Consider the following 144,179-nt stretch of genomic DNA (forward strand, 5'->3'; position numbering starts at 1 on the left):
GATGCATATGAGTAGAAAATGTTGGAAGAAACCACATAGGAAGCTGCTAGATGGTAGTTGTTTGGCAAGGGTGATGGCAGTGGAAATGGAGATAAGTGATGCCCAGAGCCGTCTTCCAGCTTTAACCTCCTACTTTCAGGGTTTTTTGTTTCTATAAAGTTGGGTCTATTTTCACTTTCCATTTCCTTCCCGATTTTGCAGTTTACTACCACAGAACAGAAGCAGTAAATCATGAGGGAGGCTAAATCACGCTATCAGGTGGGATCTGCAATGGTGTGATTGTTAAAATGTTATTGTAGACCCTATTGTGGACAACTATCCCAGCTTAGAGCCACTTTGTATAGGTTTTTTCGGCTTCTTGGTGGCCCAAAATAAGTATTTTACATCTTTATGTCCCATCTAGTAAAAGAATTAATGCATGAATGGTTGAAGACATGAAGGGTCCATAGTCAGTGGATTTTATTTTCTTGTGAAAACTCCAGCGAAGCAGGACGATGGATTCCACCTCCAAATTTGGTGCAGATATCAAGACTGATGATACAACACTCACATCATGAGGGTTTGAAAGGTTTATTATTCACATAATGAAGTTTTCTGGCCAGAGCAGAGCAGGCCTCCCAAGCTGGCCCAAAAATATCTCCGGAGAAAAGGGAGGGGAATCTGGCTTGGGATTTTTACAGGATTAGGGCTGGCGCTGGAGGCAATGTTCCTGGGCCTGGTTTGGACTTTCTGGGGGCACCAAAGGAAGAAACATTGGGACTTTATTATCAGCTTGTCAGATGCGGAGCAGAAAAAAGGAGGGGGTGGGAAACTTAAATCTGTCATCAGTCAAACTTCAAACAATGGAGTCAGACTCTTTCTTACACTTGTTTATTAGAATAAAACTTGAAAGAAAGCAGGTAAGTTATGTATATTTAATGGAGGGATAGGAGTGTTCCCTAAATATAAATATAATGTAGATATTTTTGCTCTTAAATTTATGGTTAAAGTTTATGTTGAGATCAAATGTCATTCATAATACCTTTACAGTAAATAACCATCTTGCCTACTAAAGTTAATCTTGCTAACTGGAGATAGTTTATTAATAACAAAATTAAGGTCATTAATTTCTACAACAAAATTATATTTGCCTTCAGTAAGGGACATCTCTTCCCCAAAGCTTAATAATCAAAGCAGGCACATTTTAATAGTTCACCGTTTCCTGGGTAGAAAACAGATTTGGCAGGACTGGAACAAATTGGATGTGTCCATCATAATCAACTGAACAAAAGGCAAAAATTGGGGGGGAAATACTGAAAAAGAAGACAGTGTATATCATCTTGGAGGAAAAATAAAGAGTATTTAGAAATGGAACATATGCTCAATTACAGCCTAAAAATGGACAGGGAATAATTGGATGGAACATTTCTTTCAGCACATTTACATATTTGAAAAACCCAAACCTGCATTTCTTTCCAGTATGAGGATGTGATGGTCATTTATATTCCTATAGCAATGGGACATTCACAACCTGGGATTTATTCAGGAACTGACTGTCTGGTTTGGGAGCCATCCACTCCCATTGCTCCTCTCTCCTCCTTTTGCTTCCTGTTGTTTGGCTGCTTCCTTGCTCATTAACATTTATTTAGTAGCAAGTGTCTGGAAATTGAATATTAAAGGAAATGAAATTCAAATGAGTCTGCTGGCTACCTACTAAACATGTCAGCTAATAGGATGAACTAGGGTAGAGGTGGTTATATCCATCTGCTAAAATTACTTTTCTATGCTATCATCCCTCAATCACCATGATGACCAGGAATGAATTGAACAAAGACTGTTGTCTCTGTGTGGTTATCAGGCATTCTATGGAATTATAAGCATGGGTTTCAATGATTGTGTGACGTTGGGAGAAGCAAAAATACAAGTGCCTAATTTCAAACCTATCAGGTATTAAAGATGCATATCTTTAAATAGATACAGGTTATCATAGCATATTGGAAATTTGGGGGTTTCATAATCTTTTATTTAGCATGAATTGTAATCAGTGCTTATAAATATATGTGTATGGAAAATACCTTTGCATGGAGAAACACTATTTTCCTACTGGTATTTTATGCAAGACAATCAACACTTGAAAAGTAAGATTAGGTACCTGTCACTTGACTTCTTAAATGTTTAATTTAATTGATTTTACAACCATTGAGAGGCACTGAGAAGTAAAATTTTAAAGACTAAGAAAAATATATCCTACAAAGAATGGGTCCCAGAAGATTGAACAAATATAAATATACTCCTTGGTATTTACCCAAAGGAGCTACAAATCTATGTCCTCTCAAAGACTTGCACACAGGGGGCTCCTGGGTGGCTCAGTCAGTTAAGCATCCAACTTCAGCTCAGGTCACAATCTCATGGTTGTAGGATAAAGCGCTGGGTTGACCTCTGAGATGATAGTGTGGAGCCTGCTTGGGGTTCTCTCTCTCCGCCTCACTCTTTCCCCCTCCCCTGCTCGCACTTTCACTCTCTCTCAAAATAAATAAATAAACTTAAAAAAATAAAACCTTGCACACAGATATTTACAGAAACTTTATCATAATTGCCAAAACTTGGAAACAACCAAGATATTCCTCAGCATAATAAAATGTGGTACATCTTGGACAATGGACCATTATTTCATTCTAAAAAGTGACCTATTAATCCACGAAAAGACATGGGAAAATCTTAAATGCATATAACTAATGAAAAAAATCTGAAAAGTCTGTATATTGTTATGATTCCAAGCATTTGTCATTATGGAAAAGGCAAAACTATGGAAACAGTGAAAAGATCAGTGGTTGCCAGGGTTGAGAGAAGAAGGGGAGAAAAAAGTAGGCAGAGCACATGGGATTTGGAAAGCAGTAGACATACTCTGTATGACACTATAATAACGACACATCTCATTACATATTTGCCCAAACCCATAGAAAGTACAACACTGAGAGTGAACCCTAAGTTAACTATAAATGTTGGATGATTATGATGTGTCAATGTAGGTTCATTCGTTGTGACAAATGTACCACTCTGGTGGGGGCTGTTGCTAATGGTGAAGCTATTTCATGTGCTAGGTCAGGAAATATATTGGAAATCTCTATACATTCTTCTCAAATTGGCTGTGACCTTAATACTACTCTGAAAAAAATAGTCTTTTTAATTATTTATTTTGTCTTTTTAAAAAAGATTGTTATAAAATTTTGCCACTTGTTAAGCTTTTATATTTTAAATTTGTTATTGTTTAATATTTTGACTTTAAAAAATGTGTAAAGCAGTAGTAGAAATTACAAACAGTAAAAAGAATTTCTTTTTACTATAATCTCTGTCCTCTTCACTTTATCTACCAATTTGGGAGATATGATTCTTCCACCTCTTACTAAACCTTCAGTATATGGCTCACCTATTTATATGAAGAAATGAAATCTCTTCTCTTTTCACTTCTCCAACACTTCTTCCAGTAGCAAAATCGTCTTACTAAAGTTTTTAGACACATCCTTTTTGAATTTGCTCGCATAGATTTTGGAATTAATTTATATAAAATATCCTGATTGATAATCTTATATTATATTTTAACTCTTTTGAGGGTTAATTAAACACCTTTTGGCTTCATTAGCCTCGCTAATCTATTTAAACAATGCAGCTTGTCATTAATGCCATAGATCAGAAGCATAAGAATAACTTGGAAGTTATTAGAAATGGAGAACTTTGGGGACTATAACAGATGTAATGAATAAGATCATGTATTTTTACAGGATCCCCAGGGCATTTATTTTCATTTTAAAGTTTGATAAGCATTAATTTGTACTATACTTCTACCATGCTCCCCAAAACTATCCTCTAGTAATAATAAGCACAAGATGTCAATCTAAATCAACAAACTAGTTTCTGGTTTCACCACATATTTATTCCATGATCCTGAGAAAGTATTTTACTCATTTGCCTCATTGTATTCATTTGCAAAATGAATTAATACTTATGGCTAGTATAAAAATTGAATAAGATAATGCAGGTACTATACTAAACAGTGCTTGGTAAATAAAAAGGAAATATTATAATAATGCTTATATTTTCCTTCTGAATGATTCAATTTTATCTTTCCCAAAATGTCCATAAGTCTCTTTTATCTAAAACTAACTTCCAACAATGGATAGATCATCCAGACAGAAAAACAATAGGGAAACACTGAACCTAAACTACACATTAGATCACATGGACTTAACAGTCACTCATAGAACATTTTATCCAGCAACAGCAGAATACCCATGCTTCTGAATGCACATGGCACATTCTCTGGAATAGATCATATATTGGGCCACAGAACAAATCTTAATAAGTTTTGAAAGTTTGAAATCACGACATGTATCTTTTCCAACCACAGTGATATGAAAAAAATTGGTTACAAGATGAAAATTGGAAAAGTCACACTTATGTGGAGGTTAAACAACATGCTCCTGAACAAACAGAGTCAAAGAAAAAAATAAAAAGGAAATAAAAACTTATCTTGAGACAAAGGAAAATAGAAATACAACATGCCAGAACTGATGAGATGCAGCAAAAGCAGTTATAAGAGGGAAGTTCATAGTGATAAATGCCTACTTGAAGAAAAAATAAGGATTTCAAATAAAATATCTAACTCTACAATTCAAGGAACTAAGGAAAGAAGAAACTAAGCTCAAATTTTGTAGAAGGAAGAAAATAAATAAAGATCTGAGCCAAAATAAATTAAACAGAGATGAAAAAGATAAGGGAAATATCAATGAAATTTAGAAATGGCTTTTTGAAAAGATAAACAAAATTGACAAACATTTAGCTAGATTTACCAACAAAAAGAGATGACTAAAATAAATAAAATTATAAATGAAAAAGAAGATATTACAACTGACATTACAGCAGTACAAAGGATCATAAGAGACTACTTTGAATAATTATATGCCAACAAATTGGACAACCTAAAAGAAATGGTTATGTTCCTAGAAACATAAAAGCCTGCCAAAACTAAATCACAAAGTACAAAATCTGAGCAGACCAATTACCATTAAGGGGATTAAGTTATTAATCAAAAACTTCCCAAAAAGGAAAGCTTAGGACCAGATGATTTCACTGGTGAATTCTAACAAACATTTAAGGAAGAATTAATACCAATCCTTTTCAAATTCTTCCAAAATATAGAAGAGGAATGAATACTTCCAAACTTATTTTATGAGGCCATTGCTACCCTGATACCAAAACCATATAAGGACACTATAAGAAAAGAAAATCGCAGACCAATATCCCTGAAGACCATTGATGCAAAAATCCTCAAGACAATATTAGTAAATGGAATTTAATAATACATTAAAAGGATCATACAGCATGATCAAGGGGGATTTATTCCAGTGATGAAAGGATGATTCAACATCTGCAAATCAATAAAGGTGATACACCATCTTAACAAAAGAGTAAAAATCTTTATCTCTCAATAGATGCAGAAAAGCATTTGACAAAATTCAACATCCATTCATGATAAAAAACAAAAAAACAAAAAAACACAACTCTCAACAAAATGGTTACAGAAGGAAAGTACCTGAAAAGAATAATAACCATGTATGACAAGCTTACAGCTATCACCATACTCCATGGGGAAATTCTGAAACTTTTCTCATAAGATTAGGAATAAGACAGGAATGCCCATTTTCTCTATTAACATACTACTGGTAGGCCTAGCCAGAGCAATTAGGTACAGAAAAAGAAACAAATGGATCTAAATCAGAAAGAAGGAAGTAGAACTGTATTTGCATATCATATGATATTCTATACGGAAAACAAAGAATCTGGAGCACCTGGGTGGTTCAGTGGTTAAGCATCTGACTTCGGCTCAGGTCATGATCTCATGGTTCGTGGGTTCGAGCCCCACGTCGTGCTCTGTGCTGACAGCTAGCTCAGAGCCTGGAGCCTGCTTCAAATTCTGTGTGTCTCTCTCTGACCCTCCCTTGTTCACACTGTCTCTCTCTCTCAGAAAAAAATAAAACATTAAAAAAAAAAAAGAAAACTCAAGAATCTATCAAAAAACAGAACTAATAAACTAATTCAGTAAAGTTATAAAATACAAAATCAATTTATAATTGTTTATCTATACACTAATAACTATTAGTAGAGAAATTAAGAAAACAATCTCATTTATAATTACATTAAAAATAACAAAATATCTACAAATATATTTACCAAAGAGGTGAAAGAACTGTACACTGAAACCTCTAAGGCATTGATGGAAGAAATTGAGAAAGACACAAATAAATGGAAATATATTCCATACTCATAGGGAATGGGCAGCACAGAAGTGGAGATAGCTGGTAAAAATTATTATTTAAGACATTATTGACTATAGGTAAGAAACCATTGGAGAGAGATCTTAAAAGTACAGGCAAAAAAAAAAAAAAAAAAAAGAGTAGATGAGGAAAGAGCCTAAAGCAAAGAAGTTGGGGTCCAGGGCATAATTTTTAGTGAAGAAGAAAGGGGTCAGATTTTCTTCTGCTACAGATTCTTTTTTAAGTGTGGGGCCTGGTATTTGAATAAGTCCATACCAGTTAGTATTGATTATCTTGAAGGACCAGGAGTCTAAGTCATTTGCCAAGTACAAGAGGGATAAAGGTGGGATAGGAAGCTTTAAAGGTGTGTTAAGCTTTTGAGAATTCAGGGAGGAGGGTATCAGGATCTATCCAAAAATTGACAAATGGGAGTGTCACCCAGATGATTTTGGAAAACATATGATAGTGATTGTACCCCTCCATGTGTTTAAAGAAATGGGCTTGCACCAAAGATAATTCATAGAAGCCATTTAGAACTTGCAAAAGAATGAAACCTTTGCTACATTATTGTATCTACAATGTGGCTATTCTGATCTGAAGGTTTTCTAAATTTTAACAAATCTATTAACCTCACATGCAACTCGTGAGGAACCAGAGATGTTCTAGGAGCTTGGCCATTCAGTCACCTTACATTCTTATTTTGTGAATAGTCTGTTGTTTATTAATTGATTTCATATTAAACTGAATTGATGTGATCTCAAACCAAATTTGAGTTGTCATGTTTACCAGTATTCAAACCCAGAGGAGCCCCCTGTGACTTGGCTTAGTTTTAATAGACAGGAATGGAAATCAAGACATGCAGAAAATGTGGGCTAGGAAGTTCTAGCTGGCTAGGAGTTGGAAAACTCCATGAGGTGGTATGGCCAGAATGAGAAGGGAGAGATCCAGGAAAAGAGTAGTTGGTGGCCAGAATGTGAATTATAGTTTAATATTCTTAAAGTGACACTAATTGACATATAGATAGAACTGGGCATTTAAAGTGGAAAAATAAAAAAGCTACTGGAATTTAGAGGCCAAAAAGTAAGGAAACCAGAGTACTTGGGGTACATTCACCACATGGATATTGACTCAGGCTGATGGACTTCCTTTGGTATTTAAAAACATTTTTTTTTCCCACTGTAAGCCAGATTTATTTTAAAACCTAAATAAATGAATAGCCAAATATTGAATTTTTTTCTTTATCTAATTTCCTCTATTTTCTTTTCAGAAACAGAAGGGTAGAAAGCGTTGTTTATTCTTGGCTGATAGAAACAATACAACCCACATTTGGAACTTCTAATCTTTACTCATCTGTAAGAAGCTACTTTCCACTTATTATATCTTCTCCATATCATTAGATATTCCCTAGATGGCGCTACACCTTCTAGTCCCTCACAGTCATTAGTGTAAATCTCAAGGGACATTTTCTAGACCAGCTTTATGAATTTGATGCCAACATAGTCGTTATTTGTATTCCATTAGCTTTTTTACTGAGATTAAGGAGAAGGTCATTTTTATTTATCCAAAACTGCTCATTGATTCACTTTTCATCTGAAACTTTCACTAAACTCTTAAAAATGTATAACATCATATGACTCTCTCATGCCATGGATCTATTTAGGCATATTTTTCTGACATTCTCCATAGAGAGGCTGAAAGCAGGTTTGTCATGGATATTTTCTGTCCTTTTAATTGTGTTTCCCGTCTCCCTCACTGCTATTTCAGCATTATTACTAGTGAGCTATAGCACTGAAAGAGATCAGGTCTAATACTGACACATGTTTTGATTGCATTTCATTTTCCTATGTATCTCTATCAAACTACCCCCCATCCTTTTTTCAAGAGTTAGATCAAATTCTCCCAATTAATTTGAGACTTCCCTTTCACATTGTCTCACATATTCTCCCTTTCCTTTGAGATATTCTGTTTGCTTGGGTTTCTGTTAATCATTGGATCATGGGGGCACCTGGTCGGCTCAGTCGGTTATGGGGCCAACTTAGGCTCAGGTATGATCTCACGGTTCATGAGTTCGAGCCTCGCATCGGACTCTGTGCTGACAGCTAGCTCAGAGCCTGGAGCCTGTCGAATTCTGTGTCTCCCTCTCTCTCTGACCCTCCCCTGTTCACGCTGTCTCTCTCTCTCTCTCAGAAATAAATAAAGCATTAAAAAAAAGCTAAAAAACTCAATGGATCATGTATTAAATAAACATTTACCACCTCTTCCTTGTCAAACACTTGTTAAGGACTAGGAGTATAAAGAGGAAAATAACACAGATCTTCCCTCAAAGAGGTCTTAGTCTGTTAGGGAAGATCAATAAGTAAACAGGTACTTGTAGCATATTTTAAGGGCAGTTATTAAATACATCACTATATTATAATTATTTACATAACCATATTATTTCTCCCAAGAGATTATAAGCTTCTGAGGGCAGGGTTCTACCTGTTCAACTGGTACCCGAGAGTGGTGAGTATACTCTCTGGCAAATGGTAAATATTCAGTAGGTGTTGAAGATCTAATTCTACCCTAATGAAAGTGAATTAATTCGTATTTTTCAACATGAAACATCTTTTCTAACATGTTGAACTACCTAAAAAGTGTATTCTTTAATATCATTATGATTCTGTGACTGCACTCCTAGCAGGAATAACTAGTGTAGAGGTTAGTCCACCCTTATTTCTTCAGCACATTTGGTCTGCACCTCACTGTCTTCTGTACTGTGACCCAGCCTACATGTTTTACTTACAGGATTCACTTTAACCCAGCCTTTGAAGTGGAGATAATTTTCAGTTCTAATATCCTAGTCTACCCAAATTCTCTACCAGTGGGTCAAAAGACCTCTAGGTCTATGACAGCTGCAATGATAGGAGACACAGCTGTTGCTCTTTTGCTTTCATTCTCCTCCCACAAACTAATCCATTCAAAGATGTCAGAGAGCCCTGTATCTCCAGTAATGAAAGCGATTTCTGGCATATAGCAATTAAATGAAAGAATGGATCATAAGGAAGTCTTTTTCATTTCTAGACAGTTCTAATTGCTATTCAAGGCTATAAAATTACAGAGTAAGAATATACTTTATATAATATTCAACTAGCTTTATTATAAAAGTATAATCTGCCCATGGTAAAAACTTAAAATGTTACAGGAAGGTGTCAAACAACTGTTAGAGGGAACGTCTCACTCTTGGCCTACATGAGCAAATTATGATTCTATTTTCCTCTTTACTCACTCTTTACTCCTAAAGAAACACAATACTGGTAAATTTGGTAATATTGGCAAATTATCATATTGGTAGATTTGACAGGAATGAATAGGCATGCATGGATTACCTCTCCCTTCCTTTCTTCTCTGTGGATCTCTCCACCCTCAAGGATTAAGCTGCCCACTAGTTTTCCAAAGTTGGCACTTCTGCAGGTGGTAAAAGATTGGGATAGGAAGATATGGGTAAATTAGTCTCTTTCTGAGATTCAGTTAGCAGATCTGAGTTTCACACTCTGCCACTTAGTCCATTCTGACCCAAATATGTATAAAAGTGAGTTTTGTCCCTCCATTATTTGTTTTTCAAATTACTAATGGCTTTGGTGGGGAAGGAGAAACCTACTATTTATTAGAAATCTCTCTGGAGTCTCTCAGCAATGATAATAATGTGCCCAATCCCAAACATGAGTCTATTTCTGAGTTAAAGGTTAACATGTACTTGTATTCATTTCCAGAATAAAACACACACATATATACACATATTTACGTGTATACCACTTTTTTATACAAGTAGGATCAGTACAGTCACATTATGTATTCTGTTCATCCTTATGATTTTACACTGAATACTATGTCTTGGAGAGCTTTGTATAGCAGTCCATATAAATCTACCTTAATATTTTTTATAGTCACATAGTATCATAGTATATCTTTAATGTATAATGGGCTCCAGTTAATTGACCTACTGAATAAAAGATCCATTTCATTGCTCTTGTAAAACATTTTGAGTGTTCAAAATCTAAATCATAATATGATATATTAAACCACAGCAATGCCCAGTCTGGTTTTGTAAATTTATCCTTTCCAGCAGTTATAGGCAGGTCATGGTCCTTCCCTACACAACTTCTTTTTTCTTACCCTATTGCATGTAGTAATTTATCTTCTTCAATTACCTTTTCCAAATACCTCCTTTAATCTCTCAAACCTTCTTGAAAGCTGTAAAATATTAGAACTAGAAAGATCTCCTCATCACACTATTTTAATCCCACTATCAGAATAAACAAAGGTCTTTAAGGGTAAGATCCAGATCTTAGGCATTTTTGTATTTCTTATCACACAGAGAACAAGTACTCATTGTCTTCCGGAAGAACATCCAAATTCTTTGTATTTTAAAGACAACTATTAATATAGAAAACGTTAAAATTGTTAAAGTATCAATGAACCTAATACAATTGCATTTTATTAATCATAAGATCTATATAGATTTGAAACAAATTGTGCATACATATGGGAGGTGTATATAGCCTGTCCATCCCACACTTTATATCCACAAAGCTATTATTTTAGTTCCGTATTATCCCCGGGAAATTTCTCCAACACGAATTGGGACTAAGGATTTAACAACTTCATTCTTTAGTCTGTATAACTTTAAGGGAATTTAGTAAGGGGATTGCATTGAGGGGCTTTTGAGACTATAAGAAAGGGTGTGCACAAATAATAGTAATAATTAAAGAAGACATTCTTGAATGTCATTTTATAATTTGATTTAATCCTCACTTTTACTCTAAGTATTTTATACTAATACCCACTCTATGAGACAAGCTTTACTGTTCTCAGCTGTCTTTTACTGAAGACGTAAATAAATCTTAGAGATGTTATTGATGCATGAGCAAGTAGTAAAATCAAGATTTGCCCTTTGGTTCATTAGGCTCTTAAAACTCATGATTATTTGGATGGGATAAGAGAAAAATGACTCCAAGTTTTAAAAAAAGTTTTTAAATAAAGATGTGTTCAAAGAAATCCATATCTAAGACAAAACAAAACAAAATAAAACAAAAAAACATAAGAGGAAAAAGAACCAGATAACATTAACAGTTGTCAGAATTTATGTGAAACTCCATTTGTTCGAGGCCTAGCAAAGCACATCATACAGCTAGGCACTTAAATAGAGCTTTGAAGCTTTTCCTATTCATGCTGAAATCATTTTTAGCAGCAAAAATTTAAATGATATCAGTGGTTTTCCAAAAGGAGGTTATGAATCAACAAATTTTAAAAACATAAAGTATAAGGCACTTTGAATAATATTCTGCATATGGGAAGAGTCCTGTTAGTCGAAGAATTTTAAAATTGAAAGGATATGCACACCTTTAGAAGCATTTCTGTTTTGCAACTGAGGTGGGACAGAATCTCAGAAGAGTCTGTGGTCACGAGAGAATCTTTCATGGAAGAAATGGGTTTTGAATTGAACCTTAGAAAGAAGACATGCATACACAAAAGCATGCAGTAAGACTGGAAGAAGCAAGGCATGTTTGAAGGACGCTTTGAATACAGCAGCAACATTCTTGAGAACAACAGAAGAAAATAGAAAGGTGGTTGTGCACTTTTATCCCAGTTGGGATGAAGTCTGCTGTCCAGCAGACATCTTCAGATTTTTCTCTCTCAACTGTCCTTGGTCTAAGACCAAGAAATTTAAGGTAATTTTTGTATTAATACCAGAAAGTTAGCTATACTATAAAAAGTGCAATGGAATATTACTCAGCCATAAAAAAGAATGAAATCTTGCCATTTGCCACGACGTGGTTTGAGTTAGAGAGCATTATGCCAAGTGAAATAAGTCAGTCAGTGCAAAACAAATATCATATGAGCTCACTTACATATGGAACTTAAGAAACAAAACAAATGATGAAAGGGGGGAAAAGAGAGAGAGGCAAACCAAGAAACAGATTCTTAACCATGAAGAGCAAAGTAATGGTTACTATGGGGGAGGTGGGTGGGAGGATGGGAGAAACATGTACTGTGGACCAAGGAGTGCACTTGTGATGAGTACGAGGTATTGTATGGAAGTGTTGAATCACTCTATTGTATACTTGAAACTAATATTACAGTGTATCTTAATTAACTGGAATTTAAATTTTTAAAATTACAAAAAAAAAAAAAAAGAATTACATAGCTAGCACACGCATTTAAAATATTTTTCAGGACAAAAAAAGAGTTATGTTCACCTAGACAGGCAGATACATTAATCAGATCACTTGGATGATTACTGTAATTTCCACATCTTTGAATTTATATAGTGAAAGCTGTATAATGAAAATGTATTTGGAGAATAAAAAAAAAAAGTACCTAACCCTTTCCAAAACTGACCACAAATGATTTGAATTTTATACTATACTATATTATCTATTCACCCTTTCGTATCTATAATGCAGATTTTGTAGATTTTTCCAAAAGGAAAAACAAATAGCTTTTTTCTAATAGCACATTGTATTTTGATATCAGTATCAAGCAACTCTTTTTTTAGCTTATGGTTTTGTGAAATAGTTGCTTGCGGAATATTTTCTTTTTGGATTCCCTTGTAGCAATACTTAGAAACGGTGGTTAGTTCAGGAGAGCTTGAGGTAATCACAGCTTTCTGGTGACAAACTGAGAGGTAACACTGCACCTGGCAGATGTCAAAACATGAGACTAGAAGTCAGGAACCACAGAGGCACAACTCTTGCCTCTGTTTTCTCTGTTAACAGGGCTACGTGGGTATGCTTTGGGTGGTGTGGACCGGGTGGGGGTAGATTTTGCTTACAAAACAACCATAAAACTATTTTTCTTTGTGGAGAGAAAGTTTTATTTTAGATTTCTGCTTATCTTGGCACAGGAAGCCAGGCCAGGTTTACCAGGGAATCATTCACAACACTGGCATTATGTGCCCACCTGATCTCACAAACCACATTTCAGAAGCCTCAATGGGCACTCTTAATCACCAGTGTGTGTAATCAGCAGCATGTTCAGGGGACTTGTGGCCCCATACCTCATATTCTTTTCTTCTATTGACATTTATTGGCTTAGGCCTTTGAAATGTCCTCAGTCTCCAGCCCAAAGATCAGACTCCTATCTGTGACAATGTCGAAGTACGTTTTTGAATTGGAGAATCATGCACTTCTGCCCTTTCCTGCTTTTTTTCCTCAGCATAAAAAATTTAAAAGTGTCACCCCGTGAGGCATTCAACATTGTTGCTGTCAAAATAAATGTTGTATAATTCCTTTTCAGGATTATTTATTGAACTGACATTTCACTCTTTTCCTTCCTTTTTCAGAAATGATAAAAGAGTGTGACATGGGGACTCAGATAATACATGATACCATGAAATATACATTTATGGATCTCTCCTATTAAGTGCTGACAGGCTGAATGCACAAATGGACGATGGCCAGCCTGCATGACAACAGAACTCTGACCCACAAGCTGTGCAGCAACGAGTCCAGAAGAGTTAGGACTCGGTCAATAACTACCAACTTTCTTCAGTTTTGCTGCTACTTCCAACTCAGAACCACACAGAGAAAGTCAAATATGCTTCCCTCATCAATTAGGTTAGATACCCTTTTTCTAGTTAGTGGGCCATCAGCTTCTTCAGGACAACAGCCTTCAATTAAGGCCTGTTTGAAATCTTCCCTTTCTTCATTATAAACTTCTCCTACTCCCTAGCCCGCCTTGGAGTCTACACCAAATTCAAATGATGGTATCTGACTCCTTTAGTATAGCAAACTCTGTATTTTCTTGTTTGAATTGTTTTTGCTTATGTCCACAATATTCTCCTCTCAAGGCCCCGATCATCCCAACATATGGTTGAACAACCTTACAGGTACCTTAAAACATACATCGGTTTTGAAAGTAAGCTTCAGACACCAAACACACATGATCCTTGTCCATCCAGCCTAGAAATAATCAGACAAAAGGTCGGGAGAGAAAGAGTGTTCAAGAAGTATTTTTATCACTCTGACCTATGCTATTGAGTTCTACTTAAGTTTTAATGTCAGATGTTTATTTGGGGTTACACCCAAAAAACCCATTAACACAAAATGAAACAACTGCAACAAAATAAAAATTAAAAATCTATCCTTTAGAAATCAAAGTCACTATGTGTGTCAGGTACTGTGACAATGGCAGTGTACGGCTTCTTCTTGAATATCTGTAATTATGTATTGCCAGAATTTCAATTAGACTACAATAAAAGTATGCTTTGCTAAAGGTTTGCTTATTCTTTTCCTCATGTTATTCTCTAATGTGGCTTCTTTTTTCCATTGGTCTTGCCTTATTTATAAAATTCTAGTATCCACAATATAACTCTCAAATGTTATTAACAGATAATTCTCATCCTTCTCAGCAGGAATTGTACTCAATGAACTTTTTATGTAGTTCAATTTTGTGTTCTGGCACTCACGATCTCTTCCTGTGTCCCTTAACCTACCCCGTCTTCATATTTTCTCCACTTTCTATTTGAAAACCTGCTCTTGAAAGATCTGATAACTCAGCGACGTTGAGGTTGATTAGGGTAGACCTCAATATGTTGTTATATTTGGCAGGAAACAAAATATCTTTAAGGCTTTTGTCTTTGTGTTTAGTAAACACTTGATAAATATATTTTGAGTGTGCATATGAATGAATATAAAAACTTATACAAATATCTAATTATTGGACTTTCACATTTCCATTGAATAGAAAGAAAAGAGTTACCAGCAACCCATATATAATGTTATGTAATCTTCAAATTTGTTCAGAAATAAAATCAGATAAATTCTTATCAGAAGACTCTTCTGTGACTCAGGACATTTTATTTATAAGTGGATTTGTAAATATTAGAATTACTTCTCAATTGTTAGATGATTATGTGTATAGTGAGTATTGATTAGTTATATTAAAGGAAAAAACAAATAGCTAAAATAAAGTGTAAATTTTTAGATTTGTAAGTTTAAAAATATATATGTTAGGCTTTCAGGTGCTTGATAATATATTTTAATTTTTTAATATTGAAGCTTTTTAATGTTTATTTTTGAGAGGGAGACAGAATGTGAGCAGGGGAGGGACAGAGAGAGAGAGGAACAGAATCTGAAGCAGGCTCCAGTCTCTGAGCTCTCAGCACAGAGCCCAACACAGGGCTCAGACTCACAAGCCATGGGATCATGACCTGACCTGAGCTAAAGTCAGACACTTAACTGACTAAGCCACCCAGGTGCCCCTAAATTTTTTTTTCTAAATTTATTTATTTTGAGAGACAGAGACAGTGAGTGTTGGGGACAGGGGGAGTCAAAGAGAGGGGGAGGGAGAGAATCCCAAGCAGGCTTCATGTTGCTTGCCAACTCAGAGCTCACTGTCATGAACTGTGAGATCCTGACCTGAGCCAGATCAGGAATCGATGTTTAACCTACTGAGCAACACAGATGCCCTGCTGGTATATTTTTAAATGGAATTAAAAATCTATCAAGCTTATAAATCCAAATTTTTGAAAAATTTTAATTTTTTTCATGCTTTTAAGATTTTTATTATCTAGGTCTACCCTGACCTTGCCTTAACCATCTATTATCTCTTTCAGCAATGCACTCTGTCACCTCTGAGATGAGTATAAAGAATCAAGGCATAAGACAGACGCAAGCTCACTCTCTCTCCTTGCCAGTTTGGGGAAGGGACTGTATTAGCTTGAGAGCACCTTATATTTATTTATTTATTTTTAAATATTTTTATTTATTTCTAGGAGAGAGAGAGAGAGACAGCGTGAGCAGGGGAGGGGCAGAGAGAGAGGGAGATACAGACTCTGAAATAGGCTCCAGACTCTGAGCTGGCAGTCAGCACAGAGCCCGACGCGGGGTTCGAACCCACGAACCGCGAGATCATGATCTAAGCGAAAGTCGGACGCTTAACCGACTAAGCCACCCAGGCGCCCCTAGAGCACCTTATATTTATTAAAGTACTGCATGAAACAGGCTAATTGACTCTTGGTAAGGAATTGAAAACATTTTTTTTTCAGTAGTAATACACTCAGGATTTGTAAGATTATACAACTCCAAACTTGGAAACATTTTGAGATAATCTAACAGAATTTTCATTTCATGGTAAAGGAAATAAAGGGTGATTGAGAATTGAATGGACACTGAAAACTATCTGAGAGATAAAACATGGAGGAAGCCATGGGTGAATATGTCTAATCAACACCTGCTTAACCTATTGGAAAATTTCCCAGCGGCGCGAGTTTCAGAAATTTGGCATCTTTGTTTTAGTGCTAAGTAGATGCAAGAATTCTCATTCATCATTTCTTTTAATTATGTCTACATTTGACCCAATAATATAAAACATGTTCATTTTGCCTTTGTGTTGTGACACAAAGGTTTTGATGGTCAATAAAATGTGGGGAGATTTGAAATGTTTTGCAAACAGGCATCCAGCATATAGAGGACTTGCTTAGAAATAATGCTAACCAAAATATATTAGCATTGACACATTTTATTTTTTTACTGAGATGTAATTGACATATAACATTGTATTAGTTTCAGGTGTATAACCTAATAATTCAATGTGCATATATATTGTTAAATTATTACAATAAAACTAGTTAATGCATCACCATACATAGTCACCAAAATTTTTTTCTTGTGATAAGAACTTTGAAGATCTACTCTCTTAGCAACTTTGAAATATGCACTACAGTATTAGTATAGTCACCATGCTGTGTATTACATCCCCAAGACTTATTTATTTTATAACCAGTTTGTATCTTTTGACCTCATTTACCCATTCTACCCACCCCACAGTCTCTGGCAACCACTAATCTGTTGTCCGTATCCATGAGCTCAACTTGCTGTTTGTTTGGTTTTGAGATTGTTTTTAGATTTCATATATAAGTGAGATCATACAGCATTTTTCTCCAACTGAGTAACCACTTAGCATAAGGCTCTCAGGGCCCATCTCTGTTGCAAATGCCAAGATTTCTTTCATTGTTGTTTTTTTTTTTTTTTGGTAGCTAAATAATATTCCATTTTTAAATGCTCTTTATCCATCCAATGATAAAAACTGTTCCCATATTTTGGCTATTAATACTGCTGAAATGGACATGGGAGGGCCAATATCTCTTCCGGATCTTGTTTTCATTTCCTCTGGATACAGATCCACAAATGGGTTTGATGGATCATGTGGTAGTTCTATTTTAAATTTTTTGAGAAATCTCACTCTTATTTTCTGTAATGTCTGTCCCAATTTACATTCTCACCAGTAGTGTACAAGGGTTCCTTTTTCTCTACAGCCTCACCAGCATTTGTTATTGTCTGTCTTTTTGATAATAGCTCTTTTAACAGGTGTGAGGTAATATCTCACAAGGGTTTTGATTTTCATCTCCCAGATGATTAGTGATGTCAAGCACTATCACTTTGGAAAAATGTCTATTGAGGTCCTCTGCCTATGTTTCTTTCATCAGCTTTGTTTATATTGACATTTTTTTTGTATACTGAGACAAAGCAGTAATCTCTCTTAACCTCCTTTTTAATGTAAAAGGGAGATGGATGTAGTGAAAATGTCCTATTAACATCAGAGAGGGAAGAAAAGCGAGCTTCTGAGAGTAATAACTAGGCCAATTTAGGTCCAATGCCTAGAGTTTACAAGGCAGAGCATTCAAAGCTGTTTACTAAATAAAATGGGTGATAAAAAATAGTATTTTCATAATAAAAACATTTTGAGCTCCTTCAAAATGCGTGCTATGGAAATTTTAGAGTCATGTTAGCCTTCCTGTAATGATTGAATAGTAACATTGTCTCTCCTGTTGCTATGTCTCCTGAAGAAGTCTAACATTCTCCCAAAGAAATAATATCAAAGAAAATTTGTTAAGGATATAGATAAAATAAAGATAGAGAAAAAGTGGAAAGAGATCATTTAAAAATAAGTAAATAAACTCTTTAATCATTAGTACACTAGAATTAGACCCATTCCCAAAGGGAGGAGGAGAGTTAGTTACAGAGTAGGATAGTAGAGGTACGTTCTTTCTTGAGAAGACAAGACAGAACACATGTTGAAAATCTGTCTCCCAAATATTTATCTTAATTAATGTGCTAAATATTCCTGTGCCATAAAATTAATATGCTATATATTGTGGAATTCTCCAAAATACCAAACGCAAATACACTAACTTGATAAGAGGAGAAGATAAGTAAACTGAACTTGGACTCGGGAATCATATTCAGAAAAGAGAAAAGAAAGAAATTAATAGAAACGCACTGGCAATCACCAGAATATGCTGCTCAAAACTTAGCTCTTTTCAGTCCAGATAAATGAAATACTTTGCTGGCTACCTAAAAGGAAAAAAAAATCAACTTCTATGGTTTCTTTTATACTTTTGTGCACAGAACGAACTTTTAAACACATTCTTATTCATCTACGAAGTAGCTATTTTTCACTTCTTTTCCCACTGCAGTCTTAATGCATCCACCTTGGGGGAAAAAAAAAGTGTTCCAATGTGCTTGAATACATCTAAGAACTCTAATTTTTTAGGGCTTGCTGTCCAGGACTGAGGGATATGGAACAAAAGATTGAGAAGGTATTGCCCTGATTTTCAGTTCTTTAGGTGTACAGGATGATCTGAATGGATCAAAGGGCCCCTGTGGTAACCATGATGGAGACAGAATACATTATGTGAAATCCATCACTCACAAGCCAAGTGTCCGTTGTGAGCATTGCCTACTCTAGATGCCAAATGATCCAACCAGCCTTGGGAGGTGCTATCATTTTTGATGACAGACTGATTAAATAAATTTAGAAAATCCAGGTTAACATGCTGGCTACACGTGCTTCAGACTTTCACAAAGATTATCCCCTCTTAAGAAAGTGTTTTCACCCTTCTCTAGCAAAAGAGGATGATACTACAAAGGTATTTTGACCTATTGAACTGCAAAATTATTAAGATCCTTATATCTGAAATTTCTCATCATTGTAAAAAAAAGTATTTGGAAAGAAATTCACAGTCAAAAATACTTTAAATGACTTTACAGGTAGGGATAAAAAAGAAAAAAATGCTTATCTAGATATGTGTGACCTCATTACCTGTAATTAAATGTATGAATTCATATGAAGGAGTTCAGGAAGAGATAATAGTAGATTATAGAAATATTTGATTCAAATTCTGTAATAGAAATATTGAATAAAAGAACATTTAGTTTACTGTTAAATATTCTGTGCAAAGAAAGAGAATAGCATGTACAAGAGCATAATAGAGAATAAGTTCATGCTATGGTTAGAAAGCTATGAATTATTTGATGTAGAGAATAGGCTGCAGGAAGAGCTCCCCCTAAGAATAAAAGCAAGGTTGTTCCCATACAGGAGAACCTTGCAGAACCATTACAGATGATAACACGAGTGGATTTGGTCTTGGACAGAGGGGAAAAAAAAGGAAAGTCTTTGAAGAGAGAGGCACTATGACTTATATGAACCTTAGAAAAAGCATTCTAGTGATAGAATAGATTAGAAGAAATGAAACTGAAAGAGGGAGGTTAGTTGAAAAATGTTTGCAATAACTATGTATATTGGTTACAAGATCTTGAGCTAAGAGAGTAGTAAAGAGATATAGGAAAGGTGATGCATAGAAGAGATAACATGCAATCCACAGGACTTTCTGATTAATTGGTTGCCAGAGGTAAAAGGAAAGTGAGAAAACTAGAATGATTCTAATGTCTTACTTGAGGAACTGAGTGGGTGGTCTTGCCTGAGAGAGAGGTTGATTTTCATTATGAAAACATAAAATTCACAGTTCCTGGACTGTAGAGATATCCAGTAGATAGTCAGAGATAGGAACTAAGGGGAAAAAAGTCTGTGGTGGAGATCTAGAGTTAATAACCATGAACATATCTGCAGTTGGGAACCGCAATGGGAATGAACGAAATTATCCAACTTTACATCCAGGATGTAAAGTGAAAAGAGTAGAAAGAAGATATAATGAAGGGAAATTGGATAAGTAATGGGACAATGCTACACAAAGGTCAAATAAGATAAAGTTAATATGTTCCCATGGGTTTCAAGAGGTAGCAGTTGGCAGGGACAGTTTCACCAGAGATAGCAGAGGGCTGAAGTGTGAAGTGAGGAAATTGATACAGTGAATGGAAACTTCTCTACCAAAAATGAAATACAGTGTCATATGAAATCAGGGAGCTGGAAGCATGTCTCTGGTAGCTCTGCTCTAGTTGGTGCTGTAACTCTGAACAATTTATGTAGCCATCCCGCACCTCAGCTTCTTCACCTGTGAAAAGTAATTATCATAAGTACCTAATTAAGATAACTAAATGCCCTGATACACATAGAACATTTAAACACCTGGTTTATTGTAACTACTCCGTGAGCATTAGAGATGCTATAGTTATTAAGTAACTTGGCTAAGAAGTATGGAGGAGTTTAAGGTGATAGAAGGAATATTTGGACCTTAGTTGTTTTCCAGATTTTTTTTTTTTTTTTTTGGTGTTGTTGCTGTTGCTTAAATTGTGAGGGACTTGATGTGAGAAAAAATATTCAGGTGGAGGTGGAAAATGGTATAATTAATAAGAAAATTTAAGTTGGAGGAAGGGGATGGGATATGAGCTGAGTTGAAATGATTATGTTGAAAAAAAATAGAATATCTTTGCACTGAGATGGGGAGGAAGGAGAGATGGGTGAATAGAAAGAAATATGTTCAAATATACAGGAAACTAAATATCCTCTCACATGGCAGCCTCCATTGTCTATAGCATGTCACAAGTAAAACCAAGACAGAGCAGGTATCATAAATGTTGGAGATCAAAATTACCAGAGTATCTTTTGCCAGTTGAAAAGAGTGGCTTAGCTAAGAGCCTTGGTCTTTTTTCCTCAGTCTGAGAAAAAGAAGAGCATGTGAGAGAGAAAACTCATTTGTATAATCATTAGGGCAACTTCACATATCAAATGTACTGACCCATATACATGTGACAGCTATTTTCTAGTTGAAAAAGCCTCTCCTTAAATTCTTGTCTGCTTTCATTTCAGAAATTTTATGTGTGTTCTCTGGGCTTTATTTAATCATCTCTATTAGGTCTCCTCCAAAAGTGTCAAGTTTTTCCCCCTGCAATCTTTAAATCTTGTTTTTATTTTCCTCATAGATATGGAATATTTATGTTTTTGGAGGTGGTGGTGGGTTGCTTCTTTGCTTATACCAATTTTTCTCTAGTCAGTGAGTAGATATGTTACAGCTATGTTTGAAGGAGCTTCTGTTCTCTGTATTAGTCTGTACACTTTTCTCTCTTCAAGACAAGCATAAGGTTTTTAGTCTGAGCTTACCTACACCTAGATGCTGTTTCTAGAAAAAGAGGAAGCTTGAGGCAGTACAAAAGAGATTCTCATTTTATCTGACATACTAACAACACACAGAAATTACTCTGGATATCTTGCCTAGTTGTACTATACATTGAAAACTCAGTATTAGTCTTTGAATCAGAACATTACTTTTTGTCTGCTGATATACCTTGATAAGCTATTACTATCTGAAGGCCAGAATAGTCTTACTAGGTGAAGACCTGTGCCTTCCTAGGCAAAATACCACTTTTTAACAACATATTTTGATGGTGACCTCACACAAGCAACTAAGGAAGATGTAAAAGAAATATAAGATTATAACTTTTGTTTGCATATAATAAAGGGAAAAGAGACAATAAAAATTAGCTCATCTATACCAAAACATATACAAAAGACATTTTAGAGGCTATGTAAACAAGTTCTTATAGTATCCCCAAGGCACTAGTTAGAATTATTTCCTAATGATGTGAAGTTTGAATAAGGTAACAACTAAAGAAAAGTACAAATTGATGACAGAGTAAGTGACAAAAAAAAAAAACACAAAGAAGCAAGAATAATGAGCAAAAGAGATTAGCTTTACTTGATGTTATAGCAGGTGATATGATGACTCCAGAAAATAAAGTAAAGGGGGTAGTTAAGCGTGTCGATACCAGATAAGACTGGACACTGAGAATATGTTGGTATTGTCTAACACACATAAAGGAGTGACCCAAATAGAATTTGAGCAAAATGATTCTCACCTTAAGAATAGAATACACTGAAAAATGATAAAATGATAAGTCAGAAGTTAAGAAAGTGAAACATTAGGTGGTAGATATCAAATGTTTGTCACAATTTTTAGAAATGAACTTGGGAACAGACAGAAAAACACGGAGAGCATTATATTTGTTATTTGTTGAAGAAGGACCCACAAGACTGAATGGTGAAGCATATATGGTGACAAAAGTCAGAGGAATTCATTCAATAATTTCTTCCTTCTATCATTCAATCACTTATTTCTCCATTTCTCCAATCCTTAATTAACTAAGAAATTTTAGATTACTACAAAGAGAGAAGGATTAGAATAAGATGACAAAGACTGAGTAATGACTCCTGACTACTTACAAATTTCTTTAAAATAGTTTAATCTGAAGCTTGGTTTCTTCATCTTTACTGAACAAAAGGTAAACATGTTTCCACCTGTAAGGATCAAATTAAATATTTGTAATGATTCACCTATAATTAAAATGCAGTCATTCAACATATGTAAATTCCAGTTCTGTGTAAACATAAGATTTGTGAAAATATTTTGAAGAGCATAGACTTCCCCAAAAATTGGTGTATATTATTCGTGTTATTTCATTCCATACTCTGGGCACAGCATGACGGTAAGTGCTGAAGGAAAAGTAAAAGTGGGATAAAATGTGTTCCCTGTTCTCAAAGGAGCCAGGACAAATGTACATAAAATAAGTAACAGTGCAAATTGGTATCCAATTAAGGGCGGCAAAGAGGCATAAAGGCAATTGATGCTTAAAATTTTTAAGTGTGAGGTCATGGAAAGGGCATACGTAGGGGTCAGGACCTGAGTTAGGGATCAAGTACAGATAGAATTTAATTAGGTAGATACATTGTAAAGTATGATGATCTTCAAGATATTTCTTAAGTGCCTTCAGGTATGGGGCTTGTTTAACTTTTTTTTTTTTTATTTTGTTTTCAAGACTAACCAAACAATGCATATTTATATCATCCTGGAAAGTCTAACCCTAACTATCATTACACAGGACTCAGACTGAGTATATCTGCAGTTGGTCAAAGGCTTAAATCAGAAGAGAAAAAAAGGTCTGCTCGTCACCCAAATTAAAGTCATTAACTGATACCATCTAATTCTTGTCCAGACAGAAGCATAAAGAAGAAATAGCCTTTATTAGAAATAGAATGTTGAATTCCAATAGAAATGTCACAATGAATTTTTCCAGCATGAGGCAAAGTGCACTTTAGATCATAAAACATTAGTAGAGACATGGTGTCATCATATAAGTTTTACCGTAAGAAAATTAGTGTTCAACTTTTAATTAAGAACAATTTCAAAAACGCTTAGTGACTCAGTTCAAACAAGTTCACTACTTACATGAATAGCATCGTTATCCAATGTACTGTTTTGAAATTATGTAAGAAGTCATCACGGAGCTCAGTCTTAACTACGTTGCTGAGCAACAACTTCCCTTGTCGTTCATCTGACAAGTTGGCAGGAAAACTTTGCTTAAGATTGAACGTCACTGTTTTTCATTTAAAAAGAAATTGGGAGACCAGTAAATTGTGCTCTGTTCTCTACTGAGTTATTGTTACAGTATGTAGCTGGCTATTTTCTCTCTGTTGATACTACAAGAAGACCATTTCTTCTGATGAAATCATGAACAGAATTTAATATTTTGAAGTAACAGTATGCTTTGTTTGTTTAAAATGCAGAAAAATTTTCTTCTAAAATAAGTCTGTTGTTCAAGGATTCAGTGAATGACAAAGTTCTTCTTAGCCAATAATAAGCATGGAAATTTATTAGGTACTTACAACATGTTGCATGCTATATTAGGCATATATTAGGCCAGAGAGCTATACGTTATTCATCTTAACTCTTCCACTCATAATTCTTGATCTGCTTACTGCTTTATTTTATCCATAATACTTTTTTTAACCAACTAATATAGCATATGTTTATTTGTTAAATTACATAGCTGTCCACTCCCTCTAGAACTACCCTTTCCCAGAGGGAACCACTAGCCACATGAGGCAACTTAATTTTTTCCACATAGTCTTCAAATAATAAAAGCAATTAGGTACATCATATAGCACAATATTAGCTGAATGCATGCACGTTAGGTAAACATTAGTTGCATCATATGATCATGATTAATTAATCAGGGTTACGGTTTCAGTACTTGGGTATGCCAGTTAGCTTTGTAATTCATAACAGTTATAAAGTATATTCTTTTTAAAAAAATATTTAAATCCACGTTAGTTAACATATAGTATAATAATGGTTTCAGGAGTAGAATTAAGTTATTTGTCCCTTACATATAACACCCAGTGCTCATCCCAACAAATGCCTTTCTTAATGTTCATCACCCATTTAGCCCATCCTCCAACCCAACACCCCTCCAGCAACCCTCAGTGTGTTCTCTGTATTTAAGAATCTCTTATGGTTTGCCTCCCTCTCTGTTTTTATATTACTTTTCATTCCCTTACCTCATGTTCATCTATTGTGTTTCTGAAATTTCACATACGAGTGGAATCTTACAGTGTCTTTTTTTGACTGACTTATTTTGCTTAGCATAATACATTCTAGTTCCATCCTCACTGTTGCAAATGGCAAGATTTCATACTTTTTGAACACCAAGTAATATTCTGTTGTATATACATCCCACATCTTCTTTATCCATTTGTCAGTCAACGGACATTTGGATTCTTTTCATTGTTTGGCTATTGTTCATAGTGCTGCTATAAACATTGGAGTACATGTGACCCTTTGAGTTAACGTTGTTATAAAGTATATTTTTTTTAATGTTTTATTTATTTCTGAGAGAGGGAAAGAGAGAGAGAGAGAGAGAGAGAGAAGGCGTGAGTAGGGGAGGGTCAGAGAGAGAGTGGGAGATACAGAATCTGAAACAAGCTCCAGGCTCTGAGCTAGCTGTCAGCACAGAGCCTGACATGGGGCTCGAACCCACAAACCATGAGATCATGACCTGAGCCAAAGTCAGCCACCCAACCGACTGAGCCACCCAAGCGCCCCACAAAGTATATTTAGAGCTGTAGCATAAAAGTTGTGCCATTGACACAAAAACACAAAGAACATCAGCCAAACAATTTCATGAGGCAACACTGATCTCATTTTACTACATAAAAACTTCTAAAATTAATATTATTTCCAGCATTGTAAGAAGAATCTATTCATTATATTCATAATAATAATATCATGATGTATTAAGATGGGTGGTTCTATTTTCTGCATAAATTTTCTTATATGCTGTCTTATTTGGGGGGTGATTTGACTTTAGTGAGAAACCCGTGAAGTGGTAATAATGATGTGGCTCCAAAAGAACTCTGCAAATATTGCCTCATTTGTTTCTAAACAAGTAACAGATATTAGGAGTTTTAATTTGTTCTAATTAAGCCTCAAGACCCACATATTTAATAGTTAAGCCATTTCTACTGTTCTTTTCAAACTTTATTTTCAACTTTATTTACACATGTTTTTTGAAAGGAATACAGTGTGTGTGCCTTATATACTAATATTTAGACAAGGAAAAGGGAACAGGGATCACTTGAAACTGGCAAACCCTCTCTGACAGCATATGCTGTTCCTCCTCGTTCCTTCTCAAAAGATCCTTTCATCAGAACTAGCAGCCAAGGGCTATGAACAGTGACTGTCAAACACTCAGATGAGCAGAGAGAGCAAGTGTCACCAAGATCTGGGTCCCAGGAAAAGAAACTAGCCAATCAAAGAACTAATACTGCAGAAAGAGTAGAAGAACAAACAAAAAAGAAGTTAAGTGAAGTCTACCAGATCGCCTAATGAGATTTTGAGTAGATATTAAATTCATAGAAAGAAATAACTAAAGGTAAATAAATTAAAATATTTTAAAGTCTCACTAGTTGTTCAAATAATCACAAATTGGGATACAGCTAGAGAAAGAAGTAGTTAGCTGGAAATGAACATGAATGTTTTTCTCAGTACAAGGTGCAAATGTATAGTGTGCCAGTGTCAAACAAAATGTTATAAACATGAAAGGCAGAATCAGAAGTTCCAAAATCCATATGAAAGTACATACAGAATTCAAAACAGAGAAGGCAGGGAGTAAATAATAAAATAGAAAAAAATTCTATGCACAGTGAGGATGTAGCTATTTAAATAAAAGTGCTCTTTAAATTATGTGAGCAGGAGTTTTAAAAAGAAAGAGAGAGAAACAAACAAAAGACCCATCTAGAACTTGCCTAGCTAGCCCACACAACTGTGTAAACTAACCCTTTCAATAAGTCTCTATGTATCTCCCACAGTTTGTTTCTCTGGTTGAACACTGACTGATACAGATTTTGCTACCAAGAGTAGAGAGAGAAGACAGTGGTAAGTCGAATAATGATACACCTTCCACCAAGATGCTCATGTCCTAATTTCTATACTGATATAGAGAAAACTAAAAGATACTATGAGACTATCTTGTGCACCCTCAAACAAGTAAAATTTAAATCCCAAGTGAAATGCATAGTATCTGAGGAAAAATAGATTTTTAATTTGAAAGCTTGAAAAAGACAAACTCCACAGATGAGGTAGACAATTATATCAAGGATCCAACTAATAAAAAAAAATAGACCCAGATGGATTCAAGGTAAATTCTAACCTTGAGGCACGGTATTTCAACTGCTAGATAAATTATTTTAGGCCATAGAAAAAAGAGAAAGTTTTCCGATCATTCTTATGTAGCAAATACACTGTTGACATCTAAACCTAACAAAGAAAGCACAAAATTAAAATAAAATTATAGACCAATAAATATCATTTAGGAACACTGAGTCAAAACTCCTAAGTAAAATATTCACTACTTGACTTCAATATCATATTAAGCAAAACTACACCATGACCAAGTGGAATTTATATCATGAATCTAAGGATAGTTCATTAATGTATACAATCATATTACTAAGAATAAGGAAAACCCCCCACATGATCATTTCTATAGACAATGAAAAACAATTTGACAAACTTAAATAATAAAATCTCTCAAGAAAATAGAATGAATGGTTGTTTCCTCAACTTTGGGATATGTAAATACCTCCAAATCCAAATCCAACATCTTTCCTAAGGTGCCCTATATATCTACCACAACTTAACATTCTATTGGAGGAATTAGCCAAGAGGAATTAGCTAAGAGAAAACACATGAAAGTATAGTAAAACCATATACAGAGTTGTCAGTGACATGATAGTATATCTGGAAACTCCTAGAACATCAATGATAAAATCATAGCATCATATACACAAAATTTGACTTTAGTAAATGAAAACACACTGTTTGTAGACAGGACATCTCAAAATTATCAATAGGTTAAAGTTCTCTAAGTTAGTTTATGAATCTAAGCCTTTCCCAATCAAATATTAATCAGTTTTGTCCTAGAAGTAGACAAATAGATATTAAACTTGACATAGGAAAAATAAAAATGCACAGGTGAGTAGGAACATACTGAAAAAGAAAAGCTATAGAGGAGGAATTATCCCTACCATATATTAAACATACTACAATGGCTCTATCATTAAACAGTATGATACTGGTGCCATAAATAGATAGACCAATCAAACAAAATAGAAAGGCCACAAATAGACTCAATATATAATATAAAATTGGCTCAGATTGTACATATGAAGTTAAGATAAATCTCATATTCCTATGAAAAAAGGGAACTTTTAAAAATGATTTTAGGGCAATTGGATAACCATATAAATAGGTCAAATTGATTCATTCTCTAGTGCATACATAAGAATAAATTCCAAATAAATCGGATATAGAAATACTAAAAAAAATTAAAAGAAACTAATCAAGTACTAGAAAAAATAAACCCATGGCTGAATTCCTCTATTAGCAAACATAAGATAGGTTTTCTAGGTGTCCTTTAACATCCATTCATTCATTCATTGAAGAAGAATCTACTCATTGGTCAATGGACACGGGCTCTTTCCATAATTTGTCTATTGTTGACAGTGCTGCTATAAACATTGGGGTGCATGTGCCCCTTTGAATCAGCATTTTTCTATCCTTTGGATAAATACTTAGTAGTGCAATTGCTGGGTTGTACAGCAGTTCTATTTTTAATTTTTTGAGGAACCTCCATACTGTTTTCCAGAGTGGCTGCACCAGTTTGCATTCCTAACAACAGTGCACAAGGGTTCCCCTTTCTCCACATCCTCATCAACATCTGTTGTCTCCTGAGTTGTTAGTTTTAGGAATTCTGTTTCTTTAAAGTCTATTTATTTTGAGAGTAAGAGAGAGAACACAAGTAAGGGAAGGGCAGAGAGGAGAGACAGAGAGAGAGAAAGAGAGAGAGGAGAGAGAATCCCAAGCAGGCTCTGCACTGTCAATGAGGAGCCCAACATGGGGCTTGAACCCATGAACTGTGAGATCATGACCTGAGCCAAAATCAAGATTTGGATCGTTAACCGACTAAACCACCCAGAGGCCCCAATTTTAGCCATTTTGACAGGTGTGAGGTGGTATCTCATTGTGGTTTTGACTTGTTTTTCCCTGATAATCAGTGACGTTGAGCATCTTTTCATGTGTATTAGCCATCTGGATGTCTTCTTTGGAAAAGTGTCTATTAATGTCTTCTGCCCATTTCTTCACTGGATTATATGATTTTTGGGAGCTGAGTTTGATAAGTTCTTTATAGATTTTGGATACTAACCCTTTATCTAATATGCCATTTGCCAATATCTTCTCCCACCTGTCGATTGTCTTTTAGTTTTGTTGATTGTTTCCTTTGCTGTGCAGAAGTTTTGATCTTGGTGAGGTCCCAATAGTTCATTTCTACTTTAACTTCTCTAGCTTCTGGAGATGTAGTAAGAAGTTGCTGTGGCTGAGGTATAAAATTTAGTGATTCGACACTTACATACAACACCTAGTGCACATCAATCTTGTGATGAGGTTTTCATCACCTATTTAAACCATCCCCCCACCTGGCTCCCCTCCAGTAACCCTCAGTTTGTTCTCTATAGTTAAGAGTCTTGTCTTGGTTTTCCTGTGTTTCCCTCCTATGATCATTTGTTTCATTTTTTTACATTCCACATATGAATGAAATCATACTGATCTTTCTTTCTCTGACTTATTTCGTTTAGCATAATACACTCTAGTTCCATCCGTGTCATCACAAATGATATGATTATATATGTATATATAATATAATATATGTTATATATTACATATGTGTGTGTGTGTGTATATATATATATATGTATATAATCTTATTCATCCATTCTATCGTCAATGGACATTTGGGTTCTTTCCATAATTTGCCTACTGTATATAATGCTGCTCTAAAATCAGGGTGCATATATCCCTTCAAATTAGTATTGTTGTATCCTTTGGAGCACTTAGGCCTTTTTAATATTACCCCAGATATCCAATTGTCTTGGTCCATTTGGGCTGCTGATATCATTAACTAGGTGGCTAATAAACAACAGAAACTTATTTGTTACAGTTCTGGAGGCTGAGAAGTTCATGATCAAGTTGCTAATGGATTCTGTGTATTGTGTTCACAGATCTTTCTGGTTCACAGATCTCATCTTTTTGCTGTATTCTCCTGTGGCAGAAAAAAGTGAGGGAGATCTCTGGGGCCTTTTTTATAAGGGTATGAATTCTATTCCTGAGGGCTCCACCCTTGCGACATAATCACCTCCTGAGGCCCCATCTCCAAGTACCACCATACTGAAGACTGGGTTTCAACATCTGAATCTGGGTAAGGCAGGGAGCACAAATATTGTCTATGGCACTAATCAAATACTACGCTGCCAGCAAGTTTACAATAGTTTGGGTAATTTAGTGATAATTTATATTGTAAACTTTTTTTAAAAGTCTGAAAATAGTAATACATACTGTTGAAATATGAGAAATTATCAGGAATTTTACATGATATATTTTGAGAAGGACTACCAGAGAGGAAGAAATCTTTGATTACTAGATTTGTATAAAATATCGGCCCTTGCGTGAAGGGTATGTGGACAGTGGGAGAGGAGATTGTGAAAGACAGAAATGTCGGATGTGTTCTGTTTTTGTTTTTGTTTTCTTTTCAGATTTGTTTCTTTTGATTATCTTTCACTTCCAGAGTGCTAAAATGTCTGTCCTCTTAGCAAATACATCACAACATGCCACTGTGCTTTTGTGCATACTATTTGTATTGTCAGAAATGCCATTTCTCTACTTTTTTAGTTGAAAACTCCTATTGATTTTTTTTAAGACAGCTCATGCTGTGGGAAGCTTTCAGTCAAGGCACTACTATTGTCCCATGATGCTCTTTGGTGTCTCCACACTTAGGATGTTTCAATGTCCCGGTTTTCTGCTCAATCACAAACCTTGAGACATCAGAATCTATGCTGTATTTATGTTTCAATCTCTAGCACCAAATGATGCCTGGAAAGTAGTCAATCTATAAAGAAGAAAAGTAATTATATTACTTGGGAATTAGTTTAATGACTCATATCTAGAAGCTATAAAACCTTGCTGCTATCTTGCCATGCCATTGGGACTTCTGTAGTCACCCAGGGAAGTCTAGCTAAGTATCTGCCTTGTATTTTCTAAGAAATGAGTCAGAATAGGCTTTTAGCCTTAAAAATATCAGTGTCTGCTTTGTGAGACCTAGCTTACTCCATTACTGCAGGCCCCTGTCATGTTTTTGAAACTCTCAAAAATAAAATTCAAAAAGTTATATTAAATATACTCTTTGTATTTCTCTACCTACCTAATTAACCAGTTCATCTCTGAAGACAGGGCATGTCCTTGCAAGGAGTCTGTTATATCTGAAAGCTGTTACAACATTCATGTTTTACAGTCTACTCTTTTAAACTGGGAACCATATGCTTGAACTGTAAGCAACTGAATAGCTTTCTAGTCTACCATTTTTAAAGCCATGAATCTATAATAAATGCTTTTCTGAGAAATAATTTATTACTGTAGAAATATTCTGGAAATAATATAAATGTTCAACTATAGAAAATTAATTAAAGCATGCCATTTAAAAGAAAACTTTCCACTCATTTAAAAGTAAGGTTATTACATTAACAACTCAAGTAACAACAGATGCTGGAGAGGATTCAGAGAAAGAGGCTCCCTTTTGCACTGCTGGTGGGAATACAAACTGGGGCAGCCACTCTGGAAAACAGTATAGAGATTTCTCAAAAAAACTAAAAATAGAACTACCATACGACCCAGTAATTGTACTACTAGATATTTATCCGAGGGATACAGGTGTGCTGTTTTGAAGGGACACATGCATCCCAATGTTTACAGCAGCACTATCAACAATAGCCACAGTATGGAAAGACCCCAAATGTCCATCAAAGATGTGATATATATATATATATACATATACACACACATACAGTGGAGTATTACTCGGCATTCAAAAAGAATGAAATCTTGCCATTTGCAACTATGTGGATGGAACTAGAGGGTATCATGTTAAGCGTAATTAGTCATTCAGAGAAAGACAAATATCATATGACTTCACTCATATGAGGATTTTAAGATACAAAATGAATACAAGGGAAGGGAAGCAAAATAATATAAAAACGGAGAGGGGGACAAAAACATAAGAGATTCTTAAATATGGAGAACAAACAGAGGGTTACTGGAGGGGTTGTGGGAGGGGGGATGGGCTAAATGGGTAAGAGGCATTAAGGAATCTACTCCTGAAATCATTGTTGCACTATAGGCTAACTAACTTGGATGTCAATTTAATAAATAAATAAATAAATAAATAAATAAATAAATAAATAAATAAAAGTAAGGTTATTGATTTCTAACTTGTGACTGGAAATATACACCATAAAAAATCACATAAATGATGAGGTAGATTATTCTTTTGAAATTCACATTGCATTTTAAATGTTTTCTAGTATAAAGACTATATTTGTGCATCATAAGTAGATACAAAAAAAAGAGTGATACAAAAAATTTAAAAAATATCTCAAGACAGAATTTCAGATAGGGAGATATATATGAATTTTATAAGTATAATGGCACTAGTACCAATAAGATCTGATATTTACAGTGCTTTATTGTGTATCACTCTTTTCTAAATAATTTGCATATATATATTTAATCCTCACAACAAACCTGAAATAGGCACTTTATATTTCCTCTTATACAGAAAAGGAAGTTGAGGCATGGAAAGATTAAGAAAATGGCTTAAATTGTTTAGAGTTGGAATTTGAAGCAAGAAAATCTTGTTCCAGAGTCTGAACTGAGAGTGCCAATGGAAAGAGGAACAGAGAGAGAGAGAGAGAGAGAGAGAGAGAGAGAATCCCAAGCAGGCTCCACACTCAGTACAAGGCCTGAACCCCAAACTCTGGGGTCAGGACCTGAGCCAATGAAGAGTGGGATGCTCAACTGACTGAGCTACCTAGGTGCCCCTTCAGAACCTGAACTCTTAACCACAGTCTATACTGTATCAGTTGTAACTAAAAGGATGATAGTTCATGAAGTCATTCAAGGAACTTAGGCAATGGACCAAGGACAAACCTTTGGGGAAATATTACTAAAACAGAGGCAGAAAATGTGTAACTCACAAAATAATAAACAGCAACAAAAAACTGTTATAGAAATAAAAATAAACCTAGATGTGTGAAGCCAATGAATCAAAGCCAAAAAGGGTATTTTCTAGAAGAGAAGAATTAACCTGCCCTATGCTGCTGAAAGGTTAAGATAGGGAAAAAATTGCGCATTGATTATTTTCCATTGGGAGGGTTTTTTTTTTTTCATTTTTTGTTGGAGGGACGATGAGGGAAGTTAGGAAGTTCTAGTTTGAGGAATAAATGAGAGAAGATCTGAAAAATTAAATAAAATTCAATATTTTGCTGAATTAAAATAATAGATGATTAGATAGATAGATAGATAGATGATAGATAGATAATTAGGGACAGATAAAATGACACCTTACAATGAACATGTTCAGAGCCAATTTTCTTCACTTTCTTTTTATTTTATTTTTGTGTTTGGTGAAAACATGTTAAGATCTACCCTCTTAAATTTTTAAGTGAATGATACAGTATTGTAAACAATAGGCACAATGTTGTACAGCAGATATCTAGAACTTATTCAACTTGCATAGCTGAAACTTTGAATAGTCACTCTCCGTTTCCCCATCACCCAAGCTCCTGGTAACTACCACTCTATTCTACACTTCTATGCTTTGTTTGAAATATCTGAGACAGGTGGAATCATGAAATGTCAGTCCTACTACTACTGAGTTATATTACTTAGCGTAATGTCCCCAAAGTTCATCCATGTTATCTTATACTATAGGATTTTCTTATTTTTTAAAACTGATATCTCCTGCTATATATATGCCACATTTTCTTTATCTATTTATCCATCAGTGGACATTTAACCTGTTTTCACACCTTGTACAGAGACTAGTGCTGCAATGAACATAGGAACCCTAATATTACTTCAAGATCTGAATTTCAGTTCCATTAGATACATTCCCAGAAGTGGGATTGCTGGGTCATATGGTAGTTCTATTTTTAGTTTTTTCAGTAGCCACCATACTGTTTAATACAGCAGCTGCACTATATTATATTCTCACCAACCATACACAAGGATTCCAATTTCTCCATGTTTTTGTCAACTCTTGCCTCTTGTCTTTTCATAATAGTCATTCTAACAGGTGTGAGATGATATCCCATGTGATTTTGATTTGCATTCCGCTGCTTAGTGGCAGCAAACAACTTTTCAAATATCTGTTAGCGATTTGTATGTCTTTTTTGGAGAAATATCTATTCCAATCTTTTGTCCACTTGTGAATTGAACTATATTGTTGTTATATGATAATATGAACTATGTTGCATTGTTATATGATGTTAATGCTACTGAGTTATAGAAGTTCCTTATGTATTTTGTAAATTAGCTCCTTATCAGGTATATGGTTAGCAAATATTTTCTATCATTCTTTAGGTTGTCTTTTCACTCTGTTGATCTTTTCTTTTCCTTTGCAGAAGCTTGTTAGTTTGATGTAGTCCCACTTTCCTCTTTTTGCTTTTGTTGGGTATGTTTTTGGTGTCATATTCAAGAAATCATTACCCAAATCAATGTTATGAAGATTTTCCTTTGTTTTCTACTAGGAGATTTTTAGTTTCAGGTCATGTATATAAGTCTTTAATGCATTTTGAGTTATTTTTATATTTAGTTTAAGATAACAATCCAATTTGAGGACACCTGGGTGGCTCAGCTGGTTTAAGGTCTGACTTCGGCTCAGGTCATGATCTCACAGTTTCTGAGTTTGAAACCCACATCAGAGTCGCTGCTGTCAGCGCGGAGCCTCGTTGGGATCCCCTCTCCCCTTCTCTGTCTCTGCCCCTCCTCAGCTGGCACTATCTCAAAAATAAATAACATTAAAAACAAAAAAGCTAAGAGTCCAATTTCATTCTTGCGCATGTGGATAACCAGTTTTGCCGGCACCATTTGTTGAAGAGATTATCCTTTCACCACATATATTTTGGTGCCCTTGTCGGAAATCACTTGGCCATATATGCACAGCAGTGTTTCTGAGGTTTCTATTCGGTTCTATTGGACTGTATGCCTATCTTTTTGCCAGTACCCTACTCTTTTCATTGCAGTGGTTTTTAAATATATTTTGAAATCAGGACGTGTGACACCTTCAGCGTTGTTCTTCCTCAAAATTGTTCTGGCTATTTGAGGTTGTTTGTGGTTCCATATGAAGTTTAGAGTTATTTTTTTCTACTTCTGTGAAAAATGCCATTGACATTTGGACAGGAATTGCATTGAATCTGTAGATTGCTTTGGATGGTATGGACATTTAAACAGTATTAAGTATTCCAATCTCTGACCAGGGGATGTCTTTCTATTTCTTTGTATCTTCTTTAATCTCTTTCATCAACACTTTGTAGTTCTCAGTGCACCAATCTTTCATCTTCTTAGTTAGCTTTAATCCTAGTATTTTATTCTTTTTGATGCTATTGTAAATGGCATGATTTCCTAATTTCTTTTTAGCACAGTTCATTGTTATGATTGTTAGTTTTCTGTTGTTTGTGATTTTTATGTTGATTTTGTATCCTACAACTTAATTAATTTGAGTTCTAGTATTTTTTGTGACATCCATTAGACTATTTTAATAGTGCACACAAAGTTTGCTCCAATATAGCTTTATTTTCTCCACCGTCCTTTCTCAGAGTAGTGTCATACAAATTACATCTGTCTACGTTATTAGCCCATGAACATAATTTTATCATTATTGCCTTATGCAGTAAGTACTCTTTTAAGTCAGAGAGGAGATGAGTTAAAAAGAGAGTATACATTTATAGCATCTTTATATTTAATGTCATAGTTTCATTACTGGTTTCTTTGTGTGGACTCGAGTTACTGGGTGGTGTCCCTTCATTTCAGCCTGAAGGACTCACTTTCACCATTTCTTGTAGGACAGATCTACAGTGAAACTCTAAGGGTTCTGCTTATCTGAGAAATCTTGATTCTTCTTCCTTTTTGACAGATGGTTTTGCTGGATATAGAGTTCTTGAATTGTTGAATGTCATCTTACTGCCTTCTGATCTCCCTGGTTTCTGATGAGAATTCAACTGTCAATCATCGTGAGAATCCATAGTACATGGTAAATCCTTTTTGTCTTGCTGCTGTAAAGTTCTGTCTTTGTCCTTGGCTTTTGACAATTTGGTGATGTTGATGAAGTCTCTGTTCAGCTAGCTTATTGGTCAGCTCATAATTGTTGACGATTTCCTTAAATTCTTTCAACAAATCAGTTTCTGGCCTTCGCTGAAAAACTCTGTGTGTGTGTGTGTGTGCTGGAATATACTGTCAATGCTCGGGTCTTCACTTCCTGCTTTTAGAGGACCTCACGTTTAACCAGAAACAAGCAATTAAGACTTTGGTCTTTCCTGGCAACTGCATAGCCCTACTCATGTGTGCAGTCTTCTAGATCTCCTGGAATATTATATTCTTTATAATATTTATAATATTGATTTTATATTGTAATAATATATATTTTATTTATTTATTATTTATTTTAAATGGTCAAAGAAAGTAATGTGGAAAAGAGGATAATTCTACATATACAATGGAATACCACTTGGCAATTAGAAAGAATGAAACCTGGCCATTTGTAGCAACATTGATGGAACTGGAGGGTATTAAGCTAAGTGAAATAAGTCAGTCAGTGGAACACAGATACCATATATTTTCACTCACACGTGGATCTTGAGAAACTTAACAGAAGACCATGGGAAAGGGGAGGGGAAAAAAGTTAACAGAGAGGGAGGGATGCAAACCATAAGAGACTCTGAAATACTGAGAACAAACTGAGGGTGGATGGGGGTGGGGGGAGCAGAAAGTGGGTGATGGGCACTGAGGAGGGCATTTGTTGGAATGAGTACTGGGTGTTGTATGGAAACCAACTTGGCAATAAGTAATATTAATTTTAAAAAAGAAAAATGAAGGAAATTACTGCGAGAGAAGAAGTCTATCAGCCTGGACCAGACCAAGAAATGTGATTATAGTAGCATTATGAATGTGATTTTAGGTATATTGGCAATTATTTTATATTCCTTTGACCTTGCCCAGCCCCATCTCTAGAGCCTAAGCCCCCTGAGAAGAAAAGGAGCAGAGTAATCAGAATATATGACACATGTTAACAAATCCCCATTTGGAAGAATTTAACATTATTATATTGAATCAATTAATTCAACATTATAGATGATGCTGAAATAAATTTTCTTGTTTACATATAGTGTTCAATCTCTTATTTCTTTTCAAAGTTATGTTTCCAGATATGGAATTATTCAAAGTATATTCATAGTTTTAAAGCTGTTGATAGAAGAAGGCCTAAAGAATAGGACACCAATTGGAAAGAATACCAGTAATAGTGTATGAAATTATGTTTTCCAGAATTTAATGCCATATTGGGAATTATTATTATTTGTAATCTTTACAAATATAATCAATGAAGCATAGCATCACATTTTAAGCTTCATTTCTCTGATTACTAGGATGGATACATATCTTTTCAAATAATTTACTAGACTATTTGTTTCTTTTTTCCAAACACCCTGGATTTATGTGTTCATCTTGTCCTAGATGTGATGTTCATTCTTTCACTTTATGATCTATTTGTATATAAAAGATAATAATTATCTTTTAATAATTAAAATATAATTATTATGAAATAATAAATAATAATTTTAAACACTATAATAAGACACAATAAGAAAACATTGTTAAATAGTTTAGTTTAATATTTGTAATGTCTTTTACTCCATTCTAAGGTTACTTTTACTTGTTATTTTTGTTTAAATATATGGTGTCAGAATAGATTCTTACAGGAACCCCCCATACAAAAACTAAAATTATCTTTATGCTAGAACATGAAAACTTTTTGCTACTTATGGGAATAGAGGATATTATAATTATTTTTTCTAGGTAATGTTTGCCAAAATGCATTGCTCCCCATGTTAACTTAGTTGCAGTTTGCATTGAGAATCATGAGCAAAATATGTAAATTCCATGCCTTTGTTTAGATCTGTTTAGAGAGATGATTTGTCTAGAGAGAGGATTTGTTTACTTTCTAATAGGATTGCCTAGTTGGGAACTTTGCATAATATAATGGGATTAATCCTTGTGAAAGCTGTGAGTGGATTTTTATTATCAGTCACAACCTCTGCTCTTCCACTGTGTGAAATGTCTAAGAAAGGGATTAAGACAATTTCTGTAGTTGCATGAGAAGCAGCTTAGTTATAGGCTGCTGTCTCAATCCACATATGCCCATACACATTCAAATAACACAGACCTACGCAGCACACCACACCTTCCTTGAACCTTCAGTCACTCCAAATATGAATAAGAAGTAAGAATCCAGAAAATTAAAATTTTCTGCATTCAAGTAAACAGTGAAAGCAATGTAGGGTATCTAATATTATTTGGATTTTTAATAAATATTGGATTTTTAATATATAGATATTAACAGAATATGTTAAACACTAACCAGTTGATGTATTTTGGGTTTTGCAATATATAATTCACTGTAATTAAAATGGAATTGAACCCAAAGAGTAAAGACATCTTTATTTAAGACAGAGTCACATGTACATATTCAGGGGGAAAAAGGTTTATTCATATCTGAGCTGTTTTATTGCATCTCTACTCAATCTTTATATTCAGAGACAAAAGGGGTGTATAATTAAGAGTCTATGCCTAAGTTAAGTCTAAAATAACTTGAAAACTATAGAGAAGGAGTAAACTCTCCTGTAAAGATTTACAGATTTTTTTTTCTTTGTGTACCAACAGGTCCTGCCACACATATTCAGTATAGCCATCATAGTGCAAAAGTAACTTGGCCAAGATGTAAATGAATGGATATGGCTGGGTTCAATAATTTTTTTTTTTTAACAAAAACAGTGAGCCAAGTTTGTCCTGGTAACAAGAGTAACAAGTCCATGTGATAGGAAAGCATTTTCTTTTACTTTATCAGCTAACCTTTTTTTTTCCTCCTAGCAGTATATAAAATAATGGTGCATCCACAATGTTGACTTATTCTTCTCAGTTTTTAAAATTTAATGAGTAAATTGACAAGTATTAGTTATTTAATTACTCTACTTCTTTTAAATGTCATCATTACAAAAATCAGAATGTAAACTCTCTTACATTCTAAGATTTATTTGGAGGCTTTCCAATTTGACCCATTAATATAATTCTCTATTCTTATCACAAGAATATTTAAAATATTATAAAATGACAACATTTTATTATTTTTAGTGTCCTTTAATATCTCTTCCTGATGGAAATTATTATTATTAGTTTTCAAGTTATTTAACATACAGTACAGTGTCTGCTTCAGGAGTAGATCCCAGTGATTCATCTCTTACATAAGACACCCAAAAATGCCCTCCATAATGCCCATCACCCAGTTAGCCCATCCCCCATCCCATCACTCCCATCAACCCTCCGTTTGTTCTCTATATTTAAGAGTCTTTTATGGTTTGCCTCCTTCTCTGTTTTTCTTATATTTCCTTTTCTTTCCCTATGTTCACCTGTTAAATTCCTTGATAGAAATTCTTATTTCTTTAAACATTTATTTATTATTGAGGGAGAGAGCACAAATGGAGGAGGAGCAGAGAGAGAGAGAGAGAGAGAGAGAGAGAGAGAGAGAGAATCTGAAGCAGAGAATCTGAAGCAGGCTCCAGGCTCTGAGCTATCAGCACAGAGACTGATGGGGCTCGAACTTAAAAATCATGAGATCGTGACCTCTGCTAAAGTTAGACACTTAGCTAACTGATCCACCCAGGTGCCCCAGTAGAAATTATTTTTATATTATCAGCAATTTATTCTTTCCAATGAACTTTAAAACACTTAAGTTGCAAAAAAAAAAAAGTCATTAGAAGTAGGTTTGATATTGCATTAAACCAACCCAATCACTGAGAAGAGTTCAGATTTTTAGTGGGCAGTCTTTCTACCCAGGAAATCAAGTGTTTTTCACACTCTGGTTAAAATTTATACTTAATTCAGGGGCGCCTGGGTGGCTTTGTCGGTTAAGCGTCCGACTTTCGCTTAGGTCATGATCTCGCGGTTCGTGGGTTCGTGCTGACTGCCAGCTCAGAGCCTGGAGCCTGTTTCAGAGTCTGTGACTCCCTCTCTCTCTGACCCTCCCCTGCTCACGCTGTCTCTCTCTCTCTCTCCTAGAAATAAAACATTAAAAAAATTTATACTTAATTCATATATTCTTTTGTGAGTCGATTTCTATATATTTAACTATTTGGGGATTATGAAGAATGGAATATTTTGCATTCCATTATATTTTCTAGCTTGCTTCATTTGCTATATAATACAGCTATTAATTTTGTACCATTTTAAATTGGAATCTTTGTATTGATATTTCTAATTATTTCTTTAATTGGCTTTTTTAAATTTCTAGAAAGGTCATTGCATTACAAGACAACATAATAGTTTTGTCTCTCCTTCCTTTTTCCCTTCCTTCCTTCCTTCCTTTTTTCCTTTCTTCCTCCCTTCCCTCCTTCCTTCCCTTCTTTCCTTGCTTCTTTCCTTCTTATCTTTAATTGAGATATATTTGGCATGCAGCATTATATAAGTTTAAAGTGTACAACATATTGATTTGATATATTTATATTGCAATATGATTGTCATTGTAGTGTTAGCTAACACACCTCTATCCCATCACATTATTATCATTTCCTCTAATGTTGGAAACAATTAGGATTTACTCTCTTAGCAATTAATATCTATAATATTGTTTTGCTGTCTATAAACACTGTTCTGTGTATTAGGTTTCCTGGAATGATTTATCTACTAATTGAAAGTATGTACCCTTAAACATTTTGCTCATTCTCCCATCCTCCAGGCCCTAGTAACTACAATTTTACTGTCCACATTTACATTTTTTTTTTTTTTTTTTTTACATCCCACATGTAGGAGATAGGGTACAGTACTAGTATTTCTCTGTCTGAGTTATCTCACTTAGCATAATGTCCATCCATGTTGTTGCAAATCCACAATTTTCTCTTCTCATAGCTGAATAGTATTCTATTATACCATACATACCATACATTCTATTATACTATACATACCATTTCTTCTTTATCCATTCATTTGTCCATTGTCAGACACTTCCATTGTTTCCATATCTTGGCTATGGTGAATAATGTTATAATAAACTTTTGCCCATTTCCTACTCATCTTACTCAGATTATTTGCTATTTTTGCTATTTAGCTGTATGAGTTCATATATATATATGATATATATATGTATAATGAGTTATATATGTATAATGAATCATATATATAGTTAGATATTAATCCCTTATGAAATATGTGGCTTGTAAATATTTTCTCCCATTCCATAGGTTGCTTTTTCATTTTGTTATTATTTCCTTTGCTATGCAGAAGGCTTTTAATTTGATGTATTCCCACTTGTTCATTTTTCTTTTGTTGCTAATGCTATTGGTGTCATAGCCACGAAATCATTGATGAGCCAATTGTTAAGGAGATTTTTCCTATGTTTTCTTCTAAGAGGTTTATGGTTTCAGATCTTACATTTAAGTCTTTAATCCATTTTGAGTTCATTTTTATGAACGTTGCAAGATAAGATACCTGTTTCATTCTTTTGAATGGGAAGTGTCTGCAATTTGGGAGGATCTGAATGTCCACCTTGGGCTCTCATTTTTCCATGGGAGGCAAAGTAGGTCCAGGAGGACCCTCTTCGTGCAGTGCTGTGCCAGCCTAGGGAAGGGGCATGGCAGTCAGAATGTAGCTGCTCTTACCCTTCTAATCCAGTCCTTTTTGGTCTCAGTGGTCCAGGGTGGTACTCAGCCATGGCCCTAGGTTCTGGGATTTCACAATCGTGTCTTATTTATAGATAGTTGCTAGCTGGTCTTCTTGTAAGGGAGACTGAAATCAGTAATAACTTTTGTCACCATTTGATAACAACACTTCATTGTCTTTTCACTTTCTTGATGATGTCCTTTGAAGCACAAGTGCTTATGTTTGAAGATGTTCAATTTTTCTAGTTTAAATCTTTTGTTGTTTGTATTTGTGTCGTATCTGAGCAACTATTGCCTAATCCAGGGTCACAAAGATTGATGCCTATATATTTCTATAAAAGTCTAATGGTTTTAGCCCCTACATTTAGGACTTTGATACATTTTGGATTAATTTTGCATGTGATACGATGTAGGGTTTCAAGTTCTTTCTTTGGCATGTTGCTCTCAGTTGTCTCAGCACAGGTTTTTGAAAAGACCTTTCTTTTTCCATTGAATTGTCTTGGCACCTTTATCAAAGTCAATTGGACATAAATGTGAAGGTATATTTCTAAACTCTTAATTCTATTTCATTGAGCAATATGTCTCCCTTTATGCCAGTACCACACCATCCTGATTACGGTAGCTTTGTAGTAGTAATAAAATAAAAAGTCAATCCTTCTATTTTTTCCTTCTTTTTCAAAGATTGTTTTGGCCCTTCCAGGCCCCATACATTTTCATATGAGTTTTAGGATCCACTTGTCAATTTATTCAAATAATTCTCCTGGGATTTTTATAGGAATTATATTCAGTCATGGTTTTATTACCATGATCCTACACAGCACACTCAAACTTAACATATTTAACATACTTTGTTTTAGTGTCTAGTTACTTATGAAGTATAGTTATACAACTATAACTAGTTGTGTTACACCCGTACTATATTGTCAGCCTCGTAACAGCAGAAGATATCTTTTATTTTTCAGTTTCTTGAAATTTTTCTGAAAAATTTTTTGCAAAAGCAGATATTTTAAAATATTTAACTTGTATAAATCTTCAAAAGTCTACTTATGATGACATTTTCAGTCTTCTTAAAAGTGGGCTTGTTATTGACCAGTAGTGAATTTGGTTCTGCAATAGGTATGCTGCAGACTTGGGAAATATCATTCTTTATGCTCTCTCTCTATGCTTATAAGTTTCATTTTGAGTGCAAGCCTTGTTCAAAACAGGTCTTTTATATCAGCTATTTAACTTTTTCTTTTTTTTTTTACTTTCTAGATAAACTGACTACAAAAAAGGGAGGGTGGGCAACACACATATTACATTTTTTCAGGAGTTCAGAGAAATTTCAATAAATGAATGTAAGCATATTTTAAAATGGTTTTAAAATAGAAAAATGCAGGTGGTTTGGTGTTGCTTATGATTCATGAACTGTTCATAAACAGTAAGAAAATAATAGTAACTCTATACATGCCATCTCTTTGGCTAAGAAAGGAAAAAATGCAGTCTGTGTAGTAATTCGCTAGCCAAAAATAAAATGAGTATCACTTTTAGTTTTTAATTGCCACACCTGTGTTGTTTTTTTTTTCCATTTAGTCATGGCATTACACACAATGGGACATGACTTAATGACCCTCAGACATAATATGAATTATTTTCAGCTCACAGAAATGTTGCCAAGAGATTCCCATACATGGAGTAAACATCCAAAGAGCTTTTCAGACTGTAACCAGCTCCAGTTCATCCGGACCACTGTTAACACTGAATTACTTGACATGTCTCTAATTAAAACTACCACAGTGGTGTTTCTAGTGAAAAGCAACCACACTGTGATCTGTGTGAACACACTTTTGCCAAGTTTCTGATTATCAGATGGCGACGCAGACCCAGCTGGTGTAGAGTCCTTTATATCTGAACCCCTGACATTGAAAATGCCACACATTTCCTTGGAAATCAACATATGCCTGACTAGCTACCTCTTGCAGTAATTATGCAATTTCAAGAATTTATGAACTTGTATGCCTCAAACCATCTATTAAAAATTATTTTTCTAAAACAATTACTTTTAATGTGCATAATTCCATAGTTTTCAAAATTTACTTATCCACAAATTTCATTCCATTCTTTTATATGGATATGTCTTTAGCTATTTGCAACTAAAGGATTATTTATAATGAAATAGATAAGCCCACAGGTGTAGCTAAATATACAATCTAACTCAAATTGTAACCAATATGCATTAAATAAACTAGTCATTCCCTATATGTTGATGTCTTGATGGAGGACATTACTTTTATTAGAGTGTTCACTACTTACTGCTTTTCCTTAGTATATTCTAAACTTGCTAATTATATTAATCTCCTCCTCAGCTAGCCCTGGTCTTGTGAATATTCTCCAGTTCTCTTTCCTTTCAGATATTTCTCCGTTCTCCAGTGACACGTATTTACCAGTTTTATTCACTTTACTTACATGAAGCCAGAGTATGCATATGCAATTAAAACCCAGTGATTCTGTGATCCATTTTGACTTCTCCTGGTTGCTGTGTGGCCTTAGGCAGCTAGGAACCTCATGGAACACCCACTCCCTCTTCACTAAATTGAAGATAACATTAATTTATCTCATAGTCTTTGAGATTTAAATGAAATTATGTAAATAAAAGCAGTTTCATACATACAACTGATATTTTCTTTCCTTTACCAGCTGTCTTTATTTCTCAAATTCAAGTTCAAAGTAGCTATTAATTATTACTCAGGACCTCAGGCTTTTTAATTTTAAATGTATAGGTGTTTGAGCCACTGTAATGACAGTTTAGACCCCCTGACTGTCCTTAAGAAGCATTACAAAATTATACTATATTTGCAAATTCATGCCAGGCCAGGGCTTGATCTTCATAATTTTCAAACTCAAAATTTGGCTTATCTGCTTCTTATACTAGATCAAACTTGGAGATATTTATTCACTACAACAAGGATTACAGTGGACTAATGGTAATACTGATTTCATTTCCATTGAGAAAAACAATTGCCAAGTGAAACAGATACTCATTTCTCTGACCATCATATTCCTTCTCTGTAAGAAGCTTCATGGGAAGTCAAATTATAATCACAAGAGCTCTTAGTGATCCTAGAATCAGAGGAGAGGTTGCCGGGGCTTTGATTGCAGCGCCTAAAGGCCTGTAGGTTTGACAGGTGGATGTGCTCATTTCCACAAATGCACCTGCCTCCTAAACAGGACAGGTTTGTTCCTGCACCAAGCAGTGACAGAGCTGCCAGGTAGCATAATTTTAGCAAGTACCATTTACATGACAGTCTACATAAATGATGCCCCTGGATTTGTGCAACAGTGGCCATGGTAAAAACCCTTTTTCCTACATGGGATTTTAATGTGTATTGCTGATCTATTTTTGACATTCTTCTTAATGCTTCCCCTGATGGCCAACTTCCTTCGTATTTCAGATTTTGCATTACACTGCCTTTGTTTACTTTTTTACTTTTTAATTTTTTTTTTCATTTTGGGGGGAGCACAAGCAGGAGAGGGTCAGAGTGATGGGGACAGAGGATCTGAAGTGGGCTTTGCACTGACTGGCTGACAGCAGCGAGCCCGATGTGGGGCTTGAACTCATGAACAGTGAGATCATGACCTGAGCCGAAGTCTGAAGCTCAATCCACTGAGCCACCCAGGTGCCCCATCTTTGTTTATTTATTAACTGTATCACGGTGCTGTCAGAAAAAAAGCAACCTTCTAAAATGCTTTAAAGTTATTTTTACAGCAAATATTTTATTTAATATGACACTTAAAATTTTTGATAAACTATGGACTGGGCCTCTAAAAGAAATAGTGCCAAGGTTATAAAGGTCTTAAAACATTCTTGCACTCAGCCACCTAAACCCTTAGCCAAATCCACTTAAACCGTTCCCCAAGAGAAAGGCAAAGTGCTCTTTGTTTTAAGGGAAATGGAGGGCTAGTTGCTTGATATTACTCTATATTTTCTCTTCTTTTGCTACTGATTGTACAGTCAACTGAAAATAAAAAGCACTGTATTCTCTTCCCTGCCACCTTATAGTCTGGTGATGTATGATAATAGCTTTGGAAATTCCTGCTTTCTTTTTAATTGTTTTTGTTTTGTTTTGCTTTGTTTAAGTTTTACTTTTTTATTTATTTTGAGAGACACAAAGAGCATGAGCAGGGGAGGGGAAGAGAAAAGGCAAGAGAGACTCCCAAGCAGGCTCCACACTGTCAGTGGGGAGCCTGATGCGAGGCTCAAACTTCCCAACCAAACTGTGAGATCATGACCTGAGAGAGCTGAAATCCAAAGTCAGACGCTTAATCAACTGAGCCACCCAACAAGTGCCTGCTTGCCTTTTTAAATATAGAGCTTCCCACACTTTCGTCCATTATGATTTTTAATAAGATCTATTAATATCCTTTAGCATGCACTTGAAAACTGGGACCTATTTTCCATTCATTTCAACAGTGAATATAGTTGACATCAAAGTAGAGAGAATAATAGTTTTGAGAGACAAATTGTTATGTCTCTTGCTAACATATGTTACATCTTAATTTAAAAGGAGTGTCAGAACCCACTACTCCAGGCTCTGTGCTGCATTTGACCCTTAGAATTTCCTTCGCTCTGTTTCATGTCAGCTGAAATAGGTGCTCTATGAAGTCTCTGGTAAAGCTACAGATACTGGATGCTAAAAGCTTAGGCTGCATCTCTTATCACTTCACACCCAAAATCAATCCACTGGGAATTAGCCCCCCTGAAGGTGGGCATCTCCAATTGATTTTCTCTCTACTATGGAGCCCCTGTGGTTGGCACTCAATAACCAAGAACTGATGAATTTCTTCTTTCCATAGACATGGGCACATGTGTACACACACACACACACACACACACACACACACACACACACAGTCACTATACAAGGATGACAGATTTTTGTATAATTGGATTCGAAAGTATTATAACAAGAAAACTTTAGTAAATTTCTGTTATACACATTCACAGATTTTTCTGTTATGAGAATCTCATCTCCTTAGGAATTTTATGTCACTTTAAATAAAAATATTCCCAGAATACTTTAAGACAGGGTTTTTCTACATGAATGCATCCATTCAAATGTTTCATTACTTTGTATACCAAGACACATTTTATAACTTTCAGGTTTCCGGTTTAACAATTCCAAGAATCTCATGGTATCAACTGGTCTAATTAACCAGCCCAGATAATTTTTTTTTCCTGAAAACACAGTGCAACCCTCATACCTTATAGCACAGGGCAGGGGAAAAAAAAAGTTTTTTTTTTTCCTTTTCAGTCCTTCCCTCTCCAGAATGAATAAGATCAAGGAAAAAGCAAAAAGTTACCAAATCAGAGATGAGCTGCTACAAAATGCACAGAAAAATTTAAAAATGGAAGGAACTCTAGAGAAAGAACCATGCATCTTACAGCCTGAATGGCCCTTGGCATTGGGCCCCCATGTAACAGTAACACTCTCAATATCATGTACAGGTGAAAGCCTTCCAGCCTTTTCACCCTTTGCTTTAATCAGCATACAACCCCCTTTCAGTGTAGTATGGAGATCATTAAAACCACTGTTTCCCCACATGCTATAGAGCCTTATATCTCTTAAGATAATTTGTAAAGTGATGTTGTCATGTGGTCTTTAAGAAGACCTCATAAAAGATGAAAACAAAAATCTTTGACAATCACAAATAATGAAATCCCCTAAATCAGGGTTTCAAAAACAGAGCTAAGCACCAAAACATCCCAAGAATTGTTCCAACATTCAAAAAAACTATTCTTCTCGAATCGAGATGATTGCTGCTAGATTCCTTAAGGTGTCAGATGTGAAGCTTCTCATGGCTTCTAAGAGAGGAAGTCGTTATATCAGAGGATGGTAAGAAGAGACCAGAGACTCATTCATGTGCCTGGAATCCACCCCAGATCAGGCTACATGTTTCCTGGACGTGACTGGAGTATCCTGTATGGAGCTTTATCACTGCCCTTACCACAGTGCTTTATGTTTGTTATGTGTTCATCACCTTGAGGAACCTGAATTCCTTGAGAGCACAGCTATATAATAAGCATCTCTATATCCTGGTGCCAAGCAAAATGTCCAGGATTCCAAAAATATTTTCTCAATTAATCAACTATGAAGTTTTACCACCTTCACCATCATCACCACTACTAAAGCAAAAGAGGCGATACTGTCTTTCACTTTCCTTTCACCTTCCAGGACATTTCCTGATTGCTCATTCAAATCAGATTTAAAGTCATGGAGACTGGGAAGACCTTGATAGAATGAACACGTATTGAGACTCTACCTAGCAGCCGTGCTTTAAATGTATCATTCCACTTAATTCTTCCATACAATCCTATTTAAACAATGCAAGGCTCATTTTACGGATGATGAAACACGTTCAGGAAGGCTTAAATAGGTAACACTAGCACAACAGGGGTTTGAGTCAATTTGTTTAACTCTAAAGACTGGACTTTCCTTTATACTGTACTGTATCCTTTTGAAATAATTCCTCTCATTTTATAGACAAAAGAATTGAATATTAGAAATACTTATGGGCTAAAGCCAGATGACTGATTAATGCTGTTCATTACTAAAATTCTGATTTCCGGATTAACAACCCAATGGGATTCCCACTGACAATGACATGAGAATTGTATTTCCCACTAACTCTACATACTTTGTCTTACATCCTAGCACAGTGCCTGAAGGCTGGAGTTATCATACAGTGTGGGTTATTTTGTGGTAGAATAGGTGGTGATTATAGTGGTGATAATGTTATTGGTATTGGGAAAAGGAGGGCTGGGGAGGTATTATTTTTTGCTCCTCTCAATGTAGCCCCTGCTTTCCCAGGATTTAAGATTTTCTCCGATCTTCACCTTAGTTGAATGAGCTCCACAGGAGACTTTGATATTGGTAGTCATTTCCAATATGTACTATTTGAGATGTTTGTCTGTGAGTATGTATATATTCTCTGTAGCTGTACAGATACGGAAAAGGGAGAAAAGAGGAGAAAAGAGTGAGTTACATAAGGAAGAAAAGAGTAGAAATGTGGGAACCACTAGTCTAAGTTACAGTGTTCCACAATGAAAAAGTAAGACTTAAATTCAGCTAATGCCATGAATGGTTTCATGATTTGTAGTGTTTTATTACACAGAATCAGCAGATGAAGAGAAGTTTAGCTAAATCTATTATTTGAAATGCTAATGATTTTGATTTTCAGTGTTCAAAGGGTAGCTCTAATCAGCCAAGAAAATTTGTCCTGTCCCTGTAAATTGCAGGTAGAATGCTTATTGTAGTTCCTCTTATATAAAGATAAGCTGAAATTATTCTTTTAAAATAAAGAGGTCTATCATTTCTCCTTGGCCCTAGTTTTCTAACTACTGAATGAAGGAGCAAAGTTAAATGATGTTTGTGGCTCATTTTTGCTTTTTTAAAAGTATTTTATATTTATTTATTTTTGAGAGACAGAGAGAAAGAGAGAGAGAGAGAGAAAGCACACACAAGTCAGGGAGGGGCAGAGAGAGAGGAATACAGAAATCAAAGCAGGCTCCAGGCTCTGAGCTGTCAGCACAGAGCCCGATGCAGGGCTTGAACCCATGAACTGTAAGATCATGACCTGAGCCTAAGTTGGATGCTTAGCTGACTGAGCCACCCAGGCATCCCTCATTTGTGCTTTTAAACTTGTATACCTCTAAGCACAATATTTTAAAAATGTGAGGAGTAGGGGCGCCTGGGTGGCTTAGTCGGTTAAGCGTCCGACTTTCGCTTAGGTCATGATCTCACAGTTCGTGGGTTCGAGCCCCACATCAGGCTCTATGCTGACTGCAAGCTCAGAGCCTGGAGCCTGTTTCAGTCTGTGACTCCCTCTCTCTCTGACCCTCCCCTGTTCACGCTGTCTCTCTCTCTCTCCTAGAAATGAATAAAACATTAAATAAAAAAATAAAAATGTGAGGAGTATAGCAACATAGAGATTAAGATTATAGTTTTGGAGTCAGACAGTCAGTGCTACTCCTTCCCAGCTGAGGGAATTAGAGAACTTACAGGCAAACCTCTTTTTATTGCACTTCGCTTTATTGAACTTTGCAGATAATGCAATTTTTTCACAAACTGAAGGTCTGAGGCAATGCTGAATTGAGCAAGCATATTGGTATCATTTTTCCAACAGCATTTGCTCACTTCATGTCTCTGTAACCCATTTTGGTAATTCTTGCAGTATTTCAAATGTTTACATTATTATTATTATGTTTGTTATGGTAATCTGTGATCAGTGATTATGACTCACTGAAAGCTCAGATAATGGCTAGCATTTTTTAGTAATTAGATATTTTTAAATTAAGGTATGTGCTTTTTTTTTTTTAGACATAATGGCTATAAAACTTAATAGGCTATAGTACAGTGCAAACATAACTTTTATATGTATTGGGAAGCCAAATGATTCATTTGAATTGCTTTATTTTGAGATTTGCTTTACTGAGGTGATGTGGAGCCAAACCCACAGTACCTCTGAGGTATGCCTGTATATCTGTTTAGAGGTAAATAATCACAACACATTTAGGCAATTGCTCAAATTGGGAAGATTATTCATAATATATATCCCTTAAACTTACCCTCTTCACCCATCCCCAAGTCCTAGCAATTCTATATGCAACATATATCTTGCATGTTTGCTGGAGCTGCCATAGCAAAGTACCAATGACCAGGTGACTTACCCAAGAGAAGTTGATTTTCTCACAATTCTAGAGGTTAAATGTCCCAAGATGAAGATCAAGGTGTCATCATGGTTAGTTTCATTCTGTCTCTCTTCTTGGCTTGTAGATGGCCACCTTCTTTCTTTGTCTTCATACTTTCTTTCTTCCACACCTCTGAGTCTGAGTCTACTTATTCTATAAGGACATCAGTCCCATTAGATTAGGGTTCATCCATATTCTCTTATGTTAACTCAATTACCTCTTTAAAGGCCCTAGCTCCAAATACAGTTACATCCGGAGACACCGGTGGTTAGGATTTCAACATGTGAATTTTGGTGGCACACAGTTTACCCTAAAACACATCTATTTCTCTCCATCCCCACTGATACCATCTCAGACTCGACTGCTATCATCTGTACCTGTACTGTTGCAATACATTTCTAGTGCATCATCTTATAGCCACTCATTTAATCTTCACAGAGTAGCTAGAGGGATATTTTTTTAAAAATCTATATGAGATCACATCAGCTGTTGTGCCTAGGGTTTCATCAGCGCAGGAGAAGTTAAAGTACTTGGGAAGATCTAAATAAAATAGCAATTCCTATTTTTTAAAGAGAAACCTTAAAATGCTTATTTAAAAAAGCTTCAGTCTTGGGGCGCCTGGGTGGCTTAGTCGGTTAAGCGTCCGACTTTCGCTTAGGTCATGATCTCGCGGTTCGTGGGTTTGAGCCCCGCGTCGGGCTCTGTGCTGACTGCCAGCTCAGAGCCTGGAGCCTGTTTCCGAGTCTGTGACTCCTTCTCTCTCTGACCCTCTCCTGCTCACTCTGTCTCTCTCTCTCTCTCTCCTAGAAATAAAATAAAAAACATTTAAAAAAAATTAAAAAAAAAAAAGCTTCAGTCTTTAGAATAATTCAGGATGCAAAAAGTATCTTATATGAAGAGTTAGGAGTTTAGAGAAATGAAGGCATCCACTTTTAGTGCCAATGAACATTTACAAAAAAACACTTCAGTGTGAAATCTGTTCAAAATCTCATTCCAAAAAATCTATGGGACATTATGCACCATAACCTCATTCATCTCTCCATTCTCTTTCTGCTGTCATTGCTGTGTGTGGCTTCCAAATACCCCCTAGTGGTCTTCCCATTTTTCCAGAGCCCTGACATGGCCAAGTGGAGATGCACTTGGTCTAACGAAACAACATATCATCATCTTTGCCTCCAGGATTTGCTCCCTCCTATAACTTTCCTGCTTTTTCAGTGGTGCTACCTGGAATCAGTTTTTGAGCTATTCTCCCCTAGTTGTCCATGGGATCTAACTGTCAAATATATTGCATGTTGATATTCACTTATGCCTCCTCTAACATCTCATCCTGAACCTAGTTATCCCAGCTTCAGGTTTTATGCATGGTTAAAGCAATCCACTTCCATCCAATCTCCTTCTGTCTTAGTTTTTCACATCAAAACCTGTGCCACAACCATGTTTAGCCCATTTCTGTAGCCTATAAATACTCTGGCGAAATGAAATTGTAGTAGAATGCATAAATAAATAAAGTAGAAAACACAGGGCAGGACCACACTCACTTGACTGCCCTAATGGACACTGACTTTCCAGCTGGGAGATTCCTTAAGAATGGGGCCAAGTCTTAACAATTGTTTGTTGTCCTCTTTAGGTTTATGGTTTTGTTTTCATTTTTGTCTCCCACAATAGGTAGGCAGTGCTTTGGTCACTGCAGTTGCACTGTGGAGAAAAATATTAATCTATTAGTATCCATAGCCTCTTGCTGCTCTGTACTCAGGAGGGACTATCCTGTGTGGGCTGCTAGGTTTAAACCATGCATAGTAGATAGTGAAAGAGAAGAACGAGAGCCTATAGAGGCTCTTTGCATTCACCTGCAAGCGGTCCACAACTACTCACCAAGTAAAAAGAGGAAACTAGGAAAGTTGAAGAAGATAAAGAACATCTGTGGACTGAGAGTGAAACAATTTTTAGAAAACTGAAGTGAAGAAAGAAAGAATCTTAATCTTTGGATAAAATGCCTATAAAATATTGGAGATAAGGGGTGAGAGAGAAATTCTAGAAGTTTATTTGTATGCTATGAATGCAACCACTATGATTTTGTAAGAGAAAGCAATAAAAATATAAAATAGCTCTCAATTATTTTTTGATGATGGACTGATACTTATTTGGATGTGACACCAGGAGAGGCTTGGGCATCAAACGGCTCTGGTATCATTTTGAGTTACAATGATTATAATGCCCCAAACCAGTTGTTTGATTGCTGTTGCAACTGTTAACATTCAGAAGCACAATTCCTAGTTTTTTCACTACTTCTGTGAAATTTAAATGCATTTGTTTTTCAGTTTTATTACCTAGAAATACCACCTGTGCAGTCTCAAAATGTATAATTATAATAATGCGTACATGAACTGCTTTTTATAGGTTATAAAAAGTGTGCATTCATAACATCATTCTTAAAATAATTAGGTAAGATATGTAGGATAGATATTGTCTCCATTTGACAAGTCAGAAAACATCCACTCATAAAAGCAAAATACCAATATGTAGGTAGAAGCTGTCAGAATAAAAACTGAAATTCTGTTTTCAGATTCCAATTTCAGAGTTCTTTACATTTATTTTCATGTTTGTTTATTTTGAGGGGGTAGTGGACAGAGGGAGAATCCCAAACAGCCTCCACACTGTCTGCACAGAGCCCCACACAGGGCTTGATCCACAAACTGTGAGATCACAACCTGAGCTGAAATCAAGAGTCCAAGGCTTAACCAACTGAGTCATCCAGGTGTCCCTCAGTCTCAGAGTTCTTTAAGGGCTCTATAATTCTTGTGTACATAGAGAGAAACACAGAGGATTTGTTTTATGTTTAGCTTATGCTTTTCACTTTTCTCTCATTTTAAAAGTTTCTGATTTGATAGATGACTCAGTGGACTGTACGCACTAATCAACTACAAGACTTTAAAGATAATCCTTATTGGCTGTCCTGTTGCCTAATACTCTTCTGAAAGGAAGCTGCTCCTTTTGTAAATTTTGCTTAGTTGCACGACAGCTTTGCCACCTGCATATTGTGTGTCATTGGGCAAGTCACAGATGGGGTTAACCTCTCCAGATATTTGTAAGGATATAATGTGATGTCACAGGATGTGACGGAGTAAACAATCAAAAACTGTAAGCTATCAAGAGCATCTTTTTCTTTCATTTCTTTCTCTAATCAGTCCACCCCAATCTTAGTCTTTCATTTTAATCTGAAAATAGCAAATGACAATAAAATACCAGCTTTTCCTTTATCTTCTTCTACCAGTCATTTGATATAGTCCAGATTTCATAATTAGAGAAAATTTTCCAAAAACGTTAACAATATTATTGAAGATATCAACTCAACACTGTAAGACAAAGCAAACAGCAGTATCTTGTAACTTGCTAACAGCAGCCTCAAATTTAGAGTAATGTAGAAATAAAAAGGGGCGCCTGGGTGGCTTAGTCGGTTAAGCGTCCGACTTTCGCTTAGGTCATGATCTCGCGGTTGTGGGTTCGAGCCCCGCGTCGGGCTCTGTGCTGACTGCCAGCTCAGAGCCTGGAGCCTGTTTCGGAGTCTGTGTCTCCCTCTCTCTCTCTGACCCTCCCCTGCTCATGCTGTCTCTCTCTCTCTCTCCTAGGAATAAATAAAACATTTAAAAAAATTTAAAAAAGAAAAAGAAATAAAAAGGCAGCTTCAGCTTAGATATTTTAAGGTTAACCCTTTCATGAGAGAGAGGGAGCTTGCATAAGCATGAGCAGGGGTGGGGCAGAGGGAGAGGGAGTGTCTTAAGCAAACTCCATGCCCAAAACTCGTCCTGTCTCAGGACCATGATATCATGTGTGAGACAAAACCAAGAGTCAGAGGCTTAACCCAACTGAGTCACCCAGGCTCCCTTTGAAGTTTCCTTTACCACTTGTAGTTAATATACTTATATACTTGTGGTTAAAAAAATTCTATCTATCTAGTTGTTTAGTTGTTTTTGTTTCTGTTTTTCCTTTATTTATCTTTTTTTTTTTTTTTTTTTTTTTTACAGCATTTTTTTTTTTTATAAATTTCTCTGCAGTTTTATTTTCTGGAAAAATGNAACTGAGTCACCCAGGCTCCCTTTGAAGTTTCCTTTACCACTTGTAGTTAATATACTTATATACTTGTGGTTAAAAAAATTCTATCTATCTAGTTTTTTTGTTTTTTTTTTTTTTGTTTTTCCTTTTTTTTTCTTTTTTTTTTTTTTTTTTTTTTTTACAGCATGATGAGTGACGATAAATTTCTCTGCAGTTTTATTTTCTGGAAAAATGTAAAGGAACACCACTGATAGAAGGCGGATTGCCTAGTAAAATTCAATCACTTAAGCAAAGATAATCTAATGATTGATAAACATAAAACAACAAATATTATGTTATTGGAGGAAACTGATTTTAAAGAACTTTAGAATGGTTATTGATCACCCGTTGTGTGCAAACTCTACAACTAAGTGAATTAAATGGTGGAAAGAGAAGTGAGACAAAAACTTCTATTATCTCACTGGTGGTTAGAATTAAAAAGGGTAGGATAAGAAGGAAAAAAAAATCATGGCAGAGATAATGCAAACCGTTAAGAGGAAGCATGCAGTGATTGTCAAGGGAATCTTCAAAGAAGGAAAGATCATATTCCAAAACTGGGTAGAAGGCAGTCGTCACGAATACAGACTGGATGTTTGAACTGGGACTGGAAGAAAATACAGTTTCAACATAAAGGGTGGTAGAAATTTTTTTAAGAAGACTAGCATGAGACCAGCAGGGAACAAAATCATATTTAGATTAATAGGAAATCTTTCTGTTTAATCAGTTTTAAGCCAAAATGAGTGAGAAAGCTTTTTAGAAATAATATGTGGGGCCTAAAAAGCCACCCTAGGTATTTAAACTTAATGTCATTTTAGTAAGGAGCTGTGTGATCCAAGCTCTGCTTCTGAAAAACTAATAGAGCAAATGTAATTAAAATAAATTAAAAGGGAGAAAGGTGTGGAAAATCAACACTTGTTTAGATGAAGGTAGTAAGGATCTGAGATTTAAACAAAAAAAACACAAGGGTGCCTGGGTGGCTCAGTTGGTTAAGCATCCAACTTCAGCTCAGGTCATGATCTCACAGTTCATGGGTTCAAGCCCTGCATTGGGCTCTGTGCTGACAGCCAGCTCAGAGGCTGGGGCCTGCTTCGGATTCTGTGTCTCCCTCTCTCTCTGATCCTCCCCTGCTCATGCTGTCTCTCTCCCTCTCTCAGAAATAAATAAAACATTAAAAAAAATTTTTTTTAAAAACACAATACTGGATGGTAAAGAGGTAACAAAGATGAAAAATTATGAAGTCACAAAAATTATGAAGTTATAGGATTTTTAATTTAAATATAATATACATGCTAAAAAGTACATATCTTTGTTTACATCCAAGTGTATACAAACTATCTTAATTTTCACAGACCAGCACCCATATCAAGGAAGAGAGCATTCCCAGAAGACCCCACTTCCTATCTCTACCTCCATCCAATCTACCACCACAGATTACTTTCAACTGCTTTCATATTTTACATAAATGCAATTATCCATGATATCCCCTTATGTTTGTCTTCTTTAACACTTGCTTGTGATATTTATCCACATTTTCATGTGTTAGCCTGTTCTCATGTCTGTATAGCATTATATCACATAGATGAACTGTAATCATTTACCCATTCAACTGTTGGCAGGCATTTGGGTGGTTTTCAGCTTGGAGTAATAACATAAAATGCTGCCATGGACTTTTGTGTGTATGCTTTTTGGTTGGATATATACGTAGGAATTTAATTCCTGGGTCATACACATGGAGCTGTAGTAGATAATACCAACTATTCTGAAGTAGTTGTAGCAATTAATGCTCACTTACCAGTATATGAATTCCAGTTGCTCTGTATCCTTACCAATACTTGGCATTTTCTGTCTTTAACATTCTAGTCATTCTGGTGAGTACATAGTAGTTTCTTCTCATGGGTTTCATTTTTGTATTTCCTTAAATAGTAGAGTTACCATATTTTCTTTCCTTTTTTGCCATTTCTATGTCCTCTTCTGTAAAGCGATGAGTTCCTTAAATATTCTGGATAGAATTCTTTTGTCAGATATATGTGTGGCAATAAGTTCTCCTACTCACTGCATTTTCTTTTGACTCTCTTAATTTTGTGCTTCAATGAAGAAAAAAAATGTTAATTTTAATGCAGTTCGATATACCAATTGTATCTTCAATAATTAGTGCGATACCATGATGAGAGGCCACAGAGTGCATAGCAATACCTTAACCATGAATGTGTTGCATTGGTAATTAGGACCTTCTCATCTTTTTCAAGAGTTCTAACCTCTCCTTTCATACAGCGCTCATTTAATAAGGCTTTACCAGGAAAGGAGAAGACATAAATGATTATACCAAGTTGCCCACTTTGGGTCATCTTGAGGTATTACTAACAGAATGAGATAAGTCAGTAAGAAATGCCTGGTTAGGGATAAAGACAGTTTTGATTTGTGACACAGTGAGTTTGAGGTGTTTATGAGGCATTGAAGTAGAAATTTCCAGTAGGCCTCAGATTTTCAGGGAGAGCGTGATTGTTGAATGGATGGAATTGGTTGAAATTACTGAGAGAAATTACTATAGATACAAGAACATGAATGGGAGAAGAACCTTAATATATACCTCCAGGTAGTGGTTTGAAGAGGATATTACAAATCTATATCTCCAATTGCCTGCTAGACATTTTTACCTAGAAGTCTTACCTTGAAGTCTCATTGTCACCTCATAACCAAGGCAGCTAGAACAGAACTCATCGTTCTCCCCTATTCCCGAGCCCCTTCCTCCCCTTTATTGGAGTTCATATTTCTCCCATGTTGACCACCCCCCCCCCCCATGTCTTACAATCACTCAGACACCAAGCTTTAGAGTCAACAGTGACCCTTCATTCTTCTTCACCCTTTTGGTTAGTCATTAAGGGCTACTGTTGCTTTCATTCATTCCTTAATCTTATTTTCATTGACATTTCCTTAAACTATTTTAATGGTCTCTCAAATAGAGTCTCAAAGTTTGCCTTCTTACCCACTTTTTGTTTGCAAAGCAATGTTTTAGTTTTTGATTATTGAGCCAAGCCCTATGCCAAGTGCATTACATAGATATACTCTTTAATTTTCACATAATACCATGCGGAAACTGGGGGCTTAAGGTGTTTAAGTGACTTGCTGATGAGCATAGAGAACCAGGTTCCAACTTACACACATGGGAATCTGGTCATCTGTTAACTTGTATCATTTTCTTCCTCCACACAACTACCACATTAATAGTCCTAAAGCCTTCTTCATATTCCACCTCTTGTACATCTTTTTCCGACAATGAGATAAAGTGGTAAAAGGTTTTTGACCTTTTACCCTCTGTAATGCAAAGCCCTCTGTAATGTGTCTTCTACCCAAACTTTCATTAATCATCTGTTCTGGTAAAGCTGATGGGATCACATATCTTTCCCCACCTGTGTGATATACAATGTGTTAGAATTGTGTCTTATCTCACACCGTATCCCTAAAATGGTTACTCACCATCCCTTGAAATTTTTAATAACTATATGGCATCTCTCTGATGTAAACTGTAGTTACTTAAACCATTAATGGTGGGATGTTTTTGTGTGCCTGTCGTTCAAATTTTACTTTTTCCTTAAAGAATAAAGATGTTTCTTGGCATATAATTTTTTACTACCTTGGAATCTTAGAGTGGAGGATCCTCATGAATCACTTAATCCAATACTTCAGTTCACAAGTGAGGAAATGACCTGCAGTGGTGATGTGCTCAAGTTATAACTCATTAGTGCTAGAGCTTAAGGTTCCTAAATTTTGGTGTAATGCTTTTTCCAGTAAACACACTTCTTTTTGTTTTGTATTCTTAATATAGTCTTTTAAGAAAAACATAGTTTCAAAATTAAAAAGTTCCTGTGAGTCTTATTCTTTCTAAAGTAGACAACAGTCTCAACATTGAATGTTGATACTCAGAAGCAACTACTCTTAATTGGATGAGCTCTTTCTTCTGCAGTTCCTATTTCTGGCTCTAAATGAATGTAACTGCTTGTCCTTGATTTTTCAATTCAGACAAATGGTCTGTAGAATTTTGCCTCACAATACACACACATTCCTTAAGTCCCTATCTTTTCAATACTTTCATGTCATAATTTTTGTTACTATCAATATCTCCTGTTGAAACATAATTATTTTTCAGAGCTGGAATTTTCAATTGTCCCGTTTTAATCTGCTTCATTTGGTATATATTTTTCACTAATTCTCTCACTAAATTACTTTTGGTAGTGAAACACATCAATTACATCCTCATTAAAGGAGATGTGGGGTTGTTTGGGTACACATTTGGGAGTTTAGCTAAGCTACTCCATAGAATTGTTGCCGTAGCATCCATTATATTTGGCCAAGCTGCCTTCAGTGACTTAAAACTGGCATTAGCCCCCTCATGCAACTGTGTGTCCAGCATGGCAGCTGTTGTGACTTTGTTAAATTAATACTCATTAAAGAGAGCCCCCTGAGCATTGCAGTGCAACAACAGACCACAAGAGGAATTGAAATATAGATTATTATTCATAGGTCCTGAAGGAAGTATCTGAAATATAGATTATTACTCGTAGGACCTCAAGGAAGTACCCAGTACACCACTGGTGGCCAATGGAGGTCCATGCAGAGTGCAGATAGGGAGACAGAGTCAGGACCAGGGACACTGCCTTTATTAGGATCAGTGGGTGGAGTGCTTTGAAGTTTTCAGATTAAGCCCACATTGGTCAATTCAAAACAAAAAGAGCAGGATTTTGGTAAGCTCCAAGGAGGTCTTGTTTAAGGGACACACAAGGACAGGCAAAGGGGGCAGAGGAGAATGTTTCTCACAAGGGTAGGGCAATTGACTTATGACTCTATGGGCTGTTATCAGGGATGTGGACTCAAGGGAGGGGGAGTATCAGTTCAAGGCCACCCCACAGGCAACTTGACCACAGGAGATGGGTGCTAAGACAAAAATACTATGGAGTAATTGAGCTAAACTCTGTAGCAGTGCACAGAGTCACAAGCAAATATAAATATTACTTCCCCAACAGCCCCTGTGATCAGCAGTCTCTCCCGCCTCCCAGTGTCTTCCCCTTTTGGCTTACTAATACTCCACTCTTGTGGTTTGAATTAAGCACTCCACCCACAGACCCTATTAAAGGCAGTGCCCCTGGTCCTGACTTTCTGTCTGCACTCTGCCTTTACCTCCCTTGTGGTCCCTGGAGTCCCAGGTATTTCTTTCAGGCCCTGTCAGTAATAAACTTCTCTATTTCATGACTTTTTGAGGTCTGTTGCAGAACCATGATTCACCATCTGGCATCCTGTGCCGCACTTAGTAAGTATTAATTTGATAAATTCATAACATAATTATTTAAGTAAACTTTTATTTTAAAACAGTTTTGGATTTATAGAAAATTGTGAAAATTGCATAGAAAAATTTTGAAACCCATACCTAGTTTCCCTATTATCGATTAGTATGGTACACTTGTCATAATTAATGAATCAATATTGATACATTTATTCTCTTTTTATTGTTTTATTATTTATTTCGAGAGAAAGAGAGACAGAGCACAGCAGGGGAGGAGCAGAGAGAGAGAGGGAGACACAGAATCTGAAACAGGCTCAGGCTTCTTGCTGTGAGCACAGAGCCTGACACAGGGCTTGAACTCATGAACATTGAGATCATGACCTGAGCCAAAGTTGGACGTTTAACTGACTGAGCCATCTAGGTGTCTCACTGATACATTTATTCTTAAGTAAAGGCCAAACTTTATTCAGACTTTTTAAAGATTTCACTTAATATCCTTTTTCTTTTCCTGGATCCCATCCAGGCCACCACATTACATTTAGTGTTCATGTCTCCCTAGACTCTTCTTAGCTATAACGGTTTGGCAGATACTTATTGTTTTTTGATGATCTTGACAATTTAGAGGAGTGCTGGTCAGATATTTTGTAGAATGTCTCTCAATTGGGATGTGTCTGATATTTTTCTCATGATTATATCAGGGTTATGGATTTTGAGGAGAAAAGTCCAAGTAGGGTAGGTGTCATTTTCATCACAGCATAGCAAGGGTACACACTATCAACATGACTAGTCACTGTTGACATTCATGTCGATCACATGCTTGAGCTAGTGGTTGTCAGGTTTCTCTATAGTAAATTTACTGTAGGAAGTTATAGTTTACTTCCTTGAGGGTGGAGTATCTAGATAAGTTATTTAGAATTCCTCTAAATAGGAGATTCATCTATTTCTCTCCATTTATATATATTCAGTCATTGTCAGTCATTATCAATATAGACTCATGGACATTTACTTTACACTCTGGGTTATAATCTAATTAATATTACTTCATTTTGTTACTCAAATTGTTTCAACTTTAGCCATTGAGAGCTTTTCAGTTGGCCTTCCTCAACCCTTTGACACAGACACCCTGTCCATCATTGAGGGTTTTGTTGTTGTTGTTTTAACATTTAACATCTTTTATCATTGTCCCACTTTTACACGCTACAAGATACACCAGGAACTTCTTGTATATTTCCTATCCCAGTCATAAAATCAGCCATTTTCCCAAGGAATCTTGGTTATTTTCATTTGCAAATGTTATCAGAAACCAAGGACTGCTTGTTGCTACTGGAGTCTCATTGCTTCTAGGTTTTCTTAGCTGACAGAGCAAGGAGGTACTATACGTGTGTATGTACAAATCTGTGTATACAGGTTATGCTCTATGTGGAGTCATTTGTGCTTATATTAAACTAAACATGAGTTCATCCTGTTATCTCCAATATGATATCTCTGATTCATTATGACATGGATCCTTCTAGTCTCCATTATTTGCTTATTTAAGGCCTCCATACCACCAGTAAGAAAATGTGTTCCCACCATTCACCATCTGTTTAGTTAATCTCTTTTTTTAATGTTTATTTTTTTACTTTTGAGTGAGAGATCTAGAGAGTGCAAAAGGGGGAGGGGCAGAGCAAGAGGAGGGAGAGAGAATCTTAAAAGGCTCTCCACAGTCAGTGCAGAGCCCGTCTGGGGGCTCCATCTCACAAACCATGAGATCATGGCCTGAGCCAAAATCAAGAGTGGGATGCTCAACTGTGCCATTCTTGTGCCCCTATTTACTTAATACCTCAATTCTAGTATCTATACATAGTGGTTTCAGAATTAACCTATACGACCCTGTGGAAAACCTTATCATGTAGAATATATGCTAATGTTTTGCTGAGTCTTAAAGACAATAGTTATTTCCAGTTCAGAACCATTTTCCCCCACTCCCTTTGCTGAGGTTGTTTCATGCACTTATAATACAGTTAGACTCTTCTGTGACATTGTGAATTCCATCCTGATATTCCTGACCTCCTTCCTAAATGACTTTTTATCATCTGCATACATTAAGGTTCACTCTTTGTGCTGTAGAAGTCTGTGGGCTTTGACAAATGCATATGGTCGCTTTCCACCATTACAGTATCATACACAAGAGTTTAACCACCCTAAGAAAACCTATTCAAGTTTCACCTATTCAGGTTTCCTCCTCCTTTCAAACATATGGCAACCAGTAATTGCTTTTTTATGTCTATAATTTTGCTGTTTCCAAAATTTCCTCTAATTGGAATCATATAGCATGGAGTTTTTCCAGACTGGCTTTTTTCACTTGCCAATATGTATTTATGTGGCATTGATGTTTTTTCATGCCTCCATAGAGTACTCCTTTTTTATTACTAAATAGTAATACATTATGTAGATATATTTCAGTTTGTTTTCCATTCACTTATGGAAGGACATCTTGGTTGTTTCCAGTTTGGGGTAATTATAAATAAGTCTGCTATAAATATTTGTGTGCAGGTTTTTGCATGGACATATGTTTTAAAACTAGTTGGGTAAATAGCAGTGCAATTGCTAAATTGTATGGCAAAATTATGTTGAGCTTTCTAAGGAATTTCCAGTCTTCCAATGTGGCTCTACCATTTTGTATTTCCACCAGCAATGAATGAGGTTTTTTGTTGCTACACATTCTTGTCATCAGTTTGTACTGTCAAATTTTGACATTCTAGATATATTTTCTTTAATTCAAGTTAGTTAACATACAGTGCAGTCCTGGCTTCAGGGAGTAGAACCCAGTGATTCATCTCTTACATATGACACCCAGTGCTTGTCCCAAAAAGTGCCCTCCTTAATGCCTACCACCTGTTTAGCTCATCCCCCCACCACCTCCCCTCCAGCAAACCTGTTTGTTCACCATATTTGAGAGTTTCTTATGATTTGCCTCCATGTCTGTTTTTATCTTACTTTTCCTTCCCTTCTGCTATATTAATCTTTTGTGTTTCCCAAATTCCACGAGTGAAATCATATGTTATCTGTTTTATGTTTATTTTCCTGACTTACTTATTTTGCTTATTATTAACATAATATAGTCTAGTTCCATCCATGTTGTTGCAAATGGCAAGATTTCATTCTTTTTGATTGCTGAGCAGCATTCCTTACACACACACACACACACACACACACACACACACATACTGGAATACACCACATCTTCTTATCCATTTATCAGTCAGTGGACATTTGGGCTCTTTCCATAATTTTTTTTTTTTTTTTGTATCTTTTGGATAAATACTGAGTAGTGCAATTGCTGGGTCACAGTGTAGATCTTTTTTTAATTTTTTGAGGAACCTCCATACTGTTTTCCAGAGCGGCTGCACCAGTTTGCTTTCTCACCAACAATGCAGAAAGGTTCCCCTTCTCTGTATCCTCGCCAATATCTTTTGTTTCCTGAGCTGTTAATTTTAGCCATTCTGACAGATGTGAGGTGATATCTCATGGTGGCTTTGACTTGTATTTCCCTGATGCTGAGTGTTGTTAAGCATCTTTTCATGTGTCTTTTCTTTGGAAAAGTATCTATTTATGTCTTCTGCCTATTTCTTCCCTGGATTGTTGGTTTTTTGGGTGTTGGATTTGGTAAATTCTTTATAGATTTTGGATACTAACCCTTTATCCGACATGTCATTTGCAAATATCTTCTCCCGTTCTGTCGATTGCCTTTTAGTTTTGTTGACTGTTTACTTTACAGTGCAGAAGCTTTTTATCTTGATGAGGTCCCAATAGTTCATTTTTGCTTTTATTTCCCTTGCTTCCAGAGACGTGTCTCATAAGAAGTTTTTGCAGCTGATGTCAAAAAGGTTGCTGCTTGTTTTCTCCTGTAGGATTCTGATGGTTTCCCGTCTCACATTTAGGTCTTTCATCCATTTTTAATTTATTTTTGGGTATGGTGTAAGAAAATCGTCCAGTTTCAGTCTTCTGCATGTCGCTGTATTCTAGATCTTCTAAGAAGTATGTTGTGAGATTTCATTGCTGTTTTAATTTGTATTTGCCTACTGATAGATGATGTTGAGCATCCATTTTTATGCTTATTTGCCATTTGTATACTATCTTTGATGGCATGTCTGTTCCTATTTTTGTGTATTTTTAAATTGGGCTCTTTGCTTTCTTGTTGACCTTTAAGAGTTATCTGTATATTCTGGATACAAGTGTGATTTGCAAATATTTTCTTCCAGTCAACGGTTTTTATTTTCATTCTTTTACAGTGCCTTTGGCAGAAGTTTTAATTTTAATAAAGTTCAACTTACCATTTTTTTCTTTTTTGCCTTTGGTATTGTATCTAAAAACTCATTGACAAACCCAAGGTCAAGCAGATTTGCTCCTGTGCATTTTCTTCTAAAACATTTAGAGTTTTCAATTTAGGTGACTGCGCCATTTTGCACTAACTTTTGTGAAAGATGTGTGGTCTATACATACAGTTTTTGAAAAGTTTGCTTGTCTGGCTGGCTCATGTTGCAGCGCTGAGTTCTTCTCAATCTCTTTAAGCAGTAGAAACATTTGGAGGTTGAGATTTTCTCTCTGTAATTTAACCTTTAGCATGAAAACATTGTCTTGGATGTAACACTCTTTGCCAATACAAATTTCTATGTTAAAATTTAGAAGCACTAGACCCTTAAAGTCTGTGTCTTGAATTTTGTAGGAAATGTCTGGCTTTCTGTTCTTAAAAAGAAGAGTCTTGTAGAAGATGAGCAGGACCTCTGAAATATCCTATATCTTATTTAGAAAGATGTTTCCTTCAACCAAATAGCATATAATTATGAATCAATATCTATAATTATATCAGTTGTAATAAAATAATTTAATGATCATAGTTATTTTGATGTCAGTATTATTAATGATAAAGGGGATCTTTTAGATTTACTTAAGATTTTATTTTTACTTTTTAAAAAAATTTCCTCATGTCCATTAAGTTACACATATTTATAAATAGAAGGAATGTTTCACTGAACATACCCAAGGTAGTTGGTGGTTGGAACAGTAATTTTCTCCTTCATTTTAGGAAAAAACAAAACAGGTGTCGGGGGTAAATTTAGAGTGAATTGGGAAATATTTCAGGTTTCTAACTTCTACCATAGTATTTTCAAATAGGAAATCAGAAAGAAAATTACTATGATATTAGCAGCATGGAGTAGGATTATGGGCAACAGAAGAGAATGCTATATCTTTGATCAATTAAGAGGCTATCTCTGAAGGTTCCGAAACATCAGTTTTCAGCAATCTCCTCTTAGTAACCAGAGCATATGCCTTTTAGTGCTGTGGTACCAAAGCAGCCTCTGGTAACTGTGGAACCTACAAATGTTGAGTGGGGAAAGCAATCAATATAGAATCAGTATCCTTTGAGAATGTACACCTTTGCGAAGGGATATCATTCCAATTCTGTATAATGCTATTTTTTTAATAGTTTATTTATTTTTGAGACAAAGAGAGACAGAGAATGAGTGGGGGAGGGGCAGAGAGAGAGAGGGAGAAACAGAATCCAAAACAGGCTCCAGGCTCCGAGCTGTCAGCCCAGAGCCCGATGCGGGGCTCAAATCTACAAATCATTGAGATCATTACCTGAGTCGAAGTTGGACGCTTAACCAACTGAGCCACCCAGGTGCCCTGTATAATGCTGTTTTAACTATTAGCATGATTCTGAGTGTTAAGCATACCAAGCATTGAATTCTGAAGATATAATATCTCCATTTATTCAAACCTCACTGGATTGGACCTTGAACTGGGTATAATTCTTTCCCTTTTAGCAAAATTGAAGTTAGATACAAATGCTTTTCTTTTTCTTTTCCCACCACAGAATAGAAAATCTGATGTAGTTAATGTCTGGTATCAACTATGACTTTAAGAAACATTTTCTTGTCAGGTTTTTGACAGAAACTTAATTAGTGTCTGTCCACTGAGAGAGAATATATGTGAGGGAGTACTTGCTTAGAAGATTTCCATCTTGTGGTAAATCTGATAGGAAACAACTCAAATATAAACCATTGCAATGACAAGGAAAACAACTCTAAATAACATTTCTACTTATATTTAATTTTTCAGTGAGAGACAAGAAACCTAAAAATGAAAATGTAACTGCTTACTAGCAAAATACAGTTTTCAGGCAGTTTTTGAAAAGAATCAACAAAAGTAAGATATTACTACGTTTTGATAGAAGTAGATCACCTTTAATGCATAAATGAAAAAAAAGACAAATTGATCTTATTTTAAAAGACAGACAGAAGAAAAAGATGGAGGAGACCCAGGGAAATAAGTGAGATTGACATGTGATGGTAATGGAAAAGCCCCTGGGTTGAGAGTCAGCAGAACTAAATACTGGTTTCAGGTCTGCTGCTATGTAGCTATTTGATTTTAGGCAAAGTGACCACCTCTCTTGGATTCAATTTCTCCTTTTGCTCCATGGGGGCCCTAACACCTGATATTTCTTCTGCTTTTGGCTTCTATGAATCCATAAGATGAAATCACATAGGTGAAAACATTTTTATGAATACAAAGCTCTATTCAAGGGCCAGGGGTTATTCTGACTGATGAAATTTCTTACCTGAAGAGGAGACCAGGGGCAGATTTCACAGCTGTTACGGACAGGCGTGGAGAGTCGGTGTGTCGCTGCAGCATGTGCACCCCATGCCCCAGGCTGGGCCTCGCAGCATGAGCAGCCTCACACTTCAGCGCCGCCCGAGGGACAGGCAGCGACGGCTGGGTGCCGGGAAGCCTTCTCAGCACCGCACACAGGGTGGAACAGACGTGCGGCAAACCCCAGATCTTGTAACCCTTTCTTGAAAGCAGACAATCTCCTTAGCAGAATTCTACTTCCTTTAGCCTCTGAAAAGACCAAAGAGCTTCCAGGTGTCCTCACAGATTGCTCTCTTCAACCGGCCTTTGTAGCCTTTGTATCAGCAGCCCCATAGATTAGGACTTCATTCTACAGGGAAAAACAATGAACATGTCACAATCAGTTGTCATTTACCAGTGTTCACACACACACACACACACACACACACACACACACACCCTTCATCATCTGAGAATGCTGAGCTCACAGTGCAGTCTGGGAAGGTTGAAGAGGTGACAAAATAAAGAGTTTTGAGGCAATTTTCTGTTTCACTTCATTTCCCTAAGCTCTTCTTTTTTCCCCTATGGCTTTTTATTTATTTATTTTTAAATGCTTTTATTTATTTGTGTGTGAGAGAGAGAGACAGCACGAGCAGGGGAGGGTCAGAGAGAGAGGGAGATACAGAATCTGAAGCAGGCTCCAGGCTCTGAACTGTCAGCACAGAGCCCGATGCAGGGCTCAAACCCATGAACCGTGAGGTCATGGCCTGAGCCAAAGTCGAACGCTTAACTGACTGAGCCACCCATGCGCCCCACCCCCTGCCATGGCTTTTTAAAAGATATTTTTTAAGGATGGCTTGAGGAAGATGGCAGAGTGTGAGGACCCTAAACTTACCTTGCCACATGGATACAACTATGTAACACCCACATCAGTGTAAATAATCCAGAAAAGGGTATAAAGTATGACACAATATACCTAAACCATTGTGGGGCAGGGGGAGGAGGGAAGGAGTAGAATAAAAATTTAGGTGCTTTTAGAATGAATTCAAAGTTAAATTACCATCAACTTAATATGGACTGTTATATGCACAAGATGTTACATACAAACCTAATTGTAACCATAAATCAAAAAACTGGTAATAAATATGCAAACATTTTTTTAAAAAAAGAAACCCAAGTATATCACTAAAGAAAACCAGAAAACCATGAGAGAACAGAGCAAGAGAAGAAAGAATCAGAGAAGAACTATAAGAACAACCATAAAAAAAGTAACAAAATGGCATAGGTGCATACTTAAAATTACTTTGAATGTAAATGGACTAAATGCTCCAATCAAAAGGTGTAGGGTAATAAAATAAGTAAGTAAAACTCTTCTATATACTGTCTACATGAGGCTCTTTTAAGACCTGAAGACACATGGAGATTGAAAGTGAAGGGATGGAAAAACATTTATCATACAAATGGAAGTGAAAACAGCTGGGGTAGCAATACTTATATCAGTCAGAGGAGACTTTAAAATAAAGACTGTAACATATAATCATAATGGAGACAATCCAACAAGATGATACAATTGTAAATATTTATGTACCAAATATGAAAGCACCCAAATACATAAAGCAGCTAATAAGAAACATAAAGGAAGAAATAGATAGTAACACAATAATAGTAGGAGACTTTAACATCGCACTAACATCAATAGACAGATCATACAAACAGGAAATCAACCAGGAAACAGTGCCTTTGAAGGACACATTGAACCAGATGTATCTAATAGGTATATTCAGAACATTCCATCCTAAAACAGCAGAATACATACTTTTTTCAAGTGTACATGCAAAATTCTCCAGAATAGAACACATGTTAAGCCACAAAACAAGTCTCAACAAATTCAAAAAGATCAAAGTCTTAGCATGCATCTTTTCTGACCACAACACAATGACACCAGAAATTGTCCAAGGGAAAAAATCTGGACAGAGTACAAATGCATGAAGGATAAATAACATGCTACTAAACAATGAATTGATAAACCAAGAAATCAAAAGAAAATTTAAAAAAATACATGGAGGGAAATGAAAATGAAAACACAATGGTCCAAAATCTTTAGTATACAGCCAAAGCAGTTCTAAGGCTGTATTTATAGCAATACAGGCCTATTCTAGGAAGCAAGAAACATCTCAAACACTCTAACCTCACACCTAAAGGTGCTAGAAAAAAGAACAAACAAAATCCCTAACCAGGAGAAGGAAGGAAATAATAAGGAATAAAGCAGAAATAAACAAATTAGAACCCAAAAACCAATAAGGGCACCTGAGTGGCTCAGTCAGTTAAGAGTCCTACTCTTGGTTTTGGTTCAGGTCGTGCTCTCATGGTTTGTGAGTTCAAGCACCAAGTTGGGCTCTTCACTGACAGTGTACAGCTTGCTTGGGATTCTCTCTCTCTGCCTCTTTCCCCACTTGTGCTGTCTCTGTTTCTCTTAACATAAATAAACTTTAAAGTTTTTTTAAATAGTAAAAAGCAATAAAAGTACTTTTTAACTTTTTTTAAAAAGTAAAAATCAATAGAACAGGTCAATAAACCCTGGAGCTGGTTCTTTGAAAAGATCAACAACACTGATAAACCTTTAGCCTTACTTATAAACAAACAAACAAATAGGAGAGGACTCAAACAAAATCAGAAATGGAAGAGAAGAAATAATGACACCACAAAAAGACAAAGAATTGTAAGAAAATATTATGAAAAATTATATGCCAACAAACTAAACAGCCTAGAAGAAATAAACAAATTTCAAGAAACATATAACCCCTCCCCCAAATTGAATCAGGAAGAGATAGACAATTAGACAAATAACCAGCAATGAATTGAATCAGTAATCACAGAACTCCTAACAAACAAAAATTCAGGACCTGATGGTTTCACAGGTGACTTCTACCAAACATTTAAAGAAGAGTTAATATCTATTCTTCTTAAATCATTCCAAAAAATGGAATAAGAAAGCTTCCAAATTTATTCTATGAAGCCAGCATTACCCTGATGCCCAAACCAGATAAAGTTGCCACAAAAAAGAGAACCACAGGCCAACATCTTTGATGAAATGGATGAAAAAAATCCTCAACAAAATATTAGCAAACTGAATCCAACAATACATTAAAAAAATAACTCACCAAGATCAAGTGGGATTTATTCCCAGGATGCAAGGGTGTTTCAGTATTGGTAAGCCAATCATGATCTATCACATCAACAAGAGAGAGGGTAGAAACCATATGACTTTTTCTTTTCTTTTCTTTTCTTTTCTTTTCTCTTCTTTTTTCTTTTCTTTCTTTCCTTCCTTCCTTCCTTCCTTCCTTCCTTCCTTTCTCTTTCTTCTCCTTCTTTTTTTTTTAAGTAGGCTTTATGCCCAGTGCAGAGCGCAATGTGCACCCTGAACTCATGACCCTGAGATCCAGACCTGAGCTGAGATCAAGAATATATGCTTAACCAACTGAGTCACCCAGGTGCCCCCATATAATTATTTCAATAAATGCAGAAAAAGCATTTGACAAAGTACAACATCCATTCATGATAACAACAAAGGTTTAGAGGTAACATGCCTCAACATAATAAAGGCTATAGATGAAAAACCCACAGCTAATATGATACTCAAAGGTGAAAAACTAAGAACTTTTCTCTAAGATCAGGAATGAGACAAGGATATCCACTCTCACCACTTTTATTCAATATAGTAATAGAAGCACTAGCCACAGCAATCAGACAAGAAAAGGAAATAAAAGGCACCCAAATTGGTAAGAAAGAAGTAAAACTTTCACTATTTGCTGATGACATGATAGTATATGTAGAAAACCCTCAAGACTCTACCAAAAACTACTACTAGAGAAATTAAGGAAATTTATGGTCCCACTTAAAATTGCATCAAAATAATAAAGTACCTAGGAATAAACTTAACCAAAGAGGTAAAAGAACTGCACACTGAAAACAATAAAACACTGATGAATGAAACTGAAGATACACAAATGGAAAGATATTTTATACTCATAAATGGAAGAACAAATATTGCAAAATGTCAATACTACCCAAAGCAATCTACAGATTTAATGAAATCTCTATCTAAATAACAACATTTTTCACAGAACTGGAATAATCCTAACATTTGTATGGAACCATAAAAGATTCCAAATAGCCAAAGCAATCTTGAAAAAAAAAAAGAAAAGAAAAGAACTAGAGGTATTACAACCCCAGATTTCAAGATACACTACAAAGTTGTAGTAATGAAAACAGGAGGATACTGGCAGAAAAACAGACACATCGATAAACGGAATAGAACAGAGAGCCCAGAAATACATCCATGATGATATGATCAATTAATCTTTGACAAAGGGGGTAAAAATATGCAATGGGGAAAAGTCAGTCTCTTCAACAAATGATGCTGGGAAAACTGGACAGCTACATGCAAAAGAATGAAACTGGACCACTTTATTACAGCATATACAAAAGTAAACTCAAAATGAACCAAGGGCCATAAAAATCCTAGAAGAAAGCACAGGCAGTAATTACTTTGACATCAGCTGTAGCAACATTTTTCTAGACATGTCTCATGAAGCAAGGGAAACAAAGCAAAAATAACTACTGGGACTACATCAAAATTAAAAAGCCTCTGCAGAGAGAAGGAAACTCAATAAAACGAAAACACAACCAACTGAATGGGAGAGGATATATCCAAATGATGTATCAAGAAAGGGGCTAATATCCAAAATATATAAAGAACTTATACAACTCAACATCAAAAAACAAATAACCTAACTAAAAATGGACAGAAGACATAAACAGACATTTCTCTAAAGCAGGCCTAGAAAGGGCCAATAGACACGAGAAAAGATGCTCAACATCATTGATCATCAGAGAAATGCAAATCAAAACACAATGTTACCTCACACCTATCATAATGGCTAAAATAATAAGACACAACATAGTGGAAAATATGAACCCTTAAGCACAGTTGATGGGAATGCAAATTTGTGCAGCCACTGTGAAAAAGAGTGAGGAGGTTCCTTAAAAAATTAAAAATAGAATTACCATATGATCTAGTAATTCCTCTATTGGGCATGTACCCAAAGAATACAAAAACACTAATTCAAAAAGATATATGCACCTTGTTTTTAATGCAGCATTATTTACAACAGCTAAATTATGGAAACAACCCACGTGTCCATCAATAGATGAATGGATAAAGAGATAAATATAAATGGGATATTACTCAGCTATAAAAAAGAATGAAATCTCACCCTTTGCAACAGCATGGATTGATCTAGAGAGTATAATGCTAAGCAAAATAAGTCAAAAAAAGACAAACACCATATAATTTCACTATAATTTAAGAACCAAGCAAAGAAAAAAGAGACAAACGAAAAAACAGAATCTTAACTGTAGAAAACAAACTGGTGGTTACCAGAGGGTAGGTGGGTGGGAGGAATGGGTAAAAATAGGTGAAGGGGATTAAGAGTACACAGATTGTGATGAGCATTGAATAATGTACACAACTGTTGAACTATATTGTACATCGAAACTAATGTAACACTGTGTTAATTATACTGGAATTAAAAAGATACTTTTTATTTATTTACTCATTGACTAGGTAATAATTCTCATGATCAATTATCAAAATGATATTTTAAAAACTATTGAAAAGTTTACTACTCTATCTCCTGCACCCTAAAGAAAACCAGGCATTAGTTACTTCTGTATCAGTTCAGTGTTTCTTTGTATCCAAAAAAGCCTATGTGTGAGTATGTGTCTCATTTCTCTACTTCCCTACAGAAAATGTTGCAAACTAAATGCACTTGGGTGTCCTTTGTTCCCCAAACTTTTGTAACATAGTCTGCTATGTAGGCAGTCTGTAATGTTCAGGTCACATGATTCCATTTATAGTAGGCAGAAAAAGCCAAGTCTGATTCAAAGAAAAGGTTATTCCCTTCTGAGGAGGAAATTAAATCCTATGTAACAATTTTGATTTTGAAGTAAATTTTGGTGCTGTGGCACCGTCCTGACCCTAAAGCAATAATCTCATCTCCCTGACTTGGAACATTCCGTTGGCATTTGATGTCCTTAACATCCCAAGGTATTCATCACATAAAAGCACTTCAAAAGTTTTTGTTGAATTCAGTTAAATTTAAGAAGAAACTGGCTACTTTGCTTATTTATCTTTTACTTATTTTTTTTTAATGAGAGGATAAGTAGCTTTAATCTTAAAACAAAGTAATAAAAAGCTGGAGAGAAGACAGAAACTATAAAAATGAATGTCTGCTTTCCATCTATCCATCCATCTATTCAGTCAACAAGCTTCAGTCAAATAGCTTCTGCTATAATTCTTCAGCAATTATATCAGGCTCTGGGGATATAGCAATAAAAACAAAACCAAGTTCATTCCAGTTTGATGCCTATATTCTAGTCCCTGGCACATTCTGTCACCCCAAACATGTATCTAATAACTTCATCCAGATTATTGCTTGCTTCTACTCCAGTCCTTGCTTCTACTCATCTACCCTTTAGCCTATACTCAAAATAGCAGCCAGACTTGTTCTGTTAAAAACGTAGATCATCAGATCAGGGCATTCATGGTGAAGATTCTCTAATAGGTTCTCTTCTCCTTCGAGTAAAAACCAAAGTCCTTACAATACCACAAGGCCTACATGCTCTAGCTCCTTTACTTCTTAGTGAAGCCACATAGTAATACATTAGAATATAGTATCATGATAGGAAAGACCATAAAAAAGTTAAACAGAGTAATATGTGGCAGTGTTTATCTTTCCAGTGAACAATATTAGGTACTTAGTATATGCAGACAGATTACTGTTTAAACTTCAAGTAGGAGAGCAGTTAAGCAAACACTAAATACAGGCATTGGCTTAAATAACTGCAGATTTCCTTTCACAAATGCATACTTATATTTAAGGCACATGAGTAGGAATACATGGTTTTGTTATTTTTGCTGAACCATTGTCCTATCTAGCCATTAGCCAGTGAGAGAATAAGCCAGAAATCACAGCAGAAAAAGAATTAATTGAAAATGGTAGACCTAGGCAAGGCTAAATTAAAGATGTTCAATTCTTTCTTTTGGCATTTGCCACAATTCAGAGACAGTCACAAATATAATATATAATAAAATGATTAAAAAAATAGTTATTTCCTTCCATATAACTTTCAGCAGAACAAATTATACTGCTAAAATTCATGAACAATATATGAAAAAAAAAAAACCTTTCAAATTCTTGAAGGTAAGTACTTCAAACCATTCATCACGTCTTTATTCCAAACTCTTCATACATGCTGTAGTCAAACTGTAGACACCCAAAAATATCTATTGACTGAATGAATCAAAAATGGACAAATGTAAATCTTTGTTATGTATTTCTTAGTAGAAAGAAAATGAAGAATCAGTGTCACCTAGGATATTTTTAACCTTATGTTTAGAACAAGAAACTATTTTTCCCCTTTGGAATTCCTTTTTGTTACATATGTTTAATCTGTGTGTTAGTCGCAATGAAACAGCATGTGTAGCAGAAAGAACGAGACAATCCTGAGCTCATATCATGACGTCATGTTTACTGGGTGAGTGCCCTTATGTGAGTTATGTCTATGTTTTCTTCAATCTATAAAATTAGACTAGTACTACATGGTTCACAGAAACCTAGTGAGATTAAAGGAGATAATGTATGTATAAATTTCAGAGCCTTTGCCTTGCTGTCATTGGAATAGTCTTCTTTACCTATTCCCTTTAGCTATTTCCTTCTTCATATTCCGGATTCAATGCAAATATTTCCTTCTCCAAAATGCCCTTGTCTATTTCAAGTGCCCCCTTCGCTACCCCTCTCTGTCATATCACACTTTTAAATTTTTCTTCATAGCACTTAGTGTTACCTGAAATTGTCATATTCATTGACTGGGTTTTTTCTGTTTCTATTAGAATATAATTTCCCTGATACCAGGGACCTTGTCTACCTAGTTCACTGTTCAGCTCCCTGCTCTGAAAATAAACGCATTGAATCAATTAATAACAATTTCTAGACCACAGATATAATTCAAAAAATGTTAGTTTTGTCCCTCTTCCTGATGACAAGGTCAGTATTTGTCAGAGTCCCCATATAGCATAGGATCAATAAATATTTGGGAAAAAACCCAGGAGAAATTTCTGTACTATTAGAACCTCTAGATACATGCCTAACAATATGTCCTTTGGTATCCTGTATTAATTTTGATTTGCGCAAACTTGTTTAAATGACTTTTTAGTTCACACACACACACACACACACACACACACACACACAAATATTCTCTTCTGAATATGAACCCATATGGCATTCCCAACACCATCTCTATATAAAGTTGGATAATAATAGTGTCTCTTGAGGTTATAGACACATAATGTCTTCAGCCAAAAGTTCACTTCAGAAAGATCAGAGTTCGCTTCTTTATCATTGATGGTTTCTTAAGAGCAATGGCTAGTTTCTACAGGACTTTTCTTTTTCTTTTGCTAAGGACAGTGATTAAAAAAAAAAAAAAAAAAGGCTTTATTCCTGGACTTGATGAAACCGCCCAAGAAGTGAAGTGAGCAGGTAAAAGGGGGCCGACAGGGAAAGAAGCTGTTTATGGAGGTGTATCTTGCTCCATAACAGCATGCCTCGAAAGTGCGAGTGCTGCAGCCCTCTAATTCAGAATTTGTCCTGCAATATGAAACTTTACCTTATAAATAACTAGAAGTCACTTCACTACTTACGAATGTTTTATTTATATCTGGTAGTGTAAAGTACTTGTGCTGTTTCTTCAGAGGATCACAGTAAAATCAACACGCTTTATAAAATTGATAACTAATGTCCACACAAGGAACAAGAAATAATACAAAGCTCAGATAGGGCTAATTTGTATTATGAAGGTGGAATGAATCCTGGGTAAGAGTTTTTGACAAGTCTTTGCTCTACATGATCATTTACTCTCCAGTCACAATTATATTTAGTCCTTTTATTGCCCATCTATCCGGGTAAACTTGAGGCTAATTGTTTTCTAATCCTAAAGGCCCTAAATTACATGTTTCAAAAAAAACAAAAAACTCCCTGAAAAACAACAACCTATAAATGCATTTCAAATTCAGTTTTTTTCAAAGAGGAACCACTGTTGGTTATACAGAACTGTTTTAGAACATGAATTGCCATCTCCTGGGAGGGGTCTGGTAGAAATTTGGGGAAAATGCAACCACTATTTTCCCAAAGCATCCAAACCATGGCAGACTGAGCAGAGCATCACCCTGGAGCAGCCTTCCTCATATTGAATCATGGCTCTGTGACTTACTAGTTGTGTGACTTTGTAAGCTACTGAATCCTTTTGTTCTTCAATTTGTTCATCTGTAAAATGCACATAATATGGAATTGCATCTACTTCATATAATTGTCTCCAATAGTTCTTGTGAGAATTAAATTAGTTAATCATGGAGAGCTCACAGAACAGTACCTGGCATGCAGTAAAATCCAATAATTTGTATTTAATGATGGTAATAAGCTTCTCCAGTGCTGGAGCCAGAATAATCAAAAGTAATGGATGGAAGAAACCTCAGTCTAAATACTTCCTTCCTCTGTGATTGACAAGCTGATATGATATGAACAAAGGACTCCTGCTGGTCATTCTTCCTGCCTGAGTGGAGAAATCTGGCTGCAGTAGGAGAGAGTAAATTAACAGGCAAAGAGAAATAGAGATTGGGGGAAAGAAATGATGAGGCCTGGTCCTAACCCTGAGGTTCTAGGGAAGGCTCAGATTCTTAAAGTTCTTTCTTTGATCTTCCAATAAACTCCTTTGTGTTTTACTTTGTTTTTGCTTAAGTCTGCATTTTTTTTTTTTAATTACTTACAACTAATAGATTCTCACTGGAACATGGAAATAAGTAAAGTAATGGATGGGGGCACCTAGCTGGCTCAGTCAGTTAAGCATCTGACTTCAGCTCAGGTCATGATCACACGGTTTGTGAGTTCAAGCCCCATGTTGGGCTCTGTGCTAACAGCTCAGAGCTGGCAGCCTGCTTCAGATTCTGTGTCTCCCTCTCTCTCTGCCCCTCCCCTGCTCATGCTCTGTCTTTCTCTCTCTCAAAAATAAATAAAATATTTTTAAATATATTAAAAATAAAAGTTAAAAAAAAAAAAGTAATGGATGAAATGGGCAGAGGATCACATACTCACTTAAGTTTTGCCAGTCTCTTAGGCTTCAGTGTAGCTCCAGATTTCACTTCCACAGGCCTTTCCTTTAAAAGAAAAAAAAAAAAGTTTATTTATTTTTGAGAGAGAGAGGGGGAGAGAAAGACAGAGTACAAGCAGGGAAGGGCCAGAGAGAGGGGGAGACACAGAATCTGAAGCAGGTTCTGAGCTGCCAGCACAGAGCCCGATGCAGGGCTCAAACCCACAAACTGTGAGATCATGACCTCAGCCAAAGTCTGATGCTTAACCAACTGAGCCACCCAGGTGCCCCTCCACAAAGCCTTTTCTTGAGGGTCCTTTGATATTGGCTTCAGGGACAGAAGAATAGTATTGAATGAACTCAGTAAAGTAGGAAGGGAAAAAAACAGAGAAAACATATTGGTAGTCTAAGACTCTATGATAAAGGAATGTTTCCTGTTTTTGTTTTCCAAATATGTGGTTTTGGAATTCTGAAAATAGTTCTAAGAAAGGGGACTCCAAAATATTTAGAACATAGATTAATCATTTCAATAAAGGTAGACCCACAAGAAACCAGATATTTACATATCTATCTCTCTATATAGATGTATATACATGTAACATCATCTATTTATCTGTCATCTATCTATCCATCCATCCATCATCTATCTATCTATCTATCTATCTATCTATCTATCTATCTATCTATCTATCTGAATGTATGTAACATCAGCTATTTATTAAGAAGGTCAGTGTAATGAACATTTATATATTCCAAGAGAAAAATCTGGGGTTCTGGTGACAGTTGCAATTTACTCTTTTAGAACAAAATTTCAGACATTGCTGATTTTATATATTTTTAATACTTGAGAAATTTAAAATCACATAATTCAATGTTATATTGAATGTTATATATAGCACAATCTTAGCTAAATGTCTAAAAATGTCTAATGAGTTTCAATCCATGAACCAAAAAAATGTGAATTGATAATGAAAGGTTTAGAATACATAAGGTATATATTATAAAAATTAAGTACTTAATATCAGAGAAGTAAGCTAAAAATTGCCAAATTTGGGAGCAGAAGAGAGTGGAGGGGTGCCTGGGAGGCTCAGTTGGTGAAGCAACTGACTCTTGATTTTGGCTTAGGTCATGATCTCAGTTTGTGAGTTCAAACACTGTATCTGTCTGGCTCCACCAGCTGTCAGTGTGGAGCCTGCTTGAGATTCTCTCTCTTCCTCTCTCTCTCTGCCCCTCCCCTGCTCATATTTTCTCTCTCTCTCTTTTTCTGTCTAAATAAATAAATAAATAAACTTAAAAAAAAAAGGCAGTACAAACTTTTGCTTGTTTAACCTAGAAATAACTTGGTGTTTAATATCAGTTATAATTACAAACAAATCAATATTTTTACAAAGACAGTTACATAGCAGTATATAAATCAGTTACCCCAAAATCCATCCAAAGAAATTGCAAATTCTTCCCTTTCTTCGTCTAAGCCCTTTGGCAGTACTCTTCCATAGTGACTCTGGCTTAGCTCTGATTTTTGCTTTGTCCAATGAAACAGTAGCAAATATAAAACAAGAAGAGACTTGGGAGACCTAGGTGGCTTCATTGGTTAAGCGTCTGACTTTGGCTCAAATTATGATCTCACAGTTTGTGGGTTTGAGCCATGCATCGGGCTTTGTGCTGACAGCCTGAGCACAGAATTGGAGCCTGCTTTGGGTTCTGTGCCTCCTTCTCTCCAACTCGTGCCCACTCTCTTGTTCAAAGATAAACATTTAAAAAGAATTTAAACATTAAAAAAACCCCACAACAATAAGCAGAGACTGAAAATTGCCTGTGCATTGTGACTTGCCCTTTCTTGTAGCTCTGACAATGCTACCATGTGAAGAAGCACAAGCCAGCCTGCTGGAGACATGCGGCCCAGTCCTGCTGACAACCCCAGTGAACAGTTAATTACCTTCTTTGTCAGAATGGTTTAACTGAAGTGAGTCTAGCTGAGACCAGTAGACAATCATGCAGTTGAGTCCACTCTACCCTGCTGACTTATTCAGAATCATGAGCTATATAAATAGTTGTTTTAACTATTATGACTTTATTGAATTTTACATTATGTTTTGATCTATAAGATTGAATAAAAAGATCTTGATAATGAATGTAGAATTTTATAGAATTGCTTAATAAAGATCATAACTTCCTATTATATCATGCATGGGTTAAATTATTGTGATTTCAGTCACCTTTTTTAGAAGTACAAGAACGTCTTATTAAGTATTTAGGAACTGTCTACTTTAATTGCCAAGGTGGTTAACATAAATGAAAAACTGCACGCCCAAAGATGAGTGAACTGTTATTTTTTGTTGGAACACCATTATGGGAAGATAGCATACAATAACAGCCTATTTATTTATGTAAAAACAAAAAGCAAACAAAACTTTCCTCCCTCATCACCAGTAAATATAACAGCAAAAAGATTACATTCACATTTAAGCAATAAAAGATCATTATGCATACAAATGAGAACAGAATTAATGCTGCATTGTTACCATTATTTGACATGCCTTGATTTGCAAAGGAAAAAAAAAATAAGTATGCTGGCCCACTATTTAAAAAGTATCAATGTAACAGCAAATATATAATATTCAAACCAAACCTCAGTGACTAGACCTTCAACACATCTCCAGAGAGAGCTGTGAAACTGGCTACCTGAAAAATTTATCAATGTAATTGAATGACAAAAGGTACTATTTTATTTTTTTAATTAAACTTTTTAATGTTTTATTTACTTCTGAGAGAGGGAGAGAGATAGCATGGGCAGGGGAGGGTCAGAGAGAGAGGGATACAGATTCTGAAGCAGGCTCCAGGCTCTGAGCTTGCTGTCAGCACAGTGCCCTACGGAGCTCAAACCCACAAACCGTGAGATTATGACCTGAGCCGAAGTCAGATGCTTAACTGACTGAGCCACCCAGGTGCCCCAAAAGATACTGTTTTAAAATGGGGTAAATGACATGAGAAACATGGGTTGCAAATATAACTGCTGATGTTGCAAAGAGCAATGGCTTATCTGTAGCCTCAATGTCCTTTCCACTATGCATTTACATACAAGAATATTTTAATTTTAAATAGTATTGGGCAGACATTCACTAGCGATTATGTGTCAAATGTTTTATATCATTGTAAATCGCCAAACTGATTATATAACTAATTCTAATCATCAAAGACACAAGATTTTCTTTTAATAGCTACTACCCAAGTTTATTTAGAACATTACTTATTTCCAAATAAGTGGTAAATATGTTTCTAAAGGATACATATGCAGATATATATTTCAAAATAAATATTTCAACATTTATACAAAAAGAATATTCTAGGTGTTAATAATATTAATATTATCAATAATATTAATATTGCTATAAATTAAATTTCTGCTAGGGAATCTTATATATTACTTTTATTTTAAGGTAGGGAGGCATTCTACTAAAAAACTATACTGGCCTCTAAGTATCTAGTTGAATCTCAGATAAAAGATAAGGAAATGAAAATTCCATAGAATGTTGCCAGATTTAAATCTGACTAGAGTTCTATATTTAAAAGTTTGGCATCCTTAGGCATCTAGTTATTCATATTTATTCAAGCAGTCAGTCAAAAACAATTTATTGCATATTTGCTGTTTAAGTAGATGACATTTGTGAATACAACAGACACAGCCCTTGACTACATGAAGCTCATACTAGTTTAGTAAGGAATAAAGACAAGGAAGCTGTCAACTTCCATGTGATAATGGCTATGAGAAAATAGAAAAATATTCAGTAACGAAGAGAGAAATGTCACAGAAGCCTTCCTGAATATCTTCTCTTCTATCTTCTCATTTGATACTAAATGATGCATATTTTCATAGCAATGAAGAATCTCACGCACTTAGCAAATAACTATTGATTACTCCTGTAATTATGTTTTTTATGGGGCTCTAAGGGAAAAAAAATTGGAAAGTAGTCACATGTACCCGTCTAAATTTATTATAAAATGTTATAGTATAAAATATTACAATAAAATGTTTCTGCTGGTTATAAAGAATGGTATGCTCCTATACTCGGTGAATCCATGGATATTCTTATGACAGCAGCTCTAACAGGACAGTTTCTGCATAAAGTTGGTGCTTCGTGTGACTTATGTTCTTAATGTAACCAAACCTGTGTAGGCCGTAATTGATTGGACCAGCAATTGGTATGAGAGTCAAAGGAGATTATTTATGGATTGTACTGAGTGAGTTGTAGTATGGTTTAGAGGGAAAGCCTGCTTATTCTGTACCTTGTGAGTGGGAGTGAAAGCAGACTCATCCGATTAGAACTGCTGCCGGGTTTGGTGTAGGGAAGGAGACAGAGGGCCAAAAGAAATGGGGAGTACTTTGAACTTGGTTATCTCCAATGACACCGAGCTGCTGACAAACTTCTCCACGATGTTTGCTATACATTCCAGATTTACAAGCTCTGGGACTCACAGTGACAGATGACATAGATGGGGAGATGATATCGCCTCCTAATTTATGTTTATCCACTGTGACTCCCCTCATCTCTTCCTTGCATCATTAAAAAGCTCAACTAATGTAATTGTAAAGAATGGAACATTTTCTAGAACATCAAACTACTGTTTTTAGAAGACAACAAGCTCATTAACTGTAATAATTAGCAAGTATCCCAGAAATCACAAAATCGTTCCCCAAATCCATGTATTTTTAAAGAAACAAATTCCATTTTAAATAATGTCAAAAGCCACTCCACAACACTCCTGCAGAGGGTAATGATTCAATCACCTAATGCTATTTAACATTACACAAAACATATAATGAAAGTTAATTAAACCATTTGGAACACCGCCTGAGTCACACATTTAATAACTAATACATATCCCTTACATGGTGTGTGATTACAGCTACCAGATCATTTTCATGTGTATTTCCTTTTCTCATTTGATCTTGGCAGGCTCACCTACCTAATATCACATAACATGTTGAAGGCAGTCAGGACTTGAATCCAGGTCGTCTGATGCCAGCCTGAATGTTCTATATTTTACAGGTGTTTTACTACCTTAGACAAAAGACAATTGATCAGAACTTAATGTATACTAAATAGGAAATTGGTTTATTTTTATTTTATTCAATCATTTTCTCTTATTTGTTAGAGGGGAGTTATTTTGATAATTAAAAAATAGAGTTATAAATTAGAATATTTTCAATTCTAATTTTGACCGTGATCAGTTTATCCTTACCAAATATTAAGCCAAAATTACCAAACCATTAAGAAACATGAAGGCCAAGTTTGATCTGAATTTTCTTCTTCGATTCTTGCCAATTAATTGTCATAATGAGATACTTTTCTTCCAAAAACTACCATTATTTCAATTTGATAAGAATTTGCAAATGGAAGAAAATTGTGTTAGGAAGAAAGTAAAATTATACTAATCCCTTAAACTCTAATGATAAATATTTAACTGGGAGTTTACTAAGAAAATAACAGATGGGGCACCTGTATGGCAAAGTCGGTTAAGCATCTAACTTCAGCTCACGTCATCATCTCGTGGTTCATGAGTTTGAGCCCCACGTCAAGCTCTGTTCTGACAGCGCAGTGTCTGGAGCCTGCTTGGGATTGTGTGCCCTCTCTTTCTGCCCCTCCCTTGCTCATACTCTCCCTCCCTCTCAAAAATAAACATTAAAAAGGAAAAAAAAAAAAAAGGAAATAACAGAATACATCCAGAGATTCAAAGATCTCATGATAATAAATTTATCATCTTCCAAACTGAATTCTTTATCTCTTAAGACTGAGAAAATACCATTAGATGATAAATTGCCCATGGAAGTTTTCATATATACATATATATGGAAAAACTAACATAAAGAGCGAGCCACTATCATGTCAAACATTATAAATCACGGGAGACCCATAAATAGTTTATCAAGTCACATATCACTGAAAACTATTTGGAGACTTGCAGAAATTTTAAGTTGCATTTATTTCAGCTAAAATGAATGATTATTTAAAACATTCACTTCCTATGTTACTCATATAGCATTACAAAAACAATTACTTCGCTTTCTTCCCTTATCAAGTAACCAGCTCTATAGCACAGCTGTCAGAGAATGGCTGACTCTTTGTGTAATGGCCAGATAGAAGGGAAACAAGAATTTCCCATCAACAAAAGCTTTTGGGAAACATATAGATGATAGATAGATAGATAGATAGATAGATAGATATAATAAATTTCACAGGAATTAAAACTGTATTTATAAGTTCCAGGTTTGAATGGTATTCCAAATGAAAAGTAGAAAGTATAAAGTTTCTCACATATTCTTAATAATGAGGAATGGAATGCAGTTGTAATGATCTGATTTACGTTTGCACTGGTCACATTTCCAAAATGCCCCCTGACAAAAATAGCTAACATTGCCTAAACCCAAGCGTATGTAAACAGTGTCTTTTAAAGGATAATGAAAAAATCATTAGTATTTGTAACATTATATAGGTAAATAAAATGGTATAAAGTTCCTGTTACACTGACTGGAAAAGATGTCCAAGACTGCCACCTTCAGTGCAATTGAGGATAATGCATTATAAAAAAAAGATTAGCAAAAAGGGGATTAAAAATTGTCCAGTAATCCCCACTAAAATATTAACATTACTCTGAATTTCAATTGTGCAAACAGAGATCAGTATGGTCTTTCAACCCAGATCCTATTATATTCTTTCTTTTCACATCAGCATTTTGTATGCATTCCATAAGAAATGAGCCACCTAAATAAAGTATTTGTTTTAAAGTTTATTTATTTTGAGAGAGATGCAGCACAAGTGGGGGAGGGACTGAGAGAGAGAGAGAGAGAGAGAGAGAGAATCCCAAGCAGGCTCTGCACTGTCAGCACAGAGCCAGACGTGGGGCTGGATGGAACTCATGAATCGCAAGATCATCTCCTGAGCCAAAGTTGGATGCTTAACTGACTGAGCCACTCAGGTGCCCCCTGAATAAATTATTTTAATAAAGAAATTCTAGGAGTCAATAATACATGAAGAAATGTTTCCTCTCTGGGCTACCCTTTCTTGTTGGCCCTTCCTCTTTCTTCAGTCTTCTTATTTCACTCTCTTCCTTCTTTTCCTAACAATGTTCCTAAAGTTCTCATGCCTATAATCCCCAGAAGTACTTGCACATATGTAAACAGGCAGTGAGGGGGGTGGGGAGGAGAGGGGGGGTGGTGATGGCTGGAGGCCTGGAGCAGACACACATAGATATTCTCATACGATACTAAAACATCAGTGCCCGATTAGCCTTAACGTCTAATTTTCCCCTGCATTATATCAAAAAGGGACAAAGTCTTATGACGAAGGCATAGATTCTAGGTGGGTTAATTAAAAACTGATCTCCTAGAACTGAAGGGTCTCCCCTGCTTATGGATGTCCCTAATCCATAGGGCCTCCTTACACCCCTGTAACTTTGCAGTACATTTGGTCATCCAGTCAGTCAGTCATAAGACCAACCACGTACACAGGCATCACTTAAGGTTAACATTCCAAGTCAGGCCAGGTTTCTTAACCTATATTTGGTTCTTTCACCATAATTTTAGAGACTGACAGATTGTAAAAGAAAAAAATTGCACTAAACAGGGGCGCCTGGGTGGCTCCGTCAGTTAAGTGTCCGATTTCGGCTCAGGTCATGATTTCATGGTTCGTGGGTTAGAGCCCTGTGTCAGGCTCTATGCTGACAGCCAGCTCAGAGCGTGGAGCCTGTTTCAGATTCTGTGTCTCCCTCTCTCACTGACCCTCCCCTGCTCACGCTGTCTCTCTCAGAAATAAATAAAACTTTAAAAAAAATTTTGTTTTTAATTGCACTGAACAGTACTCACTGAGAAACACTAATAGGTACCTGTTTCCTCCCGAGAAAGCTAAATCTCTCCTCTTGGCTTCAAAACTTTTCAGGCCAAATGTTTTAGGGTGCCTCCGTCAACCCTTCATGTTTTATTAAGAATGCCATTCTCCCTAGTCTCTGTACCATGTATAACAGGATCTAAGGAGGGACTACAGAGCAATTCCCTTCCTCTTCATCTTCTGGACATCCTTTCTCAAATGATAGCTATTTTTCTTCCAGTCCTGCATATCATAGGGTCTGCTTGTAGCTTGTGTTTTCTTTGCTCCTTGTTGCAAATCAAACATTGTTCTTTTTCTACCTGTATTCTTTTCTACCTATTTTCTACATAAAAATAACCTCAACTCCCCTTTGAAGGACAGGCTGTCAGATTATACAAGTTTGGAGTTAGTATAATACTTTGCATAAAAGGGCAAGTGGTCCTGGGGCCACACTTCCTAAATTTGCAAGGTTTCAACTTCCTGTACCTCACTTTCCTCATCACTAAAATGGGGAAAATAGCATTTGCCTCATATTACGAGGCTTAAATAAATTAATCCATATTTAAGACTTAGGCCAGTGCCTGGTACATAGCAAGCATTCCATTAATATTGGTCAGTTATCATTACCTACTACTGAAGTGCGTTAGTTTTACTATTCAACTTCTGTCCATGCCCCTTTATGCTGCCTGGAATGTTTTTCACAGTGTCTTTATCGGTCCCCATCAAGTATAGTCTCAAATGCTAATTTTTCCATAAAATATTTCTTTGTCCTTTCAGACAGATATAATTTCTACTTCCAAGTAAACTCCCTAGTTTTCTACTCCTACTTATATTATACTTCGCATTAGTTACCTCCAATTAAAACATGAGTTCCTCTTATCTGGAATAGGTTAGTCTCTTTCAGGTTTTTGATATCATTGGGGACCTTCAAATAGCTGTTAGATTTAATTTCAAATTTTATAATTTACTATATTAAGAGACCATATTCAAAATCTGTAACTGCCCCCACCAATTTTTAGAAACTCTTTTTAAGTTCTTCAAAGCAAAATTAACACCCCAACTTCTTTATCCATAAACAGAAACATTATGTATACAAAGACTATACATAATACATGACAACTATAATCAAGACAGAATTCCTGGGCAGGCAATGGCAGAGGAACATTTATCTTATTGACTCTTCTGTAGATTGATAAACTTAAAAAGATCTATTTATAAAAGCACTGAAGAGCAAACAGAAGCAGGCAGGAACTGGATAGGATTTGATAATTGGAACATCTCGCTGGGTGAGATCCATGTTTGTATGACTTTTTCTGAGCCCAGGAAGCTGCAACATCACTGGCTTGAGAGATGTGGGTGGTGTTTAAGGTGGCTATAAATTAAAAAGGGAAATCCTGGAAGGAGGGGCAGGTAAAGAAGGAACACCCAAACCTGTATCTGGCTGGCATATAAGTGGGGGAAAACTCTTAAGAAGCCCAAAGGAAAGCAAGAGCTGAAACACATAGCAGGGATCTCTTCTTACCAAAAGGGATCAAAATCCGGGGTTTGAGTCCTGCCACATTAAAGGACCTTGGAAAACAACTCTGGGACTAACAATGAAACCCAAACCTCTACAAGTTCAAAGTGATCGTCCAGTATTTAACTGCCTTCCATTACTATGAGAATAAAAGGAAGATTACATACTTAAATAAGTATATAAGTATATATATAAGTATATAAGCCCTCATTACAGATGCTTACAAATACTATTCAGTTCCGGGGCGCCTGGGTGGCTCGATCGTTTAAGCGTCCACCTTCAGCCTAGGTCATGATCTCACCATTCCTGAGTTCGAGCCCTGTGCGGACAGCTTAGAGCCTGGAGCCTGTTTCAGATTCTGTGTCTCCCTCTCTTTCTCTGTTCCTCCCCCATTCACACTCTGTCTCTCTCAAAAACAAATAAACATTTAAAAAATGTATTATTCAGTTCTACTATTTCAACACTAATAAATGTAGGATTGGTGAATGGTAGACAAGGAAAACTAACAGTAGTACAAAGAGCCACCAGCATCAGGTTAGAATTAGAGAGCATGTTAAATAGAAACAATAAATTACAAAATATTATAAAACATGAATTTATTTACAAGCAAAGTGAAACCATGATATCTGAACAAACTTTTTAAAATGGAAAACAGAAGTCTTTTATTCTTATAAATAGATTTACTTAAAAATCAGTTTTAAATGACATAAACCACAATATAATTTTCAGAACAGTTATCTAACAAAATATAAAACTTAAAAGCATCTACAACATATATTTATAAATATTTTTTTTACAGATTAAGTTTTCCAGTCAAAATTTTTTTAAAAATTCCAAAGTATATAAAGTTTGACTGACAATTTGCTTCCAAATAGTAGTCCCTTTGGAGAAACTAAGTAATCATTTTCAAGCAACTATGCTCCTCCATTTGGTAGCTGGAATTATCTAATTAAAACAAAGGTCTTTATTTCAATGTCACTATGGCTAAGACTCTAATCCTGAGGGTTTTTTGTTTTGTTTTTTCCCTCCAGAAAATGGAAGGTAATAAGGTAGATGGAAGATTATGTACCTCTGGAACAGACAAATTAGTGGGGGCCTCATAATCCTGACTTATAAAATCAGGGAGTATAACTACATTCCTCAGGTTTATTTTTCTTTCTGATATTCTACGAATTTGAGGTTAGAATACATGCATTCTCCCTTCCCCCCATCAGATCACAGCAGTTAACATGGTTTCTAGAGTCAGCCTGCCTAGATGTGAATCCCTGCCAGCCAGTTATTTTCCAATCTTGGGATAAATATTTAATCTCCCTACACTCAGTTTCTTCCTGTATACAGCAGAGATACGAAAAACAGTACTGATCACACCAGGGTAGTTATGAGGCATAAATAACATGGGTAAAGCATTTATAACACTGGCCAATGCAATGAAATAGGAGTTTCCAAATTTTTCACCATCATCATTCACTGATTATGGGAAAAGATCTTGTCTATGCCATATGAAGTAAAGAACATCCTCTGGGAAGATATGCTAGTTTAAACCACCTAATACAGGCTTACAAAACCCAAAAATGATTGTTTCTTACATTTAGCTTAGCTTCACAGAATTTAGAAAATATTGTGAATAACATTATAATAAATAGACATGGATAAGTTATAAATTACTTTGTAGCTCAAAACTTAAAACTATAAAAAAAAATAAACTCAAGACTACTAAGCAAATTTAATTACTAGAACACTCAGAAATGTAGTACAATATCACCACCTAGTGGATACTGCATTTAAAAACATTTTATAGATCGTGCTTGCCCTATTTCTCATTAGGAGGAACATCCTTTTCCAATAGAAGCACATTCTCTTCACTAATGTAAAGGGGATTTAAAAAAATAGAAAACAAATTTAATACTATATTAGCATTACTCTTAAACATTACAGATAAAAATACCTCCTACTAAATTGTATATCTCAAATTTATTTCTAAAACAAGGTAACAGAATCAGAAGTACAATTTTTGTTCAGAAATTTAAAATACATTAAAGACAGCATGCAAGTCACCAGAAATACTTCACCATGACTTATCAATTAGTGAAAAAAATGTTAGTTGTAACAAACATGAATTTTAAATCACCGGGTTGTGAGGCATCTTAAAAACATTTTACTCTACTTACTATCTGAATCTCTTCTGAAGCATTCCTGATAAATAGAAATCTTGCATCCAGTGAGTGAGGGAATTTACTTTTTTCTGGATCCATTCCCCTACAGAGACTAAACAGACAATATATTTTTTATCAGTTGAAATCTGTTGGTCCTTGATATAAACTTCTGGGAATGAAGAATAGTCCAGTCCTTCTTCCAAATAATTATTCTTCAATTATGAGAGCCTATCAAACTGTAGACTCTCTAATTCTCCAAGTTAAACATCATCTCTACTCTTTTAGCCATTTCTCTTATAACTATTATCTGTTCGTGTTCTTTTAAACAGGTGCTAGCATTTAAAAAAAACGACTCCATCCAATACAAACAATAATATGCCATGAATGTTCTGGTTAACACATGGTAAAGACAGATGAACAGCTCTCCAGATTTTACTTCTCTTAATGAAAACCTTTCATAGTGAGGCAGAGCGTCACTTAAAAACTCACAGGCAGGGGAGTAAGGCCAAGCTATGTCCTTCAGTGACGATGCTGACTTTGGGTGATTTGCGTGGTCTGCCTCAGCTTTAGCTTCTCCAGTGGTCAAAGAGAAATCAGTATCCGCACCGTACAAATATGAGGAGGATCAAATGAGATGGTATTTATAAATCAGCCAGTGTAATGCCTTGAACACTGTAGGTGTTCAATAAATGACAGCAATTGTTTGTTACCATTACTTTTCTTCCCTCTCTTCCTCATTTTGTACATGCCTTCACACACCCAATACAGTTCAGCTGTATCACAAAAGTTTCAGTCAGTGAGCAAAAGATAAATACTATGCTTAATATTTATCCTCAGAAAAATGTCGTATTTCTTTTTGCCTGATGGTGATGTACTAGGCTCAAATTAACATTAAATTCATCAAGTGTCCATTTTTTAAAAAGCAAACTATAACAGTGTTATTGGATTTCTTCACTGTGGCAACATTTCTTTCTCTAGAAATAATTTTTAAATGTTAAAGATTTAGTATTTGGATCATGGATATATGTTAAAAATACATCATCTATACAATTTTATTATAATTTTCTTCCTCTCATTTAATATACTGGAAATATTTGTCTAATTGTCAACATTTAAATCATAAAAAGTACCCTAAATAAAAAATAACATTTATCCCTAAAGTACTAAAATGCAGTCTAACAAAAATAATACAAATTATGCGTAATTGGTTGAAATCCTTTTTCCCTTAAAAGTTTAATAAGCATCAGAAGTTTTACTGCTATTATATATTAATGGTTGACAGTTACTTATTTTAAATAAACAGGGATAAATTTGAAATCACATCCTATTATAATGACATATAACATATTTACAAGTAGATACAGATAGAAGTATTAAAATTATAGCAAATTAAAAAAAAACTAAAACTAAGGCAGAAAATAGTTTAGGAGGGCTTCCATTATGAAGCATGGGATTTATTTCCTAAAGTCAGCTTATGGTTACATAGTAGATCTTTTCTAGGACATTCACTTCATTCTATACTAAAAACTTCATTCCATATACATTTATTTGACACTGACTATATATTTAAGAACTTTATGGATATATGGAGGAGGCTGACTTAGTTCTGAAATTAGGCTAGACAGGTGACAGGCTAGAATAACTGGAGTTAGGACAAGTACTGTTTTCACTTGAAATGAGGTCAAATGCTTAAAACCACTTGCTTTATTGAGTCCAAAGTCACAAATACAGAAATCCTCATTTTCGTGTTAAATGCTTTTTCTACAAGCCCATGGTTTCTAGGTCATATTTAAATTTCCATTTGAAAAACCTTTCTCATATTACTTGCAAGATATTTCTTTCTTGTTTCACTAAAGGAAATTTTAACTGCCTCAGAGATTATAAATGCTCTCTAACCTAATCAACATGAATTCATTTTTCTATTTCAACATTTTACTTAAATGTTTATCTAAAATAAAGGTCCACTATTTAGGTGGTATAATAAAAGTAAGGATCTCTTTTCTTCTCCCCTCCTGTCTTCAGACGATTATAAAGACAAAAAAAATCAAGCACAGGGGCAGTTAAATTCAAACAAGAAATACACTACATTAAGCTATTTATCTATTAGAAATAAACTGCATTAAGCTACTTATATTAATGTACTTCATGACAGACTAAGCACATTCCAGAAATAACTTTAAGAAGAGGAAGAGTCCAGACAGCTAACGTAATTTCTCTTATCACAAAATGATATTCTATATTTAAACTCAGGAACACTGTACTTGCAAATAATTTAAAAACATAATCAGATACATTAAAAAGATTTCCAGGTATCTAACAAAAGAAAACATAAATAGTATGTGAGGAAACACAGCACACTGCTTACTAACACCATATAAAGGGAATACTCTGTATCTATGGAATTTCATGTTAGGTAAAAAAAGTTCAAAAAGATTTACTATAAGGCTTAGAAAATTTATGGACTAAATCTTTTTAGGACATTCTTTAAAATAATCCTACTTAAAGATTTTAACAATAATCACAAGGCTCCACAGGCTCTCCAGCTTATCAATACTTTTTTCTTTTAAATAATCACCTTTTAATCAAGAAATTCAATTTAATTTTTAAAAAATTCATGTCAAAATATGTATCCAATAACTCTTGAAAAATGTTCAAAACACAAATGCAACCTAAGATGTTTCTAAAAGGTATGCTCTATAGCACCCTTTAATTCACAGAATTCTTTTCTTTTATGCTTTATGGAAAACATGGAAGATCACCCTACTTCCTCTGAGTATGGATTTCCTCCAAAATGTCTCTTAAAATAGCAGGAATTCAACTCTTACAAACGAACTAGAACAGTGATTCCCCCAATCTATGGAGTGGAATGGTTTCCAGACTGGGTTAGAGGGGAAGTTTTTTCATCTCACCAATATTCCAAGTCACAAGAGCCTTGCATTAATAATACCAGGTAAGAAAGTTGTTTACTTTGACTTCCTGGAACTCAGATCTCCATTATAAGATAATTTGTTCTCTTATCTAATTACCAAAAAAAAAAAAAAAAAAAAAGTAAAAACATCTCTCAACAATCACTGTTACAACTAGAGAATCAATATACTTTCTAAGTAGTGAACAGAGTACAAGACTGCTCTATACTTATTACTCAAGACTATACCTGTAATTTTCACCTACACATTTTTATATTTGCAAATACAGAATATTTTCCAAATCTACCCATTGTTTAAAACCCAGAGAAAGCATAGTCTAACATTGAAGATAAAGTAATTTGTCCACAGTTATTTGTAAGTTTACAAATGTAAAATGATAGTAAAAGATAAATTCTATTCACAGTTCTAAGTTTGCATATCAAAGTAAACATGTCCAAGTAATACATTCCTGTAAAGGAATAACAACCAAATGAATTCACAGTAGACACAGAATTTAAAGACTCACACGAAAAATCCTATCCAGATAGTTGCTTCCTAATCTACAAAATAAGACTAGCTCAATGAATCTCTAAACTTCCTTTTACTTCTGTTTTGGATAATGGAATCAAATACCAAATCACCCTAATTTTTGTAACTATGTAATCTTGGAATCAGCTCTTAGTGAAGACATAATTTTATTTAAAATATCTCAGCAAAGAAATCATTTCCTACACATTTTATGAAGTTTATCCTAAAATATCCTTTGGTAACTTCAGTGGGTGAAAAGTATCCCACAAAAAGATGTCTATCTAAATGGAACTTATAAATGTGCCCTTATTTTTGTAAAAGGGTCACTGTAGATTAATTAAAGATCTTGGCATAAGACCATCCTGGATTCAGGTAAACCCTAACCCAATGACATTGTCCTTATGAGAGAGAGATCATGCGAAGCAGAGGTGGAGAGTGGAGTGACACATCTGTAAACCAAAGATTGCAGACAGCCACCAGAAGCTAGAAGCATGGGACAGATTCTCTCCCAGAGCCTCCAGAAAAAAACCAACCTGGCCACACCTTGATTTTAGACTTTTAATCTCCAGAAATGAGATATTTTTATAGCTACCAAGTTTGTGGTTATCTGTTATGGCAGCCAGAAGAATCTAATACTAATGTATTAGTAATGTATTTCTGAATGAAAATCCCTTTTAAAAGGTATTATCATCAACACAATTCATCTTTGGCCATCATATATTTCATATTAATAATCAGTGAAAGGGGGGTACCTGGCTGGCTTAGTCAGTAGAGCATATGACTTGATCTTGGGGTCATGAGTTCGAGCCCCATGCTAGGTACAAAGAATATGTAAATAAATACACATATTTTTTAAAAAAAGAATTAGTGGAAGGGCTTGATCATTTCTAGATTTTTAACAAAAATCAACAACTTGATTCCAAGATAAACATAGATGAGCCTCTAATTTATAACATTTACTACCTGAGTCTATTTTGCCTTATGATTAAAATTATAATTACTGAAATGCTGAGTAATTTTTCAGTCAAGAACATTACCTGATCACGTGTAAATATTTTTCAAACAGTTGTGTGCTACCGGTTTCTGGAGAGAACTAGTAAAATAAGTTTCAGTACTACAAAGCTCAGTTTTGTTAACCATGTACCTGTAAAATGTTTTCAAGCTTTTTTGAGTGGTCAGCAGTATCAAAGAGATATCATGAAATAATTGTAAACAATTTCATTTTCCAATATTCAGGCTTATGGAGCAAGTCTTAAACTTTACTCAGTTCTCTATCACTTCCTTGGATTTATTATGTATGTTTAAAACACAAAAAAAATCTGGTGTGATCTGTGGATCACCAGTGTGCCTAAAACAAGGTCCATAATTTTTACCTCTTCAATTGTTCATTGTGGAGATAGTCTGAATACAGTCTACTTTTAGAACTCAAGATATCTCTGACATTACCACATAAACCTCTGAATGTCCTGACTATCTGGCCACTGAAAAGTCTTGTTCAGGAAGATATAAAAAGTTAGGAAATTAACAACTGCATAGCAGCCCAGTTCACAGACAAGTCTAGATATAGGTGGCAGAGGTATGTTAAGCCTATAAATAACATAAGGTAAAATGAAATAACGAAATTCTAGCAGTTTCTGAGGTACTGTAACAGTAAACAAGCATATGAAAAACATTAAATTCCAGAAAACTGACTTTGATTTCAAGGAGTCAGCTATACTCCAACCAGCAAATATATATATTGGAACTAACAAATATTTCATGATTTCATATCTTTGAAAAACTCTTTTCCATATATAGAATGTATAATGTCTGTTATCTGCCAGCAAGTATTTATGAGCATAAGTGAATTTCCAAACTAAAAATAGAGAGACTAAGGTGATCACAAAAAACTGAATTCTACGTTTCCAAACTAAGGAAAGAAAAGCTCTAATTTTGCCAGGAGACAAGAGGTGAGGAAACGAAAAAAAGAGAGTAAAAGAGAAAAAGTAGAAGAGTTGAGGAAAATGTAGACAGGCTTCATGACTACTTCGATCACCAATAACAATTCCACCATTAACAACTACAAAAACACAAAACAGAGACACTAGGAGGATGTACGGCCAAGTCAAAAGGAAAAGCATACTCAAGTTCTTAAAGGACAGGGAATAGGCCAAAAGAAACTGAAGAATTTTCCTGAATTCTGAAAATGGTCCTTTAATAGGGGGAAGCCTCTCTTCCTTCTTCTTTTGTAGCTCAGTTTTCCAAGCTTCAGTTAATTTCTGTGCAATGACATTTCCTGCGCAGAAGACAGCCCAGATGATGTTAGTTTGACGAAACATGAAGCCACAAAATCCAAGCAAAGCTGAAGTTTTGTGATTTCCATAAAGACACATCAAATAGGCAAAAAGAGTAAAAAACATGGATCCTGCTTCTGTATAATAAAGGAAGTTAAAAAAATAGAGTGTGGGAAATACTGCTAACGTTAATGTTGACAAGATTCTCTGGATACTTGAGGCGGCCTAAGAGGAAGAGAAAATACATTTACAATTATTTTCACAATAAAACAAATATGCTATTTCTGCTGGGCTAACAGATTTATTAAAAAACAAAACTACCTGAATCTTATTTAAATATCATTATTAAACATTAGTCTTATTTTTAGCTTTCCAAAAACACAATATACATTTGTAAGGACGCTTTCTGGTACTTTTCAGTTATATTTATGAGTTTGGAAGCCATGAAGACAATACATGTGTATTCAAAGCTTCTATGTCCAAAAACTCTTTGAATGATTCAGCAAATATGAAGGAGTCATTGTGTGAACTAAATTCTATGAGGAACAAGTTGATGAATGCAACACAGGGCACATGGTTTCATTTCCCTGAACTTAAGTCTTAGCGCTTCCAGTAAGGATTCATTCAGCCATCATCCTTAATTTCTTTTAAAGATACTCCCTTCAGAACTTTAGAGGCAATGTAAATACATATATAGCATTTACACTACTATACACACCATTCTCTTGGTTAAAATTAAAGGCATGTGTCCATCACTTACTAGATCAAGCTCAAAATCCTTTCCAGGACATATAAAGGCATTCGTGACTTCACCCCTGCCTACTTGTCCAGCCTCACATCCTTGTACTTTACAATCTTGTGATTCCAAAGAGCAGTTCTCTATGATCTTGTTGCTCACCTCCTTTCTACCTTTGCTTATGCTTTTTCTCCCGCCAGGATTCATTCCCCACCCTGCAGTCCTGTCTATTCATCAAGATTCAGTTCAGATACCATCTCTTCTGAGAAGTCTTACCCAATGCCACTCATACATCTTACTGCGAGTCACGCTACAAAATAAATGCTCCCCTACCCTTCTGTGTCCTCATAACGTCTTATACCTATCTCCCTCTCATCATTTACACTATTTAAACCACTTAATTAAAGATAATTATTGTAATTAGTATTTATTGAGTCCTTACTATTCTATCAGGCATTATTCCAAGAGCCTTCTCTTAATCTCCTGTACTCCAAATAGTCCTGTGATGTAGATTCTATATTTTCATTTAATAGATGAATACACTAAGGATTTATTAAAGGTAACCTGCTGAAAGTAACACAACTAGGAAATGGACAGAATTCAAAGCTAGGCAATCCACCTCATAATTCCTTAGACACAGTCTGTCTTCCCTAAGGAAGATAAGTTTGGTAAGGAAAACAGAAACAAAAACAAAAAAAACCTTGTTTATTTCTGTAGTCTCAGGGCCTAGCACACATAATAAGCACCATAAACATTTACTGAACTTATTTGCTTCACAAATATTTATTTTAGGCTTCACAAATCGTTCAAAGTATTACAAATCATTCAAAGTATTACAAATCATTCAAGTATTTAAATACAAATTTCTTCTAAAATGGGGTAGGAGACTTGCTTTATCTTAACAAAATATACAAAAACACTAAGTGTTCAAGATACTTTTCACCAAATCTCATAAAACCGATTTATCAAAATTGTGGACCTGACTACATAGAAACTTATAATAAATTATTTTGGAAACATACCTTGTGTCTGGGTTGTACCTTGCGGAAAAGCAAATATAGTAAATAGAAGTTGCCTACGCTGAAGAGAAGATTAACAAATCTGAGCATTCCAATGGAGCACACAACATGTTCAGACCATCCAAAGATCCAACTGGCAGGTTTGACCACTCCAACTGATAGTAGGTATAAGCCAGGTAGGGTAGTAATCATGGGATCCCACTTAAAAAGGAAAGGCCAACAATGAAGCAAAAGCAAGATGAAATACTAACAGGACTTACACAAGTCAAGCTCAAAAACATCTCTACCAACAATCAGATATATTGAGAAGTTAAGTCTGTGACACGGTGGTTAAGTCAGTCCTCAGCAGATAAAATATCTCCTCTAAAGGAAAGTTTTGCTCATATTTTGCCTCTGTACCTGTTCTCTGCAGAGGTATCTGTAACGAGTAAACAATAAAAACTTAAAATCAGTTTCCATTTTCCAAGAGCTACTCTTCAAAGACTCTGTTATTTTGGTGATCAAACTGCAAATGTTCCCATTTTAAAGTGGGGAAACATTGACTGGAACTCTGATGGTTTCGGAAAGAAAGAAGTGTTTAAAGAGATCAAACCATAGGCTCCATAATGACAGCTATCATGTATTGAACCAAGAATTATGCCAAATCCACTTTATTTAATCCTGCAACACTTCCTATAGATCCTGTTAAAATTGTCGTTCTCAGAGGAGTAACCTGAAACTTAAAAATTTTCCAACATTACATAACTAGTAAATAACCTCACAAAGATTTAAAATCAGGTCTTTACAGACTGTATATTTCTTTTTTTTTTCTTTAAAAAAAAATTTTTTTTTAAAAATTTATTTCTAGGAGAGAGAGAGAGACAGCATGAGCAGGGGAGGGTCAGAGAGAGAGGAAGACAGACTCTGAAACAGGCTCCAGGCTCTGAGCTGGCAGTCAGCACAGAGCCCGATGCGGGGCTCGAACCCACGAACCGCGAGATCATGACCTAAGCGAAAGTCGGACGCTTAACCGACTAAGCCACCCAGGCGCCCCCAGACTTTATATTTCTAATCACTATTCTATATTGTCTCCCCAGAAGAGTAAGGATAATACATCTACTTTATTTTTTTATCTTTATATTTACATAGCCAATTATATATTCAAACATGATGACACTTCACTGGGTGCTAGTTTCTCCAGTTAACAGAAGGTTCCCAAAAGCACCAAGAATGGAATTACTGTAACTTGTCACTTCTTGGTGGCTGAAGATTCCCCCCACTCCCCACAGTATCGCACACCCAAAATACACGGTGAAGCTCTTGACAGGTGAACTAAAGTGAGGCTTTCTGACATTTCCAAGGGGGCAGGCTGATGCCTCTGATCTAGGGATTGGGGAAGAAAAGCTGGGATAGCTGTTACCAGCTACCAAGAGGGAAACAAATGTACCGTGCGCCTGGGTTGTACCTTGTGATAAAGCAAGTAAGAGTAATTCCACTAGTTAATCTCCCAGAACATTACTTTCTAGGACACAGATCTGCTTCTATTCATTCATTAAACAAACATTTCACAGATCTCAGAGACAGGAACAAATGAATACCCAATTCCTTGCATATTTCGAAAACGGAAGGGTAGAGAGGAGGGACCAAAGGATAAGGGTAGGAGAAAGTAGTGCTGGGGCTGGGGCGGCCCTCTCTGGCCTGTCCTTGGTGGGGATAGGTTGGGGACCCCACCTGCGAGAGGGAGAAATGGCCCTCACAGTAGCGCTGCGCCTGCGGCAGGTGGAAGATCTCGTCCATGTAGGGCTCTCGCAGCGCCCGACTGAAGGCGGAGAAGAGGAGACAGGACACTAAAAAGGTGCAGCTCAGGGCAGCCGAGAAGTAGTAACCCTCGAGCTGCGCCATTCCTGCCCCCATAGCCACTGCCCAAGAACCCCGTCCTGGAAAATCTGTCCCGGGTTCTCGAAGCTGCAAAGTCGAGCTTGAAACTCGGGCTCGAAATGGGCGCGCAAGGCAGGACTGGCCGGACAGGACTAGGCATAGCCGGAAAGCAAAGGATGCTGGGAGAGCCCGGACCCTGATCTTCCGGAGGGATCCGGTCACTGTTTCCGGAGTGACGACTTTAGGTAACGGACCGGGCTGTTGGCCTGTCAATCACGTTGCGCAGGGCGCACTGGAGTGGTCAGAGCCACCGGTAGGGGCGGACCTCGGAGTCCTTGTGCGCTGGAGCTGCGCGGCTAGAGGCTTGGAAGTGAAAGCCGCTGCTGTTTATCCTGCTAGTTGCATTTGGCTTTTTTCCTGTTCGTTCCCATCTCTTACCAGGAGGTGGCATCGCTTCCCCACGTTTGCAATCCTCAAGCCCTGACATTTTGCACTTTTCCCCTCCAATTACTTTTCATTCATGTGATCGGCGCTGAAACCTGTGATTCTAAGGCATTTGGTTTTATCCACTTTGCAATGTGGGAGGGCAATATTGGTTATGGAAGCTAAGATTACGACTTCCAGGTTAAAACTTCAAGCTCTGGAGAGGCTTTTCACTGCTGAATGAACTTCACTTAATTAGAAAATTTTTAAGGTTAAAAAAGACCTCTTTTAGAATGTGGATACTCGCAAAGGGGATTTAGTTAAGTCGGCATTCATAGTGCACTCTGATAACCAGACTGCAGTACTCTATAGGAGTTGGGGGAAGCAATTTTTAGGATTTGGGGTGTTTTAGATAAGAAAGGATTGTCTGTGCCTGCAAGTTTGATTGTTCTTGTTAATATCTCTACTGTAGTATTTTATTTTTACTACTAAATAGTAAGCATGAACATATTAATGGGTGACAATTTGTATCAGAAATATTTGTAGTCCCCCAAATGGCTTTCACACCCCAAGCACTTAATTTGGTAAACTGTTGACAGGTTGTATAGATTTCGCACATTTCTGGTAGTAGGAGAGAGGGGCAGGATGCTTTTTTCCTCTGGGTACGGGAAGGCTACCTCTCACAGGAAGGTTTTATCACCTGCTTCATTGGAAGATCAGAAAACCTTCCTGCACATGCCATTTCCAAATTTCTTTGGTTTGAAATATTCAGTATGCCAAGTTATCATGTTTTGGGTTAGCATGCCTTAAACCTCCTCCCCATTAATACCCTGCAGTCTATTGATTTCACCCAGAAAGAGTGGGCAATTTTTGAAGGTAGTAGAATAAAGTCAGAGATTTATGTTACAGATTTCTTTCCACCATAATTGCCATCAAGAGCTTACATTATACATCCTACCCCTATAGATATCGCACACATCCCTTTAAGGTATTTGGAATGTTTCGAGGAAATATGGAGTTTTTAAATTGCTAGGGATCTTCTTTAAATGAAATTGATTTCATTTCTCAAAAGAAGCTGAAGTTTAAAAAAGTGCTTTACCTGAAATCACATAGGAAATTAGTGACAGAGGCATAGGTATAAATTAGAATACCAGCTCAAGAGGGGCGCCTGGGTGGCTCAGGGGTTAAGCATCTGACTTCTGCTCAGGTCATGATCCCGCAGTTGGTGGGTTCAAGCCCTATGTCGGGCTCTGTGCTGATAGTTCAGAGCCTGGAGCCTGTTTCAGATCCTGTGTCTCCCTCTCTCTCTGTCTGCCTCTCCCCCACTCATGCTCTGTGTCAAAAGTAAAACAAAAAAACTTAAAAAAAAAAAAAAAGAGAATATCAGATCAAGAGTAATAACATAACCCCATAGCATTATTGATTAAAACAATCTTCAATTTATACTGAAATGAATGTTTTGTTAGTTCCAGTAACTTTATATCTATGTTCTACCCCATTAGGTTTTTATCTACCAAATCAAAAATACAGGTGTCTTTTTTTTTAGATGTCCACATTGCAGAGTAATTATATTAACATCTGCTGGAGAGCTTTATAAAAAATTAGATTCCCGGGTACTATCTCAAAGCACTGGATAGTAATTTTCAGATGGGGAAACCATCAGTACAGAATGTGAATGCTAAGAAATCCTATTGGTTCAATAGTGGTTTTCACAGAATACTAGTTTGTTGGTGACTTATTCTTACTATTCACAAATTGGTGAAGGTTTACCAGATATCCACTTTGGGATTACCACATCTCCAGTAACCTATAAATGCTTTTCTAAGGTCTGCCACTAAATCAAGACCTAATAAAATAGCTACCTGTGGGGATTTTAATGAAGTAAGATATATTTTATGAGGTTTATCTTTTAATTTTTTTTAATTTTTTTTTTTTTCTAGGAGAGAGAGAGAGACAGCGTGAGCAGGGGAGGGTCAGAGAGAGAGGGAGTCACAGACTGAAACAGGCTCCAGGCTCTGAGCTGGCAGTCAGCACAGAGCCTGACGCGGGGCTCAAACCCACGAACTGCGAGATCATGACCTAAGCAAAAGTCGGACGCTTAACCAACTAAGCCACCCAGGCGCCCCATGAGGTTTATCTTTTAAAACTGGATCACAATTCATATTTACCTTATATTCTCGATTCAGGATTTTAACACCAATTTTCTATAGATGTTTATTTTGTGGAAGAGAGTCATCACTAGGATAGGCAATTCCATCATCATTGGGCATCAGTTAAGTTCTCTATTTTGTTCTGTCCACTTGAATTATGATATAAAAAGTTAGGCAAGGAAAATGAGCAATTTCTGTTTGAGTTCTAGGTAGTGTGCACAAGAAATAAATATTTGTGAGGGGCCTGGGTGGCTCAGTTGGTTAAGCATACGACTTTGGCTCAGGTCATGATCTCACAGCTCAGCTCATGAGTTCGAGCCCCACTTGTGAGTTTGAGTGCCCCCACCCTGGGTGGGGTTCTGTGCTGACAGTGCGGACTTTTGAATTCTTTGTCTCCCTCTCTCTCTGCCCCTCCCCCAATGGTGCAAGTGCATGCTCCCTCTCAAAAATAAACTAACATTGAAAGAAAAAGAAAGAAATATTTGTTGGCTTAAGCCATTAAGATGTTGCCGTTATAACGGGCATAAAACTTAGCCAATCCTGATCAGTTCTGGCATTCCTACTTTGATGAACTCATGTAACTTTGTGTGTATGAACTCTGTGGAACATTCATTTCCAAACAGTGAGTTTCCCTAAATATTGTAATTCTAATCATTGAGAAATTTGTCTAAGTACACTCTTACTTTGAAGTGATAGTCCAAGTACCATTCTTCCTCTTATTGAATGCTTTTCCCTTGCTACTGAACCAAAACACTGACCACTTGATAGTTCTAGTCGGTGAGATGGCTTACTCAGTTCCGGCTGACAGTTCTAACCACAGCAGGATACTCTACCTTGGGCAAAATCATACATGATGACATTCAAAAAGCAAGTCTAGCCTTGAGCTCAATTTCAACATATTGACCAAAAAAAATTTTTATAATTAACCAATAAATTAACTAATTAAAAAGAAAACAATGCAACATTTTTATATAAATGCAGTAGCCAGTATTTTAGCTCTTTACTGAAAGTACCCTGAAGGTTTGATGTAGGGTGACCATCTTCTTGGTTTCCTGGACACTTTCCAGTTGTAGCCTTGCAAGTTTCAGGAAATCCTTTGGTTCTAGACAAACAGAGACGGTTGGTCAGCAAGAAAGTTATACCATACAAACCAAAGCAAAACTTCCTACATATCTGTTATAGCAGTGGTTCTTAAAGAGTGGTCTCTGGACCCAGCAGTATTAACATCACCCAGGAACCTGCTAGAAATGCAAGTATTAAGCAGTGCTTTAGACTTACTGAAACAGAAACTCTGGGGGGTAGAGCCAAGCAATGTGTGTTTTAAACATTCATTTAATAATCAACTTATGATTCTCCTAAATTCCCAGGTGAACCTGATGAACGTCTAAGTTCGAGAACACTGCAGTTCTCTACATTGCCTTTGCTCTTTAGTCACATGTGTGGCTTTGTTACCTCTCTAGGATTTTTTCTTTGTGTCTTTTCATCTTTCATTTTTTTCCTCATGGAGTTGAATTTAGCTTATCCACTTCTTCATCTCCAGGCTTTACCCTACTGAAAAACACAAAGTTAATCTCCAAACAACATAGAGATTCCTTCCTCCTCAGCAGGTGAAGAGAATTTAAAACTTACAATTTAATATTTTTCTATCATATAAATTCATACTTAAATACGTCTAATTTTTCATTTAAAAAAATCTAGGTAAGGAGGAACTGTTCTGTTTGAAACAATAGTCCTACAGCTATTGCTGCCAGTTAAATGAGAAACACTCCACAGAAAAGAAACTTCGCAGAGACTTTTGCCCTTACACTATATAAAGTTTAAGGAAATCATGAATGATTATTAAATGGATTGAGCTATTATACTGATGAAATTGCAGTACCATTAAATCAATCAAAGTAAAAAGTTAAAAGGAAGACACTGACCTAATTTATAATTTTACATTTTTAATAAGCATAGCAGTAGGTATCACTAATTTAAAATTTTCAGAATTTGGACTGAGATTTATGATACAGTTGTTATTACTAAAGACACCCTCATCCATGTTAATGTGAGATATTTAGGAGGGTTTCAATTTGCTTAATACTCTTCATTTTAGAGGCAGAGCTAGAAGAGAGGAGAACATCCTTACGCAAGTCGTTTGGCGCCCAGCACAACATTAAAGTTTGGCATACATTCCAAATATCGTTATTTAACTACTTGTATGATATGAATTCAGTGGGAACAGAGATAACCTGAATTTTCATTAGTGAAATTTAAATGCAGAAACCCTCATTTGGATTTATTTTCACTGGGCAAAGCAGAGACATTGCACAAGTAGTTCCTGTTCTTTGTTCTTGTTTTGTTTTGTCTTGTATCGCCTTTCTAAATGAGACAACAAACCATATTAAAGGATTTATGATTATTTAATACACTGAAATGAAATAGTACCTTGCTTATTACTGTCTCAAAGTTTTAATTTCTATAACAGCCAAGTTTTGATGACTGATGATACGTTTGCGCAAAAATAGTTGTTAAAATAGATCTCTGTGTTAAAATGGTTTTTCAAAAACGTATTTCCACTAGAGGGTGCTGACAACTTCAGCAAAATCAGGACCAGTTTGTTCCTTTCCTAAACTGATCTGTTTCCTAAACAAATGTTCTAGCCTTGCTTATTAATCAGCACTTAAAATCTGCCTAACAAGACTGCCGCCAGGTTGGCTCTTTGTAGTTTTTAAAGCTCAGCATTTTCAATATTAATAATTCGTTACCATTATTTTTTTGTATTGGTGTTCTTTACTGTATGTAGTTTGAGAAACACTCCATTACCTTGTGGTTACCTCAAAAAAAATTAGGGGCACCTGGGTGGCTCAGTCGATTGGGCATCTGACCTTGGCTCAGGTTATATCACAATTTGTGAGTTCGAGCCCTACATGAGGCTCTGTGCTAACAACTCAGAGCCTGGAGCCTGCTTTGAATTCTGTGTATCCCTCTGTCAGCCCTCCCCTGCTCATGCTCTCTCTCTCTTTTTCTCTCTCAGAAATGAATAAACATTTTTACAAAATTTTAGAAATGCAAAGGTAAAGAGAAAAAAAATCCTCTGTGTTATATCCAGAAGATAGATCATGTGATTTCTTTTTAACATGGCAACGTGAGAAATATAATGTAATAAATATCTAAGCATAGTATTTCTGTTTGGCCAACATCATTTAATACAGTGGTCAACATTAAATCTAAAGCTTGCCCTTTCTTGCGGCTCCTGGGTGGCTCAGTTGGTTGAGTCTCCAACTTCGGCTCAGGTCATGTCTTATGGTTTGTGAGGCTGAATCCCACGTCGGGCTCTGTGCTGACAGCTCGGAGCCTAGAGCCTGCTGTGGATTCTGTGTCCCTCTCTTGCTCTGCTCCTCCCCCGCTCATGCTCTGTCGCTCTCAAAATTTAACGTTTGCACTTTCTTTTATTTTTGAAAACTCAGTGCTCTGTTGAGTGCAAAGTTATTTATCAAGCTAGTCTAAACATATGTGGCTTGTGGCAAATTTTATTTGTTCTCTCATGAAGGTGGGTACTCTGAAATTGTAGGGAGAGGCTGGGAATGGTTCTGGTTCTACATCTCTGCAGCCTCTTTGTCAAATGGTTTGTTGCAGGGAAAGCAGGACTTGAACAATTTCATCAGAAAATGGGCATGTGGTAGCTCCACTAAGGGAGGGGCAGCCATTAAATCTGCTTGTGGATGGAAGGAGCTCGTTCTCTGTGTCATTTGGTAGCTCTCCTGGCTGGCACCTTCATGCTTGTCTTATTCCCAAGCACATGTGGTGATATTCTTACAGTGTAGTCGACAACGCTTGTAACCAGCTCTTCAGGCAGAATTTGTTTAAGTTTATTTATTTTTGAAGAGAGAGAGCTCATATGAGTAGGGGAGAGGGAGGAGCAGAGAGAGAGGGACAGAGGATCCGAAGTGGGCTCTGTGCTGACAGAAGACAGCTACTGAGGCTCAAACTCACAAACTGTGAGATCATGACCTGAGCCAAGAAGCTTAACTGACTGAGCCACGTATTTGCCCCAGAATCCTTTTTTTTTTTTTTTTAAGTGGAGAGAAACTGAATTGCTCCTTCTGGACTTCTAATGCCACTGGTCCTGTGATCACTTAACTTAAACAGCAATAGTACAGGCAGTCAGAAAGCTGTTTTATAAAACTTATGTTAATTACTGGAATTTAAAATATCTATGCATATATAGGATATTTTTTGAAAAATAAATTAAAAAACAAATAAGTTAGGTTTATTGAGATATGATTTATACACAATAAAATTCACTCTTAAGTGTACAGTTCTGTGCATAATCCTTCCTGGGCTAAGTACAAGTCTCCCAGATAGTCTCTACTTGTGCTAATTAGCCAAACTCAAATAGTTGAATCAAAGATGATTAATATGCTAAATGGTTGATCAAAATATTTCAATTTAACGTAACCTATTCACAAACATATTATTTTCCAATCTGATGTAAATATAACAGCTTTCCCCAAACATTACATGCTTTCCTTAATGCAGAATGTTCAATCATCATGAATGTGTTTGCACTACTTGCTTGCACAACTTTGTAATCAGCTTACATTCAATGCCACTGACCTAGTCAAGAAATCTTAGAAATATAATTTCTGTGGAAGGATATTCTTTTCTCAACCTGTTTATTCATAATTTCAGTATTTATTGTCTTTTATTTATTTTTTTGACACATCTACCATAAGTATAAGGCCAAGGTTGACAGACATTTTTTGTAAGGATCCAGATAGTAACTGTTTTCAGTGTTGGGACCATATGGTCTCTGCTGCAACTACTTCACGCTGCTGTTTAGTGTGAAAACAGTCATTGACAGTACATACACAAAGAAGCATGGCTGTATTTCAATAAAAATGTATTTACACAAACAAGTAGCGGCAGGATTTGACTCACTGGTTGTAGTTTGCCAAGATCCCCAGTAAACCTAATAGTTTCCATTTACTTATTAAGATATAAAAAATTATAACAGCGACATAAACAATAAATAATTAGGGCAGCATTCAAAGCTGTACATATCCTGTGAATAACAATGGCTATTATTTCAACTAAAATAAGGTATTATTTATAACTTGGGTTAACATAAACGCACATTCTTCCATCCATCCCAGCCAGAGCTCTATAAATGTGAGAACTTAGGACAGTCAATCTATTGAAAATAGTTTAAGGCCACCAATAATTCACTAATTTATTAAATCTTCCACTATGCTTCTACATTAGAGAAGCAGCTTTTCTAGGGCACCAAATCTCTGGATATTTCTCACTGAGAAAGAGAGGGCTGTTGCCTCTAAGAAAGAGATTCAAGACCCCCTCCTAGCCTGTTGATCTGTAGGAATACTTCTCTCACTGGGGATTCCTTGTTGAAAGGCACATTAACTAGGGTCAGGAAAATATTAAACCCTATCAGCTGGTACTGTCTGGATCATATGTTTCAAAAGGTGAAACAGCATGAAAAATGACCTTGCAAGTGGGGCAGGTTCTGCAGATCAAGAAGATGTGCATGGAGTTTTTTTTGTTTTTGTTTTTGTTTTTAATACCTGCTAAATATTATACAGGGGAAGGTTATGTGGAAGAGCAGGTTTTCAATAATGATGACACTGGCTTATTTTATAAGAGTTTCGGCAAACACACTTATATAACTCAAATGGGATGGATTTTGGTTGACAATAGTGTGAGCAGAGGCTTGCAGGTCCTTTTAGAGAAATAGTTCCATTTTTGCTCATTCAGTGTTTGAACATAACTACTAGGAATAAAGACAATTGACTGTGTATCACTTTAAGCAGAAGTATTCAAAGCCACTGCCCAATTATCTTCCTGTATTCTTCCCTCTGCCATGAGAATGTCAAGTCCTAAAAAGGGACTGTTCCTTAAGCCTGAGTTCTGAAATGGGAACCCAACCAAAAGTAGAGTCACAACCCACAGCTATCTACATGTAAAATGAATGGAAAATAAATGTTGTTTGAGGTTGTTATTGCTGTAAAGCTACCCAATATAGTGCACTTACCTTGCCAAAATTTGTCATGAAAAATTATTTATGTAGACACTTGATAATAAGTAACATGCTCTGTGTCTTCCAAGGTGTCAAACAGACAGTAGCCCTAAAAATTATTGAATGAATGAATAAATGGAAGAAATAAATAAATAAAAGAAAGCTAGGAGATATCCTAGGATATAATATCACCCGTGTTGGTTTGGGAAGGATAAAAGTAGTTAAAGTCACTGGGGTTCTTTGCTCCTACTCATTGTGCAGGCAGCCACACCTTCTTGGGCAGTTCAGGCCACATTCCTGAGACATGATGGAAAAGATTAGAGAAAACTGAGTTGACTGCATTGGGTGCCTGGTAATCAGGGCTGTTTTTGACACTGACAGTGGATATTGTCTCTGTTAGTGACCTCTTAAATAACTGCAGTGTTAAGGTCTACATGTTCCAGTACGACTCCACCCATGGTGAGTTCAATTGTTCAGTCAAGACTGAAACCTGGTAGCTTGTCATTAATGGAAAGCTCATCTCCATCTTCCAGGAGCAAGATCCTCCCAATCAAATGGGGTGATGCTGGTTTGGTTGAGTCCACTGGTGTCCTCACTAACTTGGAGAAGGCTACAGCTCACTTGAAGGGTGCAACAAAAAGGTCGTTGTCTCTGCCCCGTCTGCTGATTCCCACATGTTTAGAATGGATGTGAACCATGAGATGTTTGATACCTCCCTTGGGATTGTCAGAAATGCTTTCTGCACCACCAGGTGCATGGCCTTTTTGACCAAGGTCATCCATGCCAGCTTTGGTATGGTGGAGGGACTCACGACCACAGTCCATGCCATCACTGGATGGCTCCTGATGGCCCCTCTGAGCAGCTATGGCTTGATGGCCATAAGACTGTCCAGATATTGCCCTTGCTTCTATTAGCACTGCCAAGATTATGGGCAAGTTCATCTCTGATCTGAATAGGGACACACTGGCATGGTTTTCTGTGTTCCTATCCCCAAATGTCAGTTGTAGATTTGCTCTGCAGTCTATAGAAAGCTACTAAATATGATGACATCAAGAAGATGGTGAAATAAACATTGAAGGGTTACCTGAAAGGCATCCTGGGCTATGCCACAGACCAGATTGTCTTTTGCAACTTTAGCAGTGACACCCATTCTTCTACCTTTGATGCTGGGGCTGGTATTTATCTCAATGACAATTTTGTCAAGCTTATTTCCAGATATGACAATGAATTTGGCTAAAGCAACAGAGTGGTGGACTTTATGGTCCACATGGCCTTGAAGAGTCCCTGGACTACCAGCTCCAGCAGGAAAAAGAGAGGAAGAGAAAAGGCCTAAGCTTCTGGGGAATTCTTGTTCCAACTCATCCCCCAACATACGGAGAATCTCCTGACCTCTGCACAGTTTCATTCCAGACTCCTTGAAGATGTAGAGGGGCTTAGAGAGTCCTACCTTGTCATGTACCATCAATAAAACACACTGTACCCAGTCATAAACAAACAAACAGACAGACAAACAAGGGCTTTGGGGATTACCTGAGGAGTGGGAATAGAATTGTATCCTAGGAATCTGGAAACACCATGAAGCCATCTGCCCAACTGTAAAATGCCATTTGCCCAAGAATCTGGTATTAATTCAGCCCAGAAACTGAGACAAAATTCAGTCTGGTGAAGCTTGAGTGAGTGATGAGTCTTGTGCTTGACATGCTTTCAGTAAATATTTAATAAATAACTGTTGATTATAATGCCATGTTAAATAACACTTCATGAAAAATGTATCCTGCCTTATTAAAATAAGGAAATAAACTAGAACTGAGGGACACCCTATCAAGATTAAAATTTCTTTGGGGGCGCCTGGGTGGCTTAGTTGGTTAAGTGTCCGACTTTCGCTCAGGTCATGATCTCGCGGTTCGTGGGTTCGAGCCCTGCGTCGGGCTCTGTGCTGATTGCCAGCTCAGAGCCTGGAGCCTGCTTCAGAGTCTGTGACTCCCTCTCTCTCTGACCCTCCCCTGCTCATGCTCTCTCTCTCCTAGAAATAAATAAAACATTAAAAAAATTAAAAAAAAAAGATTAAAATTTCTTTGATGAGGAAATGAGTGATTAAAAAATCCCATGTGAACTCTACCAAGGACATAGCAACATAGATTTGCTTAGTTCATTTATTTTGAAGAATACATTTTAGCTTTAATTATTTATGACAGTTTTAAGCGTGCTCACAAATTTATTGCCTTGTTTGGAAAGTGTAATTAAATCTCTACTTAGGGAGATATTGATATTATTAATGTGTAAGGATAAATCTGAATGCAAGCACTAATAGCTTAGTCCAAATCACTGTCTTTCTCTTTTAGCAACTTTAAAAAGTATGTGTATATGATGAATCATTTATATTCAGAAGAGTTAAAATTGTTGTAAACTCCACCTCCTTGGCCCTTCTACCATTTTCTCCTTTCTCCACATGACAGTCAGGTAATTTGTTATTTAATTCACACCTGACATTTTGGAAGATTAGTAAAATGTAGCATAACATCCTTTATTTGTGTCTTAGAAGGTTTTCCTGGATACTATAGGGTTTTTTTTTTTTTTTTAATGTTTATTTACTTTTGAGAGATAGAGAGACAGAATGTCAGTGGGGGAAGGGCAGAGAGAGAGACACACACACAGAATCCGAAACAGGCCCCGGGCTCTGAGCTGTCAGCACAGAGCCTGACATAGGGCTCGAACTCAGGAATGGTGAAATCATGACCTGAGCCGAAGTTGGACACCTAACCAAGTGGGCCACCCAGGTGCCCCTCCTGGACACTGTAGTTGTTCCAAGCCTAAGAGAATTGGTCAGCCCAAAGTGGACCAATTACTTTTACTATAAGGAGAACCTATAACTATATTTTGGTCTTTTTTATGTTCTTCTAAGTTTTAGACTGAACTGTTAATTAAAATTCTAAAACACTGCAGTATTTGCTTACTAAATCAATGAATTACTGCAAGTATAAAACATAGAATCTAAGCTTCAACTATTTATTTTATTGCTAGAGAAAGTCCATTTGTAGAATTTGGTTAAAGAAAGAAAAAACGCTCCATGTGAATCTTTGAGAGACTCTAACACATACTCATTCAGTAAAATAGGTGATTAATATATTAACTACAGCAGAAACAAATATTTGTCTGAAAATTTTTTGAGAAAAATAATGCTCAAAAATATTCATAAACCAGATTCATTTATTCCTAACATTAGAGAAAACTCCCCAAAGATACTTAGGCTTATAGTAAAAAATAATTATTTTTATAGATATTTTTATAGTTATATCATTTTATTTCAGTTATATGTAATTATATCATTATATATAATTATTTAGCTAGATGTTAAAAAAAAGGAAAAAAGTGAGGGGGGAGGGAGAGCTTTGTAAAGAGAGCAGCATGTGAAAAGATAAAGATGTATAAAAACATGAAAGGTTTGAAGAAGTTCATTCATTCCAATTTGATTTTCAGAGAAAACTACAGAGAAGGGGCGCCTGGGTGTCTCAGTCAGTTAAGCATCCGACTTTGGCTCAGGTCATGATCTCACGGTTCGTATATTCCAGCCCTGTGTCTGGCTCTGTGCTGACAGCTCAAAGCCTAAACCCTATTTCAAATTCTGTGTCTCCCTCTCTTTCGGGCCCCTTCCCTGCTCGCATTCTCCCTCTCTCTGTCTCAAAAATAAATAAACATTAAAAAAATAATTTAATCCCCATGGCAGCCAGTCATGTGCGTTAATATATCACTTTGTGCAAGGACATCAACTTTACTCAAGGTTCCAGGATAAGAGACAGCATACCAGCTCTTTAAGAGTTATTGGTTTTCAAAAGTATTTGTATTTTCCATGCTTTATTGTCCATGATCTTGCCCACTTTACCTATCTTTCAAGATAAATCAAACTTTGGCCAAAAATGATGTGGTTAAGAGAAACATAACTATTTTTATACACTTTTTAGAAGTACTTGCACTCTAAGAAAAATGGAATCTTTTAAAAGATGAGGACAGAGATTACTTCTAAGTCAATACTTGATCTGTTTTTGAAAGTAAATCTGTGCTAATGGAAAGCATCATTTTCCAGCATGAATTAAATTATTGTGCTCTATATTTCCTGCTGGAGTGAGTGGGTTCCTGGCAATATGATGTTACATTTGCATTTTGATAACACACAGTTTTAGGCTATTCTCTTCAAATTCAGAAAAATATAAATATATCAGAGTATCCTTGAGAGAAATAGAGGCATTGCATTATATTTTACCAACCTCATTTATGGGATTTTGAATAAAATCTGTAATTTTGGTAAATCAAACAGCCAAATAATGAAATATGTTACTTTTCATAAAGTAGGATACATGCATCTGTTTCATCATTATTAAATTTATCTCATTTTTTCAGAAAGACATCAATAATATATAGCAGCTCTTTCTATTACAGGGAGATTCTTAAATGCCAACAGGTAAAGCTTATGCAATTAAATACAGATGAAATGATTAGATTCTTGTCAATATAGTCTTAGGAATAAAAGTTTTGTTTTTTTTTTTTAGCCACATTTACCAAAATAAGGGATAATTTTTCAAATGACATAATAATTACCTTGTGTGAAAACAAAATAACTACAGTAATGAAAAAAGTTAGGGTTCCCTAGTTTCATTAAAGAAGGATTCAACACTTAAAATTTCAGCTTGTTGGGGCATTTGGGTGGCTCAGTCATTAGCATACAACTTTGGTTTTGGTTCAGGCCATGATCTTACAGTTTGTGGGTTCGAGACCTATGTTGGGCTTTACACTGATACTGCAGAGCCAGCTTGGGATTCTCTGTCTTCCTTTCTCTCTGCCCATTCCTGGTTCGTGCTTGCTCTCTCTCACTCTCCCTCCTCCCCCCCCGCCCCCCCCCCCCCCCCCGCCAAAATAAATAAATAAATAAACATTAAAAAATAAATACATACATAAAATTTCAGTTTGTATGTAAGTTTGCAGAAGCAAATTTATTCAGTGAAGTTAAGAGAGATGCAAAGACATTGGTATTCGAAACAAACATGTATGGGGGCACCTGGGTGGGTTAGTAGGTTGAGTGTCCAATTCTTGACATCCACTCAGGTCATGATGCCAGAGTCGTGGAATAGGCCTGGAGTCAGTTTCCAAGCTAAGTGTGGAACCTGCTTAAGATTCTCTCTCTTCTCTCCCTCTGCCCCTCTTCCCCACCTTATTCTCTCTCTCTCTCAAACTAAAACACCCAAAACATGTTTGGAACCCTTGTACTGTACTAAATTCCATGAACTTTTTTTTATTATGTCAGTGCCCACACGTAAGAATAATAAAGTAATCTTAACCTAATACTTGATGGCCATTATTCATAGCATACCAATAATTCTAATTTGATTTGCTTTGAAATTTACACAGTGATTTCTTCCCTAGTCTCTTTTAACCAATAATGTGGGGTATAATCTCAAAAATAAGAAGGCTTGGAGAAGTTAACTCAGTTATGCAAGAGGGCAGACTTTCTAACTTCAAGTCCATCATTATTTATAATAAACATATTGGGGGAATAATGAGCTATGTGAAAAGTAGTGATTTAAATATATTAGTGTAATGTTTGCTAAAGAAAATGTATATATATACAAACTCCTATTTCCAAGGTGTTTACTCCATCACAAAACTTCTTAGTTTGAGAATTAACTTATATTCACAGCTTTCTTTTTAAACAGGGAATTATATCTTTCAACAAGTATTTATTAAGCAGTAAGATTAAGGGGAAAGCAGTTAACAAGATAGGAATAATTCCTTTACTCACAGCCTACCATCTGTCATAACATTTTTCAATCCTGAAGGTTAGTAGATATCTACCAAAGAAACAGGATACCCCGTAAGAATTTTAAATTTTTGTGTTTTTATTTTAATCTAAAAAAATAAATAGATACCTGTAAGTATATTTTAAATAAGTGTTGTCCAAGACTTTCTATGGTAATGAAAATGTTCAGTTTTCTGCCGTTCAACTTGGTAGCTGCTAGCTGTATGTAACTATTAGGTATTGAAATGGGACTAGTGTGACTAATGAAGTGAGACTTTTAGTCTTATTTTATTTAAAATAATTTAGAGGCATCTAGGTGGCTCTTTTGGTTAAGTGTACAACTCTTGGTTTCAGCTTAGGTCATGACCTGACAGTTGTGGGTTCAAGCCCTGTGTCAGGTTCTGTGCTGACAGCGTGCAGCCTGCTTGGGAGTCTCCTGTCTCCCTCTCTCTCTGCCCCGCTCCCACTCATGCTCATGTGCTTTCTCTCTCTCTCTCTCTCTCAAAATAAATGAATACATGTTAAAAAATAAAATAAAATAATTTAAATTAAAATGTAAATATTTACATGTGTCTAGCAATCAATCACAAAGGTCCTTATAAAGGAGAGGGAGCGAAGTCAGAGAAAAGGAAATGTGACAATGGATGTAGAGGTCACAGTGTTGTGAGAAAGAGACCACAAGCCAGGGAATGCAAGTGGACACTAGACGCTGGGAAGATCAAAAAAATAGATTCTTTCCTAAAATCCTCAGAAAGAACAAATTCCTGCTAACACCTTGATTTTAGCCCAGTGAAACCCATTTCATACTTCTGACTTAAATACTTCATACTTCTGATTTAAAACTGTAGGATAATGCATTTTTGTTGTTAAGCAATTAAGTTTGTAATAAATCGTTGCGGCAGCGTTAGAAAACCAATATAACCAGCTTATTCAAACAATGCCTGCAGATAATAGCATCCTGCCGAGACAGTTTAGGGTCCATATTCATGTCCCTCAGCTCAACCCTTTCCTTTCAGCTTAAGTAGCAATGAAGGAGCATCTCATTCAACTAACTACACTTAGGACACTCACAGACACAGAATTTCTGATAAATGCATTCTTCTCCCTATCATATTTCCAGTGGCATTTAATGGCTAATTAATTATAGACTCAATACACCTTTGATAGCATTTAGCTTAACCATATCACAATCTGGCTCAACATCCATTATCAGAAAACAGAACAAAATTAAATAGATGACTTGGCCTGGAAAAGAAGCTGGAAAACTTAGGATATTGCAAAGATGTACAAATAGCCAACAGATATATAAAAAGGTGCTCAACGTCACTAATTATCTGGGAAAAGCACATCACAACTACAATGAAATATCACTTCACATGTTTGATTATATCAAAAAGAGAAGAGTTAAGATAAGGATGTTGGGGGTGGGGGGAATGTACCCTTAGACACGATTGGTGGAAATGTAAAAATTTGCCGCTGCTGTGGAAATCAGTATGGAATGTCCCTCAACAAGTAAAATGGAGGGGTACCTGGGTGGCTTAGTTGGTTAAGTGTCTGACTTTGGCTCAGCTCATGATCTCACAGTTTGTGGGTTCAAGCCCCATGCAGGGCTCTGTGCTGACAGCTCAGAGCCTGGAGCCTGCTTCAAATTCTGTGTCTTTCTCTCTCTCTGACCTTCCCTTACTCACACTATCTCTCTGTCTCTCAAAAATAAATAAACATTAAAAATTATTTTAAAAAAAGTTAAAAGTGGAACTATAATATGATCCAGCAATCCCACTTCTGAGTATACATCCAAAGGAAATAATATTAGTGTCTCAAGATATCTCCACTCCCATGTTTATTGCAGCATTATTCAAAATAGCCAAGATATGGAAACAACCTAAGTGTCCATTGACAGATGAATGGATAAAGAAAATACAGTGTATATATGTACATGGACTATGTTGCAGTGCAGAGGAGGAGTTTTTTGTCAAATGTTGCCATTTGTGACAACGGTGCATGAACCTGAAGGACATCATGCTAAGTGAAATGAAGCAGACACAGAAAGACAAAGATGCATGATCTCACCTATATGTGGAATCTAAAAAACTGAATTCATAAAAGTAGAATGTTGGTGCTAGGGAGTCAGGGGTGGGGAAAATGAGAAGATGTTGGTCAATTGATTCAAAGGTTCAGTTATACAGGATAAATAAATTCTGGAGATCTAATATATATAGAATGGTGATTACAGTTAACAAGAATGTATTTTATACTTGAAATTTGCTAAAAGCATTGATCTTAAGTGTTCTCACCACACAGAATGATATCTCTATGAGGTTATGAATGCATTAATTAGCTTGACTGTGTTAATAATTTCACATATGGCATATGTATATCAAAACATCACACTGTATATCTTAGAAATATACAATAAAAATATTTATATTTTCATAGGTTGCTAGAGAATTTTGGTGTTGGTATAAGTATCACAGAAAATGACAATTCTGTATATAAAATGGTTGACAAAATAAAATAACATGCCATTTAATACCCTCCCTCAATAATATTCTGTACATCAAATTTGCTAATTCGTGTTTTATTAGGGAGAGAGTGACATCTTCCCACCACACACCAATGTTAGTATTTAGATCACATTTAGTACACATTTAGTTCAGTAAATGGTGTAATCATACTGCTTGTCTCATGATGGTGCTATTTCCTCTGTTTTCATGTCCAAGTTTTAATTTCTCTCTATAGTTTTTAAGAATAGAAAGGAAATCTGGATTTACTCATTATAAATATATATATAATCAACAACTATTTTACTTTATTTAAATATATTCAAATAAATCTATTTGAAATAGAGAAATATCACTTATATTGATAAAATTTTGGCCCCAGTTTGCAAAGCTGATGAGTTTTTGCTCTTTACATAAAACCTGCAAAGATTGGTAAAAGCAAGTATGGTAATCTATAGCTGAAAAAATTTGGGTCTAGTTATGTCAACATGCTAAAGTCATGCAAATGACAAAGTGGTAAATCTATGATGTAAGCCCAGTTCTTGGCATTTCCTTCACTCAGATTGCTTTTTTGGATCACTGATGAGCCAGATAGTGAAATGAGGTAAGAGCTCCTAACACTTAGAAAACTAGAATTGTCCATCTAAAGAAACAGTTGATTTCATTACAGAACTTTGGGTAGGATGTTAGGGAAGGAAACTAGCATTTGTTGTGTTAGAACTTATATATAAATTTCAAAAAGCTAGTGAACTGATAAGTTCACCTTCCTTAGGTTTTATCTCCATCATTGAAAAATTTCTCATATTTGAACACTCTTCTATAAATTATAACTGGCTATTCACTTGCATGTTATGGTGTCCTTCCTTGCAAAGATGATGGATGTATTGTCTGTGTAATACTTGGTAATAGGTGCTTGACATTTGCATATTATCTGATTTGGTCTTCATAACAACACTCTGAGTTACATATTATTTTTCCACTAGTATCTGAGACTTGAAGATCGACTACCCTTCTCAAGCTTATGTGAGGTAGTGGCCATCTCACAGCCATTTTTTCCACCATAATATTGTCTACCACTAAATTTGAAGTGAGTTATTGACTTTTGATGATAGATCCCTGCAAATCAAGGTAAAGAAGATACCTTGGAGAAGGCATGTATTGTTTCTTTCCTATAAAAGTTCCCTTCCTAAGTGATCACTAGTGGCTTATGTGAATGATCTCTCCATGTGATAAGAATAACAGGTAATAACAGTGTTTTAAAGGAGAATTGCCAAAGTTTTAGGGAACTTTAACCAAAGCCATAACAGTGTACAAAGAAGGACCGAAGGTGACCCTGGTAGAGATGACCACAGAGCCAACCAATGAACAAGGAAATCACTCCAAACAAGATGGTGGCCGAGGTTAGACTGGCTGAGCACTATGACATAGGAGAATTGGAAAACAAAGTTTGGCCCTGGAGGAAGGCACCCATTACATCATGACTTAACATGGCATTGACAGGGGTTTGAGGAACAGTTGGTTGAAACTAGTTTCCTGACATAGAATGATACTTGGAAAGGCATCTCATTTTCTTGATACTTCTGATTCCCAAAAGTAAATTATATGGATTCTTATTTCTGTAAATGGCTTGAAAGTAAAGGTCATGGTTACACAAAGTGAAGCATAAATTGTTCTGTTTTGTTGTCTGATGGATTCTGATCATATGGCATAGTTTTGGCACACTGTAGACTCCCAGTAAGTATTTGTTGAATGAAAGAATCAATAAATCACTGTATGTGAGCAGCCTCCGCTATCACAAACATAGCAGTGCATTTGTTTAACACATGAATGTAGAACAAATCTAAAAGGCTGTAGAAATAATCTAGCCTAATCTCCTCATTTTATAAATAAAATGAAGTCCAGAGAAAGAACATGGTTTAACCAAGGGTACACAGGAGCCAGAAATCTAGGTAAAAATAGAGAAAATAATTCTCAGTTCCAATTCAGCCTTTGGGTTTTTTTGTTTGTCTGTTTGTTTGTTTTGTCTGTTTTTGTTGGTTTGTTTTAACCCCTTCCTTTTTACTTATGACGTAACTGGACAACAGCTGTATATTGGTTAAAGGAGATTTCTAGTTACATAAACATCAAAAATTCAAGCCAATCTCAGGTTGTATCCTTTTTTTTTTTCTAAAGCTTTGTCTCAATGATTGGTAGTGCACCTCTCTCTATATGCTGCCTCATTTACGTGTTATATATGGGGATGGCATGAGATTATTCATGTTTGTGCTTATTCTTACCTCTTTGTAATAGACTAGAACAATGTAGATTGTCTTGATTTATGAAACAAAATTGGGATTTACAGGAGGTAAAATAGAGATTTGAATACTGCACTTGCATAGTACATGACTTTGTGCTAGAGCCTGAGAGCCTACTTCTTTGTCTCAGAAGAAGTCGGATGCTGTTGAATGGAGATGTGGGCTGTACATTTGCCTCCACTGCACTTAGCGTGTTTTCCTGATGTTCTTTGTATAAACCTAGGGTGCTGAGTGGAAGGTGACCACCTTCCCAGAAGAATGCTAATGAATATCTCTGCTAAGTCACCCACAACATACATTCAGGCTGATTGTGAAGTTCCATGAAATCATACAGCTGTGGAACTAGAAGAGGATAATGGTTAAGTCTGTAGGGTTTGGATTTAAGGCAGAGCTGGGCTTGAGTTCCATCTCTAGCACTTCCTTAGCATATATGGGTAAAATGGGGACAATAATATCAACCCCTGAAGGTAGTTTTACTTTTAAATCAAACAATATACATGATGCACCTTGTGAGCTCTTGTGTCTCTTGTGAGCTCCACTGCCTTTTGGAATTATTATCGTCCCACTTTCCTATTCTATATTTGAGGAAAATTGAAAATCAGGGAGCCGCCTTATGCACAGGACTAGAGATTCTAGGTCTAGGCACAAGTTTTCTGAATTCTATAGATTACCAGCCTGTTGTTTCTTATCATTGTCCCACACTGTCTCTTCTCAGGAGGGGTATAGAGCAAATGGAAGTGTGTCACCATGTTCTCTCCTTTCATTTTACTATCTTTTGTGTGCCGGGTTCTTTGAAGAAAGGAAAACCATGCTGACTCTGGGCTTTCAGCATCACCTATTTCTCCGTGCTCTGCCTACACTGAGTCAGTGACTACAAGCAAGACATTACTGTGGACCTTCCCACCATCGGTTTAGGAATTAGCATGCAGGCAATTTCCGTCACCCTGTGATAAATGGAATTGACAAACTACACAGCCCCAGAAAAGAGGGAAAATAATGCCCACAATGAGTACATTCATGGCTTTACGCATTTTGCCACCTTAAATGGGGGAAGGGGAACATTGTGTAAAATAGAATATCCTTCTGACATTATTTATTCAAGATAAAACTAAAATCAATCCTATCATCTTCTTGCTACATGCAGAAAACTTGGACATCATTGCTTACATAAGGAAAGATACTAATTACAGCACCAAATCCATAAAAATAAGAGCCATTTCATAAGACAGATTTATAGATAGACACTACTGCATTGTTTACACACTTTAAAAATACTGTAACGGCATCAGATCGCTCAGAACTAAATTCCAATTCTGCTTATGCCCCTGACCACGTGTGAGTTTTAACAAGTTACCAAACCTCCCCAGTCCTTGGTTTCTTTCTTTATCTGTATAATTAGACTGCTGAACTGCTGCTTGCTAAAATCTCTTTCCAACCTAAAAGTATTTTGCCAACAAAGTATTTTCCCATTACATTAGGTATGAAAGTTAAAAGATAAAAAGAAGTAAGCTGCCCATAGGTGCTTACAGACATGTGAACAAATAACTATATTGTAATAGATGATAAGGATTATAAGAAAAACTCATACAAAGTAAAACATCATGATGAAACATGAAGTGATTAATTCTGGAGGAGAAGCAGGTACCAGGAGGAAGTGATAGCTGAACTGGACTTTGAAGGATGAGTAGGAGTTCACTAGGAGAAAATTATGGAGAAAGATATTCTAGGCAGAGAAAATGGGTTGAGCAAAAATGACAGAGGTGCAAAATTGCTTAAAACACTAAAGGAAAAACAGATTGTTTAATACTTCTGGAACACTGTTCATATGTTAGTATGTACAAAATGACTTCTGCTAGATCAACCAAGTTAGAGTATATATATATATGTGTGTGTGTGTGTGTGTGTGTATATACATATATATATGTATGTGTGTGTGTATATATATATATACACTCACACACACCTATATGCACACACATACACACTTATGCAAATGAACATGCAGATAAAGATTCTGTGTCCTATACAGCTTTGAGATCTTGTTGAAAATGTGTTCAGTAGCTGAAAGAACAGGAAATACATCTAGAAGAAACTCTGGCTACTGGGTTAGCTTATTGCTTTCCTTCAGGGTCCTGTACCTGCCAGTGGCCTTTTGATTTTCCAAGAAGCTTTCTGGAAACTCTTAACAAAGATATTTGGCCTGCATATGTATGCTTTTAAAAAATAGCAGGGCCTAGAATGTATTCATCTCTACAGTGATCTTGGTTAGATTGGAGCGCAAACATTGTAGTTAATCTGTTTCACTGAACATCAGTGCAGAGTGCCATCTGAAGAAAGAACGCAGCCTCAAGCCACTCCTAGTACAAATGAAATGCCATCCAAGTACACCATGTTTCCTTGGGATCAGAATGTGTTAGACCTTGGGCAAAAATAGCCAACCCGTCTGCTCTAGGGAGGCCTGAACCAGAAACTCAGAGAAACAGCATATCAGACTTAAACCCAGGTCAGTGGATGAAAGTCGTTCCTGAAGCAAAATGATATCCTTTGCCTACGGCTCAGCCTCAGTAGATGGGAATAGTTTTATTTACTTTGTTTTGTTTTGTTTTAATATAAATATAACGTTGTAAATGTTTTCTGTGCCAAAAAAAACAAACAAACCAGAAAAGGGAAACGATTCATATATGCTTTAGTAAAAGCCATCTTGGGCTCATTGCAAAATAGACAATGTAATTCTTTTCAGAAACATGTAATTCTTTTAAGTGCTTGTAAAGAGTGTATGTGGACATGTAAAAATGTTCACGAAGTGATAGTCATGATGACTGTGAAGGTGTTTGTGTTTGGTGCTGCTTGTCTGTTTTCCTTGCATTCCTCAGACTCCCACAGTGAGACATCTGTAGCCTCCTTCCGTCACTGAGGGGACTTTGCCATCCCATCACCTTGTACTCTCCAATCAAAGTGTGCACACCTCATTAACGGTTGCTCTCATCCTTACTCAGTGCCCGAATAGTCAAGTGATTCACCTCTAAACATGACACCTCTTGTAATATGTCATCAGCTATAGGCTGGCTCTTGTACGGGATATTCTCAGAGGAATAATAATTGCACAAATTTCTAACACAATGCCACATCAGTAGGCAATGTGTTGTAATAGACCAGAATCTTGCTACTTAAATTGCACTTTGTGGACCAGCACCAATAATATCATCTGGGAAGTGATAGAAAAGCCCCATCTCAACCCCACTATAGATTAACTAAAAGTGACTCATATGCATATGAAAATTTGCAAAGTTAAGTATCTGGCCAATAGTAGGCACTTGGTATGTGTTTATTTTTAATCCTGACAGGTTTTGAGGATCTTCTAAGCTTTTGAAATCTTACTACCAGTTCCAGGGCTGAGGAAGGATGCAGCTGCAGAGGACAGAGCTGAGGACATTAGCTGCTTTCTAATTAGGAAGAAAGGGAAGAGAAGAGAAGAGAAGAGAAGAGAAGAGAAGAGAAGAGAAGAGAAGAGAAGAGAAGAGAAGAGAAAAAAAAAAAAAGAAAAGAAAAGAGAAGAGAAGAGAAGAGAAAAGAAAAGAAAAGAAAAGAAAAGAAAAGAAAAGAAAAGAAAAGAAAAGAAAAGAAAAGAAAAGGAAAGGAAAGGAAAGGAAAGGAAAGGAAAGAAAAAAGAACTAACACCTAGGAAGCCTCTGCTTGGATTCATGACTAGGATTTGTGGCAATGTGAAGACTGAAAGTTTTTCTGAGAGATCTTACTAGTGATTCTGTTCCATCTGCTTAGTGCCTTTTATTTCAAACGGTAACAGGCCGTTTACCCAGGAGCTATAAACTACACTGAATGCTCCTGGACAGTCTGAACAAGGCACAAAAGCATGAAGTAGGATGTTATGTTTAAGATACTAGTAGGATGCAGTAAACATCATGGAGAGAAGAAAATCAAGGTTAAGAATAGGATGGTTAAGGTTAAGAAAGCTTAAGAAAGGTTGAATATACTATGTAGGACTTCTGGAATTTGGAGGATCCTGGTAGCAGAGGGTATCGTTCAGGGGGTCATGTGTCTTTTCAGAAACTGTTCTGATAGTACCATGGAGGATTATAAGAAGGTGAAACTAGAAACCAGGTCAGTTGGCAAAATATTTTAATATTCAATGTGAAATGTAGCTAATTACACCTGAACTCTGGTGAAGTAAGTGCAATGGAGGGAAATAGAGGTTTTAAGATACAATAAGAAGAACGAGTTGAAAGGAATTAGTGACAGACATGGATGCATCGTGTGGGACAAGCAAGAGTTGACTCCCAGGTTTCAGCCTTGCATAAAAGGATGTTCCCATTTATTAAAATAAGGTCTAAGAGAGAAGGACAAAGTTTTGGAGGAAAGATATTTTCAGTTTTACACAATTTGGATTCAGCATACTATGGCAAATCCATAGAGGACAATCTAGTGGATAATTGAATGCATGAAACCAGTGTAATATAAGGAAGTAGCTGATTATGTGGTATATACTATAGAGTAAGTGACCTAAAGCAGTCTTCAGTCTTTCCCCTAAATTATTTGACCACTTTTCCATTCTAGCATCATTTCATTACCCCTTCTAGTGTTCTGCTTGCCAAGACTATGTCAGAATGTGTAAAATGTGGCCCTCAAAAATAGAATACATAAATCACTCCACTATTTCTTAGGTACTTGACTTTGTAATAGTAATTTCAGTCTTGAGGTCTAGGGTCTTGATCTTTAAAAAGCATTACGAGAATCAAAAATAAATATAGATCTTTGACTTACAGTGGGGTTTCATCCTAATAAACTAACACAAACTGGAAATATCATAAGTTGAAAATGCATGTAATACACCTAACCTACGGAACAGCACAGCTTAGCTTAGCTTACCTTAAAGGTGCTCAGAACACTTGCCTTAGCCTGAAGTTGGGGAAAATCATTTAGCACAAATTCTATTTTATAATAATAACGTGCTAAATATCTCATGTAATTTATTGAACACCACACTGAAAGTGAAAAACAGAATGGTTGAATCGGTGCAGAATGGTTGTCAGTGTATCGGTTGTTTATGCCTTTTTGATCCTGTGGGTGATCGTGAGCTGCAGCTACTGACTCTACCAGGAAATGTCATACTGCATACCGCTAGCCTGGAAAAAGGTCCAAGTTCAAAACTTGAAGTATGGCTTCTACTAAATGCATATCACTTTCCCACCATCACAAAGTAGGGGACCATCTATATGGAGGATAGAGTGTGTAGAATAGTGTCTTAAAATAACCAGTGTGCAATAAGTGCCTGTTTTCTACACCACCTATTTTTTTTTTTTTTAGTTAGTTGAGGTGAGTTAAATATCCTGTCAGGAAATACTCACTGATCGGCTGTGTGATTACTTTCAGAAGAGCATGGAGTAAACTCTCCCCCAAACACAAAGTATATCTCCAAACCTCAAACAACGTCTTCCTTAAGGAGGAATACTTTAGGTGGAATAGAGAATAATATTCCATTTTATACCATTTTATACCACAGGCCTTTTCTGATTTCACTAGCCTCCCTAGCTCCCAATTTCTTTTCTCAAAAGAAGGCTATAGAGTGACAACTATATTCCTTGTCCATCTGAAATACTATGAATAAAACTACCTTCAGTTTCTGGTGTGTACTATCAAAATGGTAAATTTCAAACAATACCCATCTGATGATATTTTTGGCTGGCCATTTTCTAGAAGCATTTGAGTCCCACCATATCAGTGACATGTTTTGCAATCACAAGAACTAATTAGTGGATGAGATAGCTAAAAGAGCTTACTTGCCCAGGCTCCTTGTGGTGCCTTCTCAGGGGAAGCTTGATTGGTTTGAGCCTTTGATGATGAACAGACTTATTTTCTGCTGTGTTCGTTGGCATTGTCTATTGCCTGTTCCAAATCCTATGCATTAGTTTGGTGGATCTCAGAGTCTGGCATCTGGGCTAGCAGTGTCCGCATTTCTAGGGAATTTGTTAGTAATGAAAACTCTCAGGCATCAACCCAGAATCACAGTCCTTGCTGTGGAGTCCAGAAACCTGTGTTTTATGAATCACCCTCCAGGTGATTCGAATGCATACTGAAGTTTTAGAACCTTTACATTGCATCGTCTTAGTTACCTCCATCACCGTCAGCATCACTTGTGGTCTGTTAAAAATCTCAGTCCCACCTCAGCCATGGTGAATCAGATCTGCAGTTTAACAAGATACCCAAGCGATTCATATGCACATTAAGGTAAAAAGATGCATGAATCCAGAGAAAAGAATTATTACATGTAGACAATCAGATTATTATACCACAGTATAATAAGAAGGTCTCTAAATGTTTACATCTGTACTACTTAAATATTCCAAGATTATCCCCATTCCTACCATACCTACCTACAGTTACTCTTCAAGCACTTTTTATTTTTCTTTTTATAAGTTTGTATTTAAATTTCGCTGGTTAACATTCAGTGTAATATTCATTTCAGGTGTACAATTTAGTGATTCAATACTTACATATAACACCAGTGTTCATCACAACAAGTGCCCTCCTTAATCTTCATCACGTATTTAACCAATCGCTCCACCCACCTCCCCTCTGGTAATCATCAGTTTTTTCTACATAGTTTTTAAAGGTGACCGTTAGAAAATTCACTAAAATGGTCTGGGAAAGGCATTGCTGGCATTCTGGCCTATACGTCTGAGGAATCATTAACCTTTACTAATAGAAATAGAGCTCATTCAGACCGCCTGGGTGACTCAGTTGGTTAAGCATCCAACTCTTGATTTCGGCTCAAGTCATGATGTCACTGTTCATGGGTTGGAGCCCCGTGATGGGCTCTGTGCTGGTAGTGTGCAGTCTCCTTGGGATTCTCTCTCTTCCTGCCCATCCCCCACTTACGCACACACTCTCTTTCTCTCAAGAATAAATATTTTTCTTAAAAAAGGAATAGAGATAGTTCTTTCAGTCTCATTGTTATGTATACTCAACTGTACAAATATACTATTGAAGCTCCTCCCTGCAAATACAGTAAGTGATACACAAAGCTTTTTTTCTGATTCAGTTGTTGGTAGTAGCCGTGTCAGTATTTTTCAAGGAACAGGAGTATTTTTTTAATCACTGGAACACATATTGAGACATTCTACTTATATATGATTATCATAGGAAGATGACTATTTCTGATTTGTCAGGTTTTTCTTCCTTTTATCCTCAAGTTGTTAAACAAAATATTTCTTATTATAGTTATGAATTAATTAGAATTTGAGACTGCCGACAGATATATTTATTTCCTTATGCATGATTGTTTTATTATTTACATTTGACAATTTCGGTATCTGAAGATTTTTATCTCTACTTCTCTTTTTTCCTTCCGGTTTTAACTTACAGACTCAAGTTTCCAAGTTTCCTGTATTCTCTTTTATTTTTGAATATAGGTTAAATATTGCATGTGAAAAAGTGCAAGAGTGATTTTAAGTATATTATGAAAGTATTTTTCTTTCAGAAAATATATCCTTTGTTTCTGTCAGTTACCGGAGAGCATTACCATTCTACAACCAAGTTTAACTTTGAGATTCTTTGATCCAAGAAAGTCAAATATGGGCCCAAATTCCATATAACAGCTTTCCTACCTCTAGTGTCCCCTTAACCTTGAGGGTACAGCACTTTGGGAGCCCCTGTGTATTGTGGAGATGGTTCTCAGTTGGGTTCTGAATTCTAACCAGGAAAAACATTATCCACACCTCTCTCTCTCTCTCTTCTTAAATACATAAATGTTCTTTCTTACACGGGATGACATCCCTCTACCAGCTTTATGAGTCATGAAGTGACGATTCTAGCTCTAAAGTAAAATAGTGTTTATTGAAGCAAAGGTAGGAAAGGAGTTATAGGTATGGAAAGAATATAGCCCTGGAACTTAGAAATGTGGGCTCTAGTATTATTAACTGTTACTAACTAGATGTGATCTGGGCAAGTTATTTAATCTCCTATGTCTTGGTTTCCCTTTTTTATAGCATGAAGTAGCTTGCTGAACTGTTAGGTAACTTTATTGGAAATAATAATAATGATACAAAAACTTTATTCATACAATATGTGAAAAAACTGCAAAGTGTCATACAAGGATTAAGTGTATTACTTAATTTTATCCTCTTAAGAGCCCAGTAGAGTAAGTACTCTTAGTATATTCATGTTTTACCAGTGAAGAAACTAAAACTCAGAGATTATGTAATTTTCCAAATGTCATATAGTTAATATGTGCCAAAACTGGGTTTCAAATCAAACTGTTTGTATTTCACTCCCTTATACTCTTAGCATGTTTAAGGTACCCCTTCTTTTGGCCACCCAAATGAGTGGCCAAATAATACTGCTCAAAATGTCTCCTGAAAAATGCTAATTATGTGAGCAATAGGCAAAGTTATTCAAGAAAATTTGTCAGTTTTCCTTTGTTTCCGAGTTCCTGTGAGTCATCTCCCTTCATGTGAAATAAGATGCCCTCAGGTGAAAAGCTAACTTTGTTAGAAAAACACCACCAACCATGAGAAATTGTGACAATAAGGTCTTTCCTGTCAAGTAGTGCTTCTGAGTTAGACACACAGGGCCTGGCCGTTCTTGAGTAGCAGGGAGTCCAGCTGCCTCATTTCTTTCCTTAAACATGTGATTCTGCATACTCACTGTTACTTGCTGAACAGCAGTTAGTACATGTCACCTGAAGCATCATCTTTGGGGAATGAATTTCAAACTGGATAACTGGCCAAAGAACTCAATGACATTCATAAATTTCGTGTTGCTTGATTTGACTAAGGAAGTTAAATGAATAACTATAAATAACAACAAATTATTTTTTTCCTTATCCAAATATTTTTTTAAGTTTACTTATTTATTTTGAGAGAGAGCATGGCAAGTAGGAGAAGGTGCAAAGAGAGGGGAGAGAACATCCTAAGCCGGCTCCATGCTGTCAGCACAGAGCCCAATGCTGGGCTCCATCTCACAAACCATGAGATCATGACCTGAGCCGAAAACAAGAATTGGATGTTTAATTGCCTGAGCCATTCAGGTGCCCCACTTTATCCAGATTTTAAGCTTAAAAATCTAAGAACCTCTAAGAAATTGACACGTTAACATTGTTTCTTGCCAATAAATCTCCATCCATCTCTTGGAAGTTGTGTGATATACAAAAAATGCTTCTCAGTGCATACATTTTCTGGTGAAAGAAGATCTACACCTATAGGTGAGGGAAATTAAGAATTATATAAAGGAAGAAGTCACTCTTCAGGTAGAGGCAGAGAGTGACTAAGAATAGAAAGCCCCAACGTGGTTACTGATTCATTACCAAAAACATCAGAATGGTAGTGAATAAGTGACTGACTGGCTTAGAAACTAGTCTGTAAGATCATTATTTGGGCCTAAAAAACCAAGATCTTTGAATTTTTTATTACTCAAGGTTGGTGGCTCAGTTGGTAATAAGATTTACCATGAGGTCTTTTGTCAAGACAGTAAAATGGAGTGAACAGAGAGAGAAAATAATTGATCAATTGGAACAGAACAGCAAAACTAAAGTATATTCAACTCTGCATTTCTTTTTTTTTCTTAAATAGTTTATTGTCAAGTTGGTTTCCATATAACACGCTCATCCCAACAAGTGCCCTCCTCCGTACCCATCACCCCTCTTCCCCTCTCCCCCATGCCCATCAGCCCTCAGTTTGTTCTCAACATTCAAGAGTCTTTCATGGTTTGCCTCCCTCCCTCTCTCCAACTATTTTTCCCCTTCTTCTCCCCCATGGTCCTCCATGAAGTTCCTCCTAATCCTCCTATATGTGCAAACATATGGTATCTCTCCTTCTCTGCCTAACTTATTTCACTCAGCATAACACCCTCAAGTTCCATTCATGTTGCTACACATGGCCAGATTTCATTCTTTCTCATTGCCACGTAGTATTCCATTGTATAGATAAACCACATCTTCTTGATCCATTCGTCAGTTGATGGACATGTAGGCTCTTTCCATGTTTTGGCTATTGTTGAGAGTTCTGCTATGAACATTGGGGTACATGTGCCTCTATGCATCAGCATTTCTGTATCCCTTGGGTAAATTCCTAGCAGTGCTATTTCTGGGTCATAGGGGAGTTCCATTGTTAAATTGTTGAGGAACCTCCATACTGTTTTCCAGAGGGGCTGCACCAGTTTACATTCCCACCAGCAACTCTGTATTTCTAAGCTAAGCACCAGTTAAAAACCACCAGCTGTTCCTTAAAAGATACATCCTGCTAATTGAAATGGTCTTAGATCTTATTGCTCAAATACAGTGATGGTTAGTTCTTCCCTGGTTTTTGAGGTGCTCCTTATAGTACGCATACACTGAGAGAGCTCAATGATTATCAGAGAGGGTAGTGCAACTATTCTCTCTTGTATTATTGAAGTTTGTGATATTTTATGTCCAAGAAAGCAATCTATTGATTTGTATTTTTCTTAAAGGAGTAAATCTATGCAATTATGCAGAATTCAATGTAACTGGAAGGTCTTGAGGCTCCCTGCCCCTTCCTACTTTATTTACCTTGAGCTTATTAATACAGTACCATAGTCACGAAGTTCAGAAGAAATGGCTGTAGGAAGTCTGAGTAGTCAAATCTTTTTATTCCATTTTGGAATTGTTACTCTTGCCACCTACGTTTTTGTGTATAAAGTTCTTCTCATGGTGTTCAGCTGCTAATAGTTACTTCCACAAGCAGCTCATGAATATTTAAATGAGATGGGGATGATTTCCTGATTTTTTCAGACTCTGCCAAAGTCATTAGTGACTAAATTAGTCAGATGATAGTGGATCTAATCAGATGCTCCAGAGGGTCAATTATCAAACATTGCCTACTCATATGTTGCAAAGCATTGACTCATGAGTAAAAAGAAATAAAGTTATATCCACAATTGGCCTTGTTCATTTCTTGGAGTGATCTAGGAGACCTTTAGGGCAGCTACAGAGTTGTAGGGCAATTTTGGATGATAAGTTCAAGTTACATAATTCTTCTTAAGAGCAGTTAGCCACTCATTTATTCAATAAATATTGAGTGCTACTCTATATCATGCTCTGCTCTATATTCCGGGGCTATCATCAATCAAGACAGTCAAGGACCAAATTCTCATGTAGTGTATAGACAACTAGAAGAGATAGAAAATAAAGACAAATGAACAAGAAAAAGACTAGACAAGTATAAGTGCTGTGTAGAAAACTGAAATAGAGTGATAGGGATTTTGAGGCCACTTGTGACTAGGATTGCAAAGACCTCTTGGAGGAGATGTTTAAGCTAAGATTTAAATGACATGCAGACCCTGACATACAAAGATTAGGCAGAGAGTTTCTGATCAGAGAGAACAGCTAGTAGAACTATTCTCTCTGATTAAAAACTAAGACCCCAAGGAGAGAGCATACCTAAGTGAGAATTTGGGTTTTGTTCTAAGACACTAGATAGCTTTAAATAGGAGAGTGATGTAACCTGATTTACATTTAGCCAAATTTGGGTCCTGGGAGAAGAATGTATTTGGGGTGGTAGAGAGTTACTAGAGTAATCCATGTGATAGATGACGGTGGCTTAGATAAGAGTGGTAGAAATACAGTGAAGTCAAATGAATTGATCTGAGATTTATTTTGGACACAGTGTTGTCAAAACTTACTGATAAAATGAATGGGGCTGCTTTGAAAATAAGAGAATTCTAGGATCACTCCTAGATTATTTGTTTAATAAAAGTGGTGGATCTAAGAAGACAGAGGTCGGGTAAGTTTTCAGAACTAGAGGAAATCAATAGTTTTCTTTTGGCCTATCCTACTTTTAATAGATTTAATTTAGTTTTGAGGGTGAGGTCAGTATTGCTGAGGTTGAGACCATTATTATAAATACAGAAGATCCACTGCTCAATATTCCCCAAATCTACACTTCTTCTTGCTTTCTTCTCTAAATTGATAAATTCTCTGTATTGTAATGGTCCAATGAAGGAAAAATGTACAAACATAAATAACATTAATAAATGTGTACTGAAAGAATTCAAATAATTCATGCACCTATTTACTGAGGCCTTCATTCATTTAATATTTGCTATATTCTATTTGTCAGAAATACAAAAAGTGAAATGTATTCTAAATAGCAGAGAAATAAAGATATATATTCAAAGCTTTCACATAATCCTATAGTTTAAGAAAGCTTGGACACTTAGTACTACATTAATAAAATGTTCTCCATCAACAGTATTCTCCAACACTCTTCTCCCCTGAGAGGTAGGTGTAACTGTGACAGAATTCTCAGAGTTTGCTACTGACAAATATATTCCCTGTAGAGCTAAATTACCAATTCCTCCTTATCAATCACATCCTGATAATGTCATTCATTTTCACTTTACAGAACCTTGGGGGATAGATTAACATTATGAAATTGTTCAAGAATGAAAACTATTGATGCCTGCTTGGAGCCTGCCACTCAATATCAACATTTAATTGGATGCATTCTCTTTCTTTTACCAAGACTCAGATTAGAATGGGATTTATTTAAATGGACTAAGAAGGAGCACGCGTGTGTGTGTGTGTGTGTGTGTGTGTGTGGTGTGTGTGTATGTGTAGGATGAGGTATCATGTTGAATGGTGTCATGTGATTCAGCAATCATACCCCACTAAATTCATATGTTGAAGACCTGACTCTCAGGATGTCAGAATGTAACTTATTTGGGATTAGGGCCTTAAAAGAGGTAAGTAAGATAAATGAGACCATTAGAGTGGGCCCTACTCCAATACGATTTGTATCCTTATGAGAAGAAGAGATTCGGACACAAACAGGTACAGAGGAAAGATCATGTGAAGATACAGAGAGAAGATGACCATCTACACCCAGGGAAGAAGGCTCAGAAGAAATCAATCCTGCCAATATCTTATTCTCTAACTTCTAGTCCCAGAACTGTGAGAAATAAATTTCTGTTGTTTAAGGCACTTGGTGGAATCTCTTTACTATACATGGGATAAATGAGTAAGGAAAGCTCAGACTAGGAGTAAAGCACTTGGAAGCTTGAAATTCTTCAACTTCCTTTTTTCTCTAAGAATGCTCTCTTTTCTAGAATACTCACCTGTACACCTTGGCATCTCCTGGAATGTTGGTCATATTTTTGTGGCACTCTATTCTTGCCCTGCTCATCACAGTGTTGCAGGGAAAGTCATGCATAACACCAGTTGATACATCCTTCTAGTATGCCTTAGAGTTTGTTATCAGCTTAATATGTTTAATAAAATAGAAGATTTGTTTTTCCCTGTTTTGTACTAAAATGTTGGAATATATGTGATATTTTTTCATCAGTCTTAGATGGTTTGCTTCAAATGGTCTGACAAATTTAGACTACCTAGTGAATTCAGCCTGGGGGACAGGGATCTCAATTAGCTAGACATCTTTCAGTACACTGTTGAGAAAGACATCACAGGTTTTAAGTCTTTGCACAGAAAAAACAATGATTTAAAATATTAGACAAAATATGAGATAAAAGCCCCAAGGACAGACATTCTGAATTATAAGCATTGATTTTTCTGTCAATCTACTTGTCATATAGTCAAAGGACTTTATCTATTGAAAGTGAATTATTTGCCTGAGGAATGCATGAGTAAATTATTATACTCTACTTTCTATTTTGCCTGCAAATATTAGTGCTTTGTATAACATCTTAAATATTACATTTTACCTAGATATTTGTAAATATTTTCAAAAAGTCATCCTTTCTAGGGGTGCTTCTTGGGTGGCTTATTCAGTTGAGCATATGACTCTTGATTTCTGCTCAGGTTGTGATCCCAAGGTTGTATGATAGAGTCCGCTTCAGATTCTGCACTGGGCATGGAGCCTGCTTGGGAATCTCTCTTTCTCCCTCTGCCTGTCTCCCTGGCATGTTTTCTCTCTCCCTAAAATAAAATTTAAAAAGTCAATCTTCCTATGTCCTTCATTTAACAACTTGATTTATCTTTTCCAAAATTTCTTCTTAATAAGGTATAACCATCTATGCCTTGGAGATAGCAGAATTCACATTGTTTTATATATGATTATGACCATAGCAGAGAATTGGGTAATGGAATAGTGTTGTGTAGGATAGTGTGAAAGGGCCAGATGGAGGAAGACAGAATGAAGCACAGGTTTAGTGTAGGGACAGCATAGTACAAGTCTCAACAATAGTGTATCCATGGATTTCTTTACTGTCAATAATTTGTTTTCATACTAAATCTATTCGAGAGTTCTCAAAAGGTCCAGAGTTAAGTACTATGATATTTTCCTTAATTGATGTTGAGATATGAGAAATTTAAAATCCTTTTACAGGGCACCTGGGTGGCTCAGTCGGTTGAGCATCTGACTTCGGCTCAGGTGATGATCTTGTGGTTTGTGGGTTAGAGCCCTGTGTTGGGTTCTGTGCTGACAGTTTGCTCAGAGCCTGGAGGCTGCTTTGAATTCTGTGTCTCTTTCTCTACTCCTCCCCCACTCATGTTCTGTGTCATTCTACCTCTCAAAAATAAATACATGTCAAAAAATTTTTTTAAATCCTTTTGCTATTTCTACATTTTTTTCTTCTTAGATTCTGGAAGTCTAAGAAGGGTCAGCCCAAGAAATTGTAATAAAGCACTTGAAGTTGACAAGCCAGTGTGACCAGCGCTCTAGGAAATAGCTGGTTAATTTGCATCTCAGTAGGTTTCAGAAAGTCTGAGTGATTTCCTTGCAATAGAATGGTTGGGATCAATTATAACCTGGTCAGTTCTGAGTTTGAAGATAGACATGGAAACCTTTGCTTTCAATTCAATTTAACTTGACCTTTCTAGATATAAACAAGAGGGACTGTTTTCAAAAAAAGATTTTTACAGGAAGAAATAAGTCTAATGAAGGCATTTTCTAAAATCAGAATATATTAAAACCAATGAAGCTATATTGAAATATTACAAAACAGATAGTGAGATTTTTCTGTGCTTAATTTTCACACCTTAATTTCAACCTAATTTTACCAGAAAGCTAGAGTTTTTCTTCCTTCCTTCCTCCCCCACTCCCTCACTCCTCCCCCTCATCCTTTCCCCTTTCCTTCCTTCCTTCCTTCCTTCCTTCCTCCCTTCCTTCCTTCCTTCCTTCCTTCCACTGCTTTATGAAATATAACTGATATATAATACACTGCATATATGTGAAAAGTACAATTTGATAAGCTTTGACACGTATCTTATGACTCATGAAACAATGACCACAATTAAGGTAATAAACATATGGATCATCTTCAAAATGTTTCCTGATGTCCCTTTAAAATATTTCCTTCCCCTCTTTGATCTTCCCTCACATCTGCAGGCATCTATTATTCATTCTGCTTTCTGTCATGTAGATTGGTTTGTATTATCTTTAAGTTTATACAAATGGAGTCATACAACATGTACCCTTATTGTGTAGCCTCTTTCACTCGATGTAATTGTTTTGAGATCCATGCATTTTTGTGTGTGTTAGTGGTTCATTCCATTTTATGGCTGTGTCATATTCCAGTGAATTGGTGGTGTGACACAATTTGTTATCATTCATCTCTTGATGGGCATATTGGTTATTGTATATTTTAATAAAGCTGCTAAGAACATTTGTATAGAAGTCTTTGTGCACACATACGTTTTCATTTTGTGCAGAAAGGTGGTAAATATCTAGGAGTAGATTGTCTGGATTTTATGTTCAGTGTATATTCAACATTTTAAGAAACTGCCAAATTGTTTTCTGAAGTGGTTCTATTATTTTACATTCTAACCAGCAGTGAATAAAAATTTTAATTCCTCCACATTCTCACCACTACTTCCTGTGAATAGCCTTTTAAATTTTATCCATTCAAGAATGTATGTATTGATACACCATTATGGTTTTAATATATATTCACCTAATGAGTAATGGTGTTGAGCATCTTTTCATGTGTATATATACCATTCATATATCTTCAATGAAGTGTTTTTTCACATCTTTTGAACTTTTTGTTTGCTTGTTATTGAATGTTAAAGTTTTTGTATATTCTAGATATAATCCTTTATCAAATATATGCTTTGCAAGTGTTTTCTCTTATAATAGTGTGTTTTGAAGAGTCGAAGCTTTTCATTTTGATCAAGTTCAATTAATTAATCTTTCTATTTTTTTTTAATGTTTGTGCATTTTTGAGACAGAGAGAGACAGTGTGAGCAGGGGAGGGACAGAGAGAGAAGGAGAGAGAGAATCTGAAGCAGCCTTCAGGCTCTGAGCTGTCAGCATAGAGCCCAATGCAGGGCAGAAACACATGAACCATGAGATCATGACCTGTGCTGAAGTTAGATGATCAACCAACTGAGCCACTCAAGCACCCCTTCTTTCATTTTATAAATGAGAAAATAGCATTCTCTTTATTTTTAATTTTTTTAATGTGAGAGTATAGTTGACACACAATGTTACATTAATTTCAGGTGGACGACTTAGTGATTTGACAAGTTTATACATTATGCTATGTTTGCCTCAAGCGTAGCTACCATCTGTCCTGTTACATTGCTATTATAATATCATTGACTGTATTCCTTATGCTCTGCTTTTATTTTTGTGACTTACCCATTCCATAACTGGAGGCCTGTATCTCTGTCTTCCCTTCACTCAATTTGCCCGAACTCCCCATCTCTTCCCCTCTGGTAACCACCAGTTTGTTTTCTATATTTACAGTTCTTATTCTGCTTTTTGTTTGTCTATTCTTTTTTGGGGGGTTACATTTATGAGTGGAATCATATGGTATTTGGTACTTGTTTTTCTCAGTCTGACTTCTTTTTTTTTTTTTTCTTTTTTGCTTAGCATAATACCCTCTAGGTCTATCCTTGTTGTCTCAAATGGAATGATCTTGTCCTTTTTTATGGCTGTGTAATATTACATCATATTACAACATACACACACACAGACACCCCACATTTTCCTTATCTATCCATCTATTGATGGACACTTAGGTTGCTTCCATGTCTTGGCTAGTGGAAATAATACTACAATGAACATAGGGGTGCATATATCTTTCTGAGTTAGTGTAGTGTTTTTGTTTTCCCTGAGTAAATACCCAGTAGTGGAATTATTGGATAATATGGTAGCTGTATTTTCAATTTTTTGAGGAACTTCCATGCTACATTTCACAGTGGCTGCACCAATTTATATTCCTACCAACAGGAAGAAATACAAAATTGAACAGAATAATCAATCTTTCCTTTTATGGGTTGTGCTTCGAAGCTTTTGTCGAATTCAGATTAACAAATATTTTCTCATGTTTTCTTCCAGAAGTTTTTAAATTTTAGGTTTTATGTTTAGTTACATTTAGTTTTAATTAATTTTTAATATGGCATAAGGTATGTATTTCTTTTTTATTTTTTGGTATATGGATATTTAATTGCACATTATTTGTTGAAAAGATTATCTCTTTTTCAGTTAATAGCATGTGTACCTTTGTCGAATACCAGTTGTTTCCATGTGTTGGGTTGTTTTATGAAACTCCATTCTGTTCCATTGATGTATCGGTCCTTAGGCCAATGCCACACTGTATTGATTATTGTAACTGTTAAGTGATGAAACCATGTAGAATTATCCCTCTAACCCTGTTCTTTTTCAACAATGCTTAATATCTTTTAGGCCCTTTGAATTTCGTAGTCTAGATACTTTGTTCTCCTTGGACTCTCAGCCCTGTCTGCTGGGATCTGCCTGGGTCCCCCTACCATGTGTTGCATAATGGCTTTCATGGCAGTAAGCTTGGGGAAATCATAGACTCCCCTTTTATATTTTCCATCTCTCAAGAATCACTGTCATTTTTGTCAGTGTTCAGTGTCTCAAAACCATTGTTGTAACCATTATGTTCATTTTTTCATTGGTTTAGACAGGGGGATAAATGTAGATTTTGCCATTTCATCTTGGATAGGAGGGAAAGCCCAAAATAAATCCCTTGGTCCCATTTTAAATAACTTTTTTTCTAGACTTCCTTTTGAAGAAGAACTCACCTCTTTTATTTCTCAGAGAATTGAAGTGAAAATTAAGTGAAGTAATTTATGTACAAAACTTTTATTTTATTATCTAGCAGATAGTAAGCCCTCAACCGTGTTGACCATTACTATAATTACTAATAGCACTAATGTGACTACCTTTATTGCCATTACTTTTTAAAAAATGTGTATTTTTGAGAGAGGGAGAGTGAGCTGAGTGTGCATGTGCCCACAAGTGCAGGAGGGACAGAGAGAGAGGGAGACAAAGGGTCTGAGGCAGGCTCCTAGCTATCAGCTCAGAGCTTGATGTGGCACTTAAACTAACGAACCATGAAATCATGACCTCTGTTGAAGTTGGATGCTCAACCAACTGAGCAACCCAGGTGCTCCACCATTACCCTCTAAAGAAATTTTATCACTTTTACCCTCAAAAGAAATCTGAGCTTACATATTCTATTCTACTTTAGGAAGTAGGTTTCTTATCATAGACTGATATCAGACCAGATCAACATGGGCAATCCTTAAACAGGGCCAGACTTAGACATATAACTATAGCCTCTATTTTTTCTGTTTTTTTTTTTTTTTACAGTCCTAATAATCCTTTATTAAGACAAATAATAAATATAGGCAATCCTTGTTTTTTCTTTCTACACTTTATCCCTCCAGTCATTTAACCTTTCCTTCAGTGTGTGTAAGTGCTACTTTTCTCAACACATTCCTAAACTGATACTAAAAGATGAGTTTAGGCTAAACAATACATGCACATGCTTATAGATGATTTATTTTTCGAAATTTTGTCTTCTACCAAGTATTTAGGAACAGCAGTAAAAATTTCACATCTTAGCTGAGAGAATGTTCTGGGACTATTGAAGTATAGGAAATTTATTTGACATGAGACTTTATTTAGCTTTTAGTTTTTAAGGAGATACAGCATGGTGTAGCATAGTGACTTAAATTTTTTTCTTTTAAAAGTCTAGTCCTTTACTCAAACTACAGTTATTCAGAATCTTTCTATACCTAACCATCTATCATCTATGTATCTACCATCATTAAAGTAGAGGCCTTCTAGTTGAAATAGAGGTAGAAAGTTCATGATGTGCCCTTTCACCTCCTTCTAACCAGCCCCCATTTCCTCACAAACTCATTCCTCTTCTTTCTTCTGCCCTTAACGCACTCTACGGAGCAGTCTAAAGAATTTTGAAATGTAGTACACAAAATTCAAGAGCAGTTAGAACTGAGTTCATTCTGGAACTACGTGCTACCACATGTACCAAAGACTACATGTCTTTGGAAAAGTCACAATACCTTTTGGAACTTCATTTTCCTCATTCATAAACCAAGTATAACAGTGTAGGATTTAGAATATTAGAGAAAATCATAAAAAGCAATGGCATATAATAGAGCTCATCTCACTAGGCTTTTTATAGGTTATAATCAGAACAAAAGAGGTGGGTAACAATATAGATTAATCTAAAATACAATACATTTCAGGATTTCTCTTTGACCAGTCTCTTGGGCATAATGATGTGTTTGTCTTTCTCCTAAGGGTAGTCCCAGATCAGCTTGGCTGACAGAGGCTTAGGAGAGTTGGATTTAAGTATGTTTAAATCGTATGAAAGAACTTTTGTGAAAAGACTTTTTTTTTCTCTTTTCTTTTGAAAGGTCCAGTAAGGAATGATTGTAAAAAGGTGAGGTTGTAGTTACCAAAATGGGACACAAAGATTTTGTAACAAAGTGGGGGTAAGCAAAACCCAGGGTCCCTGGGGAGGGAACACTTTAGACTCCTGGAGTGATAGAGGCAGAGGCTTTAATGATACTTGTCTTTCAGAAATGTCTCCCAGACCCTCCCCAGGAGGAAAGTACCTGTGCAGCTGTTCTAGCTGGTTGCCTCATGTCACTTTTCCAAGTGGCTGTAAGCACTTTTAATTCAAGCAAACCATCCTTCTCCTGAAGACTTTCACAGTGAGAGAACATGGGATGGCCCAGCTCCTACTCTTTCCACAAAGAATATTTCTAGATGTCTGTACCTTGTGGGGCAAATGAATAAGCATCAGCTAACAGGACTGCTGGAAACCGAATCCCTCCAAGCAAGGTCTTTGTCAACAATGGCTGAACTGAACTTGAATTATTGGGGCTAAACTGGAAGGTTGGAGGGACGCCATAAGGGGGGGGGCACAGGGAAGGGGCTGAAGGGACATGGAATGCCACTTGGGGATCCCTAACAATTGTAAACTTTCTGTTTCTGACAGTTCCATTCCTGCCCTCTGGAATTGTGCCTTGCTGTGTGAGTAAACGATAAGCATTAACTTGCCCCAGTCTTGAAAACCCCATTATTTATACCTCAGTGTTATTATCAGAAGTATTCCAGTGCCCAAGGAAAATACTTAATAGACATAATCTTCAGACATGTATGCTGTGGGAATTTTGCCTATCGTGGGTGTTATTTCATTAGAAAGTTTGTATGAAATTTGTTCCTGACTTTTGCTGAAGTAACAATGAGCCTGCCTTAGTCTGAAGGCATTCAGGGCAGTTATAGTTTATTGGCCCGAATTGTTTGGATAATAGAATTTGCTGTTTAAGATTTTTACCTTACAGACAAGGGTGAAGTCTTTGCAAATGGTTAATACATTCTGCTACACCTGGCTTTAGGCCTTGGGTTAGATGGACAAGAAACTGAAAAAGAAAGCCAAAATTACTTAGTCAAGCTGATTATGTTTTGATGATATCTGGCTACAATAGCTTAATGAAAGGAAAGTATACTGGTAGGGAATAAGAAGATAGGCTTTAGTCCTGTATGTTATTATTTGTGTGTCAGGATGACTTTAGCAAAATAATTGAATATCTCTGAGACTTAGTTTCTCCATCTGTTGAATAAGGGAATGGAGTTGAAATAATTAAATCTGGGGCGCCTGGATGGCTCAGTCCGTTAAGCATCTGACTTTGGCTCAGGTCATGATCTCACGGTTTGTGGGTTCGAGCTCCATGTTGGGCTCTGTGCTGACACCTAGCTCAGAGCCTGGAGCCTGTTACGGATTCTGTGTCTCCCTCTCTCTCTGACCCTCCCCTGCTCACGCTGTCTCCCTCTCTCAAAAATGAATAAAAAACATTAACAATTTTAAAAAAAGAAATGATTAAATCTTTTCCTTCAGATATGGTATTTTCTGATCCTCTGATTTTAATATGGCCAAGGAAGCAGCACCATATTATCAGTGAAAGCAATAAGTCTTTTAGGAGGTGAAAGTGTTTTTTAAAGGGATGTCTTGTCTCATCACTTCTCCAATTAGCCCATGTCAATATCCTACCAGTCTACCCATCTGCATGCCTGAATTGCCTGCCAAAATGAATTAAATATTTCTTAAAGTAAGAGATAGAGAATAAAATGGAATACAGAAGAGTTTGTCAAAGGTTTCTATTTAAGACCTTTCAAATGAAATTTGTTTCACTGAAATGAATAGAAAGAACACAGTGGCAAAGAAGAATGATATTTCAGTAATGTTCCCTATTTCTCTGAAATTCATTTAATTTGAGCAGTAATAGGTAGTTAAAGAAGTCTGTACTTCATGACATTTGGTATAAAGTCAATGGACTTTTACAATCCTTAGGATTTATGTGAAGATTCACTCTGGAATTATTATTATTATTATGACTATTTTAGATGTTAATGTTAAGATTAAAGTAAATTTTAATTATTGAATGTTCAACTAAAAAACCTTGTTTTTTTTTTTAACAACTTTGTGATCTGATAGAGCCTTAATATGTACAGTTCATTCAGGAAGGAATGTCATAAAGGTAAACCCATTGAGTCATAGTGAATTCTATCTGGATGATGATATATTCTAAACTTATATTGGAAATGCAAGAAGCTATTCAATCGCTGCTCTATTTAAAGACTGGTTTTGTTTATGATGAAGAGGCAAACAAAAAGCAGAAGTATACTTATAAATACAGAGAACAAACTAGTGGTTGCCAGAGAGAGGGGGTTGGAGGATGGGCAAAATGGGTGAAGGGGAGGGGGAGATACAGGCTTCCAGTTATGGAATGAATGAATCATAGGAATAAGAAGCACAGCATAAGGAATATAGTCAATGATATTATAATAGTGGTGTCATGGGACAGACAGTAGCTATGCTTGTAGTAAGCACAGCATAATGTATACACAGGTGGAATCACTGTGTTGTACACCTGAAAGTAACATAACATTGTGTGTCAACTATAGTAAAAACTTTTTAAATATTTTTTGTTTAAAAAAATACCAATTTTGACTCAGTGTGGACTCAAGTTTATGGTGACATTGTTTGTAATAACATTTTAAAAATATAATTTATGTGTTTAAGATTGAACTAATGATTTTACTTTTGACAGAAAAGAAAAAACTGTTATATGTAGTAAGATGGCATTAAATTATAAATAAGCACTTGCATGACGGATAATCCATGATAATTTATTTTATTCAAACTTTGTTATCCTTCGAATAGTTTACAATAAGAAACAATATTCTGGGCTAAGAAATTGGTTTACTAAATGGGTAAGCTCAGTCCAAGCCTCTGGAATTTCTGTTTATTTTGCATTGCCATATGTTCAATGCCTCAGTGCCAAGCCACTAGGTGACACAGTCACTTTCCTTAACAAAATGTCTCATTGCAATTAAGTCTATATTAGTTTCAGTCATTAAATGTTTCTTTTTGAGAGAGTGGGGGAGGGGCAGAGAGAGGGAGAGACAGAGAATTTCAAGCAGGCTCCGTGCTGTTAGCACAGAGACAAATGTGGGGCTCCACCTCACGAACCGTGAGATCATGACCTGAGCCCAAATCAAGAGTCGGATGCTCAACTGGCTGTGCCACCCAGGCATCCCTAGTTTCAGTCATTAAGATAAAGCAAAAATATTGTTTAATCAGAGTCTGTTTCAGAATCAGTTTTTAAGTCTATTTATTTATTTTGAGAGAGAGAGTGAGAGAGAGAGAGTGCACACACCTGTATAAACAGGTGAGGGACAGAGAGAGAAAGAGAATCCCAAGTATTGATAGTGCAGAACCCAACATGGGGCTCGAACCCACAAACTGCAAGATCATGACCAGAGCTGCAGGTGGATGCTTAACTGACTGAAATAGGTGCCCCTATTTCAGAATCTTATTTTAATCTTCTTTGCTCAAGTATTTGTTAAAATGAGAGTCACTGTCAGGTAACGTTCATCAATTTTCATTTTCACCTTCCAGTCACTTTCACATACTACTATCCTTATTGTTACCTTTATTCCCATTAGAAGACAATGATAAACACATTTTTAAAAATGACTTACACAGGCACACAAAAATGGGAAATTGATTCTAAAAGTAGATTCTGTCAAATGTATAACACATGTATTCACCATCAATGTCCTAAAAGTCTTCTGGGCTCTGCTCTCTCTCCCACTGAACCCTCTCTCTAATCTTTTTACTGTCTTTTTTCAGAATGGCATGTAGTTGGACTCATACAGTATGCAGCTTTTTCAGATTGGTTGCACTCAGTTTGTAATGTGAATTTAAGATTCCTTCATATAGTTTCATGGATTGATAGTTCATTTCTTTTCAGTACTGGATCATATTCCATTGTCTGGATGGACCATCACAGTTTACTTATCCATTCAGTGGAGGACACCTTGGTTGCTTCCAAGATTTAGTAATTATGAATAAAGCTACTATAAACCACCTATGAGCAAATTTTTGTGTAGGCATGTACTGTCAGCTCCTTTGGATAAATACCAAGGATCATGATTGCTGGATCATATGATATGAGCATGTTTGGTTTTGTAAGAAACTGCCAAACTGTCTTCCAAAGTCGCTGTACCATTTTGCATTCCCACCAGCAATGAATAAAAGTTCCTATAGCTCTACATATTTGTCAGCATTTGTTGTGCTCAGTGTTTCAGATTTTTACCATTTTAATAGGCATATGGTGATATGTCATTGTTTTAATTTTCAATTCCCTAATGACATGTAAAGTGCTTATTTTCAGATGCTTATTTGCCGTACGTTTACCTTCTTTGGTGGAGGTATCTGTCAGGTCTTTTGTTATTCTTTCTTTAGGTTGTATGTTTTCTTATTGTTGAGTTGTAAGTGCTCTTTTTATGTTTTAGATAACAGTTCCTTATCAATTATGTCTTTTGCAAATATCCTCTCCAAATCTGTGATTTCTCATTTTCTTGAAAATGTGTGATATCTTGACCATCAAGTAATAGACTACATTGCTGAGTAGTATCATTGAGGAAATCCACTTGGAATTATAGAATTAGCTTTACTTATATTTTCATAGAGATATCTCATTGTAAGTCTCATTTTTAACTTTAAAATGATGGTTTTTGAAGTTCTTGAACCCATCATTCGTCAGTGTAGTTAGTGTGGAGACACAAATTCTTGTGCCTGCAGCCATTTTTTGGCACATCAGCTTGAAACGACGTATGTTTGATGACTCTGATTTTTAAAGTCACAATTTGTATTCTTTCATTTCTCCCAATTTGCATTTTTGGTTCAACACTGAATCAAAATCAAGAGGCATATTATTTGCTACTATAAGTTCTCTGTAGCTAAAACTGTTATTGCATTGGCTTTCAGATACAATATTTCTTACTTTCTTAACAAAACCTTTACTGCTATCCATGTTCATACAGGCAAGGCTCCATATACCAGCTCTCCCAAGTTACATCATAAATCTCAAAATGATTGTTAATTTTCTTATTCAGAATGAGGTGCCATACACAATACCATAGACTGGGTGGCCTAGTCTTTTTTTTTCTCTGTGGAGTCTGGAAGTCTTGGATCAGGGTACAGCATGATTGGGTTCTGGATAGAGCTCTCTTCTTGTCTTGCAGATGGCTGCCTTCTCACTGCATCCTCATGCAGGGGAGAGAAAGAGAGAGATCTCTTTCTACCTCTTCTTATAAGGCCACAGTCTTATCAGATTAAGGTCCTATTCTTGTGACTTCATTTAACCTTAATCCTCTCCTAAGGACCTTTTCTCCACATACAGTCACATTGACGGAGGTAGGCCTTCCACATAAAGGGGATTTTGTGAGGGACACAATTCAAGATATTGTGTATTAATCAAAAGAAAATGTCTTTCACTGTGTCTTGAGCATGAGTTTTCATCAGTAAACAACAAAACAAAGTGTTTGAGGGCTTCTTTCTCATAAATAGCAAGAGCTGAGTCACTCTAAACTCAACACATTTCTTAAATTGCTCATCTAGTGCACAGACATGGAAATAGGTGCTTTTCCTCACTGCTTGTCTTTCGTATTCTGCCATCACAAAGAGAGCATCTCATTAAAGGAATTTTGCTGAATGCTTCATCTGCTTTTTCTCTGAGCACATTTGCCTTTAACTTCTTTTGGCTGATTTGACGTGCTTCTCAGAGTTAGTACTAATTTTTGTACTGAGGACCACAACCTTGAAAGATGTCCTATACTTTAGGCTTTTTTCTGCTTCTGGTGACACATGTTTTTCAACTTTATAATGAAAAGAATTACCTTGTGCTTTATTGTGAAAATAAATTACCTTATTAGAGAGGTCATTGTGCAGTGTTTGAAAATGACATGAAAGCTTCAAGGGCTTCATGCCATTATCCAGCTACAAACAATAGACGGGAAACTAGGAGTAAATATATCATGAATTCAGTAACATTCAAAGGCAGGTATTATAATGGTACTTCCTCTTTACCATTTCATTTTAGCTGTTTATAAAAAAATCGTCAAATTTATAAATTCATTTGTTCTTAAACATCCAAATTCAGATCTGCATATTATATTCATGGTGAAATTATGTTCATCACTTACATGTATGTGGCTGACGTAGTATTTTATACAGTTTTGTTTTTAAGCTTCATAGAGATGTGTAAAATGTAAAATTACATATGCATAAGTACAATGTAAAACTAATTTCACTTAAATAAAACATACGCTCTACTCATTTTTATTTTAATTCATAATCTATATGTAAAGACATAACATAACCCAACAAAAATAACCAAAATGCAAATATAACAAAATTTTAAAATTACATGAAAATATTGTGGAAATATTGGGTAAGATGAACCACACACTGGGGGAAATTTATGTAGCCAAGACCAACAGACTGACATATCCCTGCAACACATGCATGTCTTTAAAATGTGACTATTTCTTAGAGAAGACAATGTACTTTATTAAAAATAAAATGATCTTTATAGTTTAAAATTGTTAAACTTACGTAAACAAAATGGTTTTGTTACCTGTTTGAAATTGCCAAACCTCTCAATACCAGCACTAATTGCATGTCAATCACTTTCACACTGAGTGTTAAAAATGAACAGTCAAGTAGGTTTATAGGTGAGCTTGGAGAAGACCTATAAGAATACAGTATCTTGGAGAGCCTGGATGGCTCAGTCAGTTAAATGTCCAACTTTTAATCACAACTCAGGTCTTGATCTCATGGTGGTGAGTTGAAGCCTTCTGTTGGGCTCCACGCTGGATGTGGAGCTTGCATAACAAAAAAAATGTAGTATATTTGAAGATATGGAAAACATAAGCCACATCTCTTAAGTTCTGCCATTTCTGATTTTGAGAAAAGGAGATTTAAGAGGTGTGAAACTTACAGGAGCTAGACAAAAATGACAGTTGTCTAATTATTTCTCAAGATTCCTTTGCTTTGGAAACCCATTTACTTACTCAAAAAAATGCAAGTGATCTGAATGAGAAAATATTCAAAATGTTAATGGAATTTATGGGTATAAAAATAAAATATAACAAAATGAATGAAAATGTCATAAAAAGTTTAAGCTAGAATTGATCATTTAATACTCTCACAGTGCAATATTAATCAATGGATGCTTAAGTCTAACCTAGGTTTGCATACCTTAGTTATATAAGATAATATTTTTAGTTAGCTCATTGGGAAGTCAGTTGCTTTAGCCACCTAAGACCTCAATCAATGCTTTCCCTGGTTTATTTACCTATTAAATTAATCAATTATGACTTATGTGATGCATCCCCAAAGTAAGTTTATTTTGTTTCCCACTTTACTCATTTGGGCTAGTAATTTCCTTGCTCCTAGATAAAACTTGAGGCAATCATCATGACTTGTATGGCTTCGGAGGGTCAAAAAATAAGTCTCAATTTAATCATTAAAATATACAATCTTGTGATTGTCTAAACTTTGAGGACTTTTCTCTCTTCCAGCCCAAGCCACCTGGAGATGAGAGAGAATTCTGGAAGGTGTGAGATCTGATTCTTTATCTCATTGTCGCTACTGTGTGCATTATAGAGATTTCTCTTTACTATTGGGAGGCTTTCTTCTGCAGTTCTCTTCACCTGGGTGAAAGCATTTCTTTTCCGAAATGTTACTTCTTTCTTTCTTATCCTTTAGACAGTGAGAATACACTTCAGCTTCTCTCTCCTGAGTTCTCTGTGCCCTCCAGGAGGCTCTGTTGGCTAAGACCTGAGAACATCTTATTCAGACTATGTCTTTTATGATGTCCCATCTTGTTCACAGAAAACACTCCTGTTTTGTTGCATGACCAGATAGACAACCTCTAGCCGCGCAGCCTGTCAAACTAAGGCACCTCTCCTTCGGTGCATCCACAAGATTCCAGCAGCCATTCTCTTGCCATTGACAATTTCTTAAAA

The 144,179-nt window shown here is 36.0% G+C and overlaps 1 protein-coding gene, 1 long non-coding RNA gene and 1 other non-coding gene across 5 annotated transcripts; all 3 read right to left on the minus strand.

Annotated features, from left to right (window-relative positions):
* Positions 1-56,621: 56,621 nt before the first annotated feature.
* Positions 56,622-56,742, minus strand: LOC120226249. The gene has a single exon (XR_005526981.1). It is a non-coding gene; the product is annotated as a U6atac minor spliceosomal RNA (small nuclear RNA).
* Positions 56,743-65,914: 9,172 nt separating this feature from the next.
* LOC120226248 lies at positions 65,915-92,280 on the minus strand. 2 transcript variants are annotated; one of them, XR_005526980.1, is made up of 4 exons: positions 88,111-92,280; positions 81,530-81,624; positions 76,570-76,631; positions 65,915-66,728 (listed from the first exon to the last, which is right to left on the minus strand). It is a non-coding gene; the product is annotated as an uncharacterized LOC120226248 (long non-coding RNA). The 2 variants fall into 2 exon arrangements; XR_005526979.1 differs by lacking the exon at positions 81,530-81,624.
* Positions 92,281-92,369: 89 nt separating this feature from the next.
* LOC120226246 (dol-P-Glc:Glc(2)Man(9)GlcNAc(2)-PP-Dol alpha-1,2-glucosyltransferase) lies at positions 92,370-97,549 on the minus strand. Of its 2 annotated transcripts, none has more exons than XM_039224432.1 (3): positions 97,268-97,549; positions 95,561-95,758; positions 92,370-94,027 (listed from the first exon to the last, which is right to left on the minus strand). In XM_039224432.1, exons 1-3 carry the CDS (start codon positions 97,448-97,450, stop codon positions 92,972-92,974), a joined length of 1,437 nt encoding a protein of 478 aa, XP_039080363.1. In that variant the 5' UTR covers positions 97,451-97,549; the 3' UTR covers positions 92,370-92,971. The 2 variants fall into 2 exon arrangements, with proteins under 2 accessions (XP_039080363.1, XP_039080364.1); XM_039224433.1 differs by having other exon boundaries at positions 95,561-95,975; positions 97,268-97,329.
* Between the last annotated feature and the right edge of the window lie 46,630 nt (positions 97,550-144,179).

The sequence above is a fragment of the Hyaena hyaena genome, unplaced genomic scaffold (assembly GCF_003009895.1).
Source record: "Hyaena hyaena isolate Hyena2069 unplaced genomic scaffold, ASM300989v1 scaffold_1637, whole genome shotgun sequence".
NCBI lineage: Eukaryota > Metazoa > Chordata > Mammalia > Carnivora > Hyaenidae > Hyaena > Hyaena hyaena.

What these genes read in the sequence shown, in the direction of transcription:
- LOC120226246 (XM_039224432.1), bottom strand. Translation starts at nt 97,450, where the DNA reads ATGGGGGCAGGAATGGCGCAGCTCGAGGGTTACTACTTCTCGGCTGCC. An exon ending in GCCATTTCTCCCTCTCGCAG is followed by an intron (nt 95,759 to 97,267) that starts GTGGGGTCCCCA and finishes TTCCTTTTTAAG; the next exon opens with TGGGATCCCATGATTACTAC. An exon ending in AGGTACAACCCAGACACAAG is followed by an intron (nt 94,028 to 95,560) that starts GTATGTTTCCAA and finishes TCTTCCTCTTAG; the next exon opens with GCCGCCTCAAGTATCCAGAG.